The following is a 144,179-nucleotide window of genomic DNA, read 5'->3' on the forward strand; positions in this document are numbered from 1 at the left end:
CTGTGATGAAACACCATGATCAAAAGCAACTTGGGGAGAAAAGTGTTTGTTTTACTTACACTTTCACATCACTGTTCATCATCAAAGGAAGTCAGAACAGGAACTGAAACTCTCCAGGAATCTTGAGTCAAGAACTGATCCAGGAGCCATTTAGTGTTGCTGCTTACTAGCAGGACCCCCTGGCTTGCTCAGCCTGCATTCTTGTAGGACTCAGGACCACCAGCCCAGGGATGGCACCACTCACGATGGGCTCGACCCTCCCCATCAATCACTAATTAAGAAAATTACCTTCTGGCTTGCCTGCAGCCTGATCTTATGGAGGAAATTTCTCAGTTGTGGTTTCTGCCTCTCAGATGCAGGTGTCAAGCTGACATAAAACTGGGCAGCAAGGTGTCCTTTTCACTAAATATCAGTTAACCATGCCCAAGAAAATGAATTTTAAATTTTGGAGAGCAATGGCACTTTGTGATGTAGTCTAATTAACATGTACATATGTATCAGTTCATGTCTTCACATTGTATATCCTCAATTGAGGATAAATTACAGAGATCTTAGATTATTAGATTATTGAAAGTATATTACAGACATCTTAGGCCATCTGTGATTTAGATAGTGAAACTATGAAAAAAAACTATTCTGGCCAAGGACTGCCACCAAATGGGACTACTTATACTGGACAGAGTAATTTTCATTGAAAATTACTGAATACTACATCCTTAGTCATCAGGGAAAGGCAAGTCAAAATGACTCTGAGATACCATCTTACACCTGTCAGAATGGCTAAGATCAAAAACACTGAAGACAGCTTATGTTGGAGAGGATGTGGAGCAAGGGGAACACTCCTACACTTTTGGTGGGAGTGAAAACTTATATAGCCACTTTGGAAATCAGTATGGCAGTTTCTCAGAAAATTGGGAATCAATCTTCCTCAAGACCGAGCTCTACCACTCTTGGGCATATACCCAAGGAATGCTCAATCATACCACAAGGACACATACTCAACTGTGTAGCTAGAGTTTTCCTGTCTTGCCCACAGTCAGGACAAATCTTTGTCACCCGCCAGTCCCACAGCCACTCAGACCCAACCAAGTAAACACAGAGACTTATATTGCTTACAAACTGTATGGCTGTGGCAGGCTTCTTGCTAACTGTTCTTATAGCTTAAATTAATCCATTTCCATAAATCTACACCTTGCCACGTGGCTGGTGGCTTACCAGCATCTTTACATGCTGCTGGTCATGGCGGCATCTGGCAGTGTCTCTCTGCCTCAGCCTTCTGCTTCCCAGAATTCTCCTCTCTCCTTGTCCCACCTACTTCCTGCCTCGCCACTGGCCAATCAGTGTTTTATTTATTGACCAATCAGAACAATTTGACATACAGACCATCCCACAGCACAACTGTGTTCATAGCAGCATTATTTGTAATAGCCAGAACACAACATTCCTCAACCGAAGAATGGATAAAGAAAATGTGGGCCATATACACATGGAATACTGCTCAGCAGTAAATAAACAACGACATCGTGAAATTCACAGGCAAATAGATGGAACTAGAAAATATCATCCTGAGTGAGGTAACCCAGACTCAGAAGGACAATCATGGTATGTACTCATTCATAAGTGGATACTAGATGTAAAGCAAAGAATAACCAGACTACAACCCACAGCTCCAGAGAAGTTAGCAAACAAGGAGGATTCTAAAAGGGATGCATGGATCACCCTGGGAAGGGGAAATATATGAGATCTCCATGAGTAAACTGGGGGTTGGGGGGAGGGCAATGGAGGGTTTGGGATGGAGGATGAGAACATAAGGGACACCTCACACATCCTTGAGGCAGGGGGAGGGGCTTGGACCTGCCTCTACTGGATGTACCAGGCTTTGCTGACTCCCCATGCATGGGAGGCCTTACCTTCTTGTAAGGGAGAATGGGGCATGGGTTGCGGAGAGGCCATAGGGGTAAGAGGAGAGAAGAGGGGGTTCTGTGATTGGTATGTAAAATGAATAAAAAATTGTCTTAATTAAAAAAGAAGAAAATTACTGAGTACCTGTTTTTTTTAAAAAAAGTATTTCTAGTATTGGGGCATGTTTCTGGGGAAAAAACCATTTATACTTAAAATTTTCAGAATAAGGCATATTTAGATTACATAGTGTTATTTTGAAAATTGCATGAGCTAATAATTTGAAAGCACTCAAGACACAAAGTGCATGGCATAAAGCAATGCTATTAGTACGTTTGGGGGATGGTGGTAGTGGTGGAGATCATCATCCAGACAGACACAGTCTCTTCATGATTATCAGTTGTAGCCAAGACTGGGATATACTGCAATCCTTACTTAGGTCCAAAGATAAATTTGCTTAACTGCTGGGAATGTTTTGACTCACAGTTGTCAAAATGTTAAATCCAAAGAGGCATTGCCTTCAGTTTCAGTCAAGGTTCTATCCACTTCCTCATGGTAGCCTTTATTCAGTGTCTGGCTCTGATAGTTATGCCAAGTTCCAACACCCTGTCTCAAGTTGGGACACCTTTGAAAGGTTATGTTAGGTTTAGAGCCACCCATAAAGTCTGAGTGAGCTTTACTATAACTGCCTCAACTCTTCCTTCTGTTCAAGACTGTATTTCTCCACAGTGTTAACTCCAAGAACATGATCTCAGAAGTTTTTCTGTGTGTACATTTCAACCTTAGGAAATAATAGGATGTCAATGTTATTAGGAAATTAGAAAACTGTTTAAACTGATGTCTCTATTTTTATTGATTAGCAATTACTATATCAAGGTATAAGTTATAAAAATGGTATAGATAATAAAAAGTTTTGCAGCTTTCTTCATTTTGATTAGAAAATTTAATGCTAGAGGCTAATGACACAAGTTGTTGATTGAGCTGTTTTGCATATTAAGTACTTTTTGGAAAAGGTGATGATTTACATATAACTGAAGCATGTTCATCTGAACTGTAGAAGCATAAAACGCCATGAAAGCTTTTAACTCACAAGACAATTAGATGTGAGAGGAACATATTTGAACAAGTAAATTAGGTAAATTTTCCCCAGAGATTTCCTTGAAAAGATTGTTGTAAAACTTAAAATGCTATAAGCTGAGCTTTGCTAGAATTCACTTCCATATTTTATTATTCACTCCTTTATGAAAAAAAAGGGAATAAAACTATCCTGCATCATAACCATTTCTCATACCCTTTGACTTTGGCTTTCTATTGCTGCAATGAAACCCCATGACCAAAAAAGTAAGTTGGGGAGGAAAGGGTTTATTTGGCTTACACTTCTAGATCATATCCCTTCACTGGAGGAAGTCAGGACAGGAACTCTATTTAATTTTTGAGACAAGGCTTCATTATGTATCCTCAACTGGCCTGGAAGTCTCTGTATCCTCCAAGTTGGCCTTGAGTTCACAGAGTTCCTCCCTCTCCAGAGTGCAATGACCATGGCATTCACTACCATGCTCAGCTATATTTTCATTGTTTCCTTTATTTTTGATATTAATATAAGTATGTTATAAGCCTGTCATTTCCTCTTCCCATTTCTCCCTTCAAACTCTCCCATCTATTTCTCCTTGCTCTCTTTCAAATTCACGGCCCCCTTTTCCTTTCGTTCTTTCTTTTTAAATTGTGTTTTGTCTTCAACACATCCCAATCGCATTTTCTCCTCCTTCCATTCCTCCCATTCCCCCCACACTCAATCTCCCCTCTTCCCACAGCCACTCTTCCTCCATTCTCCTTCAGAAGACAGTAGGCCTCCCAAGAATGTCCACCCAACACAGTATAACAAGATAACAATAAGACTAGGCACAAACCCTCATATGAAAACTGGGTGAGGCCACCCAGTAGGAGGAAAAAGGTCCTAAGAGCAGACCAAAAAGTCAAAGACACCCCCACTTCCACTGTTAGGGGTTCCACAAAAGCACTAAACTGTGAACCATATTATATGTGCAGAGGACCTAGCACAGACCCATGAAGGCTCTGTGATTGCTGCTTCAGAGTCTGTGAGCTGCTACGAGCCATACTTACTTTATGTTGGTGGACTGTGTTTGTTCTCTTGATATCTTTGACCCATCTGGCTCCTACATTTCTTTCTCCCCCTCTTCCCGGACCCCAAGCTCAAGTGGGAAAGACCTGATGGTGATCCCCAATTTGGTCTGTCTCTGTGACTAATGTTTAGCTGTGGGTGTCTGCATGTTCTCCTTAGCTGCTGTTGGTAGCCTCTTTGATGACGATTGGGCTAGGCACCAATCTATGAGTACATAAAGATATCATTAAGAATCATTTTATTGATTTTTTTCTATCATAGGTTTCTGTGCTATCCAGCCTAAGAATCCTGGTCATCCAGGAAGTATTGGCTTATATGATTTTCAGTAACCTTGTCTGTAAAATGGGTATATATCCAAGGAACCTCTGGGCATTGTGAAAACTCAGAGACATTAGACTCAAAGTATCACACACTGTAGGTGCTCACTAAATATCTATTTTATGTCCTTCCTTGTTTCCTTTCTTCCTTCTTGTTCCCAAGATGCTGTATCTTACCTGCACATTTAAGCCTGTTACAAGTAACCTCTCTGTTCTTTTTTAAAATTTCTTTTTATTTATTCTTTGTGTCTTTCACATCATGTATCTTGATCCCATTTATTTCCTGTCCCTTTGTATCCACGCTCTGCCCCTGCTATGTCTTCCCACAAGATAATAAAAGTTAAGAGGAAAAATCTTGTCATGGGAGCTGTAGTGTAATACAGTGAGTCACACAGTATGTCCTTTTGTCCAAATACCTTTACTTGTGTTCATTGCAAAGAGCCATTGGTCTGATTGGAGGACTTTGGTTTCTTCTACCCTATTGATACTGGTCCCTCACTGAGACTCCTCTTGAATATCCTGTTGTTGTCCCGTGTCATGGAGATCCTGCAGCTTTGGGTCTGCAGGACCAGCCCCTCCATGTGCTCCAGCAGATCACAGATGTGGTGGATGTTGGGGTGGGCCAACTCATAATCCTGGTTCTGGGCCTGGGTAGTTGCAGGGTTGGTCAGCCCACCATCCTCATCACCAGGATGAGCTCTCCAGCATTGTTCAGGCAGCAGTGAGCAAGGGGCAGGGCCAGTTCTCCTGCTTTCACGCCCTCAGGGTCAGCTCTCCTACACTTTGGCCATCAGGGCCAGCTCTACTGTGTTGTCCAAAAGAGGTGCAGGGGTCACTTTCCTGAGTGTTGCAGCTTGTGAGAGGCAAGGACAGCTCTCCAGCTTTTATGACCTCAGGGCCAGCTCTCCCACCTGCCACAGGTGGTGAGGGGCACGGGTTGGGGAGGCATCTCTTCCCTGCCTATCCCACCATATGGCAGATGAGAGGCTGAGCCAGATCTCCCATGATCACATTCTCAGGACAGTTCATCACATCCCTGTCAATAGGGGCAGCTCTGCTGGGCTGCCCAGGCTAGGTGCAGGGCCCCTCTCCCTAGTGCTACAGCTGGTGAGGGGAGGTCAACTCTCTCACCCCCGACAGGTGGCAGGATTAAGGAAGGAGGGCATCTTTCCCTCACCTTCATCATATTATGCCTTTTAATGGGTGTATAGTGACAACTCACTAAGGTATTTCTTTGTATTCTCTCAATGGCCAACGATATGAAAGGAGAATGACATTTTACATTTACATTATGAGTTGTACTTTTACAAATAATATTTTGAACATTCATGTTCATTCTTGCAAGTATAGTAGAAATGTACTTCAAGTGATAAAGAGCTGGCATCATATATTGGACTTGTAAAAGGCAGTCAGACATGTCTAATGGCACCCATAGAGGCTCAAAACAATGTAAACTGAATGGGAAAGGTGAAGTAAGTTCCCAAGGCCCCATGATTCACAACTATGCAATTGTCCCTTTGTTCCAGAAAGTGGGATGATTTTTCACTTTCCAGAAACCAGAATAAACACTCATGGTATTTGAATATCCTGTAGGGTTTCCCATCTACTGGGTGACAATTTGAGTTTGAATCTTTAAATTGGCTGGGAATCCACTCGTTTTTTACTCTGTACTTTTAGAGTACAAAGCACTTTCTTGATATTGAGTGAAATTGCCTATAAACAGGTGAACAGTTAAGGATTTTGACATCGAGCTAAAATAGTTTGCTATGTAGATCCTGCCAAGGATCTAGTTCAATCCTTTGAGACCATTCAGTGGAAATATGATTTCTTTCCACATGGTAGGGACTTGGATATTTGAAAACAGTCATCTTGACCTCTCAAATATATTTCAAGCTAAACATGCACATTTTCCCTTCAAACATTCCTAAAGTAAACTTCTTCACCATGATGCTTATTCTCATGTGAGTCAGTCCTAGATTTATTATTGGGCAAAATACTAAACAAAACATTTTTTTTTTTTTTTTTGGTTTTTCGAGACAGGGTTTCTCTGTGTAGCTTTGCGCCTTTCCTGGGACTCACTTGGCAGTCCAGGCTGGCCTCAAACTCACAGAGATCCGCCTGGCTCTGCCTCCCGAGTGCTGGGATTAAAGGCATGCGCCACCACCGCCCGGCACTAAACAAAACATTTATAGTAATAGAGTCTATACACATCTACAATAAAATACAATGAAATGCATTTTTCATTGATAATATATTTCATGTCACTGAGACATTTGGAAAAATATTCTGAAATCCTTTCCTTTTCTCTTCTTTTCTCTCTCTCTCTCTCTCTCTCTCTCTCTCTCTCTCTCTCTCTCTCTCTCTTTAAATATATGGTTTCTCTGTGTCATTTTGGCTATCCTGAAACTTGCTGTATAGACAAGGCTGGCCTCAAACTCATTCCTTCAGTATTGGACTATGATGTGGAAGTATAAGCCAAATAAATTATTTCCTCCCCAATTTGCTTTTGATCATGTTGTTTCATCATAGCAATAGTAACCCTAGCTAGGACACATTAAGATTCTTGCCAAGGATCAACATGGTCCTATCTTGGCATTTCCTTGGCTATCAGGAAATCTTAGCTGGATGAATAAATTCCCAGTCAAATAAAACTGAAGGGACAGTTCCTGAGTTATATGATTTCCATTTTATATCACTTTAAATACTTTGTCTCTAACTGTTGCATGAATCCTAAATGGTCTTATAATAAAAACCCAGAGCCAGATATCAGGGTGAAAGCTGAAAGATCAGAGAAACAGAACAAGCCACAGCCAACCTCACCTTACCAACTCCTCAGCCTAACAGAGTCTCTGCAAGTGAGTGAATTCCTGTCTCCTGCCTTATATTGTTTTCTCTGGCTAGCCATATCACTTCCTCTGTCAACCTTCCTAGTGCTGGGATTAAAGGTGTGTGTCACCACTGCCTGGCTGTTTCTCTTTTAGACTAGATTAATCTCATGTAGCCCAGTGTGGCCTTGAATTCACAGAAATCCAGATGGATCTCTGCCTCTGCCTCTGGAGTGCTAGGATTAAAGGTGTGTGCCACCATTGCCTGATCTCTATGACTAACTTTGTAGCTGGCTCTGTCCTCTGATCTTCAGGTAAGCTTTATTTCTTAGATTACAAATATATCACCGCATATAACTGTATATTTGAGACTTGAAAAACATTTTAAAAAGTATTCTTATTCTATTAATATATGATTGATTTAAATATATGCACAACCACAGATTTACTTCCTCTACAGATCAAAGAAATAGGCAGAAGCATTTGTTAATCAAACAAGCTTTCTCTGATTACCTGGCTCTGGGGAGCATGGGGTTTTGCTTTGCTGAAACATGTCTTCTGCTGCTGGCAATATTAATCCTGAGGAATCCTTTGATTCCTGATAATCTATATCACCACAGAGATTGTGTGATCTGCAATTTAATAACCACATTTTGATTCAAATAATCACCCTGAAACCTATCTCAGACCTTCTTCACCCCTTGTATCCATTCACTATCTGTTATTCCCTCTACTGCACCTCAGACCTGCTTCACCCTCTGTCACTCATTTCATCATTTATTATTTCCTCTAAACCCGATTGTGATGACTAATTTTATGCTACCCAGATTGGGTCAAAGGATATACAGACAGCTGGTAAAAAAAAAAAAAAAAAAAAAAAAAAAAAAACTTGAAGGTTTATATTTCTGTAAGAGATGTTAGTCTTTGCATCGTTGATTTGCCCTTACCAGTGCCAGCAGGCATCATCTAGCTGATCATGGACATGCCCAGGCAGATATTTTAATAATGCTTTCTTTTGGACTTGGAGCACCAAAGTCTTCTAGTCTGTTAGCTACCGGAGCTGGTTCTGAACATCTGGGCTTATGCCAGCACTCACAGCCCTCACTCTTGTGCCTTGGGGTGGGACTGACATTCATCATTGACCCTCCAGGGTTTCAGGCTTTCACCCTTCAGCTGGATCATATCACTTGCTTTATTGTAAGGAGAAACACAGATGTAAAGCAAAGCAAATAATTACTTATTTTACTTGTTTGCAAATCAAGCAAGATTACTTTATGAAGCCTGTTTTTTTTCTTTTGATCAGAGAGTCTTCAAGCAATGTTTCCATTTTAATTCTTTTTCTCTTCACTCCTTTCTTACTTTCCTTCCTCTTTATTTTCTTTCCTTCATCTTTCCATTTGTTTTTCCTTCCCTCTACCTCTCTCCACTTAAAACCAGAAAGATTGCCTCTCCTGGAGTTCTAAGCCAAGACTCCAAAATCATGACTTTAGCTGTAAGCATTACAGCTCAGCTAGAAAGGTATCCTGGCACTCGGGAGTCAAGGAATACCACAAAGTCACACCGCACAACAAACCTCACACAAGAGATTTATTGGGAAGAAAAAAAAAAACCAGGAACCTCACACAAGATTTATTGGGAGGGAAAACCAGGTGGGTGGCTGCCTCTGCTCAGGTGAGAAACAGCAGCAACCTGAACAGGATGCAGGGCTTATATAGAGTTCCTTCGGAAGAGGGTAGAACTTTAAAGGGTGGAGTTTTCCAGGGTGGAGATTGATGGGATTTCATGTTCAGAGATTGGGTTTTTTACTCTGTAGGGCAGGGGCAGGGTCTAGCAGTTTGGGCAGTTAGAGTGTTCTGTGGGTGGAACCTGGCAGTTAAGAGGTCCTTCAGGGAGGGGCCTAGACACTCCTGTGGCTCAAGGGGCTTACATTAGCAGGCTTGGACTTCCTTTTGAGAGTCTAGGGGAGATCATGTTCTTATTTTCTCCCATTTCTGGCAAGCATCAGTGTTCTTTGATTGTGGCCATATTAATCCACTCCCTGTTTCTATGGTTACACTGCCTCTTTTCTTCTGTTTGTCATATAAAAATATGTTATTGGATTTACAGCTCACCAAATAATCCAGGATAACCTCATCCCCAGATTCCTAATAACATCTCTTCCCATTAAAATAATGTTCAAAGGTCATAAGATTAGGATATGGATTCATCTTATGAGGGTCATCATCAACAACTGCTTGCTGTATAAGGACACAAGCTTCCTTTCCTCTTAAAACTGCATCTTAATTCTTTAATGAAATTTAAGAAACCTATTCTTTCCACATCATCTTAGTTTCTAAGTCTTACGTTTTCACTCGAGCATTTCTTTAGTAAACTTATTCTTTTGTTTCTATTTGTTTGAAAATTTCTATCCCATAGGTAAATGAACATGATATCATTGGGGAGGGGATTCACTAGAAAAAGCAAATATAAACATGCATCACTTAAAGAAAATGGGAAGGCATTCTGAGAAATGCATTGTGAAGTCCTTGTGCAAACATCCATCATAGGCTGTACTTACACAAAGATCAAAGATAAAGATGCAAACCAGTCAGTCAACTCATCTTCTTGAAGGAATCAAGAGATGTGGTAAACAAATGGAAAGATACTTCTGGCTTAACACCGTACATTGTTTTACAGTAAGTTTTCTAAAATTATACTACATATATTTATATTTGTATGTTGGGGTGTGGTGAATGGCACAGCATGTGTATGGTCAGAGCACAGCTTGTAGGAGTTGGTACTTTCCTCCCATCCTGTGGCTCTCAGCGACTGAACTCAGGTTGCCAGACTCAGCAGCAAGCACCTTTGCCCATAGCACTAACTTTCTGACCAAGGCAATTCTTTAAATAAGTAGAACTGCACTCAAAAATGATAAAAGCACATTGCAAGGGTTGGTGTTATCAACTTGACAGGCCTGAGGGTCACTTGACTATGAGTCAAGCCTCTGGATATGTCTGTGAGAAATTTTCTAGTTTAGGTTAACTGAGGTGAAGATCCACCATAGCTGTGGGCTACAGCATTTCCATGGGTAGGGAGGGCCCTGGACCAAATAAAGAGGAGAAAGGAAACTGAACATAAGCATTCATCATTCTCTGCCTCCTGACCCCATCCCTTCCTTTCCCTAGAAAACTTTCTGAAATTATATCTTCCCTCCTTAAGTAGCTTCTGTCAGGTATTTTGTCCAAAGGATATAATAATCTAAAACACATATAGTATAAAGATAAACCAGCTGTTATTAAGTGTAGAGCATACTTTTATGCAACCAACAGTACAGTGCATTTTATAACACCCAAACTACCACAAACATGTAGCCTGAGTTACAATTTTAGGATGGTTGACATCACACGGCTACAGGAATCTTTTCTCTATATAACAATCTGATGGGACCATGATCATATACGTGACATGTTGATGACCAAAATACCATTATGTGGCACATGATTATAATTCCATGTTTAAGATTTCCATCTCTTGAGCTGGAAAGCCGGCTCAGTGGTGAAGAGCATGTGTTGTTCTAACAGAGGACCTGAGTCTATGTCCCAGAGCCAACATCAGGTAGCTCATAACTGCCTAGAAGTCCAGCTCCAGATCTACCACTCAGGTGCATGCACAAGCACACAGATTATTAATAAATATTTTTTTAAAAGAGTTCCATTTCTTACTCTAAAGGTACACATTTGCTTAGGTTTAGTTTAGTTTACTCTATTTGGTTCCCCAATTCCTCAAATATGTATGTGACTGTTTTCAGACCTCATTAGTTTTCCCTCGAAAGCCTGGAATGGAAACCTCTCATAGCAGATGATGGAATCTGAACTTGAATTGTTAGGAACTGTCAGAATGTCTCCCCCTGCTTGGGAATAGTGTTATTTTCACAACTTTTTAAACTTCTTTTTTGAGAAGAATCACCAAGTTGGAGTTACTATTTTTTAGGTACTATTTGTGTGGTGGTTTGAGTGGGTATGGCCCCCATAGACTCATGTCTTTGAATGCTTGGCCCATAGGGAGTGGCACTATTAGGAGGTGTGGCCTTGTTGGAGTGGGTGTGACCTTGTTGGAGGAAGTGTGTCACTGTGAAGGCAGGCTTTGAGGTCTTACAAGCTCAAGCTCGGCTTAGTGATAGTCTCCTTCTACTGCCTGTGGATCAAGATGTAGAATTCTCAGCTCCTTCTCCAGCATCATGTCTACCTGCATACTGCCATACTTCCTGCCATGATGACAATGGACTAAACCTCTAAAACAGAAAGCCAGTTTTGAATGTTTTCTTTCATAAAAGTTGCCGCGGTCATGGTGTCTCTTCACAGCAATAAAACTTTAACTAAGACAATTTGTGAGCCCGATTCAGTGCTTGAAATGTGTCATTTCCACTATTCAGAAAATTCCTATGAGAACTATCACCTTCATCTTATAGATGGGAGGAACACCTACCCAGAACAATAAAATTAAGTGTTGCCAAATGTCAAAATCACAACACATATATCTTAAAAGACTAGACTGGCTTTTATAGACGCTTCTAAAATTGAGTAGTGTCTCATTCTATAACATAAGAGATCCAGCGAGCTGGGATGAGGGGGTGGTCTTGACAAGCAGAAAAGACTAAAGGAAGTACACACAAGGACTGTGAAGCCAACTGGTCACTTCAAGGTCGCTTTGCTAAGGGGGTTACAACGGAGCGTATTCCTTATCATGTGGGCTAGAGTGGCTTGTTTGGGGACTTTGATGCTTTCAGTTCAGTGATGTCCACCTTTATCAGGAGGACTTTTGTCTGGTTTGTTGGAGGAGCTCAGTTCAGAACAATACAGTTCGATAGTGTGAACAGGAATTGAACCCAGGTTCTTGACACCACAAACGCAGGTTCTCTCACCATGGCAGCATATGCTTCCTTTGTTACAAACGGAGCAAGACAGGGAGCTCTGCCTTCTCTGTTAGAGCAAAGCCAGCAAGAGAGGGTGCACATGGCTACCCATGGTTGTCTCCTGATTCTGAGCAGAAGTTTAAAAGGTCCATTATTTGTCCTCTCTTAGATTTTTTTTTCAAGTCGAACCTCATTTGGGAGCTTTAGGTTCTTAACACTATTCTTTAGTGCTCGTGTTACTTTTTATAATTATCCTTGGTGTGCTATTGCTTTCTCCCAAGGTTCCTGTCGTCTTCAATTAGCCAAGCAATTCCTCCTTGTTGGTCAGAGTCAGGTTCCCCAGGTGCTGCGCCAGTATGCTAAATCATAAGAAAAGCAAGTGAAAAATTCCTTTGTTTTTCAAAATTTTACCTCAAGGAATCTTTTAAGGTGTCTAGTGATTTGAATTTTCTTTTCTGAGTGTGGCATGGCTACAGGTATTGAAAATTGCATATGCTGTTTGGTACTGAATTAACAATAAATTATGCTATGAAGAATAGCATGTGGCAGTAAGTGTCTGAAACCAGATAGGCACAAACCCTTCTGCATCAGTCCCAAGCTTCCTCTTGTCTTTAGGTACATTTTAGTTATTAATACTCACTTCTCAGCCCACAAGTTCACTAGAGGCAGTATTTTTTTCTAATAAGCTGAAGATATTTGCATATCACTTTTTGTTTATAATCTCAAGCCGGAAAGTAGGTGGTTTTGTGAGGATGGTCTTTTTGAAGTAAAATATATCCCTAGACATGCAGACCTGGGATGCCTAGGAAAAAAACGCTGAATGTTTTTAGTGTTTTTTTTCAGCCATTTGTGTTTCATCTTTTGAGAACTCTTAGTTCTATACCTCAGTTTTTAATTAACCGTTTTCTTGATGTTCAGTTAATCTATTTCTCATTCTGCAGGCTGTCACTTTGAGGTTGTCCTTTGCTACACAGCAGATTTTTAAGTTTTATGAGGTTCTGTTTTTTGTTTTTTTTGTGGGCATTTTTTGCTGTTGTTAGGGTTTGGTGGCTTTGTTTGTCCTTTTCTTTTTTGCTTTGTTTTCTTAGTTTTTTGTTTGTGTTGAAAGCAAGAGGGAAAGAACATGAAGATGGGTGGGTTAGCTGATCACAGAGGAGGAAAGAAAAGGTTTCACAAGTGTCATCCAGACCCCATTACGGGAAGATATCTCAGGCAGTAAAATGCTTGTTGTTCAAGTATGAAGGCAGAGTTTGAATCATAGAACCTATACTTAAATCAAAAGCAAAACCCCAAAACAAAACCACACACACACACACACACACACACACAAAAAAAAAAACAAAAAAAACAAAAACAGACAAAAAACCACAGCCCAAAAACATAAGGCAAAGTTGCTATTGGTTGCTGGTCAGTCAGCCTAACCTACCTAGCAAGTTTCTGGCCAAAGAGAGAGAGGGAGACCACAACTCAAAAACCATGGTGGGCAGCTCCCAAGGAAGGATGCTCAGGTTTCTTTGTCTCCCCTTACCCCAGATCCTATGAAAATATGCAATATACAACTTGTACAAAATTGGAATTAGCATTCCACTCCTTAAGTTCGAAAAACAACTTGGTGAAGCAACATGGAAACAAAGGTTCACAGGAATGTTAGTGAATTACTGAAGGACTGCAGTGCATTTTTATTTTTGAGACTGTTTCATGCAGCCCAGGTTCGCCGTAGACTCCTGATTTTCCTGTCTCTACTCTCCAACTGCTGGGATTATGGTCATATGTCTGGTTTAACTACTGGAGAACTTTTCTCTTAAATCAGGAAGGTAAGAGCGATATAGGTGCTTTTCAAAAAAGCTCTAATGATGAATATTTTTCTTAAATATTTTTTTCAAAAATTTCCTTACTATAGAAAGGTTTGCAAAATCAATGCTGAGTATTAATGAATACATTCTGAATTATCTTTTTTGCTGAGTGTAGGAACTTTTTTCAGGTCAAAGCAATTACATTGAACACAATCTTTCTCTTTACTAAATATGTTTCATCCTGTGATTTATATTGTTTTACTGTTTGCCTGTGGCCATGTGGAAAGTTTGGCATTCTTTACTTTGTATGATGTAACAGAACTACCACAAACTGGATGATTTAAACCATAAAATCAGTTCTCATAGTTATCAAAGGGGGATTTGAAGAGGGCCCTCTTCATGGTTGGTAGATGAGTTCTTGCTATGTTCTCACATGGTGCTGAATAAAAGGAGAAACAAGTTTTTTTTTTTTTTTTTTGTCTCTGACAAGGGCATTAAACACATCGTGTAGGTTCCACACTCACTGATCCTCTTTGAACTTAAAAGACAACCATTTTCCACTATTGAGACTAGGTTAGTGGCTTTTTAGAACAATTACATAATGTTCCATAACCACACTGGAACTCAGTTGTTCCTACTATTGCCTATAAAGAATTCTATGTGCAATTTAACTACAGAAGTAAAACCCAACAAAAATAAGGACCTAACTTCCCACATAGCCACAGACAAATAGCAGAACAAAATAAATCACAGAATAAAACATATTTATTAAAGAGAAGTCAATGGAACTTTTTAAAGAGGTGAAACAAATCAACACATTTTGTAAAAGACAGGGATTGGACTTTGAAAAAGTGATAGATTTTAATAATTGGAAGAGTTTCAGATCACAGTGGGTGCTTATATAAGCAGTTTTCTGTTGATATTTATACATATTTGAGATCAGTTCTCAAAGAGGACATTTTAAGTTATCATAAATCCCAAATGGTAAGCGCCAAGACTTTTCTGATTGTACTCATGACTCCATTGCCAAAAAGATCTTTAAAATGTTATCATCACATCTCCCCTCCCTCCCTTTCATGATTCTCTTTATTTGAATCTTTGTCAACGACCTCTATCCATTTAAGAATTGGAAAGGGATAAATTCTTTTTTTAAAACAAAGACAGGTAATCGATAGAAAATATTGTTTATAGGATAAAAAGACTTCACACAATTGTAAGCATATACACAAACTAATCATTAAAAATACTACTTTTATAATGGATTTTGTAATGTTGTAACAGTAATAACCATGTGAAATTAAAAGATTTTATCTAAGGATTGTTAATCAATGTGCCATGCAGAAAATAGAGTACAGACTATGACAGTCTATTAAAAGTGATGATAGCAAAAACTGACTGATTTCTTGTTTTTACTCTGGCAGGAATGGATTCTATCCTGCTAATAATTCCCACCTTTCTGTCATATAGGAGGAGATGTTTTGTGAACCTCAATGAGGCTGCCAGGTTTAGGACAGCTAGAAGACCCACTGTGTCATAAATGAAAGAGTAAGACTTCACAGAACGTGATGTCACTGACAGGCTGGTAGCCACTCTCCTTCTCCACCTTTTCTTCCACAAGGATAGCAACTGCTTCCCCCAGATACACCGGCAGACAGCCCTAATCCTGCCTTACCACACTCAACCATCTGCCATTGTCCTGGGGCTGGAGAGCAGAAACAGGACCCTTGGGGAAGCTCTGCATTGACCATCAGCAGAAATCTATTTCACTATTCCTCAAGGCCACTGGACTTGCAGCAACTTCTGTAATTTCTTTTTTTTTTCTTTTTCTTTTCTTTTTTTCTTTTTGGTTTTTCGAGACAGGGTTTCTCTGTGTAGCTTTGCGCCTTTCCTGAAACTCACTTGGTAGCCCAGGCTGGCCTCGAACTCACAGAGATCCGCCTACCTCTGCCTCCCGAGTGCTGGGATTAAAGGCGTGCGCCACCACCGCCCGGCCAACTTCTGTAATTTCTTATCCTTTCTCTAACACTTGTCACCCTACTTATCCCCCTCCCCCCAATTAAAAACTAACAAGGTAAACTTTGTTTCCTGTACCCTTTTCAAATAGTCCCATCTAACTTCTTCAGGTGGCTCAGAACTGATTCCCAGGGCCTTTGGGCCATTTAGAGGTTGAACACCATTACTTCCAGGTACTGTCAGGACAAAACCACATTATGGTAAATGATATCTCAAGGATAAGGGTAAGATGGGCCAAGCTCCAGTCTTCTCCAACTGATCAATTTCTGGATCAAAGATGCTCTCTGTGTAGTTATTTCAAACTTGCCTCCAAGATTAATTCTCATCACAATAAAAGGGCAAGAGTTCGCCTGTACAGATTTTTTGGGGGGTGGGGTTGTGTGTGTGTGTGTGTGTGTGTGTGTGTGTGTGTGTGTGTGTATATATGAGAATTTCACTTCTTTCTGCGTTATAATAATGCCTTTTCTGTTCATACTGGAACTAAGGAGGGAGGACGTGTCCACTGAATTTTCTTCTTGGGTCCTGTCCTTGGTAGATATCCACTGGCTTCAGCCGGCATCCGCGGAGAGCGAAGAACTGGTAAAGGTCAAATTCCATTGACCTCGGAGAGGCTGGTGCTTTGGCCGGACCTGGGTTTTCACCAAGATTCCAAGGTACCGCGTGAGGAAAAACCGAAACACAGAAAGGGCGCTGGCGGAGCCAGACAATTTCCTGAGACCTCTCGGCAGGAGCAGAGCCCAGGACGCGCTCCATCCTCTGCAAACCCACAGGGCACCAGGCCACCCCCCGCCCCGAAGGCCGCCGGGATCACCAGCTCCCGCCACCGCCGCCGCCGGCGCCCAGCCCACCTAGGAACCCGGCGTGCGCGGCGCCCCGCCCACCTACCTGTGCGCCTGCGCCCCCGCGCTCCCAAGGTCGGCCCCGCCCCGCGCCCGCGCCTCGCACCCACGGAAGTCGCTGCGGAGGACGCCTGGCGTCTCCTCGTCGCTGCGTGGCGTGGGGTCGCTGGCGGTCGGGGGAGGGCGGGACTTCCTGTCCCGCGCGGGCAGGACTTCCGGCAGGGCCGGAAGACCGTCTCCCTCGCGGCTTGGGAGAGCTCCGACCTGCGGACCCTGGAGGGGAGAGGTGCGGGGACGCCGCCGGCGACTCGAGCGTGTCCGTCTCCCGACCTGCGCGTGGCGTTATGGTGAGTCCTTCTGCGAGGGCCAGAGCGACAGCCTGCAGCGGAGGGCGGGGAGGTCGGTCTGGGGAAGGAGCCGGTGGGCGCCCCTGCTCGGAGTGGAGCCTGCAGGAGCGGTGGGGTGCACAGCCGGCAGGACCCCCCCTCCACCCTGCCCAGAGTGTGCGCGGCCGCCGCAGGCAACCCGGTCCGCCCAGGGACCCGTGGGGTCGGAGTGCACTGAGTAAGCCTGCATGGCTTGTGTGTGGCCTGTGGCACCAGGTGGCCCCCAGATGACCTTGCTCGGCTCATCATCACCCCGGCCCTGTCACCTTTTCCCTCCCGGGGCTTGTGGCCAAGAATGGAAGGGTGTAGAAGTACCTTTTGAACATTGCCCCTATCTTTCTTAGAGACAAGCAACGCGAGGCACTTAAGATAAAAGTGGTTTCTCTTAAAACTCAACTATTTCAGAACTGGAAATAATGTCACTTAAAAAAAAAAAGAAAGAAAGAAAGAAAGCGCCCAAGTTGAGTATCAAGAGATTGAATCCGGAAGGAAAATTTGTGAAGATGTTGTGTTGAGAAGACAGCAGTTGCAGTAGGGAGAATAGCCTCGGTCATAATATTTGCAAGTGTCCCAAAGATGAGGTGGAAAGCATTTCATAGAGAGGAGTCAATATAGAAAGAGCCTGGTATGGGCGGGTAGGATGGAAAGGGGTCTGGTGGGCAGTAAGCAGAGGGTGTTTTAATGTGAGGTCAGTCATCCTGAGAGTTCCTATGCAGTTTTAGGCTGAAAGTAGGGTAAAGTTAAGGGACTTGTAGAAACAAAATCTTAATCCACTTTAGTTAGAAACGGTGGACGGTGATTGATCACACAGCTCAGAAGTGAACTCATGAAATAAACGATGGGATTTTGAAAGGTCTAGGTTTTGCTTTATAGGAAAATGAGAAGAGGGCAAGTGGTTGTGTAGGGGATGGTGATTGCAGTAAACTGTTTTCTGGAACATAAAAGGATTTAGAAAACAGACTTGATGTTTCCAAGATGACATGGTTCTGGTAAAGTTGAACAGAGTTTACCATATGAAAGATGTCAAACCCTCATCTGCAGGCGCTTCTCTCTGATTCTTGCTCCAATTGTCTATATCATCTTCTTCTCTTTATGTCCTCCAGTTCAGAGATCGGTCTGCCACTGCTTCCCAGGTGTGGGGATCAAAGGCAAATGCCACCACTCCCAGTTTGGCCATGCCTGTTTTTCAGGGTCAAATATTGCCAGTTTTAGCTGTTGTCTGTGATGATTTTAGAAGGACTTTTGAACTTGAGAATAAAAACTTTCAGACTCATCTGGTTCCAGTTGCACTCTAACAGGTGACTTATGTTTCTTTTATTTATTTTGTTTAATGTTTTGGACCTCGGCATAGTATGGCTTACATTCCTTAAGAGAGCCCTATTTTCATTTGGAATAATTAACTTAGAGTGGGAGCACTAGAACTAGAAGGAATCAAAATCTAGTCAACCTTCCCACCCCTTTAAAGGAAGAATGTGGAGTCTAGAAACAGGCAATGGTATACTTGAGATGACATCTAATGAACTTGGTCTCTAGAAAAGTGATGATGGACTATCAATAACACTTCTCAATACACTATAGTCACAGAGAAGCTCGATTAGAATGTCTTCGCTTCATTCTGAGATCTGTAAAACCACTCTGGCAGCTCCAAAGAAGTAAATATGTTTCCAGCTAATCCCATGGTGATTTTCACAACCACCGGGTAGTTAACTGTGTCCACTGTGACATTGATCTTGTTTTTGAGTTACTTGACTATAGTTGCTCACAACCTTGAAATTGATCATGTTTGGGTATGTAATTGCAGTCAGTGCTTGGTCTAAGAATTGAACTTCGTGAGGATGCATCTTAGTTGAATTAGCCGTTTCTTTTACATTGTGAACTATGCAGTGAGCACCATACATGAACTCTGAAGTCCAGATCTGCCCACTAGTTACATGATTTTGGTAAGATTACTCAGCTCTGTAAGAAGTTCTAGATTCCTGACAAAAGTAGAATTGGTCTTTGAGTCATCTTCTGATTCTTACATTCAGTGACTTAGAACTTTGTTTCAGGACGTATTTATATTTTTTATTGCAAAAATGTTATTTTATTTTATTATTGTCTTTTACATTCAAATTTTTTTATCTTTTTCTTTATTAAGAATTTTTAAAATTCATTTTACATACCAACCACAGATCCCCCCCCCCTCTTCCTTCCTCCTGCTCCCTCCCCACTCCAGCCTCTCCCCCAACACCCCCCCTCCCATTCCCTCTTCTGAAAAAGTGAAGCTTCCCATGGGGAGTCAGCAAAGCCTGGTACATTCATTTCAGTCAGGTCCAAGTCCCTCCTGATCCCACTGCCAGGAGCCTCTTAAGTAGACCAAGCTACACAACTGTCTTGCTTATACAGAGGGCCTAGTCCATTCCACAGCTCCACAGCTCTTGGTCTAAAGTTCATGAGTTCTCACTAGCTTGATTTGGTTGTCTCTGTAGGTTTCCCCATCATGATCTTGATGCTCCTTGCTCATAGAACCCCTCTTCCCTCTCTTTGATTGGACTCCTGGAGCTCAGCCTGGCACTTGGCTGTGGATATCTGCATATACACATATTTCTGATTAAGATTTAATTTGGTTTCCTTGGCCCGTTAGTTCCTTTTTGGAAAAAAAACAACTCTTTTTTTTGTATTTTTATACATCATGTGGGTAGTCTTAAAATCTTTGTCCTTATATTTAGCCAAATATTTTACTACTGTCTTATAAATGCTACCCCAGAATGGACTTTTTTTTTTTGTTTTTTTGAGACAGGGTTTCTCTGTGTAGCTTTGCGCCTTTCCTGGAACTCACTTGGTAGCCCAGGCTGGCCTCGAACTCACAGAGATCCACCTGGCTCTGCCTCCTGAGTGCTGGGATTAAAGGCGTGTGCCACCGCCGCCTGGCCTGACATTTTGGTTTTATAGTTGTTTAATTGGTTATAAATTTATTCTGCCCTCATTCTTTGATAGGTATGTAGCCCCAAACTTTAGGGGTGTGCTGTTTGTATCAGGTTCTTGAATTGTAAGCAAATGACAATAAGCTTGTGATGTAGACTGAAAATACCTAGCTCTCTAAATTATTTTGCTTTCAGTTTGTGAACATATTCCATAGAAAATTTACTAAAGGTATACTAATTCTGTTTTACTTTCTGTTGTGATGAAAGTCTTGCATTCATGCTGATTTGTGGGAGAACAGTAGATTAGAGCTAGCATTTTGAGTTGTAGGTGTTTCCTAGCTTTTGTAGTCTACGTAGGAGTTTATAATTATTTGCCACTGTTAGCTGTGGGGAGACGGAAAGCTTTGCTATAGTCAGAGTTGGTGAGGGGTAGGCTGGGTAGAGATAATGTGGTACATGTTATGAGAGAAATAACACAGTATACTTGAAGTGTACAGATCAGTGAATTGAGTCTAAATTGGGGGAGTCATAGAGTAGGTGACTTCTAATGGGCTTGGAAAGAGTGTTGGGATACTTGAGTTTACTTAAGACTGGCTGGGAATGGCGGTGCATGCCTTTAATATCAGCATGAGATCTATGAGTTCCAGGCCAGCCTAGTATACAGTGAATTCCATGTTGTTCAGGTCTACAGTTCTATATAGTGAGATTCAGCCTAAAAAACAAACAAACAAACAAAAACCCCAATGATTCTTGGATCCCATTATTGAGTAGTGAAATTTCAGAATCTTTACTTGCTTGCTTGGCTGTTCTTTGAAACATGGTCTTACTCGGTAGTTGAAGCTAGCCTTGAACTCCCTACTACCTTGCTTCAGTCTCCCAAATGCTGAGATTATTGTATGGTTCATGATTCTCAACTCAGAATTTTATTTCTAATAAATTCTGTAAACCCTAAAAGAAGTTGTCTTCAAGCCATTCATAGAGGAAAATGGAAGGTGAAGATACTTGGATGTATTTATTAGAAGTTCTTATGTGTTTGAATGAAAATAAAACATGCAGTTGGAAAGACAGGTTCTAAGGAGGTTTAAGCATTGAACATGTAGTAGCAGAGATTTGAGTTTCCTTTAAAGTTTTCTGACTTCCTTTTACTGAGATTCTTCTTTGCTGTTTTTGTCCTTCAAGAGGCCTAGTGGGTACTATATTGAGACTTCCCGTTTCTCCGGTTAGTATTAGTTAATTCAACTTGTCTCTGAGCACCTTTGTAGAAAAAAAAAAAAACAACCCAAAAATGTAAACTACCTTTCACTCTTTCTATACCTTGTTTTATTATCTTTTCCATTGCTAATAATATGGTACCACAGATTGTGTGAATTGTGAGGAATGGGTTTGTGGTTCACAGTCTTGGTCCAAGGTTGATGGACCTCATCTGATGATAACTTTGCTGGCAGTGGTTGAAGTATTTCAGGTAATCATATGGCAAGAGGTGGATGAGAGGTAGGGGTGTGTGTGTGTGTATGCATGCATGCATTCTCTCATTTCTCTTTTTTTGATTTAATATAGGATAATAATCTCTACTGTGATGCCATATCTAATTGTAATCACATCCCAATGGCAATATCCTGAAACATGAATTAAGTTTCTACCCTCTTAATGCAGTGGAAGCTAAACCCTAGCATGAATTTTAGAGAGGACAAACCATACTTTATCATCTGCTCAGGAACTATGTTAACAAAAACAACAACAACAAAAACAACAGTTTTCAAGTCCTTGTGAAATGAATGTGCTCTCTTGGTTTGCTTGAAATGACTATCCTTTGTTATACCAGACAACTGTTAAAAAATCATATAATTTTAAATGATAACTGTTTACTCACTTACTATTTTCAGCCTTGATAGGCCAAGGATATAACTTTATAAAACAAACATCTCTGCCTCTTTGGAGCTTGCTTTTGTTAGGAGAGGCTGATGCTGATCTTGTAGTGAAACAGCTAGTGTGCTGGCTTTGGTGAATGAAACAAAGAAAGCAGGAGATAGAAAATGGTGGTGGTGGTGGTGACTGATGAAACATAACCAAATTGACTGGCACAAATGAGTTTAAACAGTTAGTTCTAACATGTCTAATGCACAGTCACAAACCTTAGGTTGTTTTTAGCTGTGGAAGACTTCCAGTAAAATTATTACAGGGTTTTGGTGAACAGAATGATTACAGATACTTATTTTTAAGCATGTAGATAATGGCGTTACTTAGATTGCAGTTGTATGTCACATACTGAAAAAAAAAAGCCTTTTATTGTTAAAGATTTATTTTTTATTTTGTGGGTGTGAGTGCTTAACTGTAGATGTGTGTGTGTGTGTGTGTGTGTGCATGTATATATGTATGTATGTACATATGTACCATTTGTATATCTGGTGCAGAGGCCAGAAGAGGGTGTTGATCTCCTGGAGCTGCAGTAATAGACAGTGAGTCCGTATGTGAGTGCTCTTCACTTCTGAGCCATCTCCATCCCCTTGAAGGTTTTTTTTTTAAACCCAATTAATTTTTAATTAACTAATTACTTTTTTTTCCTTTGGTTTTTTGAGACAGGGTTTCTCTGTGTAGTTTTGAAGCCTGTCCTGGATCTCACTCTGTAGATCAGGCTGACCTCGAACTCACAGAGATCCGCCTGCCTCTGCCTCCCGAGTGCTGGGATTAAAGACATTGCACCAACCACCACCTGGCCTAATTACTTTCTTATGGATGTTGGTATTTTGCCTGCATGTATGCGTGTGCAGTGCCTGAAGAGGCCATAGGAGGGGGTCAGATCCTCTAGAACTGGAGGTACAGATCGTTGTTAGTAGTCACGTAGGTTCTGGGAATTGAATGAGGGTCCCCTGGAAAAATAGTCACTGCTCTTAACAGTTAAGCCTCCAGGCCATGAAAGTATTTTTTAAAGAGAAGTTTTAGATTTGTGTGCATAAGTTTCTGTTGTTCTACGTATCCTCTCCATTATCTCTTAACTTTAACCAGATTGGTAAATCTCATCGTTTTAAAAATAGTATATTTTACTCATTGAGGATTTCATACAATGGATTTGATCAGATTCACCCCTTCTCCCCAGCTCTTCTCCACCTCCACTTTACTATCTGGTAATTTCATGTTCTTTGTCTTTTTAAACCCACAACTAGTCTCTGATTTGTGTTGTCCAGCTACTCTTGGGTGTGAGTCCTGCTGTGGTTTGTGGCTGACCTACTAGAGGGTCTTCATCTTTTTTTAAAAAATAAAAATTATCTGTTGTACTTTTGGGGATAGGTTCTGGCTACATAGCCCACGGTAGTCTGGAACTTCTGATCTTCCTGTCTCAGCCTCCACAGTGCTGTGATTGTAGGCATGTGTTACTAGGCCCAGCTCAGAGTGGTACATTTTGTACAATTGATACATTATCACCCACAGTCTATATTCTGTATTAGGATTTCTCTTTTAAAAAAAAGTTTATTTGTTTGTTTATTTGTTGTGTTTGTGTGTGTGTACTTACACCCTACCATGTATATGGAGATCAGGGGACAATTTATGGGAGTTGATTCTCTTCTTCCATCATATGGGTTCAGGGGATGGAACTCAGTTTATTAGGTTTGGGGGCAATGACAAGCACCTTTATCTACGGAGCCATCTCACCAGCCCCGGATTCATTTTAATGTTCTTTTTTGTGGGTTTGGATGAATTCATGATTCTGTGTACCCGTCATTATTGTGAATTATTTTAACTCCCCTGAAAGTCTCTGTTTTACTTATTCATACTTCGTCTTTCCCTTTCTCTGGCAACCTCTGATATTTAAATCTTTCACTTTATTTTGGATACTGATAGAAAAATGCTGTTGTTTTGTTTGATGCTGAAGAATAAGCCCAAGACTTTTCATACTAGGCAGGTGCACTACCACTGTGATGTATCTTTAGCTAAAATGATAGTTTTTAAAGGCAGGGTCTTGTTCTATGCTGGTGGGAGGGCATTGATTTTTGGGTGTTTGATTGTACTCTACAGCCTTGCTGTAATTGCTGTTGGTCCACAGTGTGTCATGTTAGTGCTTTGCCTCATTAGAGTTCTGAGAAAAAATACCTCAGGCACTAATAATCCCAGTTGTACCTTCATAACATTGAAATAAAACAGAAAGAGTAATTCTATTATTAAAGTAGATGGAATATCTTTTGTATTTTTTGGCATAAAATGTAAGATTGGGGAAAAGGGAGAACATTTTCAGTTTTTCCTAAGAAAATTAACCTTAATTGAGGTAGGAAGGCCTCTGTAGGTGAACTGTTCAATAGGAAGGAGATTCTCTGCTCTAGAGTTGAGGAAGCAGATCAATAGCATGAGTGTGTTAGTTCACTGCTCCATGATCTTGAATGTAGCTGTAATGTGACTGGCTGTTTCACTCCTGCCCCTTTCCTTCCTTGCAGAGCTAGACGGTAACCTAGAACTGTGAGCCAGGTAAGCCCTGCAGAGATAGACTATAACCTAGAACTGTGAGCCAGGTAAGCCCTGCAGAGATAGACTATAACCTAGAACTGTGAGCCAGTTAAGCCCTGGCTCCCTGCAGAGCTGGACTGTAACCTAGAACTGTGAGCCAGGTAAGCCCTGGCTCCCTGCAGAGCTGGACTGTAACCTAGAACTGTGAGCCAGGTAAGCTCTGCAGAGCTAGACTATAACCTAGAACTGTGAGCCAGGTAAGCCCTGGCTCCCTGCAGAGCTAGACTGTAACCTAGAACTGTGAGCCAGGTAGCCATGGCTCCCTGCAGAGCTAGACTATAACCTAGAACTGTGAGTCAGGTAAGCCCTGGCTCCCTGCAGAGCTAGACTGTAACCTAGAACTGTGAGCCAGGTAAGCCCTGGCTCCCTGCAGAGCTAGACTGTAACCTAGAACTGTGAGCCAGGTAAGTCCTGTCTCCCTGCAGAGCTGGACTGTAACCTAGAACTGTGAGCCAGGTAAACCCTGTCTCCCTGCAGAGCTAGACTGTAACCTAGAACTGTGAGCCAGGTAAGCCCTGGCTCCCTGCAGAGCTAGACTGTAACCTAGAACTGTGAGCCAGGTAAGCCCTGGCTCCCTGCAGAACTAGACTGTAACCTAGAACTGTGAGCCAGGTAAGCTCTGCAGAGCTAGACTATAACCTAGAACTGTGAGCCAGGTAAGCCCTGGCTCCCTGCAGAGCTAGACTGTAACCTAGAACTGTGAGCCAGGTAGCCATGGCTCCCTGCAGAGCTAGACTATAACCTAGAACTGTGAGTCAGGTAAGCCCTGGCTCCCTGCAGAGCTAGACTGTAACCTAGAACTGTGAGCCAGGTAAGCCCTGGCTCCCTGCAGAGCTAGACTGTAACCTAGAACTGTGAGCCAGGTAAGTCCTGTCTCCCTGCAGAGCTGGACTGTAACCTAGAACTGTGAGCCAGGTAGCCATGGCTCCTGGAGTTGCTCTTGTCAGGGCTGTTACAACAGCAGGAATAAAAACTAAGAGAGTCCTTAAAAGTTAAAGACTTTCAAAGCACTACAGGTGGCTAAACATTGAATTTTACTTTTCATCAGTAACTAATCGCTAAATATATTTAGCAGCTGGAATTTATCAGATATTCTAAAAGTGAACTTCATTTAAATCCTTATGAAGTATTTAAGCTCTGGGGTTTTGTTTTGTCTTAACTTTCATTTTACAGGTGGAGGCACAACAAAATTAGACTAACTGGTTCAAAGAAATATAGATAGCACTGATAGAATTTGACTTTGAAGCTAGTTTTCCTGTTTCACTGTGCCACTTAGCCAGGCTGATTATTGTTTAATTTCATAACTTTCAGCTTATAAAATAATTAGATTTCAAAAGTTTAATCCAATGTTAAAATTAAAACGATTTGCTTATAGAGGTAATATTATAATAATAGATTATTTTTGTTAGTCCTGGTGGTTCAATCTTCTAATCCTAGCTATTTTAGAGACTTGAGGCAAGAAAGAGGACCACAGGTTCAAGCTAGTCTGGGCTAGATTTTAAGGCTAGCCTGGACAATATACCCAGGCTCTTTTTGAAGTAAGCATAAAGAAGGCTGCAGATACATAACTCAATGGTAGAGTACTTGCCTAGTGTAGCACGTATAAGACCCTAAATTCAGTCCCTAGAACCAATGGAAAAAAAGGAAAAAAGAAGTAATTTTTATAACTGTTACATACTTGTACTTCTGGAAAGTCTTACCAAGCCTAGTTCCTACCTAATATATATTACTGTTAGGCCTAACATGGTTTCCTAAGGCAAGTGCTAAACTTCTCCCACTGTTACAGTGAGTTACAGTGTAGATTCCAAGATTCCTTCATACTGGAGGATTAATCATTTAGGTCTGGGCATGGACTTGAAGTAATGCTGATGAGTGAGAAGAAATTGGAGATGCAGAGCCTTGAACCAGAATTTCTTAATTACTCTAAGCTTTCTTTTTCATACTTGTTCCAAGCCTGTGTCACACCCATTTCTTTTCCTCGGGGCTCTAGCAGTTGCCTCTCTCCCCCTCCTTGCACTTGTAATGACTGTTGCTTACAGCTGAAACTTTGCAAAAACTGTAACTCTTAGAGAAGCTTCCCTTCCCTTCCATATGGTCAGCTGACACAAAGACCATCTCTCCATGTCATTTCTTCACGACCACTAACAGGTTAATTAGCACAGAGATCTTTTTTAGAGGAAAAATAGGACTTTTGATGAGGTATTGTCATCTCAAGTTTATGCTCAACAATCGCACATTTGAGTTACAAGAGAAATCACATTTTAAAACTGTCATATTTTAAGTAAATTTACAACTGTTGGTTCACATTCATGTACTCTGCAGTACATGTCACAGTTGGAATATCTGCTGGGTGACAGTGACAGTAACTTGTAGCAGAGTCTTGGGTGCAGAGAGGTTTGGGTTGTGAAGATAGTGGTTAGGATGAATGGGTACTGGAAAAGAAAAGGAAACCTTTATCCAGTGCAGCGGGCATGTCACGAGGAACGCTTGGCATGTCGTTGTGTTCTGTGTGTACGTCATTGGAGGTTGCCAACAGTCGGTGCCTGCTGCCGTGCATACTTAGCACTGTAAGATTTTAGTTTTACTGTGTTTGCAGTGCTGAGGGAAGTGTTTGACTACCGAGTTACAACCCTGTGTTTACCTTTTAAAGCAAGCTTCACATTTTTATCTCTGTGATAAATAGGAGTCTTTGAAATAATAATCTCAGTTATTTGAATTATCTGCGTGTCTTCCACACCAGTTGTGCTCAACTGGTGTTTGTAATCTTTATTTGCTGATTGCTGCTGTCGACTCTAATGCCATGATCTACTTTGAAAAGCAATGTCACCTTCTGTTTTCTGAAGGAAAGTCATGCTGGAAGAATTTTTTCCATTAGCTTGTCGTTTAAATATTTTATCATTCTAAAGACTTCAGCCACACTTATGATGATTATAAGTGATTAATTACAAATTGTTAATATTCTTCAGGCTTGTAGGGATGTCTGTGTAAGCATCCATTTTCTTTCTGTTTAGCCTTGTTCAAAAGGGAAACCATGATTTCCTATCTCATAGGCATTTCTTTTTTGTTTTTGCCACAGTTTCTTGCTAATTAGCCCAGGCTAGGATAGAACTCACTCTGTCCTTCATGCTGCCTAGAACATGATCTCCCTGCCATTGCCTTTCCAGAGCTGGGATTACAGGTGTATGTTGCCATGTCCAGCTAAGTTTTGCATTTATTGTGGTTAAAAATCGGCTTACGTTCTTTAAGACAAAAAAGTAGAAGACTCGGTGATTGGATTTTGGAAGTAATTGTTAGCATATTTTTCTGATCATTAGAAACACAGGAAAACACCGTGAAATATTTCACTGCCCTGTAGATTATGACCTTAGTCTTTTTTTTTTTTTTTCGAGACAGGGTTTCTCTGTGTAGCTTTGCGCCTTTCCTGGAACTCGCTTTGGAGACCAGGCTGGCCTCGAACTCACAGAGATCCGCCCGCCTCTGCCTCCCGAGTGCTGGGATTAAAGGCGTGCGCCACCACCGCCCGGCCAACCTTAGTCTTAAAACATTTATTTTTTTAAGATTGAAACTATTTTCTAGTATAATTTCAGCTAATGTTAATATGAGTGCTTGCATTTTATTTTTATAATTTGCCCATTGATCGTTTTTTACTAGAAGTGTTTGTGGTCGTAGTTCTTATGTCCTTTTTGACTCTCCCTCCAATGTGGACTTCAGGCCATTCTGGAACTTAACCCACTGTCCTGATAAAAATCTTCCAAGTGCTGAGATTACAAATGTGTGCATTATACCCTCAAATAAGCAATTTTGTTTCATTTTCCCCCCAGTGCTATGTGATTTGCCAACTCCTTTCTCTTAATACCCACTGATTAGAAAAAAAAATATTATATCATTAAAACAAGCAAAAACCCAAAGTCATTTAAAGAGATAATTGACTAAACTTCAAAAGTAAAAGAAAACTTTAGGCTTTGATAAGTCGTAAGTCTCTGGAGATCAATTGAAGTTTTTAAAAATGGAGTACCTGTGTTTATTTATTTGTGTGTGTAGCAACAGGTGCATCTGCCATAGTATGGGATGTATATGGAGGGCTAAATATTGCTTATGGGAATCATTTTTCTACCATGTGGGTCCAGGGAATCCAACTCAGTTCCTCAGACTTGGCAGTGAAGACCTTTACCCTCCAAGCATGTCAGTGACCCTGGAGATTTTTTTTATTTATTTTATTTTTTAGGGCACTAATTGAGGTGAGACTGTTGAGTGGTGGGCTAAGTCTACCATGCTACATTAATTTGCAACTCTTGGTTTCCTTTCAAGCTTCTTATAAATTGTAGTTCATTTAATCCTTTTAAGGAAAAGATCATTATTTATTACCACTAGCTGAAAACTTCATGTTAGAGGCTTTGTATAGAAGTGTTAAACTTTTAAATGCTAGATGTGTATTTAGTTAAATTCTTGTCATAAACAGTAAGGTCTGCTTGGGATTTAAGAGAATCATTTGCCATTTGTTTTTATTAAAGAGAGGAAATGAAATTAAAGAGAGAGAGCTTGTCTAATTGTTGTGTAGCTGATGACAGAAGTGCAGACACTCACTGTGTTTCATTGTTGAATCGTTTAAAGAGTCACAGGAGTTAACTTTAGGGATATCTGTTTAAAGGGTCTGGGCTTTTGTATTTATAACTGAATTTCATATTTTAAGTGTGCTTTGTAAATGATGAAGTGCACTTAGCATGGTTGTAGTAAGTTGTTTGTGTAAATGAGTGGGCTCCTTCCTTTCACCATGTGAATTTCAGGGATGGAACTCAGGTGATAATGTTTGGCTACAAGCGCCATTACCTACTAAGCCATTTTCCGAGCCCTCTTTAGAATAGTACTACTACATTCTTCTATTATTTTTTATTTAATATAAAGGCCTTGTTTTGAAAAAGCAAACTTTTCAGTCCAGTTTACTCTGTTACTAATGGCTGACTCAAAGCAGGAATAGCTTGTGTATCTGGGGTACTGGAGATGGCCCATGAGAAAGACTTCATGTCTATTTATGGTTGTTTTATGTTGCTTTTACCAGTATTGGAGTATGTAGAGGATTTCTCTTTTGGATTAAGTCTAAACTGTTCTTAATACCTTGACCTCTTAACAGCCTCTGCTTAGGGCTGCCAGTCTATCACCTGTGTGACTTTCATCAGATGTTTTCCTTTCAGGTTTCTCACCCTCCTTTTAATGACATTGAGTTTTGATGATAATCCTAGTGTTGGTTTTTTCACCTTCAGAGATCCTGTTGTTGGTGTGACTGTTCTTCAAGGACATCTCAGATGCTGTCTGGTGCTTTATTTGGCTATTGATAAGCTATTTCATCTTGTGTTTTTTAATTCTCATAACATTTAAAGATTCTAAATCCTGATCATTCTTTTTTTCTGATAGTGTACCTAAGCTTGTAGTCACTTAGGCAGACTTATGGTCTCTTGGAAATCATCCATTCAATTCATGTGGTTTTTGTTTTTGGCCCACATTCTCATAACTTGGAGATATTCCACCCTTTTATAGCTTATATCTTCTGCCTGTTCTGATGGTTAGGAGCTAATTTGAAAACTTTGGAAAAATCTGAGTTTTCAAAAATAACTACATGGTACCAGCAAAGTATCTGGAATCTTGACCTCATTTATCTGATTTTCCCGACCAGGTTTTCTTATTACCTGTGGCGACCACAGTTTTCACATTTAATATAGTCCATACTTATTTATGCTTCCATTCAGTGGGAAAGGACACAGAGTATAAATATCACATCAAATTTTCCTCAATGAATAATTATGCCCATTTTATCTTTAAAAAAGCACCTGAGTTTTATCCTTTCCTTGAAAAATATATTCTCTATTTTGATGCCAAAAAAGATCTTAGTTCTTATGGTGCTCTTGCTTTTGTGACATTGCTTAAACTAAGTTCTTTGCTCCTAGACCTAGAGTAATACCAAATACTACTGGTATAAAAAAATTTTTTTAAAGTAACAATAAAATGATTCTCAATGATATTCTACTATACTCATAGATCACTGCCTTATTCAGCCATTGTCAGTGAAGTTTCCTCCTGCAGCAGGTGCAATCAAATACAGAGACCCACAGCCAAACAATGGGAAGAGAGAGGGGGTGGGGAGGAGAGGAGGGGAGGGGAGGGGAAAGAGGAGAGAAGGGAGAGGGAGGAGAGAGAGAAAGAGAAACAGAGAGAGAAAGAGAGAGAGAGAGAGAGAAGAGAGGAGAGGAGAGCAGAGCAGAGGGAGAGAGAGAGGAGAGACTGTCTTCTCAGAATGTGCAGCTCTAAATGGGAGGTCTCCATCAAATTCCTCCCCTCAGAGCTCAGGAAAAACCCTGCAGAAGAAGAGATGAAAAGAGTTTAAGAGCCAGAGGGGGTGGAGGACACCAGAAGAACAAGACCCTCTGAATCAACTGAGCAAAGCTCATATGAACTCAGACTAAAGCAGCAAGAACAGAGCCTGTACCAGGTCTTCTCTGTATCTATTACAGCTTTAAGCTTAGTATCTTTATGGGATCACCTCCCACCCCCATTCCCACCCCGGCCAACAACTCAATTGAATGAAACCCAGTCCCAGTACTGAAGACTTGTTTGGTGACAAGAGAGGCCAGTAGGGACTCCTTCAACCCCACTATTAGGAAACCTCATTAGGACTCCCCCAATACATTTTAGGGAGTTCCCGCTGTACTAGGTTTCCATACCAGTGTGTGTTTGCTGTATTGATTCTCTTTGCATTTTCAGGTCTTTGTCAGTTATATTGATTTCCTTACACTGTTTGCTTTCCTGGATTTCTTTAAGAGATTTATTAATTTCTCCTTTTAGACCTTTGTAATCTTTATGCAGGTGACTTTAAGGTTTATTTCTTCAGGCCTGTTGTGGTAGTTTATCTGAGCTTTAGTAAAGACATATTGACATGGCTCTTGATTGTGGTTTTACACTGGTGTTCAGGCATCTGGGATGGGTTGATTATAGGTCTCAGTGCTTATTTCTGCACTTCTCTTTGTTGGGTGGCTGTTTTGTTCTTTGCTTTCTTTTTTTCCCTCTGGGTTTTTGGAGGGTGTGATGCTTGTGTGTTGCCTGGTAGGAAATTTTCTATGGACATGGGAGTTGTGGCCACTGGCAGTTCCAAGTAAAATGTTGTTTCTGAGTATTAGGAGCTGATGCATAGGAATGGGAACAGGCTGGAGAGGGTCCATAGGAGGGAGGAGAGCAGAGTGTTCAACAAGGATATGCTCATTTTGTCTCCTTGGAATGGGGAGAGACAGTGAAGCCTGGTCACCAAAGAGGGTCTGCTATAGCTCTGAGGATGAGACTGGGCCTTGGATCTAGAGGAACAGAAGGAGAGGGGAAGATCTACAGACAGCCTCCCTGCCTTCTTGGCAGGAGTGGTCTGTTGGTTAGCAGAGAGCGCCTGGTGGAGTTGGGGACTGGGATAAAGCAACAAGTGTGGAGAGGGAAGTTGGGAGAGGAAGGTCTGTGGGATCTATAGGAGATGTGGGCAGAGGGGAAGGAAGGCTGCAGCAGGTGGTTTGTTACAGAACTGGGGGTGAGGCTGGGATAGGAACAGGGAGAAGAGAGAATCTGCAGGCAGACTACCTGGTTTTCTAGAATTTGTAGTCTGTGCCTGCTGGAGTTGGGGGCTAGGACACAGTTGGGGGAGGGAGGTTAGCAGGGGAAGATCCATGGGATCCACAGGACATGGGAGCAGAGGGCAAGGAGGGCTGCCACGGGTGTCTGCTACAGAGTTGGGGATGAAACTGGGGGATTGGATTTGGAGGGGAGGAGGGAGTTGTAGCTAGAGTTTTCCTGCCTGGCCCACAGTCAGGGCAAATCTTTGTCACTTGCCAGTCCCACAGCCGCTCAGACCCAACCAAGTAAACACAGAGACTTATATTGCTTACAAACTGTATGGCCGTGGCAGGCCTCTTGCTAACTGTTCTTATAGCTTAATTAATCCATTTCCATAAATCTATACCTTGCCACGTGGCTTGTGGCTTACCGGTGTCTTCACATGCGGCTTGTCATGGTGGCGGCTAGCAGTTTCTCTGACTCAGCCTTCCACTTCCCAGAATTCTTCTCCTCCTTGTCCCGCCTATACTTCCTCCTGCCTGGCCACTGGCCAATCAGTGTTTTATTTATTGACCAATCAGAGCAACAGATTTGACATACAGACCATCCTACAGCAGGGAGTGATAAAGGTCTTCAGCTGGTTTACCTGTTTCCCTGGCCTGTTTGGCTGTTGTGTTCCAATTGAATGTCTGCTGGTGTTAGAGGCTGAGATACTGGGATGAGTTGAAGGAAGGTTTGAGGAGAAGATCTTTGTGATCCATTGGGGATGGGGTCGAAGAGAAAAGGCAGACCTCAACAAAAGTTCTGCTACAGAAATGGGGATGAAGTTGGGGGCATGGATCTGGGGAGAAGGATAGGTCTGTCTACTTGTTGCCCTGACTGGAGCAACCTTTGAGTGGGGTCCATTTTTAACCTTGTCAGACTAGGTCAAATATCATTCCTTAAACCAGCCTTTCCCTGGATTGTGAATTCTAATCGGTCTTAATGATAAAAACCTGGAGTCATATATCGGGTAAATGCAGAAAGATCAGAGAAGTAAAGGAGCAGCCAAAGTCACTCTTACCTCCACGACTCCTCAGAGTGAAAAGGGGGTGAGTGTTTGTCTCCGCCAGCCTGCCATATCACTTCCTGTCTCCTGTCTGTATAGACCTCCAGACCTATATGGTTGACTAATGGTTGGCTCCACTTTGATCTTCAGGCAAGCTTTATTTGTTAGAGCAAAAACAAAATATCACCACTTCTCCCTCTTTTTGTCTAAAATTAAAAAAATTATATATTACAGTTATGTTATAACTAATATAAGAAAAAGCATATACAATAAGTACAATAACTATATAATATATAGAGGCAGTAAATACATCAACTAACATTTGACAAATTCAGATAAAATACTCCATTATCTATCCTATCTTTGTGAGTCCAAAAGGTTGTACCTAACTCATTTTCTGTTCTGACTTGTTATTACCAAAACTATCTTTTAATGTCTCTCAACCTATACACTTTACACCTCTTTAGTGAATTTCTTTTCTGAATTTGTTAACAAGGAAAACTATAACTATAAAACCTTCAATTCCTTCAGAGACCCAAGAAGGAAATAATATTATCTGAGTAAGCAGGAAGTACAAGCAATCTACTTACAAAAAATGTGAGAAATGACAGAAACAGCTGGCTGCCTGGACAGTCACCCAGGGTTCCTCTGCAACATTGGGGCATCCATCTTTGGCTTACCAGCCTAGCATCTGACAGACTTCTCTGTGAAGCAGGATTTTCTGAAGGACTGGGTCCTACCTTGTCTTGGTGAAGTTCGGCAGTTACTTTCCTTTGTGTCCTGCTTGTCCATTTTAGACAGTATACTGTCAGCAGTTGAGGCAAGGTCAATTTCTTGCCCAGTGTCTAACTTTCGCCACAAAGAAAGTAAACTCCACATGGGGTTTCTTCAGTGCCCATCTCTGAAGTATTTGAAGACCACTTCTTTATCTAAAACACATCTCTGTTTGACCTTGAAAACATGCCTAACATGACTACAAGTTTGATTATAATAGGTGACTAACTACTAACCTGCATTTCCTTATTATCCTAAATAGTTGGTAATAAAAACCTTGAAGCACTAAAAATTTGCATTATTGTTAAGTGAGTTGTATAGGCATAATATCTTGAATAAGAGTAGACATGTATGTACAGTATGTTCTAACAAAAATAATCTCAAATTTGTATCAAAATACAAAAACTCATTTCAATGTAAAATATTTAAAACTAGTAGTTGCTTTTTTGGTTTAAAAGTAGATTCAATAATCTACCTTTTTAGTCTATCATTTCTATAACACATATACAGTATGACAAAAATAATCTCGTTTGGTACCAATAAACAAAAATCCAAGCCAATATAAAATATTTAAAACTAGTAGTTTCTTTTTTGGTTTAAAAGTAGATTCAATAATCTACCTTTATCCTATCATATCTATATTCCCCCCCCCTTTTTTTTTCAGAACAAGATACCTGGATCTAATCTCCTTTGTTCAGCTTTTTCCTGACAGTTACCAATAACAACTTGTAAACAGCTAACCTAAACAATTACAAATATCTGTAACCCATTGAAAGACCAAAAAACCATCCACACCACCTCTTGGGAATGGTGCTCTTAAAATTACTTCCTGCTGTCTGGGGGCAACGACATCTTTAGGGGATGCTGAAAAGAAAAAATTGGGTTAATTATCAAGTCCTGGGAGAGGTAGCTATATCACTTGTTATCCAGACTCTATGTAATGGAAAAGTACGGGGCTTGTCTTAAATCCTGGCTAGAGTAGTCTGTGAGGCTGGATCATCTCAGCTAGCCACCTTGAAATTGTCCTGAGCAGTTTGTAGTCCAAAGCTGATCTTAGGTGGTGTTTTTTCAGCTTAGTGGTGTTATCATACTGATATTGTGAGGCCCCATCCTCCTTTTAGAGACTTCAAAGGTCGCTGTTAGGCATGGTCATGGTTCATTGCAGAAAACATAAATATTTTAAATGTCATATGCAGCAAATCTCAAAGAAGTTAAAAGATCAATATTTATTATGTACATCCAGAATATAAAAACTTAATTCTGAGTTACCTGATAGAGAATCAAACCTGAAATTGTGTACAGGAAGCTAGAGGAAGCCTTTTCCTAGAATTAGTTAGTACTCTATATGACCATTAATATCATGACAATAGTTTAAAATATATATATATATATATATATTATAAATTTTGAGATAATATTTATACCTTAAGTGTTAAAGAGTCTACATAAAACGAAAGGATTATGAAATTAGTGGCAATAAAATAGTCCTTAAATTTTGGTTTTTCTTCTGTCCCATATCAGGTGGCTCTTCTGACATGAGACAGATTTTGGATTTTACTATAACAAGCATGGTTGAGTTTAGAGAGAAGGAAAGAACCACACTCTTAACTCCAAGGCCAGCTTTAATTTTCAATTGAACCGAGACTACAAAAAAAGACCATATGCATTATATGTCTGTAGAGAACAGCAGAAACAAACATTTGGGGATATTTATGACATTTTTTTCCTGTTGGAGATGTGATATACTAATAGGCCAATTTACTCTTTTTCTTGGGACATTTTTTTTTCTGGATGATTTGTCCTTTTTCTTCACATGTCTCATTTGTCCAGTGGTCTTCAGATTCCTTAGCTAGATGTCTTTATTCTCCAGAAAAGACAAAACAAAACCCTGCCCCAACCCTAATTTTGGGGAGGTTCCCTTATGGCAAGTTAAATCTAATCAAATATAAAGCATGTGTTAGTTTTATAGGTTAGTTTAGATTAAATGGCCACGCTGTTTGATGAACTATCACCTCTTCTATTCAAGAGGTCTCTCTTGTTTTGGTTTCTCCTGGAATTTTTGTTTTATTCTCTATAGCTATTCTGTCATCCAGAGCAGTATGGTTTTTTACAATAGGCATTAATTAGATCCTTTATTTGCTCTGGGATGGAGTTTCCTCCACAATGACAGGAAATGACTGAACCAAGTTTAACATAGGGGCCTGTAAGAGACCCCTCAAGGTGTTTCCCGATAGCAAAGGGTTACCTTGACTATTTGTCCCTTGTTGATCTACGTTCATTAGTCCAATGTCTGCCTTTACCACACCTTGTGCATACTCCAGAAGGAGGGGCATTCTATTTGGATTATTCTTAGAAAAAACATTTTGTTTCTAGAAACTCTGTTTACAATCCCTTTTTAGGTGATCTTGTTTACTGCAATTGAAATGCTTGACATTTTGGTTTTTCTTCAAACCTCTGGAAATTACCTCTCCTATCTAATTGGAGAAATCCACAGGAGTCTGCTTAAGGAGTATTAGGGAAATTTATTAGGATAAATTGAGAAAATACACTCATGAATACAGAATCTAGTAGACAGCTGAAGTCATCCTCTGATCTGACCAGGAGTGAATCCACCCGGTGGTTTGATCACACCAGGAAGCAGGCCGCAGGGAGAAGGGCCTTGTGACCCTTTCTTCTCCCTTTCCTTTTAAGAGGTCACTACAATGACAAGTAGCACTGTCTCCTTTGGGCGGAGCAAATTCCAGGAAACCTATCCAAACAGCATCATGGTCATGAGATTCAGTATTGACTATATCTCAGATCCATTCATCCAAGGATGCTGATCTTGCCTTTAACAGCCTAATTACCCTTTTGTGTTATATAGTAGCATTTTCAAAAGCTAGAGATTCAATTATTATTTACCTAGCTTCTGAATTTGGTGTCATTCTATTTACTGCCTAAGTCAATCTTTGTAAAAAAAAAAAAAAAAATCAGTGGTTTCTTTTGTGCCATATATAACTTTAGTAAATGACTCAGTTTTATTTCCTACTTCTTCAATTCTGTCCAAAGCATTCAAAACTGCTGCACGGCATAAAGCCAGGATGTGGTAATCATATAGAGGTTGCCTTTGTACATTAGCATAAATCCTTTCCAAGAAGTTGGTCTTGAGAGATTTCCATACCTCTAGCCCTACTTTGTTGTTCAGTGGTCTGAGCCTCATCTTTCCACCAGGTCCTTCACTGTAATTGAGGACCAGGCTCCAAGACTGCTTTAACCAAGTCTCTTCAGACTTGAGCGGCAATTCTATTACAAGGAGACCACAAATTTAACATCTACTTCACAAATGGTGAATGCATGCCATATGAGACTATCGCTTCCTTGAATTTCCTTAAATCTAACTTTTCCACAGGAGTCCATTTAGCTCTTACACTGCCTTAGGGATATCTATTATTTGGCAATTCCTGTAAGGTTTCTGGATCAATTAAAGTTGGTTGTTTGAAAACCTTAGGCTGTTCCTCTTGAACCTTATAATGTAACACTGAGATTGGTTCTCCTTTAAATTCCTCTGTCTGGGTCTGAATATCTCTATTACTGGTTTTTAATAAGTTTTTCTAAAACTTGTATCTTAGCACTCACATTAACCAACTTTTTTAGTGATAAAACAAAAATGATAAAACTGATAATGTTTATAATTGACATTACATAAATCTCATCTAAATTAATTATCCTTGTTTGGGTGGGTGCTCCACCTCAACCCCTGGCACCCTGGCATCCCTATACCCAAAGAGTCTGGAATGTTTGGAAGGAGTCTGATGGAAGATCCACTTCAACTCCCCTTCCCTTAAACCCACCCCCTCAAAGCCTGTCAAACACAGCTCCTCCCCCAGAGATGCTCAAGACCACTCCCACAGGGTATATAAGTGGCATCCCCGAAAACAGACTCTTGGTTCTTCTGGTCTTGTGTCCCCATCTCCTCTGTGGGGTCGGGGAATCGCCCAGGAGTGCTTTACCCACTAAACCTGGGCTTTCCATTTTGGTCTGATTCGGTGGAGAGGCCTTCAGGAGGCCTAAAACTTATCAGTCTTCTCATTTAATTGTTCCATTTTCCCATTTTCTTTCTTTCTTTTGTTTTTTTTTTTTTTTTTTTTTTTTTTTTCCGAGACAGGGATTCTCTATGAAGTAGTTCTGGCCGTAATTGTTCCATTTTCAAACTGTCCAGTGTATTAACATATAGACCTAACTCCCTTCACTGTAGTAGTGCTTCCCATTCTTTAATGTGGAAAAAACTCTCTTAGCAACTAATTCCTCCCTCTAAGAATTCCCAGTTATCTCACCAAATGTACTGCTGCTGCTGATTCAGATGATGAAATGTGAGGCTGACTGCTGCTTCATAAAACTGTAGAAGCCCAATCGGGTGTCAGGGCAGCCACCTAGTGTGGCAGCAGCCTGAGGAGTCGTCCAGGGAAAACCCACAACCCACCAGGAGAGGGAACCAGCTGTCGGAAGAACGTGCACCGGGGATTGTGGGGGAGAAACGTGTGGCAGAGAGTGCCTAAAAGCAGAGCTGACTGCTGGTGAGGGGCTAACTTCTGTGGCATCCAGAGCCCACTCATCTGGGGAGTTTGCTGCAGAGAGGCTGCAACAGAAAAAATCCCAAACACTCTCAGAGGCTTAGGGAAAAAAGGGAGGAAAGCCTAGCCAGGGGGGTAGTGACTCTGACACCCCCCTTGTGCAGCTCCGGCTTGTGCCAGTAGCTGCAAAGCAATAGGCAAGTGGCTTTTTTGTCAATTCGTGCTCCAAAGTTGGACACCAGATGTAACTTGAATTCTAATTGGCCTTAATAATAAAACTAGGGGTCGGATAGCAGGATAAATGATGAAAGATCAGAGAAGTAAAGGAGCAGACATAGTCACCTCTTACCTCTACAACTCCTCAGACCAAAAAGGGGGTGAGCTCCTGTCTCTGCCCACCTTATATTCCTCTCTCTGCCCAGCCATATCACTTCCTGTCTCTTATCTGTATGGACCTCCAGACCTCTGTGGTTGACTAATGGCTAGCTCCACCTCTGATCTCCAGGCAAGCTTTATTTGTTAGAGCAAAAGCAAAGTATTACCACATTTCCCAGGCCACCTTTGTATGCTTAATTATTCTCTAAACTTGTAGGGTTACCATAACACTAGACAGTGATGTTTATCTTACAAATTACCAACTTTTGCTCGTAGGTGGTGTGGGGTGGTTAGCATTTCCAGAATTGGATAAATCAACATAGAATGAAAGAAATGTTATGTCCTTTCACATTGAACTTAGATATTGTTTGGCTCCTTGGCCTGCTAGTTCTAGAGTATAGCCATATCAGTTGTATTTTACATGTCCAAAGGAGTAGCATTTCATTAGTTTTCATCTGAAGAGCAGATAGGTTTATGTTAACAGTTGGAAGTCTAAAGAAAAAGAACAGTTTAAGTAGCCAAGTAAAACGTATTTATTCAGAACTATTTGGGGTTAAATATATTTTACACACTATTGGTGAAATTATTAAGGCCACTCCATGTAGTTAAAAGGGAGATTTATTTAGTGGGTAACTTACAAATGAAGGGATAGGTGGTGGGTTCTGGAAAAGACCTCTAGCATCCAGGCTCCCACCCGCTTGGCATGTCCCCATCTCAGGTCTTCAGGGCCCTACCTTGGCCCCGCCTTGTAGGCATGATAGTTACCGAAGCCTCAATGAGGGTTGGAACTTCCAGACCAAAGCTGGAATGGCTACCCACTACAACACACTACAAAGATCTATTGCATACATATTTTTTTAAATCAGTCTTTAAGCATTGCCTCGGTGAAATGTCCTTCAGGGTTACTTGCTGTTTTCTGTGTTTAAATTCACCAAGCAGCCTGCACGTTGGGTTACTTGTGTAACTCATACATTAAGACATTAATTGAATGGCTCCTTAAATTTGATGCATACTACTAGCTTACATTTTTCTGTAAATTAACTCATAGCACTCCTCCAAACCTGATTTCCACCAGTCTTGTCTCAAGCAAATTGATTTTCTTTACCACACCAGTAACCGTGTATTTTCTGAAAAGCTGGGCTGTAGCCAAGCAGTGTCCTTGGGAAGCCTCTCTGAGGCTTGTCAGCTGCTTCTTGGTATCTTTCAGTCTACCTTTTCTTGTATTCTCCCAGCCACCCACATGGAAACAGCTTGCCATACCATTGAGCCTTCCTCAGCTGTATCCTGTTGTTATCCTTTACACTTGATCTTACTCAGTTTGATTTTTCATCTGGAGTGGTCTCTATTCATTCCTCCTGGTTTTAACTGCCCTTTTGTCTTAGAGTTTCTCTTTGATTAAGCAGTTTACTAATGTGTCTGATTTTGTACATGTAATGTTCATTGCCCTGTTTCTGACTGCTTAGACTTCCAAAGTGATAGTTTCATCAAACAGGAAATGAAAGTTAAATATTTCTCATGTTAGATGCTTTGTTGCCGTGACAGAATATCTGGCAAAAACATTATAAGAAGGAAAGGTTTATTTTGGCTTACAGTGTTAGAAGTGTCAGTCCATGTCAGCTGCTCCATTGTTTCTGATGCTGTGGCGAGGAAGGAGAGCACATTTCATGGCAAAGGAAGGCAGAAAGGCAGATGGGAAGGGGATGGAACAAGTTGTACCATTAAAGACACATTTCCTGTAGTCATTGTCCACCTACCTCTTGGTTCCTACCACCTCCTAGTAATGCCATCAAAGTATGACTTTGATGTTTGTGCACTGAATTAACTTTGAGCCTTCATTATCAATGATTAGATCAACCACCTGGAGATGAAGCCTGCATTCAGCACATGAATCTTTGAGGGAACATTACATTTCATATTCGGGAACACACACACACACACACACACACACACACACACACACACACCCTCACTCATACTTATGTTTGTCATTTAGCCTGAAATTTCCTTTTATTTGTCTGAAATTTCAATTTCCATCTTAGGTTTTCCCATTCCTATGAAGCTTTCTTACCGTTTGGGGGCAATTATTAAGGCAACTCCATGTAATTAAAAAGGTTTATTTTGGGGGCGGGTAACTTACAGCTAGTAAAGGGGTTGGTTACAGGATCAAGGGGAGGTGAGGTGCAGTCCAGTGGGGTTCTCTGGAAAACTCTGCTCAGTCTACCATCCAGCATCCAGTATCATCAGGAACCAGGAGAGCCGGCACATCTGGACCTCAGGTGTTAAGGGCTCCTGTCTCGGCCCTACCTCTGGGGGTAGGCCATAGGTAGGCGGGACAGTTACGGAAGCCTCACTGGGGGTAGTACTTCCAGGTCAAAGCTGGAACAGCTACCCACTACATTAGCCAGTTTTAAAATTTCTATAGCACTTCTTTATAATGTGCAAGTTTGTGCCCAAATGTTATTGTTTTTTATTACACAGTGTTCTTTACCTTGCAAGAAAAACTATGAGGTACAACAAAACTCACTGTAAGAGTTCATTAGGGGAAGGGGGACAGAAGGGATGTGCTTAGGCCTATTGGAAGATTGGGAGGAAGAGGGGGGAAGGGTGTGCTGGATTTGTTTTTATGGATTCCCCCATGCATGAGCACATGGGCTTACATAGCTACGCCACGCGTGTGCATAGATTACGTGATCACTCTGCACACGGACATAAGGCCCCCAGAATGACTTAAACTTCTTGCCAGCACATGCTCAGTCATGGGGGAGTGGCTAGGAATTCTGTCAGTTATCTTATGTGATGTTCCCTTATATGTTAATCTTGGATTATACATTTTTGATAACATTCTTTATAGTGACTTCATTCATTCAGATATCACGTGCTGTACTATGTGCTCTAAATTGTTCTAAATGATATTGTTCTGAGTGCTGGGGCGTTAACTGTCAGTAAAAACACGTATTTTTGTTCTAAGTTCCTGATTATAGCCAGCAAGATATCAGCTGTATGTTAGAGAGTTTTGAGGGAGGGGGTTGTTTGTTTTGAAACAGGTTTTCACTGTGTAGCCCAGGCAGTACACCAACTTTCTGGCCAAGCCTAGCTTCAAACTTGTAATCTTCCTGCTTCAGCTTCTTGGGATTATAGGCTTATATCATAATAACCAGCAAGAAAATGTATTTTTGTTTTTTAGATTTATACTTATTTCTGTGATGGTATGATTGGACTTGTAGTGCTTTATTGTTCGAAATTATTAAATTATCTCTGTGACACCACAGACACAGACATACATAGTTCTTGTCACTAAGGTAAGAGACAGGGCTTCCCTGCTTCCTACTTGATCTGTAGGTCCTCTTCTTGGATTCAGGCCAATTGTTTCAGTGCTGCTGGGCTCTCCTCTTCCTCGTTTGTTCTTGGTATCCAAAGGAATTTTTTCTTAACTACTCATCATATCCTATCACTTTTCATGGTATTATAGCCTTAAGGTTAAATTTTAAATCTGGTAGTCTTACATTTCAATATCTGGTTTTGCCCTCTATCTTTCTCTTAAAGCAGTTAGCAGTGTTGATTGACCAAACTTCTGCCTCTTGATTAGAGCTTGACCTTCCAAAGTGACCTTTCATAAGTTTGTTCTCAATTTCTCTCTCCTTTGTTCTGTTATAGACTTCCTATCTGCTTATCACTTTTGAATATAATATGTATCTCTCAGCTGAGTTATGTGCTAACTGTTCATTAAAGGTCAAGAACATGCACATTTCCTTGCTTCTAGTATTCTAAAGTACCATAAAGCTTGTTCCTTAATACATGTTAATTAAGTGAACTCAATAGACTTTAGTAGAAAAATCATTACATTTGAAATTAGATTCCTGGGTTCTAGTTAAGTCTGTAACCAGGTAGTTGTATGATTTTGGTCATTTAGATTCTGCTTCCCTTTGTTAGTTGCCTAGAGAAGGTTTGTTTAAATGCTTAAGTTTTTATTAATCTAGGTTGAAATAAGTTTCCTATTCTTTTGGAGTAAAATTGATTTTTTACATGCCTCAGTATGTCTTGTTAAAAGTCACTAAAATGTTTTAAACACTTGAGAAACAAACAAAAAAAATGAGAAGGTCTTTCTCTTTTTTGTAAAGGAGATGATAATTGAAACCATTTGGGGTGATCTGAGTCCCAAGTTTATATGCAAATATGCCCTCTAATAGTAAACAATGTGTGCTTCCTTTCAATTGGTTTGTCAGCAGGAGAGCTAGTTTAATGAAACATAACAAAATGTCAACTCCTCTGAGGGTGGCATCACTTTCAAAGTTTGAAATTTAAAACTGCAGCGTGTTTGTGTTTTATTATTGAAGTTTGGTTTTCATTGTTGACAGGCAGAAGAAACTATTGGTGTTTGGTATATATTTTATTTATTGGAGAATTAATTAATTCTCATTGATTAAAAATTTTTTATGCTACCCAGAAACTTAACAAAAGTTGAAATGATCATTCTTCTAGATACTAAAGATGTAACTTTTCCCTGCTTTCCATGACCTCAGGTTAGTAGACTTGGAAAGGTTCACACCAAGGTACTGTAGGCTTTACTCAAGTCTTAGGTCTCTAAACTATTTCATAAGTTAATTTTCCCAGTTCCAGTTATCAAGGGAATCTGAACCTAGGGACAGTGGGTCCAGATAGAAAGTATTTGGCCAAATTATTGTTTTGAAGCATTAATAAAAGCATTAAGACTTCATGCAGCATGTTTGAGATTCAACTGTGATGGTCTTTGTAGCTTCAGTGCATCAGTTTAAAAGTTTTATGTTGTGAAATTTGTTTAACTCCAGAGTTAAATTTATTTCAATATTCCATTAAAGAAATAATGAAAAATATTCATACATTTAAGAGACTTTAAAATGTTCAAATCTGATAAGAATATTACAGTTGCTAATTTCTAAGTTAGTACTAGTAAAATAGTAAATTAATGAGACAGTTCCCCCAAAATTACAATTTTGACAGTATACTCCAGGTATTCTTCCTGTATGTGTGTGAAAAGGAATAACTGGCCAAATATTTTTCATATAATTTCAAAATGATCTCTTTATGTAGATTCCTGTTTTAGTGTAAAAGTTACGTTCCCTTTTAATATGACATTTTTAGTCATCTAACAGTGACACGTTCGAGGAAAGACTTAGTGATTTCTCTTAGAAAGCTGAAAGATTCCTGTTATGTAATAATGTGTTTAGCACAGCAGGTAGATGAGGTTTTGGAAAGCTATTTTCTGCTTCGTTTCAGAAGAGGAAAGTAACATAGTTAATTGAACAGAGTAGAGTTATGCTTTTGCATTGATCAGTTTTTAGTCGTACATGAACTAGAATACTGAGAATATACCAGCTTTCTTATACCATAGCGTTTGCCTTTCTCAAGGTGAGGAGTTCCTTAATTTTCTCTTGGCTCCATATTTGATCAGGTTCTGAATTTTTCAGCATCATCTCTAGATTGTTTTTCTCCTCTGGGTCCCAAAGGTACAACGTTATTATTTTCTAATTGGGATCATTAAATCTGTTTCTCTGATTTTTGTTGCATTATTTGTGCTTTACTTACATGGCCTACATCTTTAACGGTTTGTGATTTGAAGGAAGAGGAGCAGTATCCTCTTCCAGTTATCATATTCTATCATATGCATCTTCTAGATCAATCTTGCTGGAATAGCTTTTTATAGTAGTGACTTTCATTAAATGCAACTAAAATGTGGTTTTACTATTGAGGACAGAAATGACTGAACTGTTAAATTGTCTTTGTGTCTGTGAGAGGTTGCACCGTTGACCTTGGACTCTGGGCTACTGTCACTGTTTTCTAGGCCAGGTTGAGTGAGGCTCACTTTGTCTACAACACTTTGCTAACTGAAAGTGCTTTGCCTTTTAAACCTGTAATTTCAAATAAACCAACCTTCTGGCATACTGTTGAAGAGTTTTCTGTGATTAATTTAGAGTGTAGAGATCGCAGAACTTCTGTTACAACCTATAGGAAAAAGACTAGAGAATGTAAAGTAAAATGAAAGATGCCCTATCTGTAATCCAGTTGCCAGAATTGAAGTCATTAAAATATCTAGAAATAAAGTAGAGTTGAAATAGATTTGGTAGACATTTAAAAAATAGTCCTGTTCAAGAACCACTTCTCAACTCTTTTACTTAAGAAATTCTGTCTTTTAATGGTGGTAATCACTACAACAAATAATAGTGGTGTGGACTTCTTCTTGCTCTGTAACAGTTCCGTGAAGTAGATTGAATTATTATCTGTGTATGGACAAGGAAACACAGGTACAGAGTGTTTGAATGGTGTGCCAAAGTCACGGCTGTTAGATTGAGGACTTGAAGAGAGAACAGTCAAAGTTCTGCCCTCGTGCTTCATGCAGCTAGTGCTGCTCTTTAACCATTCGCTTTGATCGGTAGTCTTGAACTAAAGAGCTGTTTCGTTTTTGTGTTTTCTTGTTTTTTGTTTCTCTCTCTCAGGTAAGATAATCTACTTCGGCTTCTGACTCTCAATGTTCCTACCTCAGTTTTTTTTTTAGCGTTCACCACTATGCCTTATAGTGTGAATTCTAATTGGTCTTAATGATAAGAACCCAGAGCCAGATATTGGAGTAAATGGTGAAAGATCAGAGAGACAAAAGAGTAAGCCACAGCCATCTCTTACCTCGACAACTCTTCAGCCTGAAAATGAAATAAAATACGATAAAAGAAAAACTTACACATTGCAATAGGAAAAAACAAACAGAAGGAAAAGAGCCCAGGAAAAGTCATAAGAAACATAAGTAGATAGAGAGACTCACTTGTTACTTAGAAATCACGTTAAAAAAAAAAAAACAAAAAACTAGAAGCCTTAAATACATACATAAAATACCTATAGGGTAAAAGATAGAAAAGTTACATATAATTAAAAAAAAAAAAAGCCCTGACACAACATTATGAGACAAGGAACCTCCAAAGATGCCCTTGAGTTCATTTTATATTGCCTATCCTTAGGAGTAGTTTGTCTGTGTCTCCCTGTCCCCCATGAGAATTCTTAGGGAAACCTAAATTTTCATTTGCAAGTGGTTATCACTTGGACATTGCTTCTGGGTAAAGAATAGCACATGTGTCCACTTCTCCTTTCAGGCCTAGGACCCGATCTGGTGCAGACCTGTGCAGGCCCAGTGCATGCTGCCTCAGTTTGTGAGTTCACATGTGCTTCTGGCCTGCTGCTGGAGAGAGCCTTGTTTCCTTGGTGGACTCCATCCCCTCTGGCTCTTGCACTCTTTCTGCCTACCTCTTCTGCAAAGGTTCCTGAACCCTGAGCGGAGGGACTTGATAGAGATATCCTGGTTAGGCCTGAGTGTTCCAAGGTCTCTCACTCTGCATAATGTCTGTCTGTGGATCTCTGTTTCTTCTCCTCTGCTGTAGGAGGAAGCTTCTCTGATGATAATTGAACAAGGCACGGATATATATGTATAGCATAATGTCATTAGGAGTCAGTGTAATGTTGTATTTTTTTCCTAGAACAGTACTATATGGTTTTTCCCTAGGTCCTTGGGCTATCTAGTCTCAGATTCCTGGTCACCCAAGCAGTGTTGGGTAAGGGTTCCATCTCATGGAGCAGACCTTAAGTCAAACTGGATATTGGTGGGTTACTCCCAAGAATCTTTGGGCTCTCGTTGTAGTAGCATATCTTGGGGTCAGGATACCTTTGTAGACCAAAGGGTTTGTAGCTGGCTTGGTGTTTTCATTTCCTCTTCGGTAGCATGCAGAGTACCTTCCTTTACCAAAGATGCTAGCATGTAGAATGCTCTGTGTAGGTAGCAGCTTGACTTCTCTATGGTCAGGAGTTTTGTAGGTATTGTTTTCAGTACTAGGGCCTTGCCATCAGTTTTGTGGAGGATATAGTCCTGGCAACAGCCTGGGTTGCTTTTAATCACAATAGATGGAGAAAATAAGACATTCTATGATAAAATCAAACTTAAGCAGTATCTATCTCAAGCCCAACAGAAGGTTCTAGAAGGAGAATCCCAACCTGAAGAGGTGAACCACACCCAGTAAAACACAAGAAATAATAATCCCAGACCAGCAAATCAAGAGAAGGGAATTGTGTGTGTACACACAAATGAACAGGAATCAGTGAACACTGCTCATTGATATCTCTCAACATCAGTGGTCTCAATTACCAAGTAAAAAGACATAGATTAGCAGAATGAAAGCAAAAAAATGGAATTTATTCTTTTACTGCATCCCAGAAACACACCTTAACATCAAGGATAGACATCACCTCAGGGATGATAATAAAAGGATAGAAAAAGATATTCCAAGCAAATGGATCTAAGCAAGCTGGTATAGCCATTTTAATATTTAACAAAAAGACTTCGCCGGGCAGTGGTGGCGCATACCTTTAATCCCAGCACTCGGGAGGCAGAGCCAGGCGGATCTCTGTGAGTTCGAGGCCAGCCTGGTCTACAGAGTGAGTTCCAGGAAAGGCGCAAAGCTACACAGGGAAACCCTGTCTTGAAAAAACAAACAAACAAACAAACAAAAACCCAAAAAACAAAAAGACTTCAAACCAAAACCAATCAGCAGATATAGGTAGGACAGGACACTACATACTCATCAAGGAAAAATCCACCAAGATGACCTTTAAATTCGTAACATTTGTGCACCAAACACAAGGGCACCCAAGTTAATAAAAGGAATCCTACTACAGCTTAAATCACATGTTGACCTGTACACACTGATTGACTCCCACCGAGAGTGGGAAATTTCACTACCTCTCTCTCACCAGTTAGGCAAACCATCCAAACTAACACTGAACAGAGAAATGCTGGTGCTCACAGACATTAAAAACCAAATGAACCTAACATGTTTACAGAACATTTCATGAAAACACAAAAGACTATATCTTCTCAGCACCTCCGAATTTTTACCATTATTGACCAGATACCCTTAATTTATATAGAGTATCTATTGGGAATAAATGTTTAATGTTGAGTTTATTTTACTTGTGCTCACATGAATGTGATACTTTGGTAATTTGAAAAAGACTATTGAGTGACATCCCCTACTGTGCTTTTAAGTTTAAAGGAAGTATGTGGTCTTGAATACCTAAATGCCGCAAGAATGAGATATTTTATTGTTTAAGTCAATTTTCTCTACATTTTCAAAATATATATAGAGTTTTCCAGCAGGGTCCCCAAACATTAATTAATTTATTGTTAAATTTATTTGTTTTTCACACAGGGTGTGATAGGTATACAGCTGGTTGTTACCATGGTGATGGCCAGTGTCATGCAGAAGATTATACCTCACTATTCTCTTGCTCGTTGGCTTCTCTGTAATGGCAGGTAAGTAAGGGATAGGCTGACTGTAATGGGCACTTTTTTGTTTTGAGATGAGGCTTTGTGTAACCCAGACTGGCCTAGAGTAAGATACCTTCAGTTCCCCATCTTTGCCTTTCTGCCTCCCAAGTACTAGGGTTGTAAGCATAGACCCCCTCACCTGCATCATACCTGGCGGCACCTGCAGTCTCCATTCAGCTTACAAGCTGAAGAACTTCCTCCAAGTACTAATTCCAATCTGTTTCTAAAATAACAGCAAGGAGTGTTGTGAGAAGATCTTGCTTTCTCTTTCTCTTGACATGCTGGTTTCTCTGTATTGCACAGAGGCAACAGGGCAAGCCGTAACCATTCAGGTTCTGTTTCCTTTTTCCTCTTCCATCTATTTTCTGGACACTGAGACAAGGAAGTTTTTTTTCTTTTTCTTTTCTAGTTACCTTTAAAAGCTGATCAGCAGCCAGGTGGTGGTGGTGAACACCTTTAATCCTGGCACTCAAGAGGCAGAGGCAGATGGAGCTCTGTGAGTTTGAGGCCAGCCTGGTCTACAGAGTGAGTTCCAGGACAGTCAGGACCACACAGAGAAACCCTGTCTTAAAAACCGAAAAGAAAAAAAAAAAAGAAAGCTGGTCAGCAAGAGGGTGAAAAGTTAGAAATCCAAGTGCTTAATTAAATGTTTGAAAAAAATTAGAAAAAAAGGTCTTGATTTTGGTGAGTTAGTTAAAAAATTAGTATAAAAACTAGATGTTCTTTGTTTGATTTTAAATAACTTTAATCTCCTTAATTCAGTAAGGATGGAGTGGAATTATGTTGTATTATTTAAATTTATCTATTGTACTGTAAACTTAATATTGTTTATCCCCACTGCTTCCAAGAACTAGGTTGACACTCCAGAATTTGTATAATATAATGAAATCAGAAAAAAAGAAATTAGGTGATATAATTACAGAAAATCTATACACAGAAATATAAGCCATATGTATTTCCTGTGCAGTTAATGAAAGGTCAGTAATAAATTTGGTACCATAACTATTTCAATAGATGACCAAATGTCAACTGTTTTCTTTTGTTTAGACCCTTTGAGATTTGAAGACGGTGGGTGGCTCTCTTACTAGTACTTCCTTATGCAGCAAGACAATAAGCCTTTAATTTAATAGGCTATTCTCTTTAAAACTGAAGTTTCCGTCGTCTGATTTATTTCTCATTTTACCCATGTTTGCTATGTTTCATACTTTTCTCTTTGTGATAGTCAATTGTAGAAAAATATTCAGACTTAAAGTTTTTAATACTGCACGTTTGTATATATACTCATAATGTGAAATTGGCTGTTTAAATGTATTTTAAATAGAGTGATGAAATTTTTTGATAAAATTGATAAGCTCATGTATAGATCCATCATCTGTGACTGAAATTTTGTTATGTCTGCTTAATATACCTTCCATAATCTTGTTTGCTTATTTTGCATTCCATAGATTATGAAAAATAACAGCTGTGCTAATTATCATTAGTTCTAAGCAAATGATAACGTTCTAAACATACAAAACCTTAAAATGTATTTTAAAAAACTTGTTAATATTGGAATAATGTGTTATAAAGTTTTTCTTTTTTGTGGTGCTGGTAGTTGAGCCCAGGGTCATATATATGCAGGGCTCTCACAGAGAGCTATATTCCATCACTCAAAGTGTGCTCTTTTACAAGAATGTGTCTTTTTAACTTATTCTCATTAGCAGATTGTGTTTTGTATTGATAAAGGCTGCCTTTAGCCGGGCGGTGGTGGCGCACGCCTTTAATCCCAGCACTCGGGAGGCAGAGCCAGGCGGATCTCTGTGAGTTCGAGGCCAGCCTGGGCTACCAAGTGAGCTCCAGGAAAGGCGCAAAGCTACACAGAGAAACACTGTCTCAAAAAAAAAAAAAACCAAAAAAAAAAAAAAAAAAAAAAAAAGGCTGCCTTTAATGCTAAACGAAGTGTGTTAATAGACATATGTTCTAGTACAGTTATGTCTGTTATTTCATATCCCTACTGTTTGTCTCATTTGTAAAGTTTGACACTGATATTTTGGAGTCACAAAAGCCAACTCTCAGCACTGTCAACTAATCTAGTAGAATAAGATCATGTATTTTTATAACATTTAGAATAATTACTATTTTGCCAACTTTCAGTGATATGAAACCATACTGTGTTAAAATTGAAAAAACACTCAGATATCTTCTTAGTGGCTTATGTACTAGTGATCCTAAATGATAGTTTTCATTGGAAGCCATTTGAACAAATGAAAACTATTATAGGATGACATGGGAATTACTGTGTTTAACAGACCTGTTTAGTAAGATCATATATGTGATTGAATACAGGTATAGATACCACTAATCAATAGTATGCTAAAAATTTGGGTGTTTTTTTAAAAAAACTTTTTGTGTATATCTTACTATTCATTTATTTCATGATAATATGAATAAATCATAATTTTCTTAAAACTTAGGACTTAGGTTCCTGTTAACTTATGTTCTCTATTTCTTTGACCCTGTGTCTTTGAAGTGCAGAGATTACAGAGGCACTTGAGCCAAGTGATTGACATGATAGTTAAGACAGTTTTCCAAAGGAGTCAGTACCTTCAAGGAATAAGCAACTGTACCTAACAAAATAAGCAGTTTTTAAAATTAACAAGACTTTTAATATAAAAAGTTTATTTTATAACATTACTGTAATTTTTAACAGTATGTTTTTTTGTTAAAAAAAAAACCCTGTAAAGCCTTAAATCTGGTTTAATTCCATTGATATTACCTTTGTAGTTATATAATGCATACTGACAAATTTTTTAAAATCTAGTGTCTCATTTGGATATTCTGAGTAAAGTAGGAAAAGAGATGCACTGGGACATGTTTATAACCTCCAGAATCCCAGTGCATATGAATTAATGTAGGCTTTGCTTCTGCCGGACAGGAATGGGATCACATGGGAATCAGTGTGATTGGGCAGCTCTTCAGGTGAACTCTTCACAAAATGGTGATTAAGGAATTTAGTTACCTTTTCAGTGGTGAAGTATAGGTAATCTAGTTGTCTTGCTTGTTGTGGCTTTAGTGTTCTTCCCATGACCTTAGAGTCTTCTGTCAACTGCTATGCTGGTTGGCAAGTGAAAAGAGAGTGGACTATGGATCAAGAGATTCTGAGGTATCAACTTTAGAAATAGACTAATTGATTTCATAAGCTGCAGCCTTTTGACTAGGGCTAGCTAAAGGTTAGGGGAAGCAGAAATATTGTTGTCATTGTACCTCGGAAATAAAAACAAGATTATTGAATACCTATTTTATTTTTATTTATTTATTTTTTTTAGAATAGATGGTATTCCATTTTTACATGTGGGAAAACAAGTTGTAAGTAATTTACTCAGGTCCATATAATGAGAAATAAATAGCCCCAGACCTTCCTTTAGAAGCCCAAGTCATAGTCTAGTGCAAGAGTTTTCACCCAAACCTGTGATCTTACTTTCCATCAGAATCTGAAAACACTGAATGGGAAAACTTCAGAAAGAAACAGTTTGTCTTTTAAATGGCACACCATTCTGAGTAGCATAATAAAACTGCAGTGTGTTCATGACTGACCACACTGCATGCTACCTGCCTGTTATTCACTCTAGACCCATGCCAGGGGATGAGGCTTACTTGGGCGGTATCAGAGGGCTGCATTTAAATCATATTTACATTAGATCAGGTTGCCCACATCATTTACCCTTCACTTCATCTGATCATCTAGGTGTGTTGTATTACCTCACTCCATCACAAGAAGGGTCAGGGTAGTACAGTGAGATTATGAGAGGCAATAGTAACAATTTTATTACAGTATCTTGCTGTAATTTGCTATAATTTTGCTACTTGTTATTTATTGTTACTGTATCTAATTTTTTTTTTTTTTTTTTTTTTTGGTTTTTCGAGACAGGGTTTCTCTGTGTAGCTTTGCGCCTTTCCTAGAGCTCACTTGGTAGCCCAGGCTGGCCTCGAACTCACAGAGATCCGCCTGGCTCTGCCTCCCGAGTGCTGGGATTAAAGGCGTGCGCCACCAACGCCCGGCTACTGTATCTAATTTATAAATTAAACTTTACCAATAAGTATATGTAAGAAAAATCGTAGCATATATAGGGTTTGATAGTGTCTGTAGTCTCAAGAGTACCCACTAAGGTTTTTTGGTCCATACTACCAAGTGTAAGGGGTGAAATCCTGTATTTGCTTGATTGATGGCTTCTCTTGTGCTCCACATCTTGTCCTGGAGCTGTCATAGTGAACAGGGTTTTAAATGTGATATGGTTATCTAACTACAAGTAGAACTGTGATTTCTCTTGGCAGTGGAATAATTTAGGATTATCTTCTTTGCCTTTCTCCCTGCAATGCTTTGTCTTTTAGAGTGTCATGTATATGTAGAATATACTCGCATATATACACATACACACAGGTTGTTACAGCTAGTGTATGATTTCTCTTCACTTTCTGTGTTCTTAGGCACCTAGCCATTTATATTCTAAATCAAAATGCACATCAACACTAATTTTAATTCCAGAAGCATACTATGAAGTAAAATTTAAATACTATCTTATTTCTTAATCTATATACCTCTTACCTTGTCATTTGAAATTAAATTTATTCCATGTGTTTTATGTTCATCTTTTCAGTCTTGAATAGGAGAATACATAGTGACCATTCAGAACCTAAAATTCCCAAATCTAAAATTATCTAAAGTTTGAAACTTTTTAAATATCTATGTAATACTGTTTTACCCGTTTTGTGAAACCCCCAGAGACCACCAAGGAGCTGGTTTCTTATGCAAGCAGATAAGGGTCCTTTTATTCAGGTTCAACCTGGGCCACCACATGGCAGATGGAAGGAAATGTGGTGATGGCCAGGAGCCCAGGTGTAGAGGCTTTTTATAGGGAAAAACCACAAGCCAGGAGTTGGCAACTTGGGATTGGGTAGAAGGGGCAAGGTGATTTTTTGAAACTATTGGTCTAGGCTTTTGGTGGGGAACCACAACCCCCTGGACACGATTATCTGGACTGTTCAGCAGGATTATCTAGATATCTCCAAGGACCATAAACCACAAACAGGATCCTGTTAAGCTTTCCTTTCCTGTATAAACAGCAGACAGGATGTCTGCAGGAATATCTGGATCCTGTTAGGCTTTCCTTTAAACAGCAGACAGGATGTCTGCAGGAGGATACTGCTCTGTATCCATTCGAGTTATCATGGCACATTCCTGAGCCTGTAAAGTTAAGTCTAGGCCTTCACAATACCACAACTAGACAGCTTGACACTTCATGTTTCAGGTAATAGTAAAAGTGTATTTTACTATTTAATTTAAATAGTAAATTAAATTTAAAATTTAAATTTTAAATTTTAAAATTGCCTTCAAGCTATATATATTTTAAAACAAATGAATTCCATAATTAGGTTTTGTATTCCAACCCCAGGATACCATGTGTATGCAAATACTACAAAATCTGAACCTTGAACCCATCTGGTTCATCTGCAGGTTTACTTGGCTGGCCACTATTTTATGAAATGTTAGTTGTACTTTTTTAAGATTACCAGACTTGCCGGGCAGTGGTGGCGCACACCTTTAATCCCAGCACTCGGGAGGCAGAGGCTGGCAGATCTCTGTGAGTTCGAGGCCAGCCTGGTCTACAAAGCGAGTTCTAGGAAAGGCGCAAAGCTACACAGAGAAACCCTGTGTAAAAAGATTACCAGATTTGGTTGAAGGGATTTCTCCTTTAACAAGAATCTGGGTAGTTTAGTGAGTAGCATCTCTTAGGCCTAACCCATGAAGTTTATTGCTGACCTTGAAAAACAACTCTAAAGAGCCTGATGCTCTTAGACTTCCAGTCTCTCACCTTTAGAAGGACAATCCTAAGAAATTGTGTTCTTCATATAGTAGAGTGAATAGCTTTCTCTAACCACTCACTTGAGCCAAAGAATTCTTGACTTTCTATTGTAATGAAAGTTACCTTTTGTTTTGAAGTTTGCTTGGCCCCTCTTTGCACAGAGGTAAGTGATAGGTTCCAGTCTTCAGACATTTGAATAGTGGGTTTCCATGAACACAGGGTACTGTTGACTCAGGATGGTTTGTGTGCCACCTTGCTGGTCATTTTCCTTGTTTGCTCAGCATAAACCTCATGCATGCATTTCTCTTGACACTTTCATTTCTCTCTCACTTTGCTTTGGTTTGCTACCTTTCACAAGTCTCTCAGCAGAAATACATTTTTGGGGGTTGTAAGATGGCTCAGTGGGTAAAAGTGCTTGCCACATAAACAGGAAGACCTGAGGTCAATCACCAGAACTCATGGTAGGAGAAAACAGACTCCACATTTATGCCGTGGCATGCATGCTCTTGTTCCGTCTTCTCCCCCCCCCCCTCTCTCTCTCACACACACACACACACACACACACACACACACACACACACACACACACACACACTTTAGTAATAGCTTAAAATTAAATTATAATTTGGTCAAATGTACTGTAATGTTGTCTCCTTCCATATTGAGTAAGGAGAGTGTTATAACACCTTAGTGTTCAATTGTTGGAATTCTTTTTGCCTGTTATTGGATGCACGTTTCCTGAGTCAACCATCTGGAAGTTCCTTTCTGTGAGAGGAACCTACTATTCACATGCACAGTGAGTGGGACCTAAGACCTAAAAGAAAGATTTAAATCTTCAGCTACTGCCAATAAGGAATGTTTGAGTCCTTGCTCTCTTTGCCTTAATAACTTCCAGGTCTGGAATGTTCATGATAATCTTTGAAATCTTTCAACAACTAGCAGAGGATTATTTCTTCCCACCTAATATAACTATGAACATTTAGAATAAAAACTAAAATTGTGATTAGTTACTACCTTCGTCAGTCTGGGCTGCTCTAACAGAACATGTGCCATCAACTGAGTGCTTGTATAATCAGAAGCCTGTCGCTCACAGTTGTAGAGCTTGGAATTCATGAAATCAGGATGCTAATGTGACCTGGTTCTGCCAAGTCTTTACCAGTTTGCACACTGCTGACTTTTGTGTGTATCTTCAACACAGCAGAGAGAGGAAGACAACTTTCTGGCCTGTTTTTAAAAGCATAAGAGTCCAGTTCATTAAGACTCCATGTTTATAACCAAAAAGCCCCATATCCAGATATTGTCACATTGTTTTTAGATTTTAGCATAAGAGTTTGGAGAGACACAAACATTCTGTTAATTCAATGACCTGTATTACATGCCCTGAAATAAAGTTTTATGTAATTATATGGTAAAATCTTCATAGCTTGCTCTGTTAATACTCCTTTTGTATACTTGTTCATGGTCAAATTTTCATTTAAAATTTCTATAAAGATTTGAGGTAAATAGCCGGGTGGTGGTGGCGCATGCCTTTAATCCCAGCACTCGGGAGGCAGAGCCAGGCGGATCTCTGTGAGTTCGAGGCCAGCCTGGGCTACCAAGTGAGCTCCAGGAAAGGCACAAAGCTACTCAGAGAAACCTTGTCTCAAAAAACCAAAAAAAAAAAAAAAAAAAAAGATTTGAGGTAAATAACCCTACTACTTCAATTTTTATAGTAAAATCCAGACCAAATAATTCTATAGTTTCTGCTATTTGATTTTCAGTGTTGCTGAATTGTTATAGTAGTCAGATATTTTATGTAAGTAACTGATGTGAGAATGACCATTATAAACCCGATTTAATAATTTAGTAAAGTACAACAGCAGCTTAACTTTATTATCTGAAATATTGCTACTAATATAAACTCAACGTAAGTGAAAAAAAAAAGCACAGAGTAGCCAACCAGGTTAACTGCTAGCAAATGCACTGAAATTAATATACTTAAATGTGAGAGGTTCAGGTATTAATGAGTGCCTTTTTAAATTTATTTATACCTTTTACTGCTTTCCACTTCAAAAGCAGCCTATACGTACTATGTGAGAAACAAAGATGGCAAATTGATAAAAATGTTTAAAAAAATAGGAAGTAGATTAAATGCCCATGACCTACAGGTGATAATAAGTAAATTTTGTTGTATTTCCTTCTGATCTTTCTATTCAGTATCCCCCATTAGTTACACCCTAGTACAGCTTTTTGCTTAACATAGCAAACGGTTTTCCTCTAACTACGCTCTTGTAGCCATGTTAGGAAGACACAGTGCAGCTGTTGCAGACATGCAGTCATTTTCCTGAGACAAAATGTAGAAAGTGGGAACCGTGTGGTAGTGAATGAAACTGCAAAGTGTACTGACTGTTATTAAAGGAAATCAGGCAAGCATCCATCTGAGTTTCGCCTGGTGATTTGCAGTCTAGAATGCATTTTCTTCCTATTGTTTCTGGCCTCCCACTGAAGTACAGAGCAACAAAATAAATCTTAAAGCATAAATTGAACGACTCTGTCTCAAGTTTGAGAATATTATTTTAGCATAAAGTCTGTACTCCATACGATCACCTAGAAGGCTTGGCATGATATAGTCCTTTCTTACCTCTTGCATCTTTTGTTGATACTATTGCCTTGTTGGGTTTTTAGTTACTGCAGTGTTGTGTATTTCTTTAAGCTTCTGTGCATTTGGACATGCTCTTTCTTGCTTGAAATGCTCTTCTCCTCATTTCCTACCTATTAGGATGCTAGTTAAGTACTGGCTCAGAGAAGTTTGTTGGTTTTTTGTTTCATATGTCTAATCATATATCTAATAAGTGAAATCTCATATTTTCACCATTCATTTTTTTTTATGTGGTTTCACAACTTGCAATTTATTTTTCATTAGAAAATGGTTAAATTCTACCCTGACTGGAATAGAAGCATCAAGAAGACAGGGATTTTGGCTTTATTGAAGTTGATTTTGAATCAAGTATATAACCATGTCAAAGTATCTGGAACATGATGGGCTCTCCATAAATGGCTGATGAATGAATGAATGAGAGGTAGATTAGATGTTCCTAAAAGACCCAGTATCACTGGAGTTTAGCTGTAAAAATAATCCTAATGAAGTTAATTTTAAATTGTCTAAGAAGAACTATAGTATGCATTCCATTTTAGAAAAATGGACTTATAAACATAAGTTAGGGGCTCGAGAGATGACTCAGTGACTGAAACAGATGCTGTGCAGCCATGAGGACCTGAGCACTTACAGAGCAAACCATATGTGGTCCCATGCTGTGCCTGTCACCCTGTTATGGCAGTGGGCAGAGACAGCAGGAGCACTGTGGCTTACTGCCTTCCTGACAGAATACAAACCCACTCAAGCTGTGAGCTTCCATCCAGGTTCTAGGAGAGACTGTGGCCTCAAAGGATAGGGTAGAAGAGGGAGAGATAAAGGGGAACACTCGTGCACTGCCCCTCCATTTCATATGTGCATGTGAGTATACACACATATGCATACATGATAGCCCACACAAGTAAGTAATTTTAGAAGAAACAGTTCTTTGATAATAGAAGGTTTTTAAGATAGCTCATCAATTCTGTGATTTTTTTTTCACTCACTGTGTTTTATTTCTCAAAGCCAGACAACTAAATGGAGTCTCTTAAATGCATTGTTGCTTAGATGTTCTTCTGAATACCATGCATTCACCAACATTTCTGGATTGTACACTTGAGATTTTCCACAAACTAAAATATGTGTAACACCAGAGTCAGTATGTGGGTAAGGCTGTCCTAGTCAGATATGGACTTCTACAAGGTGGTAATAAATTCGTGTGGACCTACACATATCTTCCCAGTTGGAGCCCGACAAGAACATTTTACCTGCTTTTTTAAATTCTCATAAGTAGGCATCTTGATTGTCCTGTCAAAGCTACTCTTACTTCACTTTGACTTTTTATTGATAGTTTTGCTTTTTAAAAAGTTGACCTCCAGGCAGGTGCAGTGGTGCAAGCCTTTAATCCCAGGCAGGATTCAGGAAGCAGTTGAGGCCAATCTGATCTACATAGTGAGTCCCTGGACAGTCAGGACTACATAGAGAAATCCTGTCACAAAAAAATAAATAAATAAAAATAAAATAAAATGACCTCCAAACATAAGACTGAGTTATTGTCTAATATTCATAAGCACACAAAAGCTGTGATTCTGCTCATGGAAATTGTTTGAATGATTTACAGAATGTGGGAAAATGGTATATTTATGATTGTGGACATTAGAAAAGCTATATTCAGGCATGATTGTGCTGCTTGGTGAATTCATTGTTAATGAACCAGCAGTCTTTGAAATATGTATAACAGGTTATGTCTTGATCAGTTGATGAAAGCTGTTGTGGCCAGAGGCTCGCAGGAACCTAACCCTGTATTTCCCCTAGGAGCAATGGTTCAGTGTTTCGTGGTGGCTTTATAGAACATAACTACCGCAAATAATGAGAATCAACTGTAAGTTCAAGTTCTGGACTTGAATAGAAATAGCAGGAAGTTCCTCCTCACCTCTTAATTGTAATTTAGAGACTTGATGGGTGTGTGTGTGTGTGTGTGTGTGTGTGTGTGTGTGTGTGTGTGTGTGTGTGTGTCCGTGTGTCCATGTCCGTATGTCCGTCCGTCCGTCCATCTGTCCATTAAACTAGGAGGAAAACTGAATTATTTTGGTTCAGTGATCCTGTTTGAGCACTTACTATATGCCAGTAACTGTACTAGCTTTGTGGTATACAAAAACAAAAAAGAGTAAAATAGGAAGTCAGCGTCAGGAAAATTAGAGCACTGTTCTGTTTAATCTAAACGACTGGCAGCTGGCTGGGCTGCAGTTCGGTAATTCATAGAGTGATTCATAGACTTCAAGAAACTTCTGTACTTATTCTGTAAAAGATGCACATATGATAAGATCTAGGGTGAAAGGCACATAGTTTCTGTGTCCTTTGCATGCAGAATCAGAACAGTACCAGAAAATTTGGAGAGGACCACTAGAGTTGCCACAAGCAGGCCCTGCCCCCTCTTGGGTTCCTAGTCTCCTTAATAAAAGAGTTCAAGAGCAGACTCAGAAGAAATCTCCAGGGCAGGCAAGCTGTAAATCTCAGGAGTTGCCTGGAGAAGCAGGGTGGAGACAAAGTGCCTCTTAATGTTAGGCATGGATTTAGAAGCAGGAAGCCACTGCCAAAAACAGGAGTTGGAAAACTTCGAAGAGTGAGGAAGCCCAAAGCATCAGGTACAGCATGTTTTCAAAAGAGGTGAAGAAAATGGAAAATTACAGTTCTCTGAGCACTTCAGAGAGGTCAGCTGCTCTGTGAGCAACTGTACAGAGGCTGGGAATTCTGGGAAGAAAGGGTCTATTATCTCATTAAAGGAGTAACCATTTCTCTCTTTTTAAAGATGGCATTAGGTGAATCTACTCTTCTGAGGGGTGGCCCTTAGTCAGGCAGTTGACTTGCTTAACTGGATTAACACCTAAAGGAGGAAATAGTGGCTTGTCTCTACCCAGAGGTAGATTTCATTTCAGTGGCTGGAAGGTAATAGTTTTGTTATAGGACCTTTTCCTGTCACTCTAACAGTGCTCCTCTAAAGAGATGACCTATAATCAATTAGGAGATGGGTTAAAATCGGGGTAAACATGTAACACACTTCTATAATAGAAATGGCCGGGCGGTGGTGGCGCACGCCTTTAATCCCAGCACTCGGGAGGCAGAGGCAGGCAGATCTCTGTGAGTTCGAGGCCAGCCTGGTCTCCAAAGCGAGTTCCAGGAAAGGCGCAAAGCTACACAGAGAAACCCTGTCTCAAAAAACCAAAAAAAAAAAAGAAAGAAAGAAATGTAGACAGCCACTTCCAAAGCTGCTCACCAGAAGGCATTAATGTGGTTTTAGTTCCCCACCTTCCACCTTCCTGTAGAGCATCAAGGGGGTTTGTAGCAGGCAGGAAAGCAGAATTCCCTGGTTTCCTGACAGAGAGCTGAGGTGTGAGATCCAAGTTCCATGCCACAGCAGAAGTGGACTCATACCTTTGAGTCCCAACAAGAACTACAGATTTGGGCATTTTTCTTCTGTCCAGAAAGCCTGGTATAAGTTGGACAGAGATTTTTGGCCTGGTGAGAAGCACTTTTAGGTTTACATTTAGACATGTTTAGATGACATCTAAAACAAATCCAAAATATTGAGCTTGTGACTGAACAGTTAAGTAGTCATTGCTCTACCAGCTCATCAAGACTACTAAATGTTAAACTCTGAGCCATAGAACAGGAGAGTAATCTAAAACATATCTCATTTTAGATTCATATCTGAACCTTTATGACTTACTAAAACTTTTATATCTTAGAACATTTTTTTAAAAGTGAGCTAACAAGCTAGCTATGGCCTTGCAGAAGGATCTGGTTGTCTGATGCTGCCATGCTGACAAAGTTAGAGCTAGCCTAGCCATCAATACTGTCAGAGATCTGAGAAGGATAAACTATATCTGAGTGCAGACCAAGAAGCTTCCAATCCTATAAATTACAGGGACCAATCCCTACCCAGGTCTCCATAGCATTGGAGGCACCAGTCAGAACAGCATCAATCTTCTTCCGCCATCAGGCCCATAAGGCAGAGTATTTTTCCTGTGGAATAGGGACACGGAAGACTGACCTTGACCAGGCAAAAGGGTGCAATCAATTTCAGTGTCCTACTGCTTGTCCACAGTCTGGGCTGGGTCCTGGCAGCAGGCGTTGCACTGGGGCATCTTGTGCTGTGGCCAGTGTTGTCTTAATCCAGGCAGAGATGTTGTGGTGCCTCATACGTAATCTTCGGAGACCTTGGGTCACTGCTAGGATCTGGAAGCCTGTCTGGTATAATAAACTTTTAGATCAACATTTAAATGCCATATTCTGCAGATCTCTGGTATGAGGGCTATTCAGGTGTCTGAATAGACAAATTTTGTTTCTAATTACTTGTTTTAAGCTAAACCCTGAAAACATATGCAAGGGACTGAGTAAATGAGTAAACCTATCCCTGTAATATTACATCAGTACTTATTCACCCTGACTACAATTAAAAAGAAACTTGATTATTCATGACTGACTATTAAAAACAATGCTTTTAAGTTGAAGCTCTTCTAGCATCAAATACAGGTTCAGTAAAGAAGCCAAAACAAAATATCAGTATTATGTATCAGCTTATCCAAATAACTTAAGTTTAACAAACTTAGCAAATACAAGGAGGCTAGAGAACATTCTTTTTTTTTTTTTTTGAGACTGGGTTTCTCTGTGTCGTTTTGGTGCCTGTCCTGGATCTCCCTCTGTAGACCAGGCTGGCCTCGAACTCACAGAGATCCGCCTGGCTCTGCCTCCCGAGTGCTGGGATTAAAGGCGTTCGCCACCACCGCCCGGCTAGACAACATTCTTAAGCCTGAATGTACCTTGGATAAGGAGAAACATTTTTAAAAACTGTTTTTAAAAGATTAAGATCTTTTAAATGTCTTCTTGTAGTATTAACAATAAAGTACCTTTTTTTACTTTAAGGGGGAGAAAACATGGCATCATCATAATCTGTATAAAGTAAAACCAAGCTCCCAAGTATAAACAATCCCAAAGTTCAATATCTGGGATTCATTTATTATCTTTCTGGTTCTTTTACTTAGAGGCTTGGATGATTTTTTTGACCCTACCTTTGGCAGCATATTCATAGCTTGTCTGTTTTATTTTATTATGGCTGGTGCTTCCGGTGATCATCACCTGAACTGGCAGTTTTTAAAACTGCTAAGGTCCACCACTGCAGCCAGACTCTTTTTGGAACTCTAGTCCTGCCATATATTTGTAAACCTCAGCTGTTTCCTGTGATCCTTTTATGTCTTTAAAATCAGTAATGATTTTAATGGGTAAATCTTAAGTTACAAAGTTTAGCTGCCAGAGCAAGGTATATTCCTGTGTATAAAAGCATTGATGTGCAGCTTTAATATTTATCAAATATATTATTTATTAAACATATGTTGTTATCTATTTAAATTTTCTAGAAACTTGTTGGACATTTGGTAAAGATAAGTATTTAGGTGTTACATACATACATACATATATATATTTTATAAGCAATAATTACTTGCATACATACACACAGTTGGATCCAAGTTACATACATACATATATACATACATACATACATACATACAGTTAAAGCTTGCTTACATTTCCAAGTCATATACTTGTCCATATACACACATAAGCAGTTTACAGAATCATTAGCCATTTTTAAGATGAAAACCAACCAGAATTAACTTTCAAATTCAGTATTTGCAGGTATAAGAAACCATAACAAACAGTTTAAACGAGAGCGGCAGACTGAAAGTGACTCCATGCCCTGGCCGGGCCCATAGACCTGTAGGCCATTCCTCACCTGCGACCCTGGAAGGACAGTTAGTTCTCCACCAGCCCCCACACTCTGAGCTCCTCAAAGCTCCAGCTGGCTCCTGCCAGCTCTGCCCTGATGCTCACAGGCTGCCGAGCCCTTTCAGCGGTGCCCTGGGTCCCCGAAGCAGCAGCTGTGCAGCCGCTGCCTGCCGGACCCATTGCAGAGCTTTCTGTTGCCTGCTGCCTGCGTGTGCTCTGGTCAGAGAGGGAGCAAGGAAGCAATGGGGGAGTTCGGTTAGTGGCTGCCCACCCCCAGTGGAGGGGAAAGACCTGTGACGTCCCAGTGTGAAAATCTTTTTACCTTAGCCAAATTGGTGGGGCGTCTACCTGCCCCCTTGAGACCCGCCAGGAGAATCTGACAGTGGGGCGGGTCAAGGGGAAAGCTTCCATGCAAGCAGAGTCAGCGGGAGCAGGAGTCCTGCCCGCCAGTGGGAGTCCCACCGCAGCCGGGGCCAGGCGGCAGCAGCCTGGAGAACAAGGGCCTGGGCGCGGAGGAACGGCAGCTCGGCCTGCGCTCAGTGCGTGCTGGGCCACAGGAGCAAGGCGCTCAGGCGGGTGCCGGGGAGGGGGGGGGGGTCATGGCTGGCAGCAGCTGCTTGAAGGTGGAGAGGGGGAGTGTGAGGATAAAGGGGAAGTGGGGTCGGGGCCCCATGGAGAGGGAAGTAAGAGGTAGAGACAGACAAAGACAGATAAAACATAAAACAAAACATAAAATGGACAGACACAATCCGTGTGGTGGTTGATCCGGCTACAAAACTGAAAGCACAGATTCAGATGGAGTGGCCGCGAACAGCCTGCAGCCTCAACCCCCCCCCCCCCCCCTCTGGGAAGGAGAGACACTGTGTCTGCCTCCTTCCTCCAGACCACTCTGGAGGAAACCTCCAGAGGGGGGACCCGGGGACATCTGAGCACGTCTGCTCCCCTTACAGGTCCCAGATACAGGTCCTGCACGCACCTCCTGCGCAGGCACAGAATACAGATGCCAAATCAACCAGACAAAGGGTAAGGACACAATAACATAAAACATAGATCGAGCTTGTTTTTACCTCAACTTGCAGAGTGGGGGTCTGGGGGCACCCCAAAATCTCGGTGGAACCTCCAATGTTAGACCCCAAAGCTTAGGGTCTCGAGTGGGCGTCCCAAGAACCCAGACTCCGATCCAGTTGATGCAACAGCAAGAGGTGTTTATCGATGCGGCTGTACAGTCGGGCAAACTCAGCTCCAGACAGCAAGAGTCGCGCCTATTGCAATCACATGAGTACTTTTAAAGGAAAAACCCACAAAAGCCATAAGATTCCCATACAATTTCATGGCCTGATCACAGGGTGATCACAGAGTGGGTACAGTCACGTCCACATGCACATTCTTCCTCAAGGGGTGGGTATCAGGGCGGGAGTGGAGTTTACACAAAGGTCACAGTGGTCCTTCCTGGAACACTTGCAACTATCCCAGTCACAGTTGAGCACATCTCTTAATAGAAATCTCTTGACATTGTTACATTGTTACACGTTGAATAATGGCTGAGTCAGGTGGCCCTTGGAACTAGATTTTCTTTTTAGTTCCTTATTCTCCTGGGACTTGGGGGTGTAAAGCCTGAAGGGTTAGGGTCTTTCAAAGGTAGTGTGTTCTTTTGAAGTAGGGAATGATTGAAAAGAAATCTGCAGAAGTGAGCTCTGGGCTTATGGTTCAGGGCTGTGGGACCAGGAAGTCACAAGTTCTGTACCCCTTAAGGCCTTGAGAGGTATCTTAGTAGGAAGTTTCAAACAGAGTGACAGACTAATATTATCAATTCCTGTGTTCTTGGCTTCATCTACCCTTACCCCAACATATTTTGTTGCAAATTTTAAACATTGTATTATTTTAGCCATGAATATTTCAGTATCTTTGTTAATGTAAACTTAAATTAACAATCTCACAGTCATCTTAAAATTTTTTTCAAACACTTTTATATCAAATATTCAGTCGTTGCTCAAATTGTCATTTCTGTAGCATTTTTAAAAGAGCAAGTTAGTTGTTGGTATTTTTTTAAATTTAGATATGCCATTATAATCTAGAGTTTTGTAATTAAAAAATAGTATAGCAGCATGAGGTGTGTATTTATCATCCTTTGTAACAGTATGGGGGCAAGGACCTTGATGAAAGTTCTGGCTTAGCCAACTCATTGCCTTGAGTGGCCTTGGGAAGGATTTAAATCTGCTCATGTATTTTGAGGAGGTGTCCGTTGTGGAAAAACAACCAAGTGAGCTCTGAGTGGTGGGTGAGAAGGATGTCCAAGGGAAGGCAGGATCAGAGAGTTTTGTGATAGTCATGCCGCAGAGGACTAAGTGGAGCTCAGGGTTGAAGTAAACTGTTTGCAGTAGAGTGGGAGAGTTTAAAGCGTTCGACCAACTGATGGTAAGATACACTAGTAAACTGAAGTGACTGGTAGATAGTGAGACCCCTCAGTAAGACATGAAAGTGAAGTGGTTGGTGTGGGGAGGATTAAATGAGGTGGATATTTTGTGTGGTAGAAAGGACAAAAAGAAAGACTTATAACTATGGGGAGCATTCAGTCAGCTCTTTTAAAGGTAACTATCACTTCATTTAAATGAAGGATGGTGGGGAATTAATGTGCCCATCACCTGCAGAGTTCGTGTCATTTCGTTTATGAAAGAGGAGGATGTTAGAAATCCATACAGCATGGCAGGGCCTGGCATCTAGTAATTGCATCTGGGTGTTGCCTGGGTTTGCCTCTAAGCTCTCTAAGGCTTGAGAGCATCTAGGTGTTGCCTGGGTCTGCCTCTGAGCTCTCTAAGGCCTAAGCAGCAGTGTCTGTTTGCATTACAGTTGCCACCTGATTATTTCCCACAATGTCTTCACAAATTCGAGACTCAGTCAATATTTGTAGAATAAATAAATAATCTGGTAAATTAAGCAATTTCTTTAAAAGGGCATTTTTTTCTTCCTTTAGTTTGAGGTGGTATCAACATCCTTCAGAAGAAGAACTGAGAATCCTGGCAGGGAAGCAGCAGAAAGGAAAGAGTAAAAAAGACAGGTAAGTTCCCTTGATGACTTCCAACGTGAACTGTTTAATGTCGTTTCTGCAGATACAGTTTGCGCTTTGATTGATTAAAGGAATGTGTATTAACTATGTTGTAAGTAGTTGATGAATTTCAGATCAGAACCCATGAAAATTCCAGTAAAATAGAAATTAGAATATAAGCACAAAATAATTGTTTTACTCAGAGTAACTTCATTCTTGAATAGTTAATATGTTTGACATCAGAACCCATGTAAATCTCAGTAAGTGAAAATAGTATGTAAATGCAAGACAGTTGTTTCACTCAAAAGTTGTTAACTTTACTCTTAAATTATGAAAATACCTTTTACATTTGTTTGCTTTGGTTGGTTAAGAGAAGAGCTGAAGTATTGTCCACAGGTCTTTCAAAGATGTCTTTTGGGAATCTCTGCTGCTCCTATTGCTAGACAGCATGCCACTGCCTTACATCGTGTTTCTTGGTAGATTGGCCTATTGACTTAGAGTCCGCATGCGCAGAAGAATAGAGCGAGCCCTGGCTTTGTAGGTTCCACTCATCACTGCACTGCTTCTCCTCAAGGTGCTAGCTACTAAGCAAGAACTCTATGTGGAGCATTAGTCCTCGGCCCAGCTCGTTATATGTCGTCTGTTTAATGTTTTAATTGTCTGCTGCCAGGCCTCATTGAATGAACCACAGTCACCTTGGTGAATTGGAGAGATTGAACATAGTCGTATTGAAGAACTTTTCTGCCATTAAAGTTGCATACCTGTATTTAATTCTGAGAAAGTCTGCCTTGATGTCCTCTCTACATTAGCTTTAGTTTCCTCAACTAGGGGTTGACTAAGTCTTTTCCCTTTTCACTTATTATAATAGACATTGAATTTCATTGGATTATTAATCACGCACCTTCCCCTTTGTAAATTTTAGTAGTTCTTTAATAAAATAATCTTAGCCAGTGTTATAGTTTCCAAAATATTTTATGTATAGGTGCAACTTAATATAGATAATCACCCTGGCTGGAGTGATGGCTCAGTGATTAAGAACACTGGCAGTTCTTGCAGAGGTCCCGGGTTCAATCCCTGACATCCACATGGCAGATCACAACCTGTAACTCCAGTTCGATTGGATATGAGTCCCTCTTCTGGTCTCCAAGAGCACTGCATGCATGTAGTACACAGATTCTGGCAGAAACACAATAAAAAAAAATTTTTTTTAAGTATCAAATAATTTCCCAAGTTGATATACTTAAGGACCAGAATTTTAATCCAGGTTAGTTTTTAGTTGCTTTTTTGTTTTCAACCACTAAAACTCTGATGGTAGCCATTGTTACCATGTCAGACAATTGTGGGATTTGTTTATGCAGTATATTATTCATTTGGTAAGTAAATATTTGGATTCTTTTTGCATGCCTTATAATCTGTTGTTTTCCTTTTTCAGGCTGAGTTTTGTGTAGCCCATGCTAGTAGCAGAGGAAGACCTTGAACTTGTGATCCTCCTGCTTCTAGTTCCCAATAACAGCCATGTATCACCATTCCTGGTTTCTGGCTACATCCTAGGATCAAACCCAGGAGTGTGGCAGTCTTCAGCTGCACTATATGCCCAGCCCTTACAGGAATTTCTCAGTGTTGTAATTACAGAGAGATGTAGTAGTGATGCTCTCCTCTTACTAACAGCAGTAACCATGATTTGATTTACTTACATGAAATTTGTCACCGAGATCCCCCCATTTTTATTTATTCAAGAGTAAATATAATGTTGAAAATAATCTTATTAAAGCTGGACTTGTTACTTTCTATATTTATATGATTGCCCTTAAAACTTAGATTTAGGAGTAACACAAGTACACTTAGAGATCTTTGCTGGCCTCCTCTATCTGTAAGTCTGTGTAGGAACCTCCAGTGGTTGCCTTTCATGTTTCTGAATTTCTTACGAACATTAATTTTAATATACTCACTCATCTCTGTCCTACATATAATTACAGCTGTGTTTGTGTGTACATCATTTCAAAGAGAATTTTATTTTCTCTTCCATTCCTTTAATATTGTGCCTACAAAAGAGATACTAGGTTGCTTTTGAATCTGCAAAAGAGAGTAGGAAAAATGGGTGTGAAATATTATACTAGCAAGCAAGGTTTTGTTTCCCTTGCTAGTTCAGGTCATTCTTCCTCTGGTCAATTACACAGTAACATAATTTACTTTTAGCATTTTGTAGTCTCCTTTGGAAAACTGTTTTTGAGTATCTGACCTCCTCCAGGGTGACATTAGAATGAAACTTAAAATCTCTTTTGCATTTAGAAGGGTATAAGCACTTGGATAACTAAGTAATTTGTTTTTTGTGTCACTTGTCTCATTTTTGCAGAAAATACAATGGTCACATTGAAAATAAGCCACTAACCATTCCAAAAGACATTGACCTTCATCTAGAAACCAAATCTGTTACAGAAGTAGATACTCTAGGTAAGGGAGTCCTGTACTTGTTCTGTTTACACCAATCTAATGGCAATGAACATCTTTTGTTTGTTTATGGGGTATACTTTGTGTATTTTTCTAATCATGAATTTATTGTCCAAAGCATGAAGTCTAACATGTAAGTTTCTCAAAATGAACTTCACAGCTCCAAATGACTTTACTCAAATGAAATTTTTCTTTTCTCTTTGTATGGTATTGTTTTTCCCAGTTCTGGAAAGCAGACACTTACTCATCTTTGTTACAGCTTCTGGTTATTAGGCAGGAATCACAGTCTTGCAATAATAATTCCCAAAACTTATTTCCTATAATAATCTACTTTCATAATGCACTTTAAACTACATTTGCATATTGAATTATCTAAAGTGTAGTAATTCAACTATTCTAATAGTGTTGGGTATTAAGATGTTGAAAAAAATTTATTCACAAATCACCTTTATCCACTGAGTATATCAAAATAAATAATTTACTTTTCCTTTTCAGTTTTTATAATAATGACTATAATGATTTTTAAGTTTACAATGAATTTTATATGAAGCTAATTGAATCCTAGAGGGGGAAGACATCTGAAGTGATGTTGTTTGTAAGGCTAGTTTTCAGACCTTATACATTCATATTACTTGAAGAGATCTTTAGAAATAAAGATTCCTTATTCACTGTAGTCAGTTTCTCTGGTCCTACCAGGCACCTGCAGTCCCCTGGCCCACTTACAAATAATCATTCAGAAGCATATATTAATTATAACTGCTCCGCCATTAGCTCAGGCTTATTACTGACTAGCTCTTACACTTGAATTAACCCATAATTCTTTTCTGTTTAGCCATGTGGCTTGGTACCTTTTCTCAGTTCTGCCTTGTCATCTTTGCTTCCTCTGTGTCTGACTGGCGACTCCTAACTCAGCCTTCCTGTTCCCAGCCTTCTTTTCATCTGCTTGCCCTGCCTATACTTCCTGCCTGGCTACTGGACAATCAGCATTTTATTTATCAACCAATCAAAGCAACACATTCACAGCATACAGAAAGACATTCCACAGCAATTCTTTTTAAAAATTCATTGACTCTAGAATAGGTTGTGGGAATTTGACTTCAAAAGTGAAACAAGTGATTTTGATTTATAATCAGATGTGAGAACCACTGGGTTACATGAAAAATGAGGAATTAACACATTAATCAGTACTTAAATTTAAAGAAATGTCATACTTTATATTCTAATCAGGGTTTCTCATCCTCTAAGTCCTCTAGTTCCTCCCCATTTCTCTACCCTCTCAGCTCTACACCCCCCCCCCCCGAAAATAAAACAAAACAACAAAAACCCAAACAAACCAGAATTAAAAAGATAAGTCATAAGAAACACACACACACTACCACCAGAAACCATAAAAACACAAAATCAGAAACCATAATAAACAAACAAAAGATAATTAAGACAAAAATGCCCAAAACTCTCTGAGACAAAAAGTTTGCAAATACTGTTGAATTTGTTTTGTGTTAGCCACCTATCACTTGGCAGGAGGCCTATCCTTAAATGTGTTTACTACACACAATGAGACTCTTAATTTTTCCTTTGCAAGCCAGTGTCAGTTGGAGATAGCTTCTTCATTAGGGATGGATTCCCATGTCCACTACCCTTTTTCAACATTGGGACTCCATCTGACTTAATCCTTTCCAGGTCCTGTGCATGTTGCCATAGTCTTTGTGAGTTCATATGTATATTAGTGTCAGTCTTGTTGTATCTGAAAGACACTATTCCCTTGGAGTCATCCATCACCTCTGGCTCTTACAATCTTTCTTCCTCCTCTTCCACATGACCTCCTGAACCTTGTAGGGTGGGGGGATTTGATAGACATCCCATTTAGGACTGACTCTTCTAAAGTATCTCACTCTCTGCATATTGTTCAATTGTGGGTCTCTGTTTTAATTCGTTCCCATCTACTACAAGAGGAAGCTTATCTGATTGATGATGGCCAATCAAGACAATGATCTATAGCAGAATGTTGTTAAGAATTATTTATTGTTATGTTTATTTAGCAGAACAATAGTATTTAATTTTTCCTTAGGCCCATGACCTATCCAGTCTTAGATTCTTAGCCACCTGAGCAGTGTCAGGCATAGGTTCCATCTGCTGGAGTGTGGCTTAATCCAATCAAAGAGTGATTGGTCACTCCTACAACATTTGTGCGATTATTGCATCATCAAATCATGCAGGCAGGTCATCATTGTAGACCACAGGGTTTGTAGTTGGGTTGATAGTTACCTTTCTCCTCTGGTAACGTGCAGGGTTCCTTCCAGTACCATGAACACTAGTCAAGAGAGGAAAGCTCTAGTTAGGCACTAGCTTGACATCTCCATGTTCAATGAGATATGCAAGTACTATCTTCAGCAATAAGGCCTTACTGTGAATTTGTTTTCATTTGGTGGCAAAAGATTTCTAGGTGGGGCATTGATATTGGTGACACAGTTATATTTTCTTCATGTATGTATACATGTTAGGAAGCTTCTATAGTTGTGGGCATCAATATGAACCCTCAACTGGTCCTTAGTGTTAGGTGTCTCTCCCAACATCCCCTTTAACCCCTTGAATCCATCCTCCTCCCCTTGTCTCTTCATAACCATACATTTCATTTCAGCTTCCTTGGGAGATCCTCCCCACCCTGCTAGCTTCTTATTCTTACGTAATCTCTGTGGTTATGGATTGTAGCATGCCAATTGAAGGCGTAAAAGCTAACATCCACATATAAGCAAATACCCTATTTTTCCTTCTGGGTCGGGATTACCTCTCTCTGAACAATTTTTCCTATTACCTGCAAATTTCATTAAGTTAACAGCTGAGTACTATTTCATTGTGAAAGGTACCACATTTTCATTATCCATTCATCAGGCGTCTAGGTTGTTTCCTGTTTCTGACTATTGTGAATAGAGTAGCACTGAACATGGTTGGACAAGTGTCTCTGTAATAAGATGTAGAATTCTTTAGGTAGATGCCTAAGAGTGATATAACTGGATCTTGAGGTCAATCTATTCTTAGCTTCCTGAAGAATTGCCATACTTATTTCCATAGTATCTGTACAAGTTTCCACTTCCAGCAGCTATGGATGATGTTCCCTTACCCTATGTTCTTGACAGCATGAGCTGTTACTTGTTTTATTGATCTTGGGCATTCTTATCTCCAAATAGTTTTGATTTGCGCTTCCCTGGTGATTAAGGATGTGGAACATTTCTTTGTGGTTCTTCTTTTATGAATTCTCTGTTTTAGATCTATACCACATTTTTAAATTGGGTTATTGTTTCTTGATGTCTAGTGTTTTTCCTTATATAATTAGGATATTAGCCCTCTATCAGATGTGTAGTTAGTAAAAATCTTTTCCCATTCTCTAGTCTGCCACTTTGTCTAAATGGTGGTGTCGTTTGCCATACAGAAACTTTTCAGTGTCACGAAGTCCCATTTATTAATTGTTCTTTCTGAATGTGCTATCAGAGTTCTGTTCAGAAAGCCTTTTCTTTTGTCAAGGAGTTCAAAACTATTCCCCACTTTCTCTTCTATCAGATTCCATGTACCTGGCCTTATGCTATAGTTGTGTTTTTGTGCAGGGTGATAAATAGAGATCTATTTCCATTCTTCTATAGGCAGCCATCCAGTTTGACCAGCTATCATTTGTTGAAGATGCTGTCTTTTTTATCATTGTATCAAAAATCAGGTGTCCATAGATGTATGGACTTCTGTGTGGCCTTCAGTTTGATTCCATTGATCAGTATGTCTATTTTTATAATAATACGATGATGCTTTTATTACTATAGCTCTGTAGTACGCCTTGACATAGGGTAAGCTGGTAGCTGTTCTTTAGTTTTCATATGAAACTAAAGTTTTTTTCTTCTCAATTTCTGTGAAGAATTGAATTAGAATTTTGATAGGGATTGCATTGAATCTGTAGATTAATTTTGGTAGGATGGCCACTTTCACTCTATTTCTACCAATCAATTGAGCATGGGATCCTTTCCATCTTCTGATCTTCAATTTCTTTTTTCAATATCTTGATTTATTATACAAGTATTTCACTTATTGGTTAGAGTTATCCTAAGTGTGTGTGTTTGGTTTTGCTTTTTGAGGTGAAAGGTACTGTTTCCTTGATTTCTTTCTGAATCAGTTTGTCGTTTGTATACTAATTTCTGTTAGTTTCATATCCTGCTATTTTGCTTAACGTGTTATCAGCTGTAGAAGTTTCCTGGTGGAGTTTTTAGGGTCATTTATGTATATAATAGTATCATCTGCCAATAAAGATACTTTGACTTCTTCCTTTTCTATTTTTATACCATTGATGGTCTTTGATTGTCTTACTGCTCTAGGTAAGACTTTAAGTACTATCTATTGAATAGGTATGAAGAGAGTAGACACCTTTGTCTTTTTCTTGGCTTTATTGGAAAGTCTTTGAGTTTCTCTGAGGTTAGGTAGATGATAGCTGTGGGCTTGTTGCAAATTGTCTTTATTATGTTGAGTTTTGACTTTTGAATCCCTAGTCTCTCCAGGACTTTTATAATGAGTGTTGGATTTTGTCAAAGGCCTTCTCTGCATTTAATGAGATGATCATGTGGTTTTTGTACTTAAGGATGCTTATTTGGTGGATTACATTTATCTGTTTACATATGTTGAACCATTCCTGCATTTCTGGGATAAAGTCTACTTGATCATAGTGGATGTTCTTTTTGATGTATTTTTTGATTTGGTTTGCAAGTATTTTAGTGAGTATTTTTTCATCTATGTATTCTTTCAGTTTCTATATTGGAGAATAATTTGAGGAGTCTTGATGTTAATTCTTTGAAGGTCTGCTAGTATACTATGCAAAATTAATCTAGCCCAGGGCTTTTGTTGGTGGGGAGACTTTCAATTACTGTTTCTATTTCACTAGTTGTTATGTAGGTATGTTTAAATTGTTAAATTGTCTGGTTTTGATTTAACTTTGTTAGATTGTATATATCAAGAAATGGATCTTTTTTTTTTTTTTTTTTAAGATTTTCCTGTTTGATAAAATACAGATTTTTACAGCCTGTCCTTATGATTCTCTGGATTTCCTAGATGTCTGTTGTGATGTCCCCCTTTCATCTCTGATTTTGGATAATTTGGATATTCTCTCTCCCTTTTAGTTAATTTCACTAAGGGCTTAAACAGTCTTAATGATTTTCTCAAACAACCAACTCTTCGTTTCATTGGTTCCTTTTGGTTGGTTGTTTCTATTTTATTGATTTCAGCCCTGCCTTTGGTTATTTCTTTCTGTCTACTCTTTTGGGGTGTTATTTCTTCTTTATGTTTTAGAACTGTGTTCTGTTAGTTGCTCGTGTGAGAGCTCTCCATTTTTTTTATGTAAGCATTTGTGCTCTATGAACTTTCTGCTTAGAACTACTCATCATAGATTTGGGTGTATTGTGTTTTTATTTTCATTCAGTTCTCAATGTTGTAATTTCCTTAATTTCTATCTTGTAACACATTTTAATCCCATACTGAGTTGGTCATTTTCTATGAGTGTGAGCTTTCTGCTGTTCCCATTGTTGATATCCAGCTTTAATCCTGATGGTCAGGTAGGATGTGGGGCATTATTTCAGTTCTCTTATATCTGTTGAAGCTTGTTTTGTGACCAGTATGTGGTCAGTTTTTGAGAAAGTTCCATGAGGTGCTGAGAAGATATAATCTTTTGTGTTTGGGTGAAATATTCTGCAAATATCTGTTAGGTCCAATTGATTTATAACATCAGTTAGTTCTAGCATTTCTCTGTTTAGTTTTCATCTAGGTGACCTGTCTGTTGGCGAGAGTGTGGTATTGAAGTTACCCACTATCACTGTTTGAGGGTCAGAATGTAATTTTAGTTGTGCTAGTGTTTCTTTTATGAACTTGGATTTGGGGCATCTTGGTGGATTTTCCTTTGTTGAGTTTATAGTGTTTCCTTATGTCTTCTGATTAGTTTTGGTTTGAGATCTATTTTGCCATATTAAAATGGCTACATTAGCTTAAACAGTACTTCAGATAATACATAAAGTTATTTTATAATTTGATTCTTCTTAGGACTAAGTCATACCAACTTCAACAAAACCATAGCAGATTTATCAAGCATCTTATATAAAATTATTTTATAATATAAAATAACATCAGAATCTTTATCAGTTGAGGATTGAGTATTAGTTGTATAAAATTTGTAAGTATCTATAGAGGAAACCTATAACCCGCAAAGAACTTTGTAAATCAATCTCATGAGCTCACTTAAACATTTAAGACTGATAACCATCCTTTTTCTTTTTGCTTTCTCATGTAACTTTCAAAACACCTTATTATTTTGATCAGCAGTTGTCACATTTGTTTTTATGAGTTCTGTATGTGTGTTTACTTGTGTAAAAGTGCTCACTAATTTCTGTATATTGTTGTTGTTTCTGATATCAGCTAATATTTATTGAAAAGTTAGCAGCTACTTAGTCAAACATTGTATGAATATTGTTACATTCAGAGGTCTCAGGGTAGGTATCTTTTTATTTGTTTTCTAAACTCATTTCTATAATATGAAGTAACTGGGTAATTAGATTCTGTATGTTAGAAAGCAAACCAATGAGAACTTGGCTCTTTTAACTTAAACAGTGCACTTAGGTGATGTGGCTTTAGCATATAGTTTCTTAACATATGATTTCCCATAGATAGTTTTGAGAAGTACTTACAAATAGTATTAGTTTAACAACTGGTTATTTAATATCAAGAACATTATTATTAACCAGAGTAGCAGTGACATGTTCCTTCTGAGTGTGTGTGTGTGTGTGTGTGTGTGTGTGTGTGTGTGTGTGTGTGTGTACTTTTGTGAATGCATGCACGTGTGTATGGCTATGCAGACAGGCTTGTCTGAACCTCTTCCTTTTTTTGGTATTTCTTATTGAACCAAGTGCCTCATACAAGCAAGCACTTTACAACTGAGCTCTCTGCCCTCTGTGGACTTCTTTTGACTCCCAGTTTTCTACTGAAGAGACATATATGGTTATACTATTAAATAGGAATAAAAGACATGATCATATTGGTTAATATATGGCTAAGCATATCACTTTTACTTTGGTTGCCTGTGTACATAATTGATAACTATCACACTCTAGAGGATATAAAACACACTATATATTTTGTAAAAAATTTAAATCAAATGAAATACTTAGAGCAATAGAATTACATGTACTGTCAGGGAATTTTATTTTGAATATAAGCACTGAATGATGGAATTACTTGTTGAAAGGCTGTGGTTTTATGTAAAATCAGCATTGTATCAGTTTTTCTTCTAAGAGAGAATGAGAAGAGTGTTTGTTCATTTACTGTTGTGTGCAGTAACTCACAAATTACTAGTCCTCCATCAGTGGTTAAAAGCAAAGTTTAAGTCTGAAATGAATGTAAACCTTTTGTATTTTAAACCAAGTTGTATTCATTGAAGTTAAGGTTAACATAGTTAGATACACCAAAAGAAAATTAGTCACATAATTTTTGTAAAAATAAGCTGACTGGTTAAGAAAACACCAGTATATTTGTATTCATGTTTTAACAGCAATTTAAATGATTTATAGTAATCAGTTCAGGGTTGTTTTCCTTACTTAATTTATGAACTATCAAAATTTAATGTTAAATGCTAAAATTTGACTCTCTTCTACATTTTTATATTTGCAAATTTTACAGTTCAAGTCTGCAAGTAGAATAAAGTGTAGCATACTTAAAGTTATATGGATAGATCCTCATGAGCTTCAATTAACTGAAACTTTTCTTGCCTTTTATTTTTCAGCGTTGCATTACTTTCCAGAATATCAGTGGCTGGTTGATTTCACAGTGGCTGCTACTGTTGTGTACTTAGTAACTGAAGTTTATTACAGTTTCGTGAAGCCTACACAGGAAATGAACATCAGCTTAGTCTGGTGCCTCCTGGTTCTGTCTTTTGCAATGTATCCTTCCAACCATCATTGGTGTTGTAAACTTACTTGGTTTTGAACTTAGACCATTAGACCTTGTGTTTAATGTTAAAAGATTTTGTCTGTTGCTAGAGAATTTTCCTTTGTTGAATTCTTCACAGAATTTTTAGGATATGTTAAATTTATTTATTCTTTGACAATTTCTTATGTATACAGTGTACCTTGATTATATTCAGTAGAAATTCTTTATGTAACTTCTTAAAATTTCAAAATGGCTGGGTAGTTTAAAAAGTTAAATGTAGAGAGATGTCACCTCATTCTATTTTTTATCCAAGTAGAATGTCAGAAAGGCCACAGACACTTTGACTTCTTTAAGGGGCCTTTTGTGCTGGTGGGAATGGAGGGAGGCTTTCCTCCCAGATGCTTAATTACTCTTTGATATCGGGACAATTCTCCCTAATAGAGATAACATTTTATTACGATTCGGTCGGTTTTGTGGTGCTACCTATGAAAATAATGTTTGTAGCAAAAAATATTTTATTACCTCACTTGAAAATGTATTTTTATATTATAGAAACTAAGCTTTCCCAGAGCGCTGGTACATGAGTAGATCAGTACATCATTTTCGTTTTATTTTCTATAGAACTATCCTTCTGGAGCCCTTGGTTGTTTATAAGCTACACAGTTGTGTTAGTGCATTACTTTATGTGTGCACGTGTGTGGGGAGAGAGCAAAGGACCTCTCTCAGGAGACGGTTTTCTCTACCGTTTTGCTCTCAAACTGAACTCGGGTCCTCAGGCTGGGTGTCTAGCACCTTCTGCTTGGCCATCCCCAGTTCTGTCTTCATACACTTTTACGTAGCTCTTGTCCTGGAACATTATTCATTGCTGTCTTCCTAAAAAAAAAAAAAAAAATCCATTTCTTTTTTTAGGTACCTTGATCTCTTCTTCCTTGACTCACTTTCTTTTTTGCAAGCATGAACTCTTCTGTGGTATCTTTAGAAAAGGTGGTTTTTGAAGTTTTGTGTGCCTTAAGCTGTCCTTATTGATTGATAATTTGACTTGGTAGAAAATTCAAAAATAGTTTTCTTCAGAATTCCGAAGTGTTGAAGAACTGGATGGCCTGTTGGCACTCACATTGTGCCGCCTCCTCCCACCTAAATACAGCCCTCACTCCGGGAACTTGTTTTCTTTGTTTTGGGGATTCTGAAATTTTGTCTTAAATCCTATGTTTACCCCTTAGATTATCAAAACAAAAAGTAGATAACTGTACTTTAGGGAAGAGCTGATCTTATTTTTGTAAAACTGCCAGTTTGGGAAATATATGTTCATGAGTTCTAGGAAGCTTTTATGTAATTATTTAATGAGTTTCTCTTCATTTAGAACACTTCAGGGATGCTTATTGCTGAGGAAGTAGAGTCTCCTATGTTAACATCTAGAATTGTCATCTGTCGTTCATGGCATGGTCATTATAATTTTAGATTTTCTAGGAGATACTCTTAACTTTCCCAACTATTTTATTATGGTTCTTGTTTACACTTTCTACTACAGTTGAAAATGTTCATGCGCTCTTCATTTTTACTCCTTCTGTGAAACTGCTTATTTTATGACTACATTATTTTGTGTGTTAAGATATTAATGATAAATATTCTTTATGGAATGCTTCTTTCTCTGCTTTAGTTACAGTTTATGCGTATATGGGAATGTATATGCTTCTTATGCAGATTATTTTATGTGGTGTAGCCATTAGTATATTACTACTAGAAACAAACACATACTTACAACATGCTACTCACATATTTTCTGTCATTTTTCATTTTATTTCCTGTTGCTTAGTTGATGGCAGCAATCACAATCTTTAGCTGAACTAGCTCTACTCCATTTAAGTCGTGTTCTTATGAGAGGTACCAAACAGTACCATCTTTCCACAGGGATGTTGGGGTGTTCTATGTGCTCCTAGTACAGAGTAGAGAAAATGGTAGAGTTTATAATCCAGGTCACTTTGTTTTAGCTTTGACTCTCTGTGAAGAGGTTAGGGAAGAAGAAAGAAGTAGAATTGTATGTATGACTACGTATGTCAGTTTTATTTAACATCGGGTGTGAAATAATATTCTACTGCAGTTATGCACATTCAGGAGACCAGAATTGCATGCCAAATGTCTAGATTCACAACAAAGAAGAGAGTTCTGGCAGGCTGTGCCTTTTCTAGCTATAACAACTGTTTTCAGCTTTAACTCCATACACTAAGTCTACTAGAAGTGACTTCTGTCTGGGATTTCTTTATTTCATTGTTGTATGTCCTACTTAGGAATCAAAATCAGGTCTCCATTGACTTCGTGGGGCAATAGTTCTGCTGAATTCCAAGCACATATATATTAATTGATTCAGAAAATCTCTGCAGTTGTTACTGGTTAAAGTAGTCCTCAAATTAGATACATGTACTTAATCAGCTTAGTGGATAGTCATGAGCCAATTGCTTTATTTCCATAATCATTTTGTTTCCTTTCTTTCTTCACCGTTTTGGCATACTTGCATAGGACAGCGGAAGTGGCTTCTGTAGTATCGTGAGAGTCCAGAAGTCTGAGAATGACATTGAATGTGTGATACTAAAGCTTGAGTGGTGGAACTTGGTAGGGTGCCACCTCTTGTCATCAGTTCTCTCTCTCCCTCCCTCCCTCTCTCTTTTTTGTTTTTGTTTTTGTTTTGTTTTTCCGAGACAGGGTTTCTCTGTGTAGCCCTGTCTGTCCTAGAACTCACTCTGTACACTAGGATGGCCTCAAACCCAGAGACCCACCAGCCTTTGCCTCCCGAGTGTTGTGATTAAAGGTGTGCACCACCACCTGTCAGTGCACTCTTAATCTCACACTGATCCTTAGCTCCCCTCCTCTCTGCATCTCTGAGCACCATCGGTGACCCAGTACTTGATGTTCAGTCCCCTTTTTTGCCACCTGTTAACAGTGTAAGGAAGACAGCTGTGAAGACTTGCAGCACAGGGAAGCAGCTGTAGTGACCGTCTTTACTTTGTGTGACATCTTAGAATTATGGGGAAATGTCTATTGATCTTATGATTATGAAGCATATTATCCTCATTTATGAATAAATGAAAAGTGAAAAGGTAAAATCATCATAGAAAAAGCCAGTGATCCTGTGATACAAATAAAACACTTTCTTGAGAATAAACTGTAGCACTCTGTAATGCTGAGTCAATTACATGAATATTAAGAAGAAAACTAGGCTGCAAAGAAGTCTAAGGCTTCTCAGTTAACACCTGTTGTGCTTGGCTAAAGAACTAAAGCATTAGTCACATTTCCACAGTATTTGTATTATACAGTGTCAAATGTGTAAGCTACAAAAGGCATTATACTTATTTTTAATTTGCCGTGATTGTGGACATGTAAATTTTTATAAAATCAAAAGTTGTAAATAGTTTTAGTGAAAATAAGTTCTAAGGTTTTCCGATTGAGTCAGTTTTCTTTCTAGACATGCAGAGGTATATAAATTAATGCTACCTTATTTGCTGTGGGAACTAGACAGCTATAGCAAAGAGGTACAACTCAGTTGCCATTTCTAAATCCCTTAAAAGGTTGCAAATTACTATATTCTTCGTCCGTACAAATGTTTCTGCCTTAAATTAATAGGGAAAGTGGAACTCTGAAGTAGATTGCTTTATATATCAAGTGTAGTGAGAAAAGAGAATTTTAATCTTAGCCAAGGTATTTATGTGAACTTGAGAACTTATAGCAGACATGTTTAAGCTTGTTTTGTATGTATGTGCAAATGTGGTGTACAAACACACATGTGAATGTCGGGACCACATGAGGGAGTCATTTCTCTCCACCCCCACGTTGGTTCTTGGGAATCAAATTCAAGGTTGTCAGGCTTGGCAGCAAATGCCTTTAAGAACTGAGTCAGCTTGCTAGCTCCAGGCTTGTTTCTTTAACATTTACAGGCCTTTTGTGACAGGAGTCCTTTCAGGGTACGAAGATTTCTGGTCAGAACCTAAGAATGAAAGAGGGGAGCTGAATCTGAGTAATAGGACCTTCTTTCTGTCTATTGATTGACAGTTAGTATGACTTTCTCCGCTTAGCTGGGAAGTGATCATTTTCTTTCTGAAACTAAAAATTCAAGGGTGGCCTTTTTTGTTTTATCTTAACCAGAACTCTGGTCGTTTTTTGTTTTGCACATAAAGCTCGTATTTATTGCTTTCAGATTGAGCTTGGCTGACTGTAAGCTTATTTTGTGACATAGTTTAAAACATGCATGCTAATTTTTCTAACATCTGGGAGAATTTTATGTTTTTTTTAAAGTAATAATTAAGCCTGCACATCTAAAATTACAAATAAATTTTAAGGTAATGTTATAAAGTTTTTGTACCATTGAATAGGAACGATTGTCTTTAAAAGGTTTTTATTAGATAAGTCATAAGAGTGAACATGCTTATTGTTAGCTTAAATGAAAACCTGTAATAGAATTTTAATACTGTTTCTAGAGTTTAGTTTGTCTGTTGTTTTGTAGTGTAGAATGAAAAGTGTAATGTGTTTCAAGTATTTTAGTTGCCTTTCCACCAAGAAAAATAGATGTGGGAAGCTTAATCATTTGAATGGGTTGGAGAGGACTAGCATTTTTTTATAAGTCACAGGAAAAAAAAAAAAAAATATATATATATATATATATGTATATATATATATATATAATCTCTCTTTCCATAGTTGAACACATTTCAATTTATATGAAAATCACTTAAGTAGAAACATAATCATATTTTTAAAAATAATCTCAAATTTGTGAGAAATGATGAAGAATATGTTATGCTTATTCATTAAAATATTAATCACATTTGCATTTTGAGTAATATTTCTTCTTAGAATATAGTCTCCCTTTTTGTTGTATTTGAATGAATTTAACTGTCACTTTATTAGGTATTGCTGCACAGGCCAGAATTAAGTATTTGATAATCACAATCACAGTATGCTTTGTTTCTTCCATTCCAAAAAAAAAAAAAAAGTGGTAAAATATATTTGATTTCAGTATATTATTAACAAAAGCCATGTTTTCTTGATACGAGAATTGGCCCTTTTTAAAATGTGTATTTGTCTCTAGGTGAGTGTATGCTGTGAAGGCACAGGTTCAGAAGTAGGTAGCTGATCCCTTGGAGCTGGAGGTAGAAGTGGTTTTGCCCTGCTTGGTGTGGGTACTGGGAGCTGAACTCAGATCCTTTACAAGGGCAATAAGCACTTTGAACCACTGAGCAATTTCTTCAGTCCAGAGAATCGGGTCTTTAAGACAGTGAATCAGTTGAGCTGACTCCAAATAGTATCCCAGAGTGCTGAGATTAGAGATGATGTAATAGTTCTAAAGTTTGCACACATCTCCATGCAGATTTTAAATCTGCCCTCTTCTGTTTTCTGTTTTATCTTCCATTTTGCTGTTTCTTCTCACTTTTAAAAATCAGCATATGTTCGAAATCAGTGAGATGTCTTAGTGGGTAAAAGCACTTGCTGCTCCAGTCTGACATCTGTGTCCACCCTTGAAACCACGTCAAGTGGAGGGAGAGAGCCAACTCCACACAGGTGCCCTCTGGCCTCCACACACGTGGTGCATGCATATGGCTCCTTCTCCCACACACACTTCATACATGCAATCATAGTCAAATCTCTGTATTTCTAAATGAGAGGTTACAGTTCCAATAATTTATCTGTTATGGCATGTGAAGATTTTCTTCTCCTGACCAGTGAATGTAGCTTTGTGTTTTGGTTTGTTTTAAGACAGGGTCAATTTGTTTGTCACAAGCTATCTTAGAACTCAAAATTCTTCTGCATCAACCTCAGGCATGTGCTGCTATGGCCAGAGAGAATTTCTTTTTCTCACAATATACTATTCCCTCTATTTTTCCTTTTTAATATTACTAGTACACTTTGTATAACTTTGGTGAAATCAGTAGTCAGATTTTTTTTTATACCTAAGTATTCATAGTGAGCATTTTAAGGCACTGTGGTTTCATTTGTAATTTTTTCATAAATTACTACTCTTTGTAAAATTTTACTTATTCTTTGCATTTCTTAGTAATTCCATTAGCTTTTCAGTAATGGCCTACTAGGTCACTTATAACTGAATTACTTTCTTTTTGCTTTGGCTTTATTGGGATTATTTGCCTTTCAGACCAACTAAGTAACTGTTATCTTGGGGCTTAGTTTTGTGGGTTTCATAAGAATTTCCTGTTCCCTTCTCCCAATCTTAACTTCCCATTTTCCGAATTCATTGTTTTTCTTGGTTTGTTCAAATGGTTGGATGGAACTTCCAGCCATAGCACGGACAGTGACTGGTTTTGGACTTAGTGATTTTGAAGCTGCCTTACTTTGTGCTGCCATTCGATTGGGTGTAGAGTTCTGGGTTTTCAATATTTCTCCAGTGTTTCAAATATAATTCCACTATCCATAACTTTCAGAGATACCATTGAGAGTAACATTCTTGTCGTGATATACATATGGCTTACATTGCCCCCTCTCCTCCTCCCTTAGGAAACAGTGATTATTAACTGGTTTGTCCCACTTCTGTAAGCTCGTCAACACATACTTTGATTGAGCTCTTACTTCCTTGGGCTAGGCTTCTTGAAGACTCCTCAACTTTGTAAATTTCGGTTTGGAAACTGTTTTATTGTGCCTTTGACATCCTCAAGGCCCCACTCTTACCCCCCCCCCCCACCGTACGTGTAAGTGCATATAATTCCTTTTGTCTCTTGTTAGATAGATAATGTACCTCATGCATTGATACTCTTTGTTTTGCTTGATGAAACTTTCTCTTTTTTTGTTTATTGTATGTTTAATTTTATTAGCTAATCACTTTTCATAACATTTTGTTCTTTGAAAAATGCATTTACCTTTACATAGCTAATATGAAATATATGTGTTTGTGTATGTGTACAGAAACATGCATAACTTACATATTTGAAATGTTTTATGTGGCTGCCTGCATTTTTTTACCAAGTTAATTTTCCTCATTGATAATTGTGTCTTTGATTTAATATAATATAGTTCTATATAAATAAACAGGGCCTACATTCACAGTTTGTTTTGTATAGCTCTAGGGCAAAGGATAGTTGATTAACTTTTTTTTTTTTTTTTAAGGATTCAGGGTAGGGAAAAGGATACAAAATTTATATACAGAATTAGACTATATATGTTGCTTACAAAGCCCAAAGCATTTACTATTTGAAATTTTTTGATCTCTGCCTTAATATCTAAGGCTTCCTTTCCTATTTAAAAGTGAGAGACTGAACTTGAAGAGGAAGAATGGAAGTTCTGTATGTAAGTAGGGTTTGGGACTTTCACTGAGGAATAATTTAGTAATATTGAAGCTCATCTTATGAAAAGGCCATGATGTCATTTACTGTCCTTTGGAGTGATTTGGTTTCTGTAGTCCTCAGTCTCCTGCCTGCATGTGTACAAACTGTTTCCAAGGGGGAGCAGGGTCAAGTCTCCTTTTCCTTTTGGTTCCTTTAAGGTTGTGTGAACACAACACATCCTGTGTAAACCACACTTGAAAGTTTGCTCTTTATTGGGGCTAGTAATATGTGTTACAGTATTCCAGGGAGCTGGTCAGTTAGAGCTACTAGTCATTGTGTGGTCACAGGGCAGTATTTCTTAGCTGCAGTAGTCAGTAGATTAGGGGTAGTCCATGCATTTTTTTAGTTTGAATATTTTCAGCTTATTGTGGGTTTATCAGTATGCACCTTTCACTAAAGTTGAGCATCTTTGGTATCTTTGACTATCATTTAATCGTTCTGTTTTTTAGTATACTGACCTAATCTAAAGGGTGTTTGCCTCAAGTCCATTTCTTCACAGGCAGTCTCTAGTTTTAGAGTCACAGTGGGGTTAGTTCCCTGCTTGCACAGGAAGGCAATAGGAATAGAGTTTTAACTGCTCTCCATCATAGAGAGAGGTCAGCTCACCTCTATTTTTAGCTCACAGCATGACATACTTTGTGGAATCTTTTACCGCTTGAAATTTCATGGGAAAGGTTAAAAAGTTGAATCATTATGTGATCTGTCAGTCCATGAATACATTCCCTTTTCCTTCCTGTTATCAGTGTTCAGCTGTTAATTCAGGTGTCTAGAAAACATTGAAGTTGCTGAGACTAGAAAGAATCTCTGATTTTCAAACTAGACCTTTAAGGTCTTGAATATAGTGGCTGTACTTTACAGGTGAGGAAATAGAAACACAGAGAGGTTAATGTAGAAGGTCACATGGCAAAAGTAGAACCAAGACACTGTAGAGCAAAAGAATGCTCTTTACAGCTTTGTCACACAGCAGTCCTCAGCATGTGACTGCATAGTGCATGCATTGTAGAAGTAAGTGCGGTCATCCATTCAGAAGAGAGCGCTGAAGGATGTAGGGCTTTCACTTCAGTCTTTGATTAGGGAGATGGAAGGGAAGAGGACAGTCCAGATTATAGATTATGATCAAGACAGTGGATGGATTACATCTGGAAGATGGTAGATTTTAATTCAAGAGGAGGTTTGGGGATTATTATTATAAGAAAACTTGAAGATGTGAATTAATAACCCAGATCATAGCATTACATTGCAGAATATTTTATGTGTACTTTATAGCAAGTTCTGAGGAGGGTTTATTCTAATCTGGTAGAAGTAAGTATTTCTTATAATTTGTCTAGTATGCAGTATGAATTAAGTCAGGAATTATTATGTTTTAGGCATTTGTGGTATGGGATTATATTAATAGATAAATTCTGAAGGCAAGGTCATACTTAATGCTGGGTCATGTTATATCTAGTATATTTTGTAATGTATTCAGATCTATAGCATTAGATGTCGTCTTTGGAAATGTCACTCTGGTCATTTCACATCATTTTGGCTAAAGACTTTTTTTTTTTTTTTTTTTTTGTCAGTAGAGGAGTTGAAAATTGTCTCTGGAAATTCTAGTTCCTGTTTTCAATAAAATGAAACAGTGTTTTTCAAACCAGGGGTTAGGCTCCTGAGGCATTAAAAGATGGCAAAACTGTATCTTGGAAGTAGTTCAGGTGTGGTTTGGGAGATTTTATATTCTGTGATTTTTACCTTTATTCTCTTTTCCTGTATATTCCAATATAATGTCAAAGAGAAGGAGTTGTAGTATTTGGTTCTAGTAAAAGAAACCAATGGGTTTACTTCTCTAGTTTTATTTTAGAAAAGATAAATAAGGGAAACACGTGGCTTAGAGTAATGTGGAAGAAATAGAGAATAATTTGAACATCTGTGTTCTAGAATCCTACCATTGCTCTCAAAAAGTGCTTTTAGTTATATGGATTCTGACTAGTATGTTAAGTAGGTGAAGAGTATTTAATGTGTTAATTAGATAAAGTTTTTTTAAGACTTAAACATGTTTCCTAATTTGTCATTGTGGTTGCTTTCTCTTTAACTTGATACTCAAATTCTTAACTTTTAAAGAGAAAATTATGATTTGTATAGATAAAGTTTCAATAGTCTTAAGTGCTGAAGTTTTTTTTCTTGTCTGTTTGCTTCCAACTTTTCCATCATGTTGGCTTTCATTTCTATTACTAGGTAGTTAATAATGCCTTAAAATGCATAGTTTAAAACTAGTTGTGTATGAGACTATATATATGTATGTATGTATGTGTATACATATATATATGTACACACACACACACACAAATATATACATACTAGTTTCCTGTGAGAAACTAGAAAGTCTAAACAGAGAAAGCTTACTCTACAGTTCTCCTTTACTAACCGAGTAAAATAAATCCAAATTACAGCATGTTTAGAATTTGTTAACTCCGAGATCAAGACTCCAAAATCTTAGACCATGCAAGGTGGTTTAAAATTTAGATGAATACATTTGGCCTTTCTTTTCTCTGATACACAGCTAGTTGACTCCAGGCTGCATCCTGTTGTTTCATTACAAGCCATGTCTACTTTAGATGTGTCTGTAGATTTGGCAGTGCTAGGAATTGAGCCCAGAGCCCCGTAGGTGCCACCCAGACTCTGCCACTGAGCTGTAAGACTGACTTTGCAGCAGTGTTAGGGCGAGCACTGCCTATGGTGTCATGGGCTAGCCACATTCTGCTTCCTTCCTTTTCTTTTTCTTTCCTTCTCTCCCTTCCTTCTAGAATTTCATACATGTATACAATGAAATATGATCATATCCTTCCCCCACCTTCCCCATGCAACTCCTCCTGACCCCTTTTTCCAACGTGTTTCCCCCCACACTTCATGTTCTCTCTCTTTTTAAAAACAACCTATGGGACCAATAAATGTTGCCCATGTGTGTCTAGGCATAGGACCATCCATTAGAGCCTGGATCTCAGAGGCTACTTCCTCAGGGTAGAGTGATTCTTCCTTCTCCAGTATCTGTGAACTGCCAAGAGCCTTTCAGTAGGAGTGGAGCTTTAAAAGACCCTCCCTTGTGTATGCTAGAATTTTGGCTGGCTTGAGATGGTGCACTTGGTGTACAGATCTGGGAGTTTGTGCTTGTGATAGCCAGGCCATATCCAGAAGACAGCAGTTCACAGCATTCCTCTCCATCCTTCAGCTCTTTCCTTCCACCTCCTGTTCACAGCCTTTAGAGGTGTGCGGGGAGGGTCTGTTGGTGTCCCAATTGGGGCTGAGCAGTCAGTCATTTATTCTTAGCTCTTTGATCAGTTAGGAGTTTGTGCTTCCTGCTCTAAAAAGAAGCCTCTCTCACCAAGGTTGAAAGTAACATAAATCTATAGGTATAAACATGCTTAGGAGGCTTTTGACAATAGGACCATTTCATAACATAATATCAGGGTCCACCTTAGGGTCTGTTACCTCTGCAGCTATGAGATTACAATACCAGGAAGATTTCCTAGGGAGCAGGCCTCAACTCCAATCAAAATGCAGGAAGTTAGACTGTTGCATCAGTGGGCACATAAAACTTGACAGATTGATGCAGCATGCAAGGTCCAGCTCTGAGTAAGAACATTGATCTCCTTTCTCCTGTAGTAGCACTTTCTAGCACTGTAAAGACTAGTTTCCCGGGAGGAGGTTTCTTGTTTGGTCTGAGATTGATTTCTTTATGGCCTGTAGCCCAAGTATGTGGTGTCTTCCACAGTAGGATTTTCCCATGTATCTGTGATAGGTAATCAAGTATAGTGTCAATAGCCTCTGTTGGTTTTCGAGACCTCTTGGGCTTCCCTAACTAGTAACTCAGATGGAGGCATCCATATGCCTTGCATTATGATTTTCATTTAATAGCCTGTGTCTTCTGGGAATGGCATTGTCCATCTCTGCAGGGTCCTTCTGCCCAGACTACTGTTTGGAAATGAGCTTGCTAAGTGAGTAGGTTTCTGTAGTGCTTATTATACAATGCCAGTGTTGGTTAACCCACCGGCTGTGTTCTTTCCTCCTGCCCATTCTCCTACCCACACCCCCACTTCTTTAGCTTTCCAAACTTCTTTCTTTCATTTCACATGTATTTTAATATTTAACAGGGTTCCATTTATTTTATCATATACCCTTCCTTGAATGCCCATTCCTACAGCTCTCTACTTTCTTTTTACCTATAATCTGCTCTCCTCTCTCCTTCAATGCATCCCTCCATGGCACCTTTTTAATTACTGGCTTCATGTTAAATACACAAAAGTTTACAACTAGGATACAGATATGAGGGAATTAGAGGCATTTATGCTTTGGGGCCTGAGATACTAGTTTTCCAGTTCTGTTCTTTTATCTGCAGATTTATTTTGTTGTTGTTTGTACCTGAACAGCATTCCACTGTGTATATGTACCACATTTTCCTTATCTATTTATCAGTTCATATTTTCTGTCATTTTGCTATTGTCAGTAGAGGAGCAGTGTGTAGCAGGCTTTCTTTTGGGCCACCAACCAGCTCCCAAATCATGACACGGAGACTTACAAATGCTCAGCCTTAGGTAGGCTCATTTCTTGCCAGCTCTTATAACTTAATTTAACCTGTTTCTCTTCATCTATGTTTTGCCTCACTGCTTCTCATTCTGTATGTTCTACTCCATGTTCTGGTTGGCAGCTGCCTGGCAGGCTGGCCCTGAGCATCTCCCTCTTTTTCTCTCTCGTTCTCTTCTTTTCCTTCTATTCAAGCCTCAAGCCAAGATTCCTCCTCCTACTTACTATCCTAAATGATAACTTATTATACACTAGCATTGTATAATAAAGCATTACAGAAACCTGCTCATTTAGGTTAGTAAAATAGCCCCACCTATCCCTCTACTGCCTAGCTATTGGCCATTTGGCTTTTTATTAGACCAATCAGGTGCTGTAGGCAGGCAGAGCAACATGTCTTTACATTATTAAACAAATACAGCATAAACAAATGTAACACATCTTTGCCTAGTTAAAGTAACATTCCACAACAGCAGTGAACATGGATGTACAGGTGTCTCTCTGGGGTAAAATATTAAGTCCTTTTAATGTGTGCCCAGGAATGAGTGGTATATATATGTCATATGGCAGTTTTATATAGAACTTCCTGAGATACCTCCAGACTGATTTCCACTAGTTTATACTTCCACCAGCAGTATGTAAAAATTACCCTCTTGCCACATCCATGCAAGCATTTGTTGTCATTTGTATTACTGGAGATGACTGTTTAGATTGGGTGAGATGGAATCTGCATTTCCTTCATGGCTAATGTCTTAGGGTTTCTGTTGCTGTGAGCTTAGGTAACCGGTCTTGTATTATAGATGTATCAGTTGGGGTTGAGTTCCTCATAGTCTCTTTGACTTCTGCATTGTGTCCTGTTGTGGTTTTCTGTGGTGATATTTTGTTTGTGCTCTAACAAATAAAGCTTGCCCAGAGATCAGAGTGAGGAGCTAGCCTCTAGAGGCCAGATAGTGGTGGCACACACCTTTAATCTCAGGACTTGGGAGGAGGAAACAGTAAGTGATATGGCTGGGTGGAGAGATGAAGTGATAAGGGGATGGAGACAGGAGCTCAGCCCTTTCAGTCTGATGATTCCAAGAGGTAAGAAGTCTTTCTAGTGGCTGGCTGCTCTGCTTCTCTGATATCTGACTCCGGGTTTTTATTTTTAAGACCAATTAGAATTTATGCTACAGTTTTCTGTGATGGTCTCTGTTTGCTGTAAAGAGAAGCTTCTTTGATGAGGGATGAGAGCCATACAGACCTGTAGTTATAAGAATATGTATTAAAATGTAGTTAGGAATTATGCCAGTCTAGTCAAGTAGAAAGGAATAGGTTCTCTTCTAAGATCCATGACTTCCCCAGCCCCAAGTAGTTGGCTAGGTCTCTAGTACTAGGCATGGTTTTCCTCCTGTTGAGGGAACCTTAAGTCCAATTAGATAGCTGTTGGCCTATCTAACATTACTTCCAAAATACAAATGTCACTATTGTTATGATTCATAAGCATCACAGCTAGATAGAACTATGATTGCTTTCCTCCCTTGTCAGTTTGCATAGTACTTTCTGGTATTGCATCCTGACTGAAAGAAGGAGGCCATGGTATTATGCTCAATCATCCAAGCCCTTTATCTTAAGTGTGTAGTATCTGACCTTTGACCTCTGAGACACAACCAAGAGCAATAGCAGTAACCTATATTGTTTTGTGAGCCACTTGGACAGCCCTGACCAACAGCTCAAAATAGGTTTCTCATCCCTGGTACTGAGGTTTTTGTTAGTCTATGGTTCTTGGGGAGAACATTATCAGTCCAAGAGGTAGAACTCTGATTAAGATTATATACATGTGTATGTATGTGTATATACTTTAATTTTAAGATAAAAGTTAAATATATGGTCCCTTGGCTTTATCAAAAAAACTTGGTATTGAAGAGTCTTTTCTATAGCGGTAGGTAAGAGCATAACTGGTCAAATCTTACGCATAAAAGTCATGAAGAATGGTATTGGGTTATATGCAATGGTTTTATGGAAGAGAAGCTTTAAAAAAATCATCGTTCTTAAAATAACATGGAAATCATGCTGCTGATAAACCTCTGAGTCATTTTAATTGAAATATGATGATTTGATTAAGCTTAATCGCACAGAACCATGCCAGATTTAAGAGTGCCACAGTATACGCTTAGCTGCTGAGAAATGATCGAGTCCATGGTGGTCAGAGGAGGAACAGATTGACTCCTGTGCAGGGAGGATTTATATAGTAATCATAGGGATGGAGGAGGAGGGGTGAAACGGAGGCACCAAGTCCTGACTGCCGGGAAACAGGGTAGTGTCGCTCTTGAAATTCTTCTGTGCTTTGAAGAGGGTGTCAGCTTTCCAGATTCAGAAGACTTGAAGATTTATTCTGTGTTATAAAAATAATGTAGCAGGATGTGCATATGTCTTCGTGGCTGAGCACTTGCCTAGAAACCCCAAGACCCTAGGTTGGAACCCTTAACAGCATTTATCCTTTAATTGATGAGTTAATTAAAATAAAATGCAAAAAAAAAATTAGCTTCAACTTTAGCATAGAGCTTGCTACCTTTGAAAACTATAGCAAGAATGCTTAACTAGTTTGAAAAGATTCCATCTTTTATCTCTGAGCTGCTACACATAACTATTAGGTGCTTCGTGTAATTTATGGAGGCAGATGAGTGCTAAGTGCCCAGGCTTTGGATTATGACTGCCTAGCTTTAAATATCAATCATCTCTAATCTGCATAACTTTCAGGTCTTTACTTAACCCCACACAGGTTTCTTTAAATGTGTTTTGTTGTGTACATGACTCATCCTAAGTGGCAGCTCGTTATTCCTAGTGCTTAACCAACAGTCATATCAGAGTCACTTGTGTCTAGGTTTGTTTACTGGCTGCATTATTTTGTGTTTGGCTTATCCTTTCAAGAAGGATGATTTGTATATATAAGGTCCAGGTTCTAGGTTTGGGTCATATTTGATTTGATCCTAATTAAATGAGTGAGTGTGTGTTATGTGGGGCTCAGGTAACATGTTTTTTTAGTTTGATTTTCAAGGTGAACATGTTGAAACTTTGACTAGTATGGAACTCACATTTGTTTAACCCTCATAAATGACGGTCCTAAATAGTTTTCATATAACAGAGTACTCGTAGCTATTAGTAATTTTCAAATTTTGAATTGTTAAATGGTTACAAATTAGTCCTGTGGTGTTGAATTCTGTATTTAATTATAAATGTAACAATAAATGTCTGATAAATATGCCCAATAAGATTAACTGCCTAAATTCTCTACCACCCCTTCTTTTCATGCTACTATTGTCATGAACTTATTAGCATAAAATTGTGTAGTTACCCCATTAAATTTGAGTCATATACATAAGAAATACATTCTATAATTGCAACTCACTTTTAATGTACTTTTCCTTAGCTTAAAAAGATAAAGTCATACTAGCTTTTCTCTTTGTTTCTCTTCTGCTTCCATCAAGGCTTTCATTAGGTTTTCACTTCCAAAGTACACCTGACAGACTGCCCGATAGAATCAGTGAATCGTGTTAACTCTTGGCATTTGCCTCGTTTAGAGATGTTGTGCATAGCTCCCACAAGTTATTTGTGGTTTTTCCTGAACTTTTCCTTCTGCAGCAAAGTTCTATTTTCATTAACTACCCACTATTTTAAAGTAGAAGACGGTGGTGAAAGGTCAGTCTGTGTTACCTTTGGATTTTTTTTCTTCGTTAAAGCAATGGCAGTTTTGATCGTAACGGAGAATTACCTGGAGTTCGGGCTTGAAACAGGTAACAGTTTTACACAACCTTAAAAATCAATTTTATTTGTGTAGTGTAATTTTTGATTTCAGTATTTATCTTAGTTTTAGGTTTAATAAATACTTAAAATTGAAGTTGGCTTATGTTCTAGTTAACATTTATTAATCTTCATTGAGATCTTTATTGCTATTTTAGCTAAGGTTTTTATTAACTTTCCCCCCAAAATACTACAACCTCACTCTCTTCATAAAGTTAAATTAATTTATGTAATGCTAAAGAATTAAATCAAATTTTATGCACTTGTGGAATGTACAAGGATCAAAGGGATATTTTAGAGACTTTTCTTGCTAATAACTGATTTTATTGCATTATAGCATACTAGTTAGCACACACACATGCGCATGCACACACACAAAGCTAGTCACTAACCTATGAGATGCTCTGTTGTAGGAGAGGCTGTATTTCACCCTCATGATAAGAGGATTCTCTTTTTTCCTACAGGGTTTACAAATTTTTCAGACAGTGCGATGCAGTTTCTTGAAAAGCAGGGTTTAGAATCTCAGTAAGTTTTTGAAAACTTGAACATTATTTAAATTTAACATTTTCTACTCTTAAATAAAGCACTTTTTACTATAGTAAAAAATAGATATAATTATTTGATTTTAATCAGTAAAATAATTCCTTGTAGTACTCACTTCTGTCCCTGGTCCTTACAGTGATGGGATTAAGCACAGGGGCTAATGCATGCAGACCAGCAGGGGCTCATCCCACTCCATCCCCAGCCCTCAGTCATCACACTTTTTACAGTTGTGAAGTCAGAATCTCCTGTTGATTTTGTAGTTGTATTTGCTCTTCTATCCCCACCATCTCTTATATGCCCACTATCTCCAAGGATGAAACAAACTATATATTCAAGCTATATATCATTTGAATATGTAGCTTGGATTGTTGACTATCATTTAAGAAATACCTGGTTTAGTTTATCATTCACCAAGATCTATTGTGAATAAGATCAGTATTTTTGTAGATATATTCTTTGATGTACTGATATTATTTTTGTGATTTGTAAATTAGGTGAATGGGGAAAAATGGGTTCTTGGAAAATTTATCAGCTCTTTTTAAAACTTTATTTTTAGGGGTCCTGTTTCCAAACTTACTTTCAAATTTTTCCTGGCTATTTTCTGTTCACTCATTGGGGCTTTTTTGACATTTCCTGGATTACGGCTGGCTCAAATGCATCTGGATGCCCTGAATTTGGCAACAGAAAAAATTACACAGTAAGCGGAAAATGTACATAAGCACATGCAGATAAATATATGTTTTCCATCTTAATTAAGGTATATTATTGTGATAACATAATAAATTATTTTATTCAGAATTAATATTAATAAATATTTGATGTCACACCACTTCCTCTCAGCTATAAATAGTTTCTCTTTTCAAGGCTATGTTAAAAATACAGTTGCTTTTAAATGTGTTTCTACTTAAATACCAAGGTTTATGTTAATTCTTTTTAATTCAGATATTTATGATATTTCAGTCTCTACATTGGAACTGAAGATCCAATTTCCCTGTTAAATTTTGTTTTAAAATACTTAAAGTTTATGTGTTTATTCAAGTATTTTGTTATTTTTGTTTAAGATAATTAAATATTTTTAAAGCTAAGAGTTACATTTGTAAGAAATATTTTCCCTACGTTGGTGATCTGTGTTAGACTTAAAGTGACTCACTGTTTATTGTGAGATTGCAAAGAATGCGCACCATCCCAGAGCAAGGGAGTTTTAACGGTACTGAAATGGGGAAAACATACTAAACTTCTGCCTGTGGTTCCAAGCCCTTTGCTGTTTTCTTTGTAGTTATTTCAGGGTTTGTTTGTTTTGTTTGGGGGGTGTTTGTTTGTTAGTGACTAGAGACAGCATAACAGAAGGGTGGGCTTGTGTATACTTTAGTTTAGATCCAGGCCTTATAATACCTGCAGTGCAAGCCCTACTTGAGAACACTCCACTTTATATGAATGTGTATAGTCATTAAGCTTCTCCAGACAATCCTATTTCCTAAAATTACTGTTCTTTTAAAATACTGTATTTAATGATGCTGATGCTGCTTTTCCATTCTTATTTCTTACCTGTGTTATTTAATTTTCACTCTTCCTCCGTGACTTCATTTTTCTACATGTTTAGTATGTGTTTACTTATCTTAGCCCCTCACCCCGCCCGTTACACACTACCTCATCTCCCTGTTCTGACTCAGCATGTTCCTTACTATGTCCTGCCCTTTTCCCACCACCCATCTCTCTGAAGCCTTCTTTTAAGACAAAACCTGGTTCCCCCCTCCTCCCTACACACACAACTGCAGTCCACTAACCCCAGTGCTATGATTTAAATAAGCTGAAAGGATGGGTGGAGGGGAGCCCTTCACAAGCTACTGAAACCGCTGTGGGCTGCTCCTTGATACTGGAGTGTTCCCTAGCAACACTGCATACCTAATACTGCTCTTTCTTCCCTGCCCTCTACGGTTTACCAAGGCTGTGTGGGATGAAAGAATCACTTTATAAAACATAAAGCGTTTAGTGGTGGTTGGAGCGAGGGGTGGCACATCTGTCTTCAGTAAAATGTGGCTTCTTTTTAAGTGTTTTCCCTTTGGGGATTTGGGGTTTTGTTTTATTTCCAGTTTATTACAGCCTCATGCTGTAGTGCATCCCTCTGCTGTGTTGTAACAGTTGGGGCAAGCTAGTTCTGCTGTGGGTAGCTTGAGTGGCAAGGCACTGGGGACTTGTGGAGGAAGAGGGATTGTAACCATCTTCCCCATCACCTCCCTGTTCCTCATTCAGCCCTGTACCTCACACCCGTCACTCCCATTTGTGTGTGTGTTTGTGTGTATGTTAAAGCATGGTGTTAAGCCTGTCTGTGGCTTAACTATATTTCTTGATAATGAAATTAATTAATTAATAATGAAATTAAATTCTTGATAATGAAAACACTATATTGTAATAAAACAGTCTGTTGAGTTTGCTTTTTTTCCCTAAAACAGAATTTTTAGCAGCCATGTGTGTCTGTAGGATACAAATTTAGATACTAGTTAATAATGAGGTTGGAGCCCAGTCCTGCTGCATTAGGACTGTAGCCTTGTCATGAGAAAAGCAAGGTGTGGTGGCTCATGTCTGTAATTCCAACCCTCATGAGGCTGAGAGCATCATGGAGTGGAGGCCAAGCTAGGCTGTGTAAACAAGAGCTGTTCCACAAAATTAAAAATAGAAACAAAAAGTAAATTATCTTTATTTGAATATGATAAGAAAAATTAATTTCAGCTGTGTTTGCAACAGTCCAAGAAGAAATACAAATTTTTGAGTCATTTATAATTTTGATAATATAATTTAAACATTATAAATGGTCATTACATATTGCAAGGTTCCTCAGTTATAAGTTGTGTTCCATTTGCCATATGCCTTCTGGTATTAGGACTTTGCTAATCACTGTCATTTATTTGTGAATACTGAGCAAGCGTTTTGTTTGGCTGTGCTGAAAATTATCAGATGACTCCTGAGTATCTGCCATTGGAATTACTGACTCTAGGAAATTAGCGAATCATTAAGGCACCTGTTGGAATCATGGATTTAATAAGGGATTGCCAAATGCACCTCGAGTAGAAGTGAACAGATCTCCATTTTAGTCTTAGAGAACCCTCTCCTCTGTTAAATGGCTCTGAGCAAGCTATTGAACTCTCTCTGTGTACATGTTCTCATCTGAAAAACTAAGAAAATAACCTCATTTCTTAAGAACTCAGATTAACAATAAATAACTAAAAATGTAATAGTCAAGTTGCACTTGACTATCACTTTTGTTTCTGGATCTTTATGTTTATTTCTTGTATTATTTCAGAACATTACTTCATATCAACTTCTTGGCACCTTTATTTATGGTTCTGCTCTGGGTTAAACCTATCACCAAAGACTACATCATGAACCCACCATTGGGGAAAGAAAGTGTCCCTTTGTAAGTATAAGGACTTGAGCTCTGAGTTTTGTTTTGTTATAAATCAAAGCTACTTTCCTAAATGGCACTATATTTTGATAGGTTTGCTTGTTTGCTATTTGAGACAGGGTCTCAGTGTATAGGACTGGCTGTCTTGGAACTCATTATGTGGACCTGTCTGGTCTTGAACTCACAGACATGTTCTTTCTTCTGTCTCTTGAGTACTAGAATTAAAGACATGTGCCACTACCATGCCTGGCTTATATCTAAGTTTTTGTTTAATTTGTCTGTTTCAGTTTTTTGGATACATTGAGGTTGTTTGTTTGTTTTTTGGCTTTTTGAGATAGGGTTTCTTTGTGTAGCCCTGGCTGTCCTGAAAATTGTTTTTGTAGACCAGGCTGGCCTTGAACTTGGTCTACCTGGCTCTGCTTTCCAATTGCTGGGATTAAAAGCATATGCCACCACTGCCCAGCATGAGGTACTTTATTTTTTATTTAATTATGTAATCTAATTGCCATCTTACATTTTTCCTGTCATTTTGCCTATTTAGATGCTTGTATAGTGCTTTTATTATTGTTCTTTTGTGAAATTTATGGAGGAAAAGTACTGTCAATAGAAATATAAGTGGGGGGCTGGAGAGATGGCTCAGAGGTTAAGAGCACCGGCTGCTCTTCCAGAGGTCCTGAGTTCAATTCCCAGCAACAACATGGTGGCTCACAACCATCTGTAATCAGATCTGGTGCCTTCTTCTGGCCTGCATGTAGGCAGAACACTGTATACATAATAAATAAATTTATTTAAAAAAAATAAAAGAAGAAGAAAGAAAGAAAAAAAAAGAAATATAAGTGATGTTTCTTTCCTTATCCATGGAAATTTTTAACATCTTTTTGCTTCATGTCTTTTTTTGGATAAAATGTTTTTCAAATAAATTAGAGATGTATTTTTATACAATAAGCACTGCGATTTCCATCTCTAACAAATGAGAAGTTTTGTTTACAACATACTTAGGAAAATTAAAAGTAATGTCTTAAAATTATGATTAATACTTGTTCAGATATCCCCAGTTGACAACTGTGGTTTAGCAGAATAATATGTCAAGGAAATATAGCAGCAGTTTATTGAAAGACATTAATAACTACTTTGTGCATTAGATACAGTGTTATGGAACTATTCCACAGTTCCAGAAAGGTTTAGACAGCTGGTTCTAACTCTAGCTTTGCTTCTCACTAAAACTGTCATTTGAGGTAGGTTATTTAACTATACTAAGCCTCTGTTTCCACATCTGGAAAATGAAATAGTATGAACCTCACAGGGTTATTGCTGGAATCAGTGAAGTAACACATGTAATGCAGTCTTTGAAAAATGAGCGCTTAGTAATATTTTTTTCACAGTGTCTCACCAGAATTCAAATAGAAAAGCCTGACTAGTCATTGACTCCACAGTGTGCATTGTATAGAATACACTTCTTTTAAATGCTGTATGTATTTGTTTGTCTTGGAGAATAGAACCAGTGAGACCATGACTTTTTTTTTTTTTTTACTTAATCTTCTTGAATTAGGGAAATATCTACTGAAGAAGTAATGTTTAAGTATGACTTTAGTAATAGTTTTCACTTGACAGATAACAAATAAAATCAGGAAAAACAAGGAAACTAGCATTTGTCATAAACCAGTTGTGCTGGTTTATGCTCTTCTGTATAGTAATCATTTGTAGTTACTGTTCTTATTGTCTGTATAAGGTAGCAGACTTAGCATTAAATAGTTTGGCTACTAGTTGTTGGCCATTTTGGGGGGAGCCATACATGGTGGTGCATACCTAATAATCTTAGTTGTGGGTGCCTGAGGCAGGAAGATCAGGAGTTTAAGGCCAGGCTGGGATACAGAGTGAGATCTTTTCTCACCCCCTCCCTCCCCGAGATGGTAGCAGTACCAAAATTTGTTTTCCATTTTGTTTATACACAACAGCCTGGGTTCTTCTTGCTGAAACGTCTTTCTTCTTTGTCTCTTCTTTGCTTCCACCCAATTTTATAAATAATCAGTCAGACTTATAACCTTAAGTATGCTGCTCCATCTCACTCTTCTTTAGTTGTGAGTTAATAATTTAGTTTAAAATTTCTATTTAAATTCCAGTGTCCATGTGGTAGAGGATGAAATAATGACTGTCTGTAGTCAGAAAGGAAATGATGGGTGTCTCTGTTGCATAAACAAGTTAGTATATGGAAAAGTGTTTGTAGTTAGAAGCAGAGATGTGGTGCTGTGCAATTTGGAAATGTGCGTTAATTCATCTACATATTCTGATACAGTACTGAAAAAGTAAAGTGTGGCTATGTGCAGCCTTGGTATGTTTATAACCTGAGAAGAAAATCAGTAGTTATCGTAAAACCCGCTATTACCTTGAAATCTGGCAAGAATCCATTCTTCCTATTCTCCCTGATTGATTGAGGCAGGGTCTTACTGTAGCCCCAGCTGTCTTGGAACTCACAGAGATCACCTCCCCTGCCTCTACACACCCCCTACCTGGGCTTTTTCCCCTTTGTTAGAGCTGTGGCTGTGGCTCAGGCTTACCAGAAACTACTGAGTAAGGTGTGAGCTACCACACTTGTCTTATGCCTATTCTTGACCTATTGTTTACCCCAGCTTAGATTTCTTCTTGAGACACCCCATCTGATCACATTATCAGATCCTTGTATTACCTTAGTATGGGTTAGAAGAATAATAGCTGTTATACCAAATCTTAAACTTATAAAATGAGTTAGTCATTTTCTATTTTATTCTAGTAACTCTTATGTTTGTTCTCCTTGATGGCTGTGCAATAGCCATCTTCGTTGTGCTACCAGTCAGTTCTTGTTCCACACTGTAGGGAACAGATTTCTAGATGCCCCTTGGAAAGCTTCAAGGCTGCAGATGCCCTTACATGCTATACACTGTTACTTCTATGTGACTGCTCATTTGTCTCTTATTGTAGTGAAAATGTATTGTTAAAATATTATGTGTTTATGTTTTCTAGACAACAGTGCCTTTGCATTAGAGTTTTATATCCATGTGCATTCATAACCTTGAAAAAGCAAACAAGAGATTATGTATTACAAAGTTTTTGTCTCGTTCCCGTTTCTGACAGTTAAACAAAATCACACTTTGATGTCTTCTCTGCCTTTCCTTGTCCTTCCCTATTCAACAGCAGGCCGTTCCATAGCACTTGTATTGGGCCTCTAGTACGTTTCCAGGCACTTGCTGTTGGACAAAGGGATGATGTGGTAATGGAACACATTTAGGGGAGAACTATTGTGAATCGTTATAAGTTATTATCATTTTCATCTTTTCAGGCTAGAGAGATGGCTCAGTTGGTAAAGTTGACAGCTGTGTAAGCACAAAGACCTGAGTTCAGGTCCCTGGAACCCACATAAAAAGCCAGGCCTGAGAACCATACTCTTATATCTTTCCAGAAATTAGACTGCTAGGAAAAGCTTAAAATATTTTGGTATTGAAGACAGACTTTTTGATATCTATCCTTCAGGGTTTAAAGGTTTTGTTGTTTTGTAAGAACTGATTCCTGCTGAAAGGAAATTACCTTTTGAGTAATTTGATGTAGTAACTGGACCAAGCTTGCTACTACTCTGATCTGTAGCATGGATCCCAAGGTACTTAGCATGACTGTTGAGTGTATTGCATACACTGATTGCCCAAAGAGGAGCTATAACTAAGAAGATGTTTCTTGAAGTAGATAATAGGATGGATAGAAACACACAAAAGGGAAAAATTGTATGTGGGGGTGAGGGTGTGTGCTGGGAGCGGGGTACATGTGTGTGAGATAAATGTGTACACATGCATATAGAGCACCAGTGTTAACATCAGTGTCTCTCCTAGATCGCAATATACCAGTATTTTTCTGGGGCAGAGAATCACTGAAGCTGATTGATTTGGCTGGACTGTTTGGCCAGTGAGCTTCAGGGATGCACCTGTCTCTGCTCCCCCCCCCCCCAACTCCCCCTAATCGTGAACTAAAAGATGTGTTAAAATTGTAAACTCAGCGTTAAGGTACTACTTAGAGCATAATAGGTTAATTAAGTGGTTTTTAGAGAAATCTGAGGTATCTAATGTGTTGTAATATGTAAGGATGCTTTTAGTTTTCAGTGGTCCTAATTAAAAATAGATAGACTGAAATCCCTCCAATCAAGTAAGTATATAAACAGACAAAACTATAGCAAATTATAGATGAGTCTAATGCGGGGATTTAGCAAGGCAACTCTATGTAGTTTATCTGATAGTTAAAAGAAGTTTATTTTGGTGTAACTTACAGCCAGTATAGGGGTTGGTTACAGGATCCGGGAGAGGTGAGGTGCAGTCCAGCAGGGTTCTCTGGAGAACTCTGACTTGGTCTACAGTCGAGCATCCAGGATCACAAGGAAACAAGAGGCCCACATGTCTGGATCTCAGGTCTTAAGGGCTCCTGTCTTAGCCACACCCCAGGGACAGGTCCTAAGTAGGTGTAGCAGTTACCAGCTGCCTCACTGGGGCAGTGCTTCAAGGTCAGAGTTGGAACAGCTACCTACTACATAAGTCATTGACTTGATTAGTTCCACCTGTGATCACCTATGGTCCCCCCTTAGGACTCTTTCATCTCTAAGAGCATTGAGACTCACTGCCTGTGTTATAGCTTACATTTCTTCCATAGATATAGGTAGCTAGAAAGGGGGCTCTGTTGTGACTTGTGCTTTCATTATACATCTATCTGCTTAATTATTTTACACAAGTGGAGCCATTAGATAAGTTATTGGCAGAATGGAACACTTGTTTGGGTCTACCAGTTGACTCTAAGGAAGTAGAGATTTCCTGTATTCTATGTGGTGAACAGTTGCATGACTGCTATGCTAGTGTATTGTGGTCCCTGAGAGCACATATCAACTTTTTGATCTATAGAATGACAGAAGCCACATTTGATACCCTGCGACTCTGGTTAATAATCCTGTTATGTGCTTTGCGGTTGGCCATGATGCGAAGTCACCTGCAAGCATATTTAAACTTGGCCCAGAAATGCGTAGATCAAATGAAGAAAGAAGCAGGCCGAATAAGTACAGTTGAGCTACAGAAAATGGTAAGTTTTGTAAGAGTTAAAATGAAAACAAAAATGGCGCAAGCCATCTCATGTCCTTAGAATAAAGGGGCGGAGAGCCGTAAGCTGACATTTGTCAGATCTTAGTGGATTTGGTGCTGAATAGGGTCTGGCTTGTCTTCTTGCCTTTGGTGCTCTACGTGTCAACACAGGTGGGTGCTGCAAAGCTGTGGCAAGCCTGTTTGCTGAGCGGGGACCTGCCTAATGGTCAGAAAGGCTTTATGGTGTGTTGTCCAGACATCATGAGTAGAAATTCGGTGCCTCGGATCATTCCTTTTAACATTCTTCCATGTGCTTCCATGGAATTTTAAATACTTGCAGAGATTTTAGAGAAGAAGAAAGAGGTAATCTAGTCCTCTTTCTTTTTAGATTTACTATAATGTTGCACCTCTGTTTTTTGTTTTTATCTTTCATAAATTACATGTTATTTAAAACTTAACTTCAAATATGTTCACATGGAATGAAGATCTAGTGTTTTTATTTATAAGGAGTTATACATGCCTACCTGTCACAGTTACTAACTATGATGTTTAAGTAGCTCTCCATAGAGATTTTAGTATTTTGTTTTACCTTTGAAATGTTTCTTTAAACAATTTTGTAATATTTTCAAATTCCAAAAGCTTATCTTTGGGTTGAGCCTTTCTAAAGTCAGGGTACATATATAGCAAAATGTAAATGAATCATATTTAGCTCTCTTCTCATGAAAGGATTACTTATAAACATTTCAGTTAGATGATTTTATGAAAGTTTAACTCACTCGTACCATGTCAGCTGTATTGGATACTTAAGCCTGTTGTTGGTTGCAGGTGGCTCGAGTCTTTTATTACCTCTGTGTCATTGCCCTGCAGTATGTGGCACCGCTGGTAATGCTGCTTCACACAACTCTGCTTTTGAAAACACTAGGTAGGCATGCCATGGCAACTGGGAAACACCCCTTGCTTTCTCCCTATAGTTAATTCCTTTGCTGTTACTAGCACAGAAATGCACATCATGACATTCCAGCTGTCGTCGTTGTAGCTTTATGGAATCGGGGAAAGATTTATCCATAGGAGTTGATTGGTCTTCATTCTAGAAGCTCAGGTGTATATGTTTTTCTTATTTTCTGTTTAGAAGGGTTTTATGTTAATGTTAATTTCCAGATTTCTCAAGTAATGTGGGTAAGCACTTGTTTAGATATTAGTGTAGAAACAGGTAAATTAAAGGTTTGTTAGTGCCTAACATTTAAATTATTACCAAGTCTTATAAACTTGGCTAGACTGCAGGATTGTATAGTTTGACTTTAGGTAACTTATGTAGAAAAGGTGCAGGATTTTCTAGGAATAAGGGAGGTCTGGACTGTCAAGTCTGCTTGTGTGGTAGTGCCCAGGAACTGCCCATTGTTGCCCTGTTTCTTTCTCTCTCTCTCTCTCTCTCTCTCCCTCCCTCCCTCCCTCCCTCCCTCCCTCCCTCCCTCCCTCCCTCCGCCATTGTGCAGGCTTAGAAGCACCAAGAAACTCTTAAGTATGATCCGAGTAGGCTAACTGATAGGGTGGAACTGATGATAAGTATACGTGTGCCTTAGAACTGTGTTCCATACTGGACAGGTAGCTCAGTTACAATGTGTGAGTCACATCCTGTGCGAGGTAGAAAAGCTTAGGAGGAAACCAGTTCTAAAAGCCACCAGTAGTTGCTTCCTTTGACGTCATACGTAGTTTCTCAGAAAGACATTTGTAGTGATGCTGTGGAGGTAGAAAGGATTTCTAGGAAGTTAATGAGTCTGTTCTGTTAGTAAAGGTGGTCGATTCATAGCTTATGGATTTCTAGATTCTATTGCAGTGAATTAAGAGCCTTGTCAGACTTGGGTTTTTTAATATTTTTACTTGAAAAACATTCTGTAATATGGTTCCATTAATTATGTCCTTTTAACAGATAGCAAAATTATTACTTTATTTTCAACTTAAAATGATTGAGTGTATCACTAAATGTTTGAGTTTCTAATATAGGTTGGGGATTTCAGGTTTTCTTCTGTTTGTTGTTTTGTGTCTTGACTATTCTAGGGAATCATTCCTGGGGGATTTATCCGGAAGCTGTGTCTCCCTCGCCAGCGGATAGCTTCCCTTCCAACTCCATCTACTCTGAACTGCCGTCAGCTGACGGGAAGATGAAGGTGACTGTTACACAGATCACAGTGGCACTGAGCAGCTTGAAGACCATCTTCACCCCTCTCCTTTTTCGAGGACTTCTGTCGTTTTTGACATGGTGGATTGCTGCCTGCCTCTTTTCCACAAGCCTTTTTGGGCTTTTCTATCATCAATATCTGACAGTGGCATGAATTTCAGTCAAAAATGGATATCCAAGTCACACTTTCAATTCGGATATTTGTGCCCTTGAAGGGTTGACAAAAGAAGAATGCAAATACAAAGGAGAAAAGGAATTATTGGAGTGTCTTGTTGCAAATGCGTCCTCTGTACTCTCAGGGTGAATTCATGTTGTACTAGTTAAAATCCCAGGATAGGTTGTTACACTGTTACACTGTGGCATTGGAATCGTAACTCACTGTATTAGCTAATGGGAGAGGGCTATCTGCAGGGGTGATCCTTCTGATTACCTTAGTTTACAGTGCAAACCTCCAACAGTCTTTTCGACATCTAGGACTCCAGTTTCTGGTGTCTCTTCATGGTCTTGTGGTACTGTTATTACTCTAGTTGCTGCCTATAGAACAATCTTCAAACTGAGCCATGCTCTAGGGGAGGGAAGGAACTAAAGTCACTTCTGTTGGTAATATAAGTCTTCAAACAAATGAACAAAAATCCAACAGAAAGGAAGAGAAAGCTACTGTATATTACAGTACGAAAAGCTGCGTAGTCATTTTAAATTGAATGGAGATATAAATGCCTGATGTCTACAAGTACTGCTCCTTGAGAGTAGCAAGAGTATTGTTTTAAAGTGTGTGCCACCTAGCGTGAAAGTTCTGTTCAAATGATTGGCCATTTGAACACTTGCAGTCTCACTGTTAGTTTTGGGCCTGCTGTATTTTATTTTTTTGATTCTACATAGTTACGTTTAATCTAAAAATATTTATCAATACTGATCAAATTTAAAAATTACTTTGTAATCCTGCTGACTATGTGTATGTATTGTGTTTATATTATATATTAAATATATAATATATTGATGTTATAAAAGATGAAAATATTGAATCCTTATAATATTTTAAGTTGCAGAATGTTTGTTAAAAATGATTTGAATGACATGTATTTGTATCTAGAAATTTTGTTTGGAATGAGATTAAAATACATTTTTTTTAAAGCTTAACAGTGTAATTTATTTGTTGAACATATATGACATTAATTAAAATGTTATGGATGATTAAGTGATTTCTTCCAAATTAAATTTCTTTTTTTCTTTTTCAGTTTTCGCCTGTTATTAAACACAAATTCTTTTCTCATACAGTATAATCTGAGTACAGTTCCCCTTCCTGTGCTCCTCCCAGTTCCTCCCCACTTCCTCTCCCATCCAGATCCACTCCCTTTCTGCCTCTCATTAGAAAAGAACAGGCTTCTAAGAGAGAGCAAGGAAACATAACAAAATAAAATATAATAAGATAAAAACCATCACATTGAAATTGGACAAGCCAAGCCAACAGAAAAAATAAAAAGAGCCAAGAGGAAACAAAAGTCAGAGACTCACTCTTCATACACTCAGGAGTCCGTCAAAGTGCTGAACTGAAAGCTGTAGTGTATGCAGGGGACCTGATGCAGACCCATGTAGGCCCTGGGCTTGCTAATTCAGTCTCTGTGAGTTTGTATGAGCCTTGTTCAGGAAAGGCCTTGTTCTCCTGTTGTCCTCCATACCCTTTGTCTCCCCCAAACTTGCTGTCTCTTTTGTGGAGTTCCCTGAGCTCTAAGGAGTGGGATTTGATGGAGACATCTTGTTTTAAGCTATGTGTTCCAAAGTATATGCCTCCTTTTCTCTGTTTCCTTGTCTGTCTGTCTGTCTCCTTGTCTGTGTCTCCTTGTCTGTCATGTAAAGATCTCTCTCTCTCTCTCTCTCTCTCTCTCTCTCTCTCTCTCTCTCTCTCTCTCTCTCTCTCTCTCTCTCTCTCTCCCTCTCTCCCTCTCTCCCTCTCTCCCTCTCCCCCCCCCTCTCTTCTGTCTCTCCTCTCCTCTCTCTCCTGGGAGCCATTCCCCGTCAGTGGATGGGTCCTGCAGAGGGTGTAAGGAGTCAGCAGGAGAAGGAAGTGAGCCAGACCATGGTGGTCAGGAGAATCTTGCAGCCTGACTGACTAGCAGCCAGCGTGTTTCTTTATTTATACAGAATTTAGTTAGCAGGGATACATTCATGATGTTCCAAAACATAGATAATATCATTTTGTTTTTGGACATGTGTTTCACTTCATTTTACTCATCTTTTAGTCATCATTAATAAACTATGACAGAACATAGTTATCATTTCCAATCATTTTCCCTCAAGTTTTAACATAAACAGTTATCATTCTTACTCATTAACCCCATAACCCAATTTTTGAGAATTTAGAGGCATATGACAGCCTGTGCTCAGGCTGGTTGTTTTGGTTGCTTCAAGGACATTAGACCAAAACAAAATCTTCAACCACCCTGGGCATTTTGCCATGTCTCAAGCAACGTATTATTAACTCTTAGTGGTCAGAGTGCCCAGGAAAAATCCTCAGGCTAAAGCTGCTGTAGTTATTATTCAAACTCTGGCATAATACAATCAATATTCGCATTTATATCTTTATGGAATTTGTCTATAGGTCTAATCCTGGCATTCTGTTGTTCCTTGGTCATTTGACATTATAGTGGCTCTGCATGAGCTAACTTCTAGAAGAGGGAGGTCCTGACACCTCATACTTTTATCACCTTTCTACTCCATACTTTACTTATCAATATGTCTCTATGTAGGACAGAGTTGTATGCCACGTAATTGTCTGAGTGTACAGTGGGAAGAAGCTTGTAATCTGAAATGTGGCCAACTCCTCTAGCCCATCGAATCTTGCTGACCTTTTAAAATTTACTTTGTTTTGAGTATCTTGTTCCAGTGTAAGTACAGGGACAGATGTTTTAAGAATGTCTCATAGCCTCATAGAGACCTCTGGCTTCTTCTTTATGTGTCACAACCTCCAAGACATAAGGAAGACCTCAAGTAGATAAGGATAATATCTCCCTCAAGGTGTGTGTGGGGGGATAATATGTTCAGGACTTTCCTGGGTAAGCTAAGAAGCAGCATTCCTGGAAGAGGGTGTAAATGATTAATAAGGAAATTTCCATCAATCCAACATCCCCAAATTGTACAAATATTAAAAGTGCCCCAAGTTCGTTCCCCTCCCCACCTCTCTTTCTCTCCATGTTGTGTGTTGTGTGGCTGTGGGTATTTGATCCCATCTGCTGTAGGAGGAAGCCTGATAATGGCTGAATAAGGCACTGATATGTAACAGCTAATATCCAGATATAAGCAAATGCATACCCTATTTCTCTTTCTAGGTATCGATTACCTCTCTCAGGATGACTTTGTTTCTAATTCCATCCATTTGCCTGCAAATTGTATGATGTCAATTTTTTAAGTCGTTGAGTAATATTCCATTGAATAAATGTGCCATATTTTCTTTATCCATTTATCTATTGATGGACATCTTGACTGTTTCCAATTTCTGAATAGAGCAGCAATGAACATGGTTGAGCAGGAGTATCTTGGTAGGATGAAGCATCCTTTGGGTATATGACCAAGAGTGGTATAGTTGGATCTTGAGGTACATCAGTTCCCAACTTTTGGGGGAACCACTATACTGATTTCCACAGTGGCTGTACTTCCGCCTGCAATAGAAGAGTGCTCCCCCTTGCTACACAATCTTGCCAGCATGAGCTGTGACTTGTATTATTGATCTTAGCCATTCTGACAGGTGTAAGATGGAATCTCAAATTAGTTTTGATTTCCATTAACTCTGTCTAAGGATGTGTTTAAGTGTTTCTCAGCCATTTGAGTTTCCTATATTGAAAATTCTGTTTAGATCTATACCCCCACTTTTTAATTGGGTTATTTGGTTTTTGATGTCTAGTTTCTTGAGCTCTATATATTTTGGATGTTAGTCTTCTATCAGATGTGGAGTTGGTGAAAATCTTTTCCCATTCTGTAGGCTGCTGCTTTGTTCTGCTGATGGTGTCCTTTGCGTTACACAAGCTTGTTAGTTTAATGTGGTCCCATTTACTAATTGCTGACCTTAGGGCCTATAGTATTGGCATTCTGTTCAGAAAGTTGTCTCCTGTGCCAGTGCATTCAAGGCTCCTCCCCACTTTCTCTTCTATCAGGTTCAGTGTATCTAGATTTGATTCAGTTGATCACTCTTTATTTTTATGCCATTTCTGTGCTTTTCTTTTTTTATTACTATAGCTTTGTAGTATAACTTGAGATCAGGAATGGTGACAAGTACAGTTGTTCTTGTTGCTATTGTTGTTAAGATTGTTTTAGTTATCCAGGGGTTTTGTACTTCCATATGGAGCTGAGAATTTTTCTTTCAAGATTTGTGAAGAATTGTTGAAATTTTGATGAGGATTGCATTGAATATGTAGATTACTTTTGGTAGGATGGCCATTTTTACTATGTTAATTGTACCAATCCATGAACATTGGAGATCCTTCCATCTTGTGATATCTTCTTCAATTCTTTTCTTCAAAGACTTGAAATGTTTATCATACAAGTCTTTCATTTGCTTGGTTAGAGTTACCCCCACGATGTTTTATATTATTTGAAGCTATTGTGAAAGATGTTTCCTGATTTCTTTTTCAGTCCATTTGTCATTTGTATACAGGTGGGCTACCAATTTTTGTGAGTTAATCTTGTATCCAGTCATATTGCACTGAAAAGCTGTAGGAATTCCCTGGTGGAATTTTTAGGGTCACTTATGTATACTTCATATCATACACAAATAAATGTATTTTGACTTCTTCCTTTACAATCTACCCCCTTGATCACCTTCAGTTGTCTTATTGCTCTAGCTAGAACTTCAAGTACTATATTCAGTAGGTATGTAGAGAGGAGATAGCCTTGTCTTGTTCCTGATTTTCGTGGAGTTGCTTTGAGTTTCTCTCCATTTAAGTTGATGTTGGCTATCAACTTGCTGTATATTGCTTTTATTATATTTAGGTATGTTCCTTGTATTCTAATCTCTCCAAGACTTTTTATCATGAAAGGGTGTTGGGTTTTATTAAAGGCTTTTTCTGTATATAATTTTTTTTTCTTTCAGTTTGTTTATATGGTAGATTACATTTATTGATTTTCATACATTGAACTATCTCTTTTTTTTTTTTTTTTTTTTTTTTTTTTTTTTTTGGTTTTTCGAGACAGGGTTTCTCTGTGTAGCTTTGCGCCTTTCCTGGAACTCACTTGGTAGACCAGGCTGGCCTCGAACTCACAGAGATCCACCTGGCTCTGCCTCCCGAGTGCTGGGATTAAAGGCGTGCGCCACCACCGCCCGGCTGAACTATCTCTTGTACTGCTGTGATGAAACCTTGATCATGGTGGATGATCATTTTGATGTGTTCTTGGATTAGGTTTGCAAGTTATTGAGTATTTTTTGCATCTATATTTATAAGGGAAATTGGTCTCTAATTCTTTCTTTGTTGGATCTTTATGTGGTTTTTGTGTCAGGTTAACTGTTGTCTTATAAAATGAATTGGGCAATGTTCCTTCTGTTTCTATTTTGTGAAATAATTTTAGGAGTATTGGTGTTAACTCTTTGAAAGTCTGATAAAATTCATCTGACCATGAGCTTTTCTTTCTTGGTTTTGGAGACTTTTAATTTCTGCTCCTATTTATTTATTTTTTTATTTTATAATTTAATTTAATTTTACATATCAGCCACGGATTCCCCTGTCCTCACTCCTCCCGCCTCTCCCTCCCCCCAACCCACCCCCATTCCCATCTCCTCCAGGGCAAGGACTCACCTGGGGTTCAGCTCAGCCTGGTAGATTAAGTCGAGGCAGGTCCAGTCCCCTCCTCCCTTCACCCAGGCTGAGCAAAGTGTCCCAGCATAGGTCCCAGGCTGCAAAGAGCGAGCTCATGCACTAAGGACAGGTCCCAGTCCCACTGCCTGGGGGCCTCCCAAACAGTTCAAGCTAATCAACTGTCTCACTTATCCAGAGGGCCTGATCCAGTTGGGGGCTCTTCAGCTATTGGTTCATAGTTCATGTGTTTCCACTAGTTTGGCTATTTGTCCCTGTGCTTTTTCCAATCATGGTCTCAACATCTTTCGCTCATACAATCCCTCCTCTTTCTTGCCCATTGGACTCCCAGAGCTTCACCTGGGGCCTTGCTGTGGATCTCTGCATCCAGTTCCCTCAGTCATTGGATGAGAGTTCTACCACGACAGTTAAAGTGTTTGGCCATCCGATCACCAGAGTAGGTCAGTTCAGGCTTTCTCTTGACCATTGCCAGTAGTCTATTGTGGAGGTATTTGGGGATTTCTGGGGACCTCTCTAGCACTTTGCTTCTTCCTATTCCCATGGGGTTTCATTTATCATGGTCTCTCTTTCTTGATCCAGCTGGGATCTCCCAATCTCCTGAGCTCTCTTTCCCTTGACCCTTGCCCTTCATTACCACCCCCCCTCACGTCCAGTTTGCTCGTGTAGATCACATCCATTTCTCTGTCATTGGGTGATCCCTGTGTCTTTCTTAGGGTCCTCTTTACTAGGTAGCCTCTCTGGATTTGTGAGTAGCAGTCTAGTCATCCTTTGTTTTACATCTGGCATCCACCTATAAGTGAGTACATACCATGTTTGTCTTTCTGAGTCTGGGTTACCTTACTCAGGATGATTGTTTCTAGATCCATCCATTTGCCTGCAAACCTCATGATGTCATTGTTTTTCTCTGCTGAGTAGTGTATCTCCATTGTATATATGTACCACATTTTATTTATTCATTCTTCAGTTGAAGTGCATCTAGGTTGTTTCCAGGTGCTGGCTATTACAAATAATGCTGCTGTGAACATAGCTGAGCATGTGCCCTTGTGGTATGATTGAGCATTCATTGGGAATATGCCCAAGAGTGGTATAGCTGGGTCTTGGAGGATGATTCCCAATTTTCTAAAAAAGTGTCATATTGATTTCCAAAGTGGCTGTACAAGCTTGCATTCCCACCAACAGTGGAGGAGAGTTCCCCTTTCTCCACATCCTCTCCAGCATAAGGTGTCTTCAGTGTTTTTGATCTTACATTCTGACGGGTGTAAGGTGGTGTCTCAGAGTCGTTTTAATTTGCATTTCCCTGATGATTAGGGATATTGAGCAATTCCTTAAATGTCTTTCAGCCATTTGAGCTTCCTCCATTGAGAATTCTCTGTTTAGCTCTATAGCCCATTTCTTAATTGGACTGTTGGGCATTTTGATGTCTAATTTCTTGAGTTCTTTATATATTCTGGATATCAGCCCTCTGTCAGATGTGGGGTTGGTGAAGATCTTTTCCCATTCTGTAGGCTGTCTGTCGCTTTGTCTTGTTGACTGTGTCCTTTGCTCTACAAAAGCTTCTCAGTTTCATTGGGAGTTAGAGGTAACTTAAATTGCTTATCTGATCTTGACTTAACTTTGGTAAGTGGTATCTATCCAGAAAATTACCCATTTCTTTAAGATTTTCCATTTTGGTAGAGTACAGTTTTAACGTCGGTCCTTATGGTTCTCTAGATTTCCTTGGTGTCTGTTGTTATATTTCCCTTTTCATTTCTGATTTTGTTACTTTGGATATTCTTTCTCGGTCTCTGTGGTTCTCAACCTTCCTAATGTTGTGACCCTTTAATACAGAGGATGCAGCACACCTTTCACGACCTTCTGTCTTATAGTCTCCATTGAGAAGTCCGGTATAATTCTAATAGATCTGCCTTTTATATGTTACTTGGTCGTTTTTCCTTGGAGCTTTTAATATTCTTACTTGCTCTGTACAATTAATGTTTTGATTATTGTATGCCATGGGGACTTTATTTTCTGGTCTAATCTTTTTGATGAAGTTCTGAAGTTAGGAAAATTTTCTTCTGTGATTTTGTTGAAAATATTTTCTGTGCTTATGAGCTAGCTTTCTTCTCCTTCCTCTGTTCTTATTCTTAGATTTGGTTTTTTTCATAGTGTCACAGATTTCTAGACGTTTTCTATCAGGAGGTAGAAAATGTTTTTAAATTTAACATTTCCTTTGACGAATGTATCCATTTTTTTCCATTTCTTGTATTCTGTTGGTGAAGCTTGCCTCTCTAGTTTCTGAATTCCTAAAATTTTAATTTCCAGAATTCCTTCAGTTTGTGCTTTCTTTATTGCTTCTGTTTCCATGTTTCGATCTTGAACAGTTTTATTCTATACATTTCCTTCAACTCTTTGTTTTTTCCTGTTTTCTTTAAGGGATGTAATCATTTTTCTCTTTCATGGCCTCTCTCATCTTCATATAGGTTGTTTTGTGGTCTTTTTCTTGGCCTTCAGCTGTGTTGCAGAATCCAGTGCCTGCTGTGGTCCGGTTGCTGGGCTCTACAATATGTAGAGGAGACATATTGTCCTGGCTGTTACTGATTATGTTTATATACTGATGTCTAGGCATCTGGGATTGGGATAATTTTAGTTCTGGGTTATGATCGCTGGTTTTGTCTCTGTTGGGTGATTGTTTGGTTCCTTGGTTTCTCCTTCTTCCCTGGACTTAGGAGGTTGTGGTGACTGTGTGCTGCCTGGTAGAAAATTTTCTGTGGACTTGTTTCTCTGGCCCTCTTCAGCTCTGTGTTCCCAATAAATGCCTGCTGGTGCTGGGGGCTGGGATAATGGGATAGGTTGTGGGAAGGAAGGTTGGGGGAGATGGTCTTTGTGATCCTTTGTATGAGGTCAGAAAGGAAAAGGAGACCACAGCAGGTTCCCTGCTCCAGAGCTGGGGGAATTGGATCTGAAGGAGCAGAAGAAGATGTGGATCCACCTTCAGCCTATTTGTTTCCCTGGCTCGAGGGACCCTTGGCCTAGCATGGGCTGGTTGCTGGGCTGGGCACTGGAACAAAGCAATGAGTAGGGGAGGGAGGTTAGAGAAGATCTGAGATCCACAAGAGATGGGGACAGTGAGTGGGATGGAGACAGGGAAAACTGCCACAGGTGGTCTGCTGCAGAGCTGAGGATGAGAGCAGAGGGAAAGAGATCTGTAGTCAGCCTTCCTGGTTTTCTGGCAGGGGTGGTCTATAAATTTCTTTTTCTTTCACTTTTAAAAGTTATGCTCTTTCTGACCAAGTTTACATGTTAAAGCCTTGTTAAATAGTACTTCTTTCAAACTTCTAGTGTCCGAAATTTAAAATACTCTTTTTATTTATTGGGCCAAATATGAGATAATATGAATTTTTAAAATATGAAGAAAGTAAAACTCAAAATGAAAGATTAAAGTTATAATGGGAATGACTATAAGAAATGAATAGGTTTGAGTTTTGTTTGTTTTTTTTTTGTTGTTGTTGTTGTTTTGTTGTTTTCATACACCTGTCATAGGAAAGTGTATATTATGTTTTAGTACTGTTCCCACTATTCGAAGTGCAGGTTTGAAGCACTTTTTTGGAGTTAATCTTCATAGCTTATGGTTCACATTCATTTGAATAATCTCAGGGCAGCAAATTCTTGTCTTTAATATAGATCTAAATATCTTGGAAGCAATTGATATTTTAAGACTAATGGGTTCCTTTTAAAGTCTAAAGCTGATTGAAATGAATTTTGACTACAGTGTAATGAGACTTCATGTGTATTTCTAAAACATTTCAGATGTATCTTCAGCTGTACAGCATCACTGGATATGTATCTTATAACAAGATCATACCAGAGTTTGATTTATGTTGGATGTGTAGGTTCTGAGATGCTAATCTTGGAGAGAATTGCACCTGGTGTTTATAATATTTCCTACTAAGGTCAGCAACTGTGAAAGTTACTGTTTCATGTTCCACAGATTGCACAGTAGCATGTCAGATGACAGGCACATACTAGAGTACTGTATAGAATAATGTGTACTTAGTGCTTTGTAGGTTCATTTATTTATAGAACTCTCCTTAAGTATACTGTGGACTTGGGCAAAAGGCATGTTTTTTTAAAGTAGGTTATTTATATTGGTTTTATTTGAACTGGTATATTTAACTACCTTACCTATGTGCCAAAAATTAAGTTATTTAATTGAATTTTTTTGTACTTTATATAAACCAAATAATATTTTCTTATTTTAATTCTTATTTTTTTGAGACAGGGTTTTTCTGTGTAGTACTGGCTGTCCTGGAACTCACTGTAGAGACCATGGCGACCTTGTACTCAGAAATCTACCTGCTTCTGTCTCCCAAGTGCTAAAATTAAAGGTGTGAGCCACTATGACTGCCTACCAAATATTTTCACATCTCCCAGTTAGACCGGTACAGTTCTTTGTGCTTTTTGTATTAGAATCTAATCAGGATATGTTTTAAAGGCCAAGTTTTCTTTTTAATCTGTGTTTGACACATTAAGTAGGAACCCTTATAACACTGCCTTGTACGATTTGTAGAATTCATTTGACAATTGTTGGCCCTAACGCACTATAAAATTCACAACTATATATTCCTTCCTATTCCTACATTTCTGGAATGAAAAGCATATGATTTTAATATTTATATGCATTTTAATTATCTTTCGAATCCCAGTTTCTATGCATGGAGTGACCAGTGCATGCAAGCATAATGGGCCCATTGTCTTATTGTTTCATAAATAAATAACACTGGCAAAAATATCACCCTTTCTTCCTAGAGTCATGATTCAGATAGACAATCATCTATTGATGGAATTATTAGGTCCAGGAAGCAGTGAGTCGAATTCATTATAAAATATATAATTGGAGTATCACTAGATAGGTTTTCTTCTTTTCAACGGAAACTTTAAATTCTCAGTATTTGGGAGCATAAAATTGCAACATTCTCTGAATTTGTACACATTTTCTGAGCTATCACATAATTGAAAATACTCTTGTGATATATGATTTTATTCAGCAAAATAAAGCTAAATAGTTTTGTTGTGTTTTTTTTAATGTGGTTCATTCTGTGTCTTCACAGAACTTCAAGTAGCCTGAAGAGTCAGCTTTAAAGACCTATAGCTCGCGCAGTCACTGTCATCCTCTACTCTCTCACTGGATCATGCTGCTTCAAGCAACATAGGCACTGACAGGTGCCTAGAAGGCTGATGCTAACCTTTCATTAGAGTAGGAAGTGGTCACACTCATTTGTGTTCTCTTCCTGTAGAAGAAAGCAAGTCAGCCTTTAAGACTGCCTTCTGTTTCTCCATTTTTAATAGAGCAGATAGTTTTTGCATTTTGTATTTCTTTCATATAACTCCCATTTGGTGAAAGACAGTTTATGTTCTTGAATGAACTAACATGATTTTGCAGAAATACTAATCTAATTCCATTTCTGTCTGTAATTAGCCCCCCTTTTTTTGCATGCATGCATGTGTGCATGCACTGGGCCCTCAATTCCTACTAATTAAATACAGCTAAATTGTCTTGGAGGGAATGTAGTGAGGGATGCAGAAAATAAGCAGATGCATATGTCTCTTAGAGGGTGTGTTAAGTAGGAATGAAATCTGGTGAGTTCTGGGTAGGAAGATAAATTATGGAAGGGGAAGGTGGAGTTGGAGATAACATTTAAATTTTAAGCGAGATGACTACAGAGAGCATCACCGAGGATGGCTTCTCAGTACTCGAAGGACATGAGTGCATACAGGAACATAGATTGTTAGCATCAATTGCTGTGGCTCACTACAGGACAAACAACTTGATTTCTGCGACTTTGCTTGCTGTGAGGCTAAGGAAATAAATACCTATATGTCTTACTTTACTTTGTACACAAAGTATATTAAGTACCATAAAAATGAGGTGATGACAGCTCTGATTGGGAGCATGTACAAGTTGGACCTCCAGCATTTTTTTAAGGGAAGTTTTATTGTTTTTAATATTGTCTACCAAAATTAGCATTAGCATATACTTTTATTTGCAATAAATTTTTTATTCTGTAATTGTACAATGAAGTAATTCATACTTTTGAATAAAAAATTTCAAAATTAAAAATAGGAAACCACAAACTAGATACAGGAATTATTACAATTATTATTACGTGAATGTGTTTATGCTTACTCTTTCCTTTCTAGTTTTAATAGTTTCTTCAAGCATGGAATAAAGTATCTACCAAATGTTCAAATTTTTATCATTATGATAAGTCCTTATACCTATTTTTGAATAAGTAGCTTATAGTTAAAGTTAATATTCTGTTATGGCTAGACATCAGAGGTCTCAGTTACAAAAAAAGAATAAAAATATCTTAAAATTTTGATTATAAGTTTTAAAAGCTCACTCATAAAATTTGAAAAGTAATAGCATTGTGGAAGAAAAAGAAAAAAAAATTATTTTTTTGAGATGGTTTCTCAGTGTAGCTTTGGTTCCTGTCCTGGATCTCTCTGTAGACCAGGCTGGCCTCGAACTCACAGAGATCCTCCTGGCTCTGCCTCCCAAGTGCTGGGGTTAAAGGCATGTGCTACCACCGCCCGGCTGAAAAAATAATTTGAATGGAAACTTTTCCTATATTTGTATTCTTGAATTACTTGAATTCTCAAGGTGAAGATTCTGCCAGCTGCTAAATACATATACATACATACATACATACATACATACATACATACATACATACATATCTCAACTAGGTGTTCTGGAAGCAAGGGGTGAAAAACTCAAATAGACTCAGGAACCCCATTGACAGATCTGAGTAAAATTTCATTGAAAATTCTCTACTAGCATGGTAGCACTTTCATGAAGTCCCAGCACTTGGAAGGTGGAATCAGAAGTTCAAGGTCATCCTCAGCTACAAACTGAATTCAAGACCAGCCTGGGCTAAATGAAACACCATCTCAGAAGAAATTGGGAGGGAGGGTGAGAGAGAATGTGAAGAAGCAAGCCAACCTCCACAGTGCTTACATAGACTGGCTGACACTTTTAGCCAGTGAGTTAGTGTCTGCATCTCAGAATTTCCTCAAGGAGACCTTGACTCTCCATCTGAGAAACTGACTGAGGGGCTGTGGCTCTGTGTCAAAGTAAGTAAGTATGAGAGTTATGTTATACAGGCTTTGTAATTTTACTCGGAACTTCAGAGTTCCTGAGGTAACATTTAACTTTTAAACTAATTCTCACAAGAGAAGTGAATTTCTAAATAAGACTTGTGGCTTAAATTGAATCACTTGATTAAAGGTCATTTTATTAGTACTTAAATGCTAGTGTGCTGAATGAGCTCACATGTACTAGAAATATGTGCTAGTGTATAACCCCTCTTAACGGTATCAATAATGCCCAGTGTAAAACTAGGTAATGTTCTTAAATGTTATCTGCTATGACTCTTTTTAAATTTATTAGTACTTTGAGAATTTTATACAATGCATTTAATCATATTTACCTCTTCTCCCTTATTTCTCAGACCCCCCTTCATACAACTTGTATCCCCTGTTTTGTTAAGTCCATCAAGTTCAATTGTGCTACCCATATGCTCTTGAATGTGTCTTCTACTAAGACATGGTGGAGCTTTCAGGGATTCTATCCTTAGAAACAACTGACTCTTCACTCTCCCAGCATCTATCAATTGCTGGAGTTCCCGGGCTATGGGTAGGACTCCATTCTGGAATGTTGTCCTGTTGAGAAGACCCTGTGCTTGCTGTCTCATCGCTATGAGTTCCTATGAGAGCTGCTCTCTGTAGTTGGGAAACTTCCCCAGGAGTCATCACCACCTGTGGCTCCTACAATCTTTCTACCTCCTCCTCAGTGATCCCTAGACCATGGGGAAAGAGTTTTGGTGTGTACTACAAATCAGTAGCACATATTTACAAAACTATTAATTTTCACACTTACTTTCTTTTGTGGAATTTTAGTATATAATTTTAGTGTATAAAGCACACGAGGAAAGTTTTAGACTGAAGTTACATGGAGGGTATTTTCAAGTAAAAAGCCATATGTTATCTGTCAATCTGAAGGTAGGGGCTTTTGTTGTCACTGGAGAGGTTTTCAGCAGGGTGCCCTCCAGGGGTGCCACAGACATACTCAGCTAGTTCAGTCCTGGCAAATGGTGATGCATTCCTCTTTCCACCTACAGATCAAGGGAAAAGGTTTCACATGGTATCTTTAGAATATAGACTTTTAAGTTGATTTATTTTTCAAGTCAAAATGTAACAAATTAAATTCCTTGGGATCAGTAGTATGAGATGGGGATTTCCAAGGTTTGAGAAGAGCTTATGATGTACCTGCTTGGTATAATAAGCACCTTGTTCCTGAGGTAACATTGCTCCTTGGTTTTTTTAGCCATTACTCAATGAAATGCTATTTTGTATATTTTTGCTATAAGATACTGTTAATAGAATGCATGCAGAAATTATGCTATAGGTTTGTTTTTTTACTTTCCTTATAACTTCAGATAATTTTAAAATAAATATCTGGCCAGCCATAGGTAGAATGGATACAAATGTAACATGTTTTTCTCAGTCAAACATTTGATGCGCCAAAGCTACTCATTTCATGATATTAATCAAAATTAAATAAAATTTAAAATGAAATTATTTGGTCACCTAAAAGGTTTTTGTTTTAATACAGAGATTTATCACCAGTCAGACTGGAAAGGTAAAGTTATGCCAGGTCCCTCCAGCCAGTCAGTGGGTAAAGCTAAAAGAAAAGACTATATTTCAGTGGTTCATAAATGGAACTAAGACATTTGATGGAGCAAGGAGAATCTTGAGAGCTGCTATTGATGACCATTTGTTCCAGTTATCTATTGCCCCAAAACTATGACAATGAACTTGTCGCTTCCGTCAGCTACTTTATTACCTGTCCTGACGGTGTGGGTTAGTTTCAAGCAATCCAGTGACCCTGCCTCCACAAGCCACAGATTGAGGTTGCTTTCAGCTGGCCTGGAAGGTCCAAAGTGAACCAGTGTATGCGCCTGCTGTGCTGTGGTGAGGGAATGTGAGCAGGCGTTGGCCTCCCTTCCCAGTGCATTTCTCAGACAGTTCCTGTGGTCACTGTACCTGGTGTAATCACTTGGTTTCCCAAAGGCAGAAGAGAATCTTTTTAGAGGTGGGACTGAATTGAACACTGGACTCTACTGCTAGGTGCAATGAAGGACCATCCAAGAAAGTGGGAAACACCACTCACTAAAGAAAGTCAGATAATTGGAATGGCTCCGTCGTCACTCACACTTCAATATTTCTTTACAAGAATATTAACAGCACCATTATTGTAATATAGAAATTAGATACTGAAACTACTGAACAACTTTGAGCATTTCTATCAAGAAAGTTCTTTTCCATGGTGTTCATTAAATCCTGCAAGTATTGTTCAGTGATATCATCACCTGCTAAATATATTAAACTAGAAGTCAGCTTAGAATATAACTGAGTACACCTGGACACTTAGATGTACAAAAAGAAGTTTCTCTATTATTGGTTTATATAAGTTGGAGCAGGTGGACAAGCCTTGAATTTGTAGGAAGCTCACAGGCAGAACTATAAACTCCACCTGCAGTAGAGGACATGCCTTAACCCCATGTGCAATCTTTATGACCCACGTTGTTCCTTACCAGAGTGTAATCCTCTCAGGTACCTCAGGAAAGGGTGGACTGTCCCTTAGCTGTGCTACAAGATGTAACTTCAGAAGCCATCCAGATCATATGTATGGCGATTGTAAGGCACACAAGTGCCTGTTACCCTTTCTGGTGTCTGTTTCTACTAATGTGCTGAAATCTGTTAAAAAATCTTGTAACACTAATAAGTTAATACAGGCTAGTAATGATTTATCCTGAAATCCTTTTAGTGTGGCAGTCAAGAAGCCAGCTTTACTTGAAAGGTCTCTGAAAAGAACTCAGGGTTGCTACAGGGGACGGCTTGGGGCAGTGTCTCCAGCTCCCAGTACCCACTGACAGACTGACTGTCTGATGGTATTTTAAAGATGTTTGCCTCCCAACTACCTGTAACTTCAGCTCTAGGTGATCTGATGCCCTCTTCTGAACTCTGCTGACATTGCACATGTGTATACATACATGCAGGCAAATCACACACATAAAATAAAAATATAGTCTTTGGAACTCGAGAGACTTGAAGAGCACTTGCAGAGAACCCATGTACCATTGCCAGCCACTACATGGCAGCTCACAGCCACTTGGAACTCCAGTTCTATGGTACCCAATGCCTTTTCTGGCCTTCTCAGGCTCCTCCATGCACATGGCACATGCATACTTGAGCACACAAACATACACATAAAATTATTTTTTTTTTAATTCAACAGGCCCAAAGTGCATAGTAACAGTGGGAAAGAAAAATTAAAAGAATGTTGCCGTTTGTGAAAGGAGATAGTGTCTATTAATTATTTCTTTAAAAACGAATATACAGTAGAATCCTAAAATAATCAGTTTAAGAATTTATAATAAATGGAAGGGTAAAGGAGAATAGTGTTCATTCACAGTATGAATAAAAATTAGTGCAAATCAGAACAGTATAAATCATGAGCACTAGAAATGCATACAGCTGTATCAGTAGTGGATTAGTGTATGTGAGCCACATGGCCTAAAATGAAGTGTATTAAGATTGCTTAATTCAAAGAAAAATACAAAACTGGTGTAAAGATAGAAGCTGAAGGTAAAAAAAAAAAAAGTGCACAATAACTCCATCACAGTCCAGTTACAGAAGAAACACACACACACACACACACACACACACACACACACACACACACACACACACACACACACAAAATCTCAGATTCTGAGCCACCTTGTCCTGGATAGATCTCTACACCAAACAGTGGCGTTATCTTGTAAGACTTCACAGCATTTTGTCAGTACAGATCGGTACTTGGTGATGTTAAGTAATTGAGTCACGGACACACAGACAAATTGTCTCAGCACCAATGCTATGATATATGCAGGGGGGACCCCCAAGGTATCCTGTGCATGCAGAGAAACATGCTGGCAAGCTGGACAGATGCAGGGATGGGCTGGCAGGTGACCCACCCCATGTGGGCGTGGCAGCGGGAGCCGAAGAGAAGAGAGGAAAGAAGAGAAAGGGAGAGAGGGGAGTCGAGGGGTTCACACCTCGTGGGAGATGAGAGAGAGCGAGAAAGGGGTGGAGTATTTCCTTAAGAAGAGGCTTCTATGTCAGGACACAGGACGGCCCCAAGGGGTGAGATTTCAAGGGGCGGATCAGAATATTAACACAGATACTCTACACTTCTCTCATTTATGGTTTCAAGATTTTATGACAGGAGAGTAGCAGCAAAAACTGCCCAGGGTAACCAAGAAGCCTGAAGGGACAGTGAGAAGGGGAGGGGAGGGGGTCATGAGGGACATATTCTCAGTGGGTAGTTTACACTCGCATGAAATACCCCTGTGTAACACACTGTCTCTAAGGAATACAATGAAAAGTCAACAATTCAGCTGAAAAGATGAAGTGGTCTCCGCCACGCTAGAGCTCTGGCTCTGTCCGAATGGCTCTGTGCCGTGTGGACTCCAGATCCCTTTTGCAGAACAATCCTCTTCCCTCAGGAGACACTTGGGCTCTGCTGGTCTGTGGCTTGATACTACAGTGAGTAGGAGCACGAACACGTGTTTATCTCATCGTTTTCCTTTCCAGTACCTTGCCACTTATTCAGTTCTTTACATTTTTATTTAACGTGTGTCTGTGGACTTGAGTTTTGAAAAGTGAAGGAGTCTATTTGGTTTCCAGTAATTTCCTGTTGGATGGAAGTGGAGGAATAACTAGCTCCTGGCTTTCACTTCAGGTTGGAGCATGTTTGTTTCCCATCTCTATTCATAGACAGGCTTCCTGTTCACATGTTATTTTTCTTTTCTTTTTAAAGATGTATTTTATGTTATTTTCTGTGTAGGAGTGCTTTGCCTGCACACATGTATGTGCACTATGTGAATGCCTTGCCCAGAGTCCAGAAGAGTGTGCTGAATGCCCTGCAGCTGGAGTTACAGATAGTTGTAACCTGCCATAGGGTGCTGAGCCCCAAGCTCTGGTCTGGTGAAAGGGCAGCAGGCACTCTCAATTGCTGAACCATCTCTCCAGCAATATATACATTATTCACACACTATAATTGTACAAATATCCTATAGAAAAGTTGTCCTTTAAAGTAAAGTACTGCATAAATCCAAGTCCTTTATAGACTATTTTATAGAAAATTTATGAAGTGTTTAGTTCCTTCTCAAAGTCAGGTACAGATCCTTAACAGTAAGATCAATGGCTCTTTGGGTTTCCAAAGATGTGCATGTGTGTAGTCTATGAGAGAAAGAAGATGTTAAGAGATATAAATTGTCTACAAGTGCTTTATTAACATTAAGTAAATTCCTTAATGTAATGATTAATTATAAATTGATTGCATCAAGAAATGCATAGCAAATTAGTAAAGCACGGGACTGGGTGTATCTAGGAAGGTGAATTTGTTACTTTCTTCATATTGATTCAATAAGTGTAGGATTTGCAGCTTAAAGAACACATTGGAGGAGCCAGGATTACAAAAGAGCCTACCTACAAGAGGGCCTACTTTCTTCAAAGGAAGGAAGAAGGACACCTGGTCGCCTGGAATGCTGGAGTGAAAATGGTCATACAAACTAGTTGGTTATCCTTTGCTATTCTATTAGGAGTCAGCCTTCACCTGAATTTTCCCCAAATCCTGAGAATTGTTTAGGCCTTAATCCTGGGCTTTTGTCTCTGTGAGAAGTTCTATGTACTTTGCATCCTCTGACAATAGGATTCATCCTTAATGCTTACTACAAATCCTTCCTCTCTCCGCCCTAACCCTGAGCACTGTTTCCCAGTTAAAAGAATTCATTCTTATGATAAATGTTTCAGGTATGTATTTTGCTCTAGTGGTGTGTTTTGCAAAGAAATTTCAGTGTAGCCATCCTGAAGCTTTATTATGAGAATCATCACCTGGAGACCCCACTTCTAAAGTTTTTCTGTGCTTAAATGTCTTAGGAAATTAAACCACAGGATCAGACTCTAGAAGTTTTGTTCTAGTCTGACTGACCAACACCGTCTCTACTGAGTTTTCATTTTCACTTCTTCTCCATTGGTTTCCCTGCTGACCGTGATACCTGCCGGGCCCCACCCCCACCCCCAACAAACATGCCCACAATGACTTGATGGATATAGAAATCACTTGGAAACAGGTTTGTGCACATCTGTGAAGGACCTTCTAGATTATGTTAGTTTCAGTGAGAAATTGGACTGAAAATATGAACAGTGTCATTCCATGGGCAGGTGACCTGAATTCATCAAAAAAGAAAAAGCAAGCATTCAATTCCTTGCTTTCTGCTGTGGGTGCAATAAAACCAGCTGCTTCCTGCTCCTGCTGTGATCTCCTCCCCACCACGATGGGATGAATCCCCTCAAACTGTACTCCAAACTAACTTTTCTCCTTCTGGTTGCTCTTCACCAGATGTTTTATTATAGCTTGAGGAAAGTCACATGTTATTTTAAAAGATATGCCACTTGAAATCATTAGTCATCAGAGAAATGCCAATCAAAACTACCAGGAATAACCACTAAACTGATGAAAAGTAAGAAGCCTGTCATCCCCACATGTTGAAAGGCATGCAAATCAACCAAGGCTTAGTGTTTTGGTAAAGTTGCTTGGGAAATGGTATCCCTGCTCTAGAAAAGGTACCCGTCATTTTGGTTTTTATTGGTGTGTATTCATTATACATGGTGATCAGTATCATAGCTCAGTTATACCATGTACTTTGACTGTATCCACCCCTCTTCTTTCCTCCCCTCCTCCTGCTTCTCCAGCTTCTCCTTCTATGTCAAATAGGTAGAAACGACCCTTGACAAAGTTTAGCATCTGTTCATGATAAAAGCCCCAAAGAAGCTCACAATAGAAACAGCAAACCTCAATATGATAAATAAACCGATAGCCAACATTTTTCCCGACTGCAGGAAAATTCAAGTATTTCCTCAAAAATCAGAAGTAAGACAAAGGTGTTTATTATTTCTATTTTTATTCAATATAGTGCTTGAAGTCTGTGCTAGAGCAGAAGGCAAGCGAGAGAAAGGGCGAAGCAGCAAAGGAAGAAGTCAGGTCATCCATGTTTGCACATAGGACCCTAACCTTAAGAAACCCAAAAACCTTCAACAGGAGACTCTAGAACTTGTAAACACTTCCAACAAAATATGAATCATTTTTTTTAAAAATGAGTAGCTTTCCTATAGAATAATGATCAACAACACACTGTCAAGAAATGAAAGATTTCTCTTAAAATGTCTACCTAGCCCATAGCCCAGCAATTTTACTTGCATGTGTTTGCCTAAGAGAAAAAAAAATCTTTAAAAGTTTTGAATAATGTTCATAGAACTGTATTCATAGTAGCCTCATGAAGCAGTCTAGGAATCCAGTAGTAATACAGTATGTAAAGACACTGATGTATATCTACAATAGAATATACTAAGCAATGGAAGCACATAGTACTGATTCACACAAAGCCTGGATTACTCTTTGAAACAATGTGCTAAAGATAAAGCCTTATGTAGCATAGCACACACCGCATTTATGTAATCTGTAGAATAGTTAACTTAATCTATAGTAAAAGCTATCAAAAGAATGGTTGCCTCTTAGGATGTTGGTATTGAGGACTGCCTCGGGAGAAGTGGGACCTTCTGGAAGGAAAAGAATGTTCCTTATTGTGGTAGTTTGAATGTGATTGTACCCCATAATCTCATAAGATGTGGCACTTTAGGAGATAGGGTTTTTTTGGAGTGGATATGGCCTTGTTGGAGGAAATGTGTCACCGTAGGGGCAGGCTTTGAGGTTTCCTATGGTCAGGATACCACCAAGTGTCTCAGTCAACTTCCTGTTGCCTGTAAGCCAAAATGTAGCCAGAACCAAGTCTGACTGTATGCCGCCATGCTCCCTGCCATGATTATTATGGCCTGGACCTCTGAAATTGTAAGCAAGCCACCCCAATTAAATGTTTTCTTTATTTAAGAGTTGCCATGGAGTAGATTGGGAGGGGGGTGTGGTGATATTTTATTTGTGCTTTGATAAATAAAGCTTCCTGAAGATCAGAGGGAAAAGACCAGTCATTTTTAGTAAATAAAGTCAGGCAGTACACGCTCTTAATCCTATCTATCACTTATGGCAGGGTTTCTATGTGTTCAAGGCCATACTAGGGAACAAAGCCAAACTTGGTAACACACCAACCATAGAGACCTGGAGGTCTGTAAAGACAGACAGACAGACAGTGACAAGTGAGGTAGCTGGGCTAAGAGCCAATGAGAGGGCAGAAAAGCAAGGCAATAAAGGCATGGGTAAAACAGGAAGTCGCTCTCTTTGGAAGCTGCAGAGTTGGTGAGGTAAGGTTGGCTGGTAGCTTTCCATATTTCCCTGATCTCTAAGGCTTTCACCCCTATATTTGGCTCCATGTTTTTTATTTAATAAGACCGTTTAGAAATTCATCTACAAGTGGGATCAGAAAGGGCTTGGGGGAGGGGAGGAGAAAAGGGAGGGGAACCTGCAGCTCAAGTGTAAAATAAATAAACAAATGTATTAAAATTAAAAAAAAATTACATCAGAGAGCACTTGCCTAGAATGCTCACAAAACCCCGTGTTCAATCCCTAGCAATACTGAAAAAAAAAAAAAGGATAAATTATTTAGAAAACATTGGCTAAGTCTAGCATAAAATTTTGTGGTACTACATAGACACCTTAACAGAGGAGATGATTGAAGAAAGCAGTGCCTGATCATGACAATACTGTCTAAATGGACAACAAAATGTAAAGAGGTGCTGATTACATTATTTTTAAATTTATTTATTTTTATTTTATTTGCATTGGTGCTTTTGCCTGCATGTATATCTATGTGAAGGTGTCAGATCTTGGAGTTACAGACAGTTGTTAGCTGCCATGTGGGTGCTGGGAATTGAAACTGTCTCCTCTGGAAGAGCCATCTGGCATCTCACCCACAGGCACATCCATCCAGCATCTCACCTACAGTGCACACCCATCCAGCATGTCACCTGCAGGGCACACCCATCCAGCATCTCACCTGCAGGGTACACCCATCCAGCATCTCAACTACAGTGCACACTCATCCAGCATCTCACCTACAGGGCACACCTATCCAGCATTTCACCCGCAGGCACACCCATCCAGCATCTCACCTGCAGGCACATCCATCTAGCATCTCACCTGCAGGCACACCCATCCAGCATCTCACCTGCAGGGCACACCCATCCAGCATCTCACCTACAGGGCACACCTATCCAGCATTTCACCCGCAGTCACACCCATCCGGCATCTCACCTGCAGTGCATATGAAAAATCATTTCCTAAATATTCTGGCTTTTTATGATGACTGCTTTATGTATCTTACATTAGAAGTTTTCAAAAAAGATAAATCTGTGTCTCAAGAGTTACAAAAAAAAGAGTTGTCATGGTCATAGTGTCTCTTCACAGCAATAGAAACCCTAACTAAGACAAGAGGTTATCCTGGTTTATTCTATCCATCAGCACTCAATGATCCTTCACTTGTTTGTATATTTCATTGAGAATATTACTCAAAAGGAAAGCATTAAACAATAATGGGGAAAGAGCTCATATTTACTCCACTCTAGATAGTGGCATGCATAGAATATGTAAGGGGAAGGTTACCATAGGTGTTATCTACTTTGAAACACACCAAAAAATAGGATAGATGTCTAGAACTGTGAGTGATAGGTTGACAGTTATGTACTAGTTATGAGATTCTGATGGTATAATCCAGTAGGAAAAAAAAAAAAACACTTGTTTATTGTAAAATTCAACCTGTTGCAAGAATTTCTATTGCTTGAAATATCTACAATAAAATGTTGAAGAAAAAAAAACAATATATTATGAATAGCCCTAACTCAGTAAATTTGACAATTTAGATAAAATGAAAAGCACCACCCTGGAGATCAAGCCCCAAACACCTTAGCTTTAGGGACATTTAAGTTTCAACTATAACAAATTCCAAATTGTTTGTACAGATGTTCCAACCTCAAGGTGGGGGACCAAAAGGTGGGACATGCACCCTAACTTCCTTACAGAATATACAGAAGGAAGAAGTAACTGTGGTGGCAGTGCCTGAAAAATGTCACTTTGGTTGTAGCATGTACACTTGGTGTGGTGTGATGAGAGCAGAAAATTACCTCTGTGGTCTTCCTCCTGAACCCCATAACACCAACTTCATTTTGAAAAGGAAGTTTGGGTTATTTTTAATCCCACTTAGTGGCTCAAGAGTTAGCAGTTAAGAGCATGTTGTACTCTTGCAGAGGACCTGAGTTTTTATACTAGTATCCACATTGAGTAGCTCACAACTTCCTGTAACTCCAACTTGGGATCCATTGCCCTTTTCTGGCATCCACAGGTACCTCTCGTTCATGTGCACATACCCACATACAAAGATACACAGGTACACGTAAATAAAAATGAGCCATTAAAGCTCCCCAGATGAGGGACATTTTAGAAAACATCTGATTAATCTTCACAGAACTTAAGACAATAAAAAGGGGAAGAGGTAGGACATAGAGCTAGGCAGAGACTAAGAAACATGATGATTACATGTAGAATGGCATTTAGAACAAAACAGGATATAAGGAGCATCTGGGGGCTAATGAAATGGCTCAGTGGGTAAGGTGCTTGCTGGACAAGCATGGGGACCTGAGTTCAGATCCCCAGCACCCTCGTAAAAAGCTGTACACCTTACTTGGTGGAGAGTAATAGAAAAAGATACCTGTGAGCAGATTGGTGACGACCCCAATGTCATCAGAGAGCAAAGATACCTGTGAGCAGACTGGTGACGACCCCAATGTCATCAGAGAGCCTTTGTTGTGGGATATTTGTATACTGTGTGAAGATGTATTGCTGCAATTGGTATGATTGGTGTAATAAAAGCTGAATGGCCAATAACTAGGCAAGAAGTATAGGACAGGCACAGAGAGAGGAAGTGGAAGAATATAGTCGAGGCACAGGGAGATGCCAATGAGACATGGAGGGAGTTGTACATACAGAATGTAAGGTAAAAAGCCACTAGGCAAAACATAAATTAATATAAATGAGTTAATTTAAGTTGTAAGAGTTAGTGGGACATGCTGTGGGATGGTCTGTATGTCAAATTGCTCTGATTGGTCAATAAATAAAACACTGATTGGTCAGTGGCCAGGCAGGAAGTAGGTAGGACAAGGAGAGGAGAATTCTGGGAAGCGGAAGGCTGAGGAGAGAGACACGGCCAGCCACTGCCAGGACAAGCAGCATGTAAAGATGCCAGTGAGCCACAAGTGACGTGGCAAGGTATAGATTTATAAAAATGGGTTAATTTAAGATATAAGAACAGTTAGCAAGAAGCCTGCCACGACCATACAGTTTATAAGTAATATAAGCATCTGAGTGATTATTTTATACATGGATTGTGGGACTGCGGGGCTTGGTGGAACCTGGAGAGAAGCTCTCCAGCAACAGGGACAAGCCTAAGCTAAGGCCGACCTTTCATAATTAATAAGAAGTCTCTGTGTTGTTATTTGGGAGCTGGTGGTACAGAGAAAGACTTGTTACATGCCTTCATTGAGTAACTGATGGAAATAGATGTAGAGACCCACAGCCAAGCATTAGGCTGACCATGGGGAATACTGCTGAAGAGAAGGAGGAAGGATCACAGTAGCCAGGTGGTTCAAGGACATCACGAGAAAACCCACAGAATCAACTAACCTGGCTTATAGGAACTCAACAACCAAGGAGCCTGCACAGGACCAACCTAGGCCCTCTACATATTTGTGACAGTTGTGTAGCTTGGTCTAATTGTTGGACTCCTGACAATGGGAGCAGGTCTGTCCCTAATGCTTTGGCTGGCTCTTGGGAACCTGTTTGTCATACTGGGTTACCTTGACCAGTCTAAATACAAGGAGAAGTGCTTAGTCTTACTGCAACTTGATATGCCATGCTTTGCTGATACCCATGGGGGGGGGGGTCTGCCCCTTCCTGAACGGAAATGGTGGAGGAGTGAATTGAGGGGGGAGAGGAGGAAAGGAAAAAGAGGGGAGGGAGAGATGTAAAATAAATTAATAAATATTTAAAATAAATTAAACAAATAATATAAAAATATGTCTAATTTTGACCTCTGCCTTCACATGCATGTGCGTGCTTATGTGCATGTATGTGTGAGTGTTCACACACACACACACACACACACACACACACACACACACACACACACACATATATGTGGCGAGAGAGAGTCTTAGGGTTTTTATTACTGTGAAGAGACACCATGACCACAGCAACTCATATAAAAGAAAGCATTTAGTTGGGGTGGCTTGCTTACAGTTTCAGAGGTTCAGTCCATTATCATGGTGGGGAGCATGGCAGCATGTAGGCAGACATGGTGCTGGCTACATCTTGATCAGAAGGCAACAGGAAATGGACTGTGGCATTGGAAGTGGCTTGTGTGTATATGAGAACTCAAAGCCCACCCCCACAGTGACACATTTCCTCCAACAAGGCCACACCTACTCCAACAAGGCCACACCTCCTAATTGTGCCACTCCCTCTGAGTTTATGAGGACCACTACCACAGAGTGTAATCTAAAGGAAGTATACATTTAGGCAATAAAATGTATCCATGCAGGGTTCCCTAGATAATACAAATGTACCATCCTGGATAAGATACTAAAAGAAGCTACATTCCGGGCACATGTAGTTCTCTACTATTTTTACTTTTTTTTCTGTGTATCTAAGAAACAATTCTAAAATAATCTATTTATCTAAAAGTTTGTTTAGGTTTTGTGTAACAGTTGGATTCCAGGAGTGCAGGCAATGAATGCAAGAACAAGCCTCTAAGTCAAATTCCTTAGTATAATGGCATTTGCTTTTTTGGATCAAGATAACGACATCGGACAACTTAATATAGTTTTCATGAGGTTATACGGATGTGATTTAAAGGAGCATTCTTTGTATTGAAATTTGAGTTCTGATGTTAAGACTCAGCCCTGTAAATCCCAACCCCGGGGAAGCAGAAACAACAGGCTGCTGCCAATTCAAAGCCTCCTGCAGGACACAGTGAGCGCCAAGCCAGTTTGGGCTACAGAGTGAAACTCTGTCAAAATTGAAACAACAAAACCCAAACAGTAGATGTATAAAGAAGCCAGCCATGTAGGATGTCCAGCATCAACCCCAAAGGATACTAAAATGCAGATATCAAGTGTAGGCTTGTCCGTAAATAAGAGAAGTCCCAGTTTCTGGGTAAGTAGTTAACATTATTGGTAATCCCATTACTGATAGTAAAATTGTGAAAGATACTGTAATATTTTGGTTTTTAAATAGCTCCTTCATTCAGGGGAATTAAAACTATTTTTACTTACAAGTCCATTTTTTGTTGTTGTTTTGATACAGGTTTTCTCTGTGTAGTCCTGGCTGTTCTGAAACTCACTCTGTAAACCAGGCCAGCCTCAAACTCAGGATACTCTACCTGCCTCTGCCTCCTAAGTGCTAGGATTAAAGATGTGCCCCACCACTCCTTGGCTTAAATTTTCAACCCTTATACCAAATTCTTTTTAATTACTTGTATTGAAAATATATTAGTTATATCCATATATATATATATATATATACACACACATATATATATATTAGACTCATAATGTGAAAGAGGAAATATTTAATATTTTTTCTGTATAAACATAGAAGCAGATCAATAGAATAAGAAGAGACTGAGAGGCCTGGACTGTACACAGTGACAGACTGCTTGCCCAGCATGCATGAGGTCCAGTGTTCAGATCTCTAGCATAGAACAGCATTCAGTACAAATACAGTGCTACTTCACCTGTACATCACTGTTTCTCTTCTTTCAGAGCCCTTTAAAAAACACTGATCTATTTTATTTTATGTGCCTGAGTGTTTCCCTGCGTGTATATCTGTATACCATGTGTATGGCTGGTGCCTTAGAAGTCAGAAGACCTCTGCATCATTAAACAAATGTTCCACAGCACATACACATGTAATACATCTTAAAATAACATTCTACAATAGATGGCCATTGTTGAATGAATATATAAAGAGTATGTAGTACATGTACATCATGGAGCTGTAGTTAGCCAAAAGCAAGAATAATATCATATAGAGTAAGACAGGTATGTCTTACAAAAACACACATTATATATTTTCTCTCATATTCGGAAGCTTCACTGCATGGGGTGGGATGAAAGTGAAAGGGGATTGTTAAGAATGTGGAAGTGTAGTTGGAAGTTTTCCTGTGTCCTGCCCAGCCCCACAGCTGCTCAGACCCAAATAAACACACACAGGCTTATATTATTTTCAAACTATGGCCATGGCAGGCTTCTTGCTAGCTAGCTCTTATATCTTAAATTAACCCATTTCTATAAGTCTGTACCCTGCCATGTGGCTTGTGGCTGACTGGTACTTTTACATCTTGCTTCTCCTGGTGGCTAGCAGCATTTGCCCCACTCTCCTTTCTTCTCTCCTATCTCTCTTAGATTTTCCCACCTGGCTCCATCCTGCCCTGCCACAGGCCAAGGTAGCTTTATTTATCAACCAATCAGAGCAACACATATTCACAGCATACAGAAAGACCTCCCATAGCACTTCCCCTTTTCTATATAATCAAAAAGGAAGGCTTTAACTTCAACATAGTAAAATTACATACAACAAAACAGTCATCAAGCAAGAATCACAGTTACAATACCCTGTCCATTTATATTTGGCAAATTCAAAGGAAATGTTCTATTTATCCTATATTTGTGAGTCCAAGGTTTCATATCTAACTTATCTTTTATCATGATTAAGGAAAATTATAATTATAACTATCTAATATTTAACGTCAAAGACTTCAGAAGATATAATATTACCTAAGTAAACAAAAAAATGCATTGTAAGCAACTTACAAAAATTTAGAATGACAGAGACAGCTGGCTGCCTAGACAATCACTCCAAGTTCTTCTGTGCCATTGGGGCATCCATCTTCAGCCCACAGGTCTAGAGTCTCTCAGTCATTTTTCTCTGTGTCCTATAGAATGTCTGGCAGTTTCTTCTGTGAAGCAGGAACCAAAAGGACCATCTTGCCTTGCAAAGTTCAGTGGTCACCCCTCTATGGGTCCTTCATGTCCAATTTATACAATATACTGTCAATCACTTGACATAAGGGCACCTTTTTGCACAGTGGCTAACTTATGCCGTAAAGAAAGCAAACTCCATAATGACTTTATTCAATGCACATCATCCTCTTTGAAGTAATTGGTGCTGCCAGGAGCAAATGTGTCTCATTGTCCAAAAAGTGTAAGGTTTTAAAATATTTTAAATGCCATACTCTGTAGGTCTTTGAAGTGTTTGAAGATTATCTACCTAATTGAAATATATCTATGTATACCTAGAAAACTTAACTAACATGACTATAAGTTTGATTATCATTGATGACTAATTATTAATCTGTATTTCTTAATTATACATTACAACTTTAAATGAGCTACATAAACATAATACCTTAAACAAGAGTAGAAATATACATACAGTATAGCAAAATTAATTTTAAATTTGCATCAATAAACCAAAATCCATATCAATGCAAAACAAGTTGTTCTTTAAAAGTATATTCAATAATCTACCTTTTCATCCCATCATATCCATATCCTCCTTCCATCTTTAGAAAGAGATTGCATTTATAATCAACCCTCTTGAAATAAAAACAAACATTTATAAACAAATTTAATTGGGGCATAGATTTTTATACTACATCCTGCTGATTGAGGGCTGGCAATCTTATGGGGATCCTGAGAAAATTAAGAATTATGGTCAAGTCCTGAGAAGACAAGCTATAACCTTTGTTGATAGATACCATTTGTTAAGGTTCAGGAGGTCTGGCTTGGTCTAATCTGATCCATCTTAACCTGTAACAAATCCATAGGTTCTCATCTTCTGTGGAAACAAAAGAACCTCTTTCCAATATCCTTAGACATGAATTTTGAACTCAAGACAATTTTAAAATACATATTGGTTTAACTGAGTAGCCTTTATAATAAAATGTTTTTCTGCAGTTTAAAATCCCAAAGACAACACAATCCAGATTCTCTGTGTAATAGCTATCTTTATGTGGCTTATTTTTTATATTATTTTCACTGCCTCTTTAAAGACTTTATTTTTTAAAACTATTTTTTTATATAACTGTATATATTCCCTTTTCTCTCTCTTCCAAGCCTATGTACATTTTTACACACATTGTAAACTGTTTAGGGTTTATCCCATCTGAATCTGTCTTATTGTGAATCTATTGCTTTAAACTGCAGTGTGGCTAGGCCGGAAGCAGCAGCCTTGGCCTCTGACTCCTCCCATCTCAGGCTCCCAATATGGCAGAGGTAATTTACCACCAGCTCTGGGAGCCATGCTGTCCACGACTCTGGGAGACCATGGGTCTGTGCCTCTATCAAGGATTGTGTAGCCCAGAAACCTCTTTATTTTATTTATTTATTTTTTTGTCTGTATTAGCAAAAGCATCCACCATGCACCATGCTGCATGGCTTGGAGATGCTTCTGTGTATAACAGCAGGAATCCACCATGCTGCACTCAAGCCCATACACTACAAACCTGCCATACTGTAGCTCAAGTCTGCACTTCATGGCGTCTCTGTACCTTGGCGTCTCTATATCTTGGCCCGCATGAGACATGAAGTAGAAAGTTGTTTTTGGCTCCATTATTGTGTGTTTAGAAGCCCTTTTTAAACTCTTTTAGGCCTTATGGAAATTCAAGAGCTCCATGTTGGGATGCTAAATGTAGTTGGAAGTTTTTCTGTGTCCTGCCCAGCCACATAGTCTCTCAGCTGCTTATGAAATAATCATTCAGAAGCTTATATTAATTATAACTGCTTAGCCATTAGCTCAGGCTTATTCCTGACTAGCTCTTACATTTAAATTAACCCATAATTGTTATTTATGTTTAGCCACTGGTTTGGTACCCTTTCTCAGTTCTGCCTTATCACCTTGCTTCCTCTGTGCCTGGCTGGTAACTCCTGACCCAACCCTTCCTCTTCCCAGAATTCTTCTTGTCTGCTTGTCCCATCTAAACTTCCTGTCTGGCTACTGGTTAATCAGCATTTTATTTATCAACCAGTCAGAGCAACACATATTCACAGCATAGAGAAAGACATCCCACAGCATGGAAGGATAAATAATTTTTAAAGGGGGGTATGAAGTTTGAGGGAGGAAAGAAGTGGAGAGTGGATCTCGGATGAGTTAGAGGAAGAAGTAAGAAGTGAATATGAGAAAAATACATTGTATTTAATAAAAATGCTGTAGTTTTAAAAATGAAGGAAAAGAGGGAAAGGAGGTAAGAAAGGGTAACAGGGTGATAATTATCACAGTGTATTACTTGTATGTGTACAGACATCATAATGAAATTAATGAAATCTCATACTTTGTATAGTCAATATTTTCTTTTCTTTTCTTTTCTTTTTCAGACAGGGCTTCTCTGTGTAGCTTTGCACCTTTCCTGGAACTCACTCTGTAGCCCAGGCTGGCCTTGAACTTACAAAGATCCACCTGCCTCTGGCTCCTGAGTGCTGGGATTAAAGGCGTGCTCCACTACCAGCTTATTTTCTTTTGGGAAACAAGGCTGGACAACACTCAGTGTCCCCTGTTGCACCTTCTGAAATGCTGAAGGTGCCTTCCATCTTGTTGAGTATATGGGGAGCAATGTGACTGATTGTGCCGACCAGTAAGAGCTAGAGGTGAGAACAGAAACTGTGTGTCCCTACAGCCTCAAATTTGAAAGGCTATTTTCATTTTTATACGTGCTTTTAAGTATACTTAATTTCTAAAAATGCTTTATGTGTATGAGTGTTTTGTCTGCATGCATGTGTGTGTGTGTGTGTGTGTGTATACCACATATGTGCCTAGTGCCCATGCAGAGCAGAAAAAGACACTGGTACTGGAATTACAGGCAGTTGTAGGCCACCACAGGGGAACTGGAAACCAAACCTGGGTCCTCCCTAAGAGCAGGAAGCGCTATTAACTGCTGAGCCATCTCTCCAGTCCTGTACATCATATTTAAATTGTGCTCAAAATGGATATAGAATGCTTTCATTAAATACTTTCAGCTATCCCAGAAATGGAAGACAGTTATTAAACAAGTTGCCTGAGACGCTTTCATTGAAAAGCCAGTGCTTTGTTTTTATTTATTTATTTTTGGTTGTGAACAAGAGTTGGTATGATGCGTTAGCTAAAGGAATCTAACCTGAGTAGAATCCACTCGATAATTTAAAGACAGTGAAAAAAAATAGGATGCTGTTAGCAGGACAGTGCCACTGTTCTGGTCAGGTAGATAGGAAACTCCTCCAACTGCACATTCCACTTCCATCTCCAGCACTTACTTTACTCTTCCAGACATGATACATATTTCTCGGATATTCTTAAAGACCTTCATTAGTAGTCTTTGTACCTTTAGATGGCTTCTTTCAGATTATGTAGGATCCTGGACAGATGCATGTGTGCATTCAAGCAGTGCCCATGTGCACAGAGAGAGAGGTGAGGCGGAAAGGCAGAGAGACACAGACAGAAAGAGCAAGATGCATCTTACTTCGAGATATACAAAAAGAAACATGCTTGTTCATCTCAGAACTTTCTAAAATCTGATTACTTAATAATGCAGAAAAATGGAGTTTTTATGCCTTGCATCCTTATGACCAGTTTTTGTTTTGTTTTGGGGTTGTTTGCTTTTTGTTTGTTTATTTTTGTTTTGTTTTTAGCACTTGATAAACAAACAAAAAAAAAACAGGAGAGAGAGAGAAAGAAAGGAAGCTAGAACAATTTTCATGCCTAAAATCGAAGATGTTGATTACTGTCATTTTGGTGATGTGCCTTTTGTACATTTGCAGTGGTTAAGAAAGACTTTATAGTTTGGAGCATGAGCACTTTAAAGTGATTCAAAGTTAGCAAAGAGCCACAAATTTTATAAAGTGCTTCAATTTGTAATAGACTAGAACAGCAGCAGAAAGACTCAACAGAGCTTTTAGGTCTATGCACGGCCTGCAAACGCTGCCACAATCTCCCCAGGTTTCTCTCCCTTTACACCTGGGGACTTGGAATGGCCTGCACAGAGACTCCAATCATGGCAGTACTGGAGTCTGTTCTCAGAGCTGGGATAAAGCAAAAACCCTGTTCTTACACAGATGTAGTTTAGGCTAATGCTGGAAACTCCAAGGCAGCCCTCTGTCTCAGGGTTTCTATAGTTGTGGACAGACACCATGGCCACAGCAACTCTTATAAATGGAAACATTGAACTAGGGCTGGCTTACAGTTTCAGAGGTTTAGTTCATTATCATTATGTCAGGAAACATGGCAGCATGCAGGCAGACATGGTGCTGGAGAAGGAGCTGAGACAGGTCTACATTTGGATCCACAGGTAACAGAAGTAAAAACTATGTCATACCGGCCTGAGCTTCTGAGACCTCAAAGCTCACCTCCACAGTGACACACTTCCTCCAACAAGGTCACATCTACTCCAGTAAGGCTACACCTCCTAATAGTGCCATTCCCTATGGGTTAAGCATTCACACACATGAGTCTATGGGGAGTCATACCTATTTAACCCACCACAACACCCTCTACTTTCACTTCTTTTTTCAGAAGAAGAAAAAATTGCTCTAATAAAAACAAAAGAAATAATGAGTCGGCTGTACTGCACTGTGTTTGGTGCCTAGATGGATGCAGGCATGTGAGAAGTACATAAGAGACTAACATGTAAAAGTTGATGCTTCCAAGATGCTTTGTAAAAAGTAGGTTTTTAAAATATCTTTTGGCTTTGCCATTAGTTAAATGTTTGGCCTTTGATTTAAATGTTTAAGCAACAATAAGCCCCACTTTTATAAAACTGGAAAAATTAGACAATCTTTGACATTTAAAATGAACAACCGATTTAAGTATTTGCTTGTAATATAGAGTTTGACTTTAGTGCACTGAAGATTTCTGCCTCTTCATATGGTTTTACGAAGCTGAGACACATCCTGAGTGCTATGTGACCCCTTGGTGTGATAACTGTCAACAGTACATTTTTCTCTGTAGAATGACAATTGTGGGCCTTAGCTAGTTATGGAAAAGAGACATCTTCAATTAGAAAAAAGCTAAAGACATAGAAGGTTAAAGACACAGCCTATCAGGAATGATTTGCCAGATCTCTGGGATGAAAGGATCTGGTAACGTCACAAATGTCCATGAAACTTTGCTGTGTGTGGTTGCCCCAGCTTGGTGAATCTTTTCTCAGCTGAGGCTGGAGTCCACATGTCCCAACACTTATCTGTGTGCTTTTTATTATGATGTTGCCCATTCTTTCCATTTAAGGTTCAGAATGAACCACTGTAAAATAAGACCTATGTGGTAACAACATTTAGAAATAATTTTAAAAAAATGTCACCCTAGATTGTACTCATTATAGAGAAATTAAGATTATTAACATAATTAGTCCAAATGCCCACCACCCAAACTTTTAAAGCTTCTAAGCATTTCTCCCATTTAGCTGTCTTGGTTGCATTTCTAGTCCATACCTGTGTTTATGCTTTCTCTATCCTAAACTGTAAAGTTAGAGGCTGTTTCACACAATCTAAGGTTTAAGAGCCACAATAGATAAGGCAGATAAACCAACTCATTATACTTCCTCAGAGACAACAAGGGGAGGATCATACGTCCTTTTAAGGACATACAACACTTTAAGGAAATAAATTCACTACTCCCATCCCTCTGCACACTATTTCCTTCTAATTTATTGTCTCCTTAGATGAACTAATGCATGTGAAGGACCTAGGTCAGCTGAACCTTATGACGATCGTTACTCTTTCCCTTTCTTTGCCTGCCCCATTCTTTCCTCCGCCGTGGGTATCCCTGTTCTTGTTGAGATGCTGTTTTCTCTTGTCAGAAAGACTGGAATTGATGGTGACTTCCACCCCTGTTCAGAAGGAGGTCCCATTGCGAGTATGTGTGGGAACCCACACCCAGGGCCACGATCTGTCCGGGTCAGCTCAGTTACTGAATTTCAGCCAGATTCATGTGTCTCTGCCAAACTCACCTTCTAGTTCATTTGATTAAGGTGAAAGCACCTGGATGTTTGTAAACTATCTAGGCATTTTGTTTTCAGTAAGGAAAATCCAGAGCCATGAATAGAAATTGTGAAGACTTCACAAACTAATTGGAAACTGTATTTTCTCTTGCTTCCTGGGTAATCAGCCACAAGTAAGGAATTTTAATATTGAGCTAATTGTATATTTTAATCCATACCCCAAACCAAGCATATACCATATGAAACTCTTCCACTGTGCCATAAGAACATGGTTTTATATGATGCAATGGATATATCTTTGTGTCTATTTAAACTCTTCATATAATAGATCGAGAGGGGGAAACCCTCTATTGTCAGTGATTTATAAGGGAGCTGTTTCTTTAAAGCTTGGTACTTGGGTTCCTGTCTTTTACATTAAATACAGTGAATGAGTACAGACATTTCACATGCTGGATCTTACTTTGACTCAAGTCCTTCATAAATTGCTAACCTCTCCCATGCTCCTTTCTACTTATCCAAATTCCATTCCTTATTTTTCTACCAGGTATTCAGTAATTTTGGTTTAATGCACTCTCTCGGCTTTTGAACACCTATTATTGCACTCACCTTGGGCGACCCATATGACACTACAAATGCCTAGTCTCAGTTTGTCTTCGAGCATCACATTTCTAACTCTTACAGACCAGTTTCTGAACCTTGTCGGGATGGGTGTTCATTCAGCATTTACTAGGCATGTGTGACCACAACATGCGACAGTTTTGCCGGGCACTGAGGTGCAATGGTGAAAAGCCGAGGTGGGACCTGTGGGGTGGATCCACAGGTGGACGTGCGCGCCAGTCAGTCAAAGAATGGATGCTGTTTGCCGCATTATACACGTGATGCTTTGAGCCCTGTAGGCACTGGGGATGCTTTTGAGGAAGAATGAAGATCCCGTGTTTTTGGTAAGCAAACTTATGTCTGTCTACTGTTAGATTGCTACTTGTTGGCCTGAGTGATCGTGGCACAATCAGGATTTCCTAGCTCCTTAAGTTGCTTTTGAAAAGATTCGGCATATAAATAAATTAAAATAAACTTGAAAATTTCTTCTCTAGGCTTTTAGCACTAAATGCAGGGCCCTAGGAAATGAAATGTTTCACATTTATTTCATGTTATAAACATAAATTTGAAGTTTGTGTGAGATAACAAAAATAATCAAAGAATGTCTTAAAACAAAATGAATGTGCCAAATTACACAGGCTCATGACTGGTTACCATTTTCAATAGAAATCAATTAAAGGTGTTGTATTAAATAAAAGGAAAGCTATGTTTAATGTTTTTAAAATGTTAAAACAAATTTTTGCTTCAATATGGTTCAGTATAACCTTCCTAAAATATGAATAAATTATCAGAAACCATATAGAAATTCATAAAACACTCAACACTGAAAGATGATAAAAAGTAAGAGAGAGACTTTGAAAAGTTACAAAGTTAAAAAATATAGTATGAGGGGCTTAAAGTGGAGCGCAGCAGTTAATCGCTGAACTTGCAGAGGACCTGAGTTCAGTTCCCGGCACCCACAGGAGACCACCCACCAACCCCGGTACCTCCAGCTGCTGGAATTCTGACAGCCTTTCTCGCTTCCAAGGGCACTTCGACCACAGTGCCCCTCCCACATACATGATAAAACAAAATAACATAAATCTTCTTTTAAAAATGGATGGGAAACTGGCCACCGACGAACTAGGGCTGAAGCAATTGCTCTTTAGCCCTCACCCAGAGCCAGCTACCGTGGAGGGAACAGTTTGCTCCCTAGAACAAGGCAAGGCTCACAGCTCAGGGAAGAGAGGCGAGGGAACATAAGGATGAATGTTGTGATGAAAGTCGGTCTTTCAAAACTGATTTTATGTGAAGTATCAGCATCTCTTGCTGTGTATGCTATCAGCCACCATACAGCTTCCTGGGCAAATAGGAAGGTCTTCTGAAATTTGACAAAGTGAGTCCAGGAAAGCTTGCAGGGCTGTGGCTACTCCAGAGGTGCGGGAGGCCAGCTGGGAGACTGGCTCCCACATTTTACCCCTGGGAATTCTTGAGGAGGGAGGGATAAGAGATTTAGATAGAAGGATAGAGGGGAGAGAAACAGATAGGAACATAGGATAGCCTCGGGAGGTCCTGGATCCTTATCCATCGGCCCCTTCTGTCTTGTCTAAAGGGCTATTTATAGGAATGCTAAAGGGTGGCTCAAAAGACCTTTCCCCAGCACAGCCAAGTGCAGACCCTTCCAATCACCTAGAAACCATACACATGGTCAAGCCATCCTCTAATGCAGCTCTGCTGGATAAAGCAAGCTCAGATCTCACTAGGAAACCATTGTGAGCCTCCACACAGAGCAAACACTTCCAGCTTATGGAATGAATGGGTGTTTCACACACAGCCAACTTCCCAGTCACATTTCACTGCCTGAACTGCCAGTGAATCCCCACGCACACTTAGAGAACTGTTAGTCAGGATTGCTATTGTTACTACTGTTTGTTTATTTATTGTTATACTATCACAGTGTCTCCTTGTGTAGTCTGGCTGGCCTCTGAAATCCACCTGCCTCTTCCTTGTCAGTGCTGGGCTTAAAGGTACGCACCAGTACATCTAGCATTTTTGTTATTTCTTAATTATAAAAGGAAACAAAGTTTTTTTCTAGTCATTGAAGGAAAATCTGTGCTGTCAATGAAAAAGGCCAAGAAAACAATATCATAAGACAAAGAGAAATAGAGGAGAGCACAGCACTGCCATGCAGGAAACAGACAGACACAGACACAGCACTGCCATGCAGGAGACAGACAGACACAACACTGCCATGCAGGAGACAGACAGACACATCACTGCCATGCAGGAGACAGACAGACACAGCACTGCCATGCAGGAGACAGACAGGCACAGCACAGCCATGCAGGAGACAGACAACTCAGGAACTACAGCACATTCATTGCATCAAAGATAGGGTAGAAACAGTGCTTTGCAGAGGGGGGCAAGTCACAGGAGGAAGGGAGGTCATATGTTGCCTATATTATTTTAAATTACACTTATGAAGGTTTATAATGGAGAAAGTTATGACAAGAGACTGAAATTACGGGCCAGGCAGTGGTGGTACACACCTTTAATCGCAGCACCTGGGAGGCAGATAGATTTCTGAGTTCCAGGCCATCCTGGTCTACAGGGAGAGTTCCAGGACAGCCAGGGATACACAGAGAAATCCTGTCTATGTATGGGTCGGGTGGAGGGGCGGGCTAAAGGTTTCTGAAGGTTTTCATTGTAAGTCATATGTATATGCTTCATCTTAATACAATTTAAAATGATAAACATGTAAAGCACCATGGATCTGGGAATCTCCTCCCACAGGAAAATAAATGATTAGAAAGTCTGTCAAGTTGGATCTCAAACCAGTGGACCACAGGCTTCATTCAGCTGGGCTGTCACACAAGGCGGCACTTTCTGAGGAGTTAAGGAATGCAGGTTTACCTCTGAAGTACAAGTGCCTCTAGCTGTTTGGTTACATATTGAGTCGAACAGAAAATATTCTCAGAATGACAGACTAGGAAAGATGGAATCGACATGTTGTGGAAGTAGCCCGGGGAAAGCCAGCCTAACCTAACTAAACACTGGCCCTTTAATCTTCAAATTAATCTCAGCCCAGATAGCATGTATCCCAAGTAGTAATAGCTGATAATAATAGTGTTTTAGGTATATAATTGTTATAAGTCCATAGAGTTAGCGTTTTTTACTACCAGTGAATAGTCGAAGAATGGAGGCTTAGGAAAGCCAGACTTTTCTAAGGCCTCGTGGTCAACGCGGGGTCGATATAAACCCAGCTCAGGAGTCTTGGGCTCTGCTACCATGCCACGCCACATTGCTCCCCACCTCCCCACTTCCCCCCTCCCTAGTCTCCCTACCAGCAGAACAACTGTTCTTTTTGAATTTTTCGAATTGATAGCTAATTTTCTGAATATCATGTTCACACACTTCTTTCAACAAGTCATGTAACCACCAGGTTAACACAGCCCCACCTGTGGCTGGGATGCTCCCCTTGAGTCTAGACACCATTGTATTCAAGCCAGCAGCATCGGAGGCTGCTGACCACGGAGGCTGCCTTCCTTAGCATTGGTTTCTTACTTGTGCAGTGGTCCCAGCCCATGCCTCAGAAGGTGCTCTGGAGGGATGGAATAGGATAGAGTACACAAAGCATGAAGACACTGCCCAACGCTGTACTTTTCTAGATTTCACTAGTTTAGTTTCCACTCCTCCCGTTTTGCTGAGCTGAACCAGTGGAGGTTGGAGCTTCTTCCCTGTGTGAAGGCCAGGTGAATAAGACCCAGATGGGCGCCTGGAATTCTGTCCATGCAGACTAGATCTCTCATCACAGGTTAACATTTAACAGTTAATGTTGTGGATAGATATAGCAGAATGAGCCAACAATGCTGTGGATGAATGGAAGAGGATCTTGAGCAATTTACCGAAGGAAAACAACAGGTATGTGAGTGTGTGTGTGTGTGTGTGTGTGTGTGTGTGTGGTGTGTGTGGTGTGTGTGTGGTGTGTGTGTGTGGTGTGTGTGTATGTGTGTGATGTGTGTGATGTGTGTGTGTGGTGCGTGTGTATATGTGTGATATGTGTGTGTGTGAGTGTGTGTGTGTGCTGTGTGTGTGCTGTGTGTGTGTGTGTGGTGCGTGTGTATGTGTGTGATATGTGTGTGTGTGTGAGTGTGTGTGTGTGCTGTGTCTGTGGTGTGTGTGGTGCGTGTGTATGTGTGTGTGTGTAGTGTGTGTGTGGTATGTGTGTGTGGTGTGTGTGTATGATGTGTGTGTATATGGTGCATGTGTGTGTGGTGCGTGTGTATGTGTGTGTGTGTGGTGCGTGTGTATATGTGTGATATGTGTGTGTGTGAGTGTGTGTGTGTGGTGTGTGTGTGTGTGGTGCGTGTGTATGTGTGTGATATGTGTGTGTGAGTGTGTGTGTGTGCTGTGTGTGTGGTGTGTATGGTGCGTGTGTATGTGTGTGTGTAGTGTGTGTGTGGTATGTGTGTGTGGTGTGTGTGTATGATGTGTGTGTGTATGGTGCATGTGTGTGTGTGTGTGGTGCGTGTGTATGTGTGTGTGTGTAGTGTGTGTGTGTGGTATGTGTGTGTGGTGTGTGTGTATGTGTGTGATGTGTGTGTGGTGTGTGTGTGTGTGATGTGTGTGTGTGTGTGTGTGGTGCGTGTGTGTGTGTGTGTGTGTGTGTGTGTGTGTGTGTGGTGTGTGTGGTGTGTGTGTGGTATGTGTGTGGTGTGTGTGTGGTGCGTGTGTATGTGTGTATGTGGTGTGTGTGTGTGTGTGTATGTGTTGTGTGTGTGTGTATGTGTTGTGTGTGTGTGGTGTGTGTGTGTGTGTGTGGTGGGGTGGGTGTAAAGTTTCAAAACCACTGTTCAGTGTTTATTCTGTGATGAGGTGAAAAGCACCAGTGTGTTAGTCGCAAATGTGATTTTCGGCAGCATTCCAACGTTTCCTTGGAGAGGTCCAGGGCCGGAAACCCACTATCCTTGTATAAGAGAAGAAAAAAGGGGCTTGATAAAAGTGCTCCGTCTGCTGGCACAGTTTAATCACTTAATACCTTGTTCCAGTGGAAGCCATAACCTGGTCGCATTCACAGGATGGGGCACCTTCCTCCACTTGATCTGTCAGTGGCTTGTGTAGTCACTGATATTTCCAAGGGAAGCCTTTTGATTATCAAAATGGAAATTAATTTCATAGACTTGGGACCGAATTGGGAAAAGGAGTTAATTGTCATCTGCTGCTGAATCCTGAAAGTGTTACTTAAGGTAAATAAGCTTGGCCTGCAAGCATGGGCCTTGGTGAGGTGGCTGGGCCTGGGGAACAGAGGTGGCTAGAGACGAGGAAACAGAAAAGATTCTGTTACTGGAGAAAAAGACAACCTCAAGGACATAATCAGAGAGCACATTTTCAATATAATTCTTGATTCTTATAATTGTCGAGGTGAACCAGCTGTCTCCTAAAGAAAGTTATAAAATTACCAAAGGGACTGATTCACCAACTTCAACAGCTGAACGGGAAATTCAAGCTCTTTGTAGACTCTCGGAATTCTTATAGATAACACCATCCCTGAGAACTTCATTTCCTCCAACTAAAAGTAACACTGTTGGAGAAGTTCACGTAGCATTTGGTGCCCTTAAATTACTGTAAGAGACAACCTTTTTATCCATGCAAAGGAAAAGCTACATCAAGGAGGAGCAACACCAATCACGAAGAAGTGAATTCCACAGCATGGACTTCTTGCCTAAATTAGGGGCTTGTGATATTTGCTCTGAAAACAACTGAAAAGCTGCAGACCATATTGACTCCTCACAGCATGCAAGACCCATGGATTGTTTGGACTAGACAGCATGTGGATCTTGTCTGATTTGTTCATAGATGAAATAGGGCTCATGGAGATGGTGTCTCTCAAGGTCGCTAGATGTCTAGAAGAGGACTTGGGATTCTGGAATCGAATTCTCTCATGTTCAACTTAGTGACCCTGTGCTTTCCAAGGTGTTTAGGAAAGTGGTTACTTGTATCTAAAGAGTGAATGTAAGAATGCTGTGGTCATTGCTATGTTTTGGGTTAGGAATGTCCTAAGTACCCTGGAATGGTTATAAACATTCCCTTTATATACAAGTAGATGCGTGTAAAGATACTGAAGTCTTCCTTGTCTGTGCTGTGTGTACACAGACTCATAGAGTAACATGGTGAGAGGTCTAGCTAGGGAGTCCCTGCTAACACACAGAGAATAATTGGTGTTAATCACATAAACATATAAGAAAAATGTTAACTTTTTAGTATCATTGCCTTGTCATTTTACATAATAGAAAAATTCACTGAAGTAAACTTTTTAAAACTTCCTAACTTTCAAAGTGTGGCTTTTATTTAGTCAAAGCTTTTAAATTAACAAAACTGGGGTCTCTGGAAGATAAAAGGTTGTGTAGCTCATCAGTAATATTCTGATTTGCATACCAACTTAGTGGGCATTATGAAGAGAAGGGAATTAAATTATATTTAGAATTGCTTATCTCTAGTGAATCAGAACATTTCATTACCATAAATATTGTATATATGTATACATATATTTAAATATCCCCTACTTCTAATTCAGTTTTGTTAAAAACTGTGGTCTATTTACTTTTAAAAAGAACTTTTAACAGAGAAATTTTATCATTTTCAGGGAAAATTTTTTGACCATGGAGATATTTTTGAACTGATAAATTTGTTAGCGATCAAATGGTTCCGATTCGTGTGTCAGATACAAACAAGCACAGCTGGTAGGTCGGGTGCTGTGAGGAGGGAGTTTTAAGATTGCCATCTGAGTCACTGCAGTGAGCAGCCGCCTGAGGTGGGCTGTGGTTTCTGCCTATGCTTGGGGGCAGTTCATTGGTGTCCCACTCAGAGAAGCCCAGACTAGGTCCTCAGCCGCCCCGTGGAGGCATGGCTTCCTCCTCTGGAGACTCTTTTGTTTTGAAATAACAGTGGCACGCACAAGTCGCTCTCAAAGAACTGTCCCCGACTTCCTCCCCCACTCCGTAGAAGGGA

At 39.3% G+C, this 144,179-nt stretch overlaps 1 protein-coding gene across 5 annotated transcripts; it reads left to right on the top strand.

Moving 5' to 3' along the window:
- Nucleotides 1-15,332: 15,332 nt before the first annotated feature.
- On the top strand, nt 15,333-102,938 carry Tmem161b (transmembrane protein 161B). 5 transcript variants are annotated; one of them, XM_016006608.3, is made up of 13 exons: nt 15,333-15,667; nt 16,414-17,064; nt 48,050-48,153; nt 65,375-65,458; nt 67,800-67,897; nt 75,687-75,843; nt 91,324-91,475; nt 91,947-92,007; nt 92,582-92,722; nt 95,324-95,437; nt 100,333-100,507; nt 101,332-101,428; nt 102,562-102,938. In XM_016006608.3, exons 2-13 carry the CDS (start codon nt 17,062-17,064, stop codon nt 102,834-102,836), a joined length of 1,461 nt encoding a protein of 486 aa, XP_015862094.2. In that variant the 5' UTR covers nt 15,333-15,667; nt 16,414-17,061; the 3' UTR covers nt 102,837-102,938. The 5 variants fall into 5 exon arrangements, with proteins under 5 accessions (XP_015862094.2, XP_076408146.1, XP_042117680.1 ...); XM_076552031.1 differs by having other exon boundaries at nt 15,494-15,667; nt 16,414-16,531; XM_042261746.2 differs by lacking the exon at nt 48,050-48,153 and having other exon boundaries at nt 15,494-15,667.
- Nucleotides 102,939-144,179: the final 41,241 nt, after the last annotated feature.

The sequence above is a fragment of the Peromyscus maniculatus genome, chromosome 15, assembly GCF_049852395.1.
Source record: "Peromyscus maniculatus bairdii isolate BWxNUB_F1_BW_parent chromosome 15, HU_Pman_BW_mat_3.1, whole genome shotgun sequence".
Lineage (NCBI taxonomy): Eukaryota > Metazoa > Chordata > Mammalia > Rodentia > Cricetidae > Peromyscus > Peromyscus maniculatus.

Excerpts from the sequence above, each read along its gene's own strand:
- Tmem161b (XM_016006608.3), top strand. Across the intron at positions 75,844-91,323 it reads CTGGTTCTGTCTTTTGCAAT|CAAAGTTCTATTTTCATTAA; the intron begins GTATCCTTCCAA and ends TTCCTTCTGCAG. Across the intron at positions 95,438-100,332 it reads GGGAAAGAAAGTGTCCCTTT|AATGACAGAAGCCACATTTG; the intron begins GTAAGTATAAGG and ends TTTGATCTATAG.